At 47.1% G+C, this 144,179-nt stretch overlaps 3 protein-coding genes across 6 annotated transcripts in view; 1 reads left to right on the top strand and 2 right to left on the bottom strand.

The window, feature by feature from the left end:
• Positions 1–4,095, bottom strand: part of slc39a8 (solute carrier family 39 member 8) — a 95,946-nt gene extending 91,851 nt beyond the window's left edge. Inside the window, exon 1 of one of the 2 annotated variants that reach the window (XM_045723784.1) lies at positions 3,528–4,095. In XM_045723784.1, coding sequence (XP_045579740.1) covers positions 3,528–3,755 — 228 coding nt within the window. In that variant the 5' untranslated portion in view covers positions 3,756–4,095. The remainder of the gene's footprint in view (positions 1–3,527) is intronic. The other variant, XM_045723785.1, reaches the window with a different exon arrangement.
• A 28,155-nt stretch (positions 4,096–32,250) lies between these two features.
• LOC106611571 (RING finger protein 145) lies at positions 32,251–57,633 on the bottom strand. Of its 2 annotated transcripts, none has more exons than XM_045723782.1 (12): positions 57,435–57,633; positions 56,478–56,809; positions 54,738–54,846; positions 54,002–54,093; positions 53,142–53,383; positions 45,138–45,313; positions 41,136–41,276; positions 40,527–40,709; positions 37,274–37,421; positions 37,049–37,148; positions 35,704–35,960; positions 32,251–33,819 (listed from the first exon to the last, which is right to left on the bottom strand). In XM_045723782.1, exons 2-12 carry the CDS (start codon positions 56,644–56,646, stop codon positions 32,926–32,928), a joined length of 2,511 nt encoding a protein of 836 aa, XP_045579738.1. In that variant the 5' UTR covers positions 56,647–56,809; positions 57,435–57,633; the 3' UTR covers positions 32,251–32,925. The 2 variants fall into 2 exon arrangements, with proteins under 2 accessions (XP_045579738.1, XP_045579739.1); XM_045723783.1 differs by having other exon boundaries at positions 57,328–57,479.
• Positions 57,634–57,780: 147 nt separating this feature from the next.
• Positions 57,781–91,800, top strand: LOC106611569 (probable carboxypeptidase X1). 2 transcript variants are annotated; one of them, XM_045723780.1, is made up of 14 exons: positions 57,781–58,134; positions 62,789–63,277; positions 63,809–63,918; positions 64,092–64,231; positions 66,215–66,299; positions 67,594–67,747; positions 69,469–69,563; positions 69,835–69,958; positions 73,808–74,004; positions 76,432–76,611; positions 85,762–86,056; positions 86,157–86,296; positions 86,947–87,049; positions 89,927–91,800. In XM_045723780.1, the coding sequence occupies exons 1-14, from the start codon at positions 57,831–57,833 to the stop codon at positions 90,265–90,267; spliced, it is 2,757 nt and encodes a 918-aa protein (XP_045579736.1). In that variant the 5' UTR covers positions 57,781–57,830; the 3' UTR covers positions 90,268–91,800. The 2 variants fall into 2 exon arrangements, with proteins under 2 accessions (XP_045579736.1, XP_045579737.1); XM_045723781.1 differs by lacking the exon at positions 62,789–63,277 and having other exon boundaries at positions 57,784–58,134.
• Positions 91,801–144,179: the final 52,379 nt, after the last annotated feature.

Here is a 144,179-nt window from a genome sequence, read left to right as displayed (position 1 = left end):
AGCCAAGAAACTATCCTACACCATTCCCAGAACGTTGTGGGAAGGTTGTATACAAAACAACCATCGGACAACCCCACTCTGACCAAGCTCTAAGAAACATGTGGTTCTCAGAATGCATGCTTTAACATGCATCAGCATGCTATTGCAATCTGGTGCCCGACTGCACAGTCGATGACATGTACGCAACCATGGGTTGACGCATGCAACGTCCGAGCGGTAGAACGCAACCGATATCTGTGTTGCTGCTTCTTGCAACGTCATCTCGCTGAGTCTACCTTTAAATTAAAGTCCATCTCAATGTGACCTGCAGATTCAGAAGCTTGAAAACCCCATAAAATGTTCACCCAATATTTAGAGAGAAACTAACTAAACATAATTAATTATGGTTTTAATTTTATTTTTGTGACGTTCGTCATAATAATGATCGGACCAAGGCGCAGCGTGAGTAGCGTTCCACATAATTTATTACAAAGTGAAACTTTAGAAAAAATACAAAACAAATAAAGAATAAACGAACTGTGACTAACAATGCAACTACACATAAACAATATCCCATAACCCCTAAGTGAAAAACAAGCTACTTAAGTATGATCCCCAATTAGAGACAACGATTACCAGCTGCCTCTAATTGGGAATCATACAAAACACCAACATAGAAAATAAAACCTAGAACCCCACATAGAAATAAATAAACTAGGTCAACCCCCAGTCACGCCCTGACCAACTCTATCATAGAAAATAAGAGCTTTCTATGGTCAGGACGTGAGAGTACCCCCCCCCCCCACAAGGGTGCGGACTCTGGCCGCAAAACCTGCAACCAAAAGGGAGGGTTATGGGGGGGTGTCTATTGTCGGTGGTGACTCTGGTGCAGGACGAAGAACCCTCTCATCCTGTGAATGCGCACTGAAGACCTAGTGCATGGAGCCGGCACAGGTGGTGCCAAACTGGTGACACGCACTTCAGGGCGATTGCGGGGAGCAGGCACATGACACACTGGGCTGTGGAAGCGCACTGGAGACCTGGTGCGTAGAACCGGTGCAGGATATACTAGACCGTGAAGGCGCACTGGAGATCTGGAGCGTAGAGCTGGCACAACCCGTCCTGGCTGGATGCTCACTTTAGCCCGGCAAGTGTGGGGCGCTGGCACAGGACGAACTGAGCTGTGAAGGTGCACTGGCGACACAGTGCGTAGAGCTGGCGCAGGATATCCTGGACTGTGAAGGCACACTGGAGGCCTGATGCGTGAGGCCGATACAGGTAGAGCCGGACTGGTGACACGCACTTCAGGGGCGAGTGCGGGGAGCAGGCACTGGACGCACCGGACTGGGGACACGGACTTCAGGGAGAGTATGAGGAGGTGACACAGGACGTACTGGGCTGTGAAGGCGCACTGGAGACCTGGTGCGTATAGCCGGCCTCAATTGTACCGGAACTTTAACACACTTCTCAGAATGAGTACAGGAAGCTGACACAGGTGGCATTGGACGACTAACACGCTCCTCAGGGCGAATGCCGTGCATACTACGTCAAGCCAACAGCTCAGCTTCACTCTCCTCCAATTTATCCAACAATTCCTCGAAAGTCTCTAAATCTCCCCTCCGTTCACTCTCCTCCAATTTATCCAATAACTCCTCAACGGACTCTGACTCACCCCAATATTCCTCTTCGCTCTCTGACTCGCCCCTTGGCCTCGTCGACCAACCCATGTGCCCCCCCCCCCAAAAAAACATATTTTGAGGTTGCTTCTTGGACTTGTGTTGTGGCCGCGAACCCTGTCGTCGTCGCTGTACTTCCTTCACCGCTTGCGTCTCCCGCCATGGAAGGCGATCCTGTCCTGCCAGAATCTCTTCCCAAGTCCAGGACTCCTTCACCTGGTCACGCTGCTTGGTCCTGGTCGGATGGGATATTCTGTCACGTTCGTCATAATAATGATCGGACCAAAGCGCAGCGTGAGTAGCGTTCCACATAATTCATTACAAAGTGAAACTTTAGAAAAAATACAAAACAAATAAAGAATAAACGAACCGTGACTAACAATGCAACTACACATAAACAATATCCCATAACCCCCAAGTGAAAAACAAGCTACTTAAGTATAATCCCCAATTAGAGACAACTGTCTCTAATTGGGAATCATACAAAACACCAACATAGAAAATAAAACCTAGAACCCCACATAGAAATAAATCAACTAGATCAACCCCCAGTCACGCCCTGACCTACTCTATCATAGAAAATAAGAGCTTTCTATGGTCAGGACGTGACAATTTTAGAGTCAAAGATAGTCCCTGTATAGTTTATTTTTTCAAACGGGTTTGTTAATAATTTTATTTTAGTTGACTAAATTGTTTTTTTTATGATTCTTTTTTGTTTTAGTTTCAGTTTACTATAAAAACCTTGGTTTGAATAGACTAAAATGTTAGCTCCATCTTGGGTGCCCGGTGGATTAATTCCATCGACAGAGAATAGAGGATTATGGGTTTGAATCTCACTGATGCTGTGTCACAATAAAGAAATGTGTGTTTACATGATTAATGCCTAAGGAAATGAATTTCCAAGTGTCCTATCTGTTCTTGGAGATATATATAAAAAAATACCCAAAAGAAGCTAGCAGTGTTAATAAAAGTCTAATTGAAACAATCTGTGAAAGATAATTTCCGTTCTCATAATTTTAATTTTCCTCCCAGGAAAACTATCAAGGAACCAGAGTAAAACGTTCTCAGAACATCCCTGTAACTTACAAATAAATGTTTCCAGAAAAGGCAACATTCTTTTGCTTCCGTTCTCAGAACGTTGGGGGAAGAAATTCAGTTTTTACCGGTAAAGAAACGTATGGCTTCGTTCCCAGAACCAATGGGAAACCAAAATTGTACGTTCCAACAACTTCCAAGGAATCAAATGAGCTAGCTGGGTTACTATTGCATAATAAGAACTTACTAGCTCAATAGGCTTCCATAAAGATAAGACTGTTAATTGCATTACATTGTGCTGAATAAGTAATTACTGAACATTTTATTTTTCAACAGTGGTCATGAAATAATGTTTTTAAAAACGTATTTCCAGTTTTTTTTTCTTCTATTGATACCTTCTTGCATTTGCTTAAAAATCGACACGGATTAAAATGTAATATCTTTGAATGAGTTATCCACCTTGACATTTTTTTAAATGCAGGCTTTTATTTTCAAGGTTTCCTCATTACCATAGGATAGTGACGTCATCGTTAAGACTACTAGCTGAATAGTAGTGAATAAGTAAATCAATACAATATTCAGGAGGGAAAAAACACTGTTTTGGGAGGAAAGGTGTTAAACGGCAGGGTAGCCCAGTGGGTAGAGCGTTGGACTAGTAACTAGTAAGCGAAAGGTTCCAAGTTCAAATCCCCGAGTTGCCAAAGTACAAATTTGTTGTTCTGCCCCTGAATAAGGCAGTTAACCCAGTGTTCCTAGCTGACATTGTAAATAAGAGTTTGTTCTTAACTGACCTACCTATTTAAATAAAGTTTAAATAAAAAATATGGCTCACTGTACCTCAGAATTGACAAGTGGGTTTTCCTCATCCACAATAAAAGCTGGTCGTCCGGTTGATATTAGCAGCAGAAAGTGTTCAAGGTGTGCTGTTGAAATAGAGCCATTTTCACTGTAAAACCGCAATATGTCCTCAAGAAAGCCTTGTCCTTTCTTACTGTCCACTTGTACACAGTTCGATAATCTACTAAAAAGAAGCGCGCACGTCACTAAAGATGTGAAGTGATACATTGTATCTGAACCCGGAGTTGCGCTGGAAGAGGAAGTTTTGATGCGTTGCTTGCTCTAAAGAGAAAACCTGTAAATATTGCATGGAGTTTTCATTGAAATAAATATGCTACAATCTTACAGGGAAAAAAAACGGAAGGAAAGCTTTCACCGAGGCAAAAGTGTTTGTTCATCGATCCAAAGCTATTTCCTTAACTTTCCGTTACATGCCATTATAATAAGGACTGTAATGATAAAGACCGGTCCTGTTGAACATTCGACTCCGTTCGTTCTGGGATGTTCACTGAATGAATCCTAGTAGGGCTAATGTTATCAGTAGTTGCAGAGATTAGAAAGCGGTTCAAAGATCACCTCGGCATGAGCCGGGGAAGGCGAATATTGAGGTGACTGTTTCTACGACATTTAGTGGCACAGGGGGGGCTGTTTTTCAATGGGTTCTTTGTGACTTTCTCACTTGCCTGGCAACGTGTTCACTGAATTACCGTATTACAACATTAAAATGGCGGATTAAATGGGGATAAATTGAGAAAATTAGAAAAACGCACATGCAACAGGGAGTGTATAATTCCTAATAGTAAAATGGACTGTTGCTTCAATAACAGTGTGTTAACATGTGCAGCTTGTGGAGCAGGGACACTGAAGACCTTGTGAAATATAAAGGGTACTTCTTAGGTAATGTTTTCTTACTGCCTCCTTGTGGATAGTGGATATCACTTCACGGTCTTTATATTTAATCTAGGCTAAACCCAATGACACAGTAACGGTACGTAAAAGCCTAACCCAGAACATTGAATTTATATTCTAGTCTGAAATAGACTAATCTAATCTGAAATTGACTAATCAAGTCTGAAATGGACTAATCTAGTCTGAAATAGACTAATCTAATCTGAAATTGACTAATCAAGTCTGAAATAGACTAATCTAATCTGAAATAGACTAATCTAATCTGAAATAGACTAATCTAATCCGAAATTGACTAATCTAGTCTGAAATAGACTAATCTAATCTGAAATGGACTAATATAATCTAAAATGGGCTAATCTAATCTGAAACACAAATCTAAATGATAGGCCTTTAAAAATCTACATTTACTTTATTATTGCAAATTCCTTATTTACATTGAATCTCACACACAACATTGTCATTTACATTACATTTAAGTCATTTAGCAGACGCTCTTATCCAGAGCGACTTACAAATTGGTGCATTCACCTTATGATATCCAGTGGAACAACCACTTTACAATAGTGCATCTATTAGAAGGATTACTTTATCCTATCCCAGGTATTCCTTAAAGAGGTGGGGTTTCAGGTGTCTCCGGAAGGTGGTGATTGACTCCGCTGTCCTGGCATCGTGAGGGAGCTTGTTCCACCATTGGGGTGCCAGAGCAGCGAACAGTTTTGACTGGGCTGAGCGGGAACCGTGCTTCCTCAGAGGTAGGGGGGCCAGCAGGCCAGAGGTGGATGAACGCAGTGCCCTTGTTTGGGTGTAGGGCCTGATCAGAGCCTGAAGGTATGGAGGTGCCGTTCCCCTCACAGCTCCGTAGGCAAGCACCATGGTCTTGTAGCGGATGCGAGCTTCAACTGGAAGCCAGTGGAGAGAGCGGAGGAGCGGGGTGACGTGAGAGAACTTGGGAAGGTTGAACACCAGACGGGCTGTGGCGTTCTGGATGAGTTGTAGGGGTTTAATGGCACAGGCAGGGAGCCCAGCCAACAGCGAGTTGCAGTAATCCAGACGGGAGATGACAAGTGCCTGGATTAGGACCTGCGCCGCTTCCTGTGTGAGGCAGGGTCGTACTCTGCGAATGTTGTAGAGCATGAACCTACAGGATCGGGTCACCGCCTTGATGTTAGTGGAGAACGACAGGGTGTTGTCCAGGATCACGCCAAGGTTCTTAGCACTCTGGGAGGAGGACACAAGGGAGTTGTCAACCGTGATGGCGAGATCATGGAACGGGCAGTCCTTCCCCTTCTTTTCCTTGTCCATCCATATACCTGAGTAGGAGTGTTCAACTTCCAAGATAAATCATATCACAGTATTATTTTAGTTTAGGAATTTCTGGGTACTGTAGGGGATCAGTATACATCTCTCAAAGACGTGATAGAGAGGGTTTAGCTGTTGGGTATTGGTTATTGGGTAGGGGATCAGTAAGTATGTCTGAAATTGCACCCAATCCCTATATATTGCACAACTTTTGACCAGGGCCCATGGGGCTCTAACCAAGACCTGTGGGGCTCCAACCAAGACACATGGGGTTCCAACCAACCAAGACCCATGGGGCTGCAAACAACCAAGACCCGTGGGGCTCCAACCAAGACCCGTGGGGCTCCAACCAACTAAGATCCGTGGGGCTCCAACCACTAAGACCCGTGGGGCTCCAACCAAGACCCGTGGGGTTCCAACCAAGACCCGTGGGGTTCCAACCAACCAAGACCCGTGGGGCTCCAACCAACCAAGACCCGTGGGTCTCCAACCAACCAAGACCAACCAAGACCCATGGGGTTCCAGCCAACCAAGACCCGTGGGGCTCCAACCAAGACCCGTGGGTCTCCAACCAACCAAGACCCGTGGGTCTCCAACCCACCAAGACCCGTGGGTCTCCAACCCACCAAGACCCGTGGGGCTCCAACCCACCAAGACCAGTGGGGCTCCAACCAAGACCCGTGGGGCTCCAACCAACCAAGACCCGTGGGGCTCCAACCAAGACCAACCACGACCTGTGGGGCTCCAACCAAGTCTCTTGGGGCTCCAACCAAGACCCGTGGGGCTCCAACCAAGACCCGTGGGGCTCCAACCAAGACCCGTGGGGCTCCAACCAACCAAGACCCGTGGGGCTCCAACCAACCAAGACCCGTGGGGCTCCAACCAAGACCCGTGGGGCTCCAACCAAGACCCGTGGGGTTCCAACCAAGACCCGTGGGTCTCCAACCAACCAAGACCCGTGGGTCTCCAACCAACCAAGACCCGTGGGTCTCCAACCAACCAAGACCCGTGGGGCTCCAACCAAGACCCGTGGGGCTCCAACCAAGACCCGTGGGGTTCCAACCAAGACCCGTGGGGTTCCAACCAAGACCCGTGGAGTTCCAACCAACCAAGACCCGTGGGGTTCCAACCAACCAAGACCCGTGGGGTTCCAACCAACCAAGACCCGTGGGTCTCCAACCAAGACCCGTGGGTCTCCAACCAACCAAGACCCGTGGGTCTCCAACCAAGCAAGACCCGTGGGGCTCCAACCAACCAAGACCCGTGGGGCTCCAACCAACCAAGACCCGTGGGGCTCCAACCAACCAAGACCCGTGGGGCTCCAACCAACCAAGACCCGTGGGGCTCCAACCAAGACCAACCAAGACCCGTGGGGCTCTAACCAAGTCTCTTGGGGCTCCAACCAAGACCTGTGGGGCTCCAACCAAGTCCCGTGGGGCTCCAACCAAGACCCGTGGGGCTCCAACCAACCAAGACCCGTGGGGCTCCAACCAACCAAGACCCGTGGGGCTCCAACCAAGACCCATGGGGCTCCAACCAACCAAGACCCGTGGGTCTCCAACCAAGACCCGTGGGGCTCCAACCAAGACCTGTGGGTCTCCAAGCAAGACCCGTGGGGCTCCAACCAAGAGAAAACAAGACCCGTGGGGCTCTAACCAAGTCCCATGGGGCTCCAACCAAGACCCGTGGGGCTCCAACCAACCAAGACCCGTGGGGCTCCAACCAAACAAGACCCGTGGGGCTCCAACCAACCAAGACCCGTGGGGCTCCAACCAAGACCCGTGGGGCTCCAACCAAGACCCGTGGGGCTCCAACCAACCAAGACCCGTGGGGCTCCAACCAACCAAGACCCGCGGGGCTCCAACCAAGACCCGTGGGGTTCCAACCAAGACCCGTGGGGCTCCAACCAACCAAGACCCGTGGGGCTCCAACAAACCAAGACCCGTGGGTCTCCAACCAACCAAGACCAACCAAGACCCATGGGGCTCCAACCAAGACCCGTAGGGCTCCAACCAACCAAGACCCATGGGTCTCCAACCAAGACCCGTGGGGCTCCAACCAACCAAGACCCGTGGGGCTCCAACCAAGACGTGGTTAACAACCAAGACCCGTGGGTCTCCAACCAACCAAGACCCGTGGGTCTCCAACCAACCAAGACCCGTGGGGCTCCAACCAAAAGGGGGCCCAACCAACCAAGACCCGTGGGGCTCCAACCAACCAAGACCCGTGGGGCTCCAACCAACCAAGACCCGTGGGGCTCCAACCAACCAAGACCCGTGGGGCTCCAACCAACCAAGTCCCGTGGGTCTCTAACCAACCAAGACCCGTGGGGCTCCAACCAACCCAGACCCGTGGGGCTCCAACCAAGACCCGTGGGGTTCCAACCAAGACCCGTGGAGTTCCAACCAACCAAGACCCGTGGGGTTCCAAACAACCAAGACCCGTGGGGCTCCAACCAAGACCCGTGGGTCTCCAACCAACCAAGACCTGTGGGTCTCCAACCAACCAAGACCCGTGGGGCTCCAACCAACCAAGACCCGTGGGGCTCCAACCAACCAAGACCCGTGGGGCTCCAACCAACCAAGACCCGTGGGGCTCCAACCAAGACCCGTGGGGCTCTAACCAAGTCTCTTGGGGCTCCAACCAAGACCCGTGGGCTCCAACCAAGTCCCGTGGGGCTCCAACCAACCAAGACCCGTGGGGCTCCAACCAAGACCAATCAAGACCCGTGGGGCTCTAACCAAGTCTCTTGGGGCTCCAACCAAGACCCGTGGGGCTCCAACCAAGTCCCGTGGGGCTCCAACCAAGACCCGTGGGGCTCCAACCAAGACCCGTGGGGCTCCAACCAACCAAGACCCGTGGGGCTCCAACCAACCAAGACCCGTGGGGCTCCAACCCAAGACCCATGGGGCTCCAACCAACCAAGACCCGTGGGTCTCCAACCAAGACCCGTGGTGCTCCAACCAAGACCTGTGGGTCTCCAAGCAAGACCCGTGGGGCTCCAACCAAGAGCAACCAAGACCTGTGGGGCTCTAACCAAGTCCCATGGGGCTCCAACCAAGACCCGTGGGGCTCCAACCAACCAAGACCCATGGGGCTCCAACCAAACAAGACCCGTGGGGCTCCAACCAACCAAGACCCGCGGGGTTCCAACCAAGACCCGTGGGGCTCCAACCAACCAAGACCCGTGGGGCTCCAACAAACCAAGACCCGTGGGGCTCCAACAAACCAAGACCCGTGGGTCTCCAACCAACCAAGACCAACCAAGACCCATGGGGCTCCAACCAAGACCCGTAGGGCTCCAACCAACCAAGACCCATGGGTCTCCAACCAAGACCCGTGGGGCTCCAACCAACCAAGACCCGTGGGGCTCCAACCAAGACCCATGGGGCTCCAACCAACCAAGACCCGTGGGTCTCCAACCAACCAAGACCCGTGGGGCTCCAACCAACCAACCAAGACCCGTGGGGCTCCAACCAACCAAGACCCGTGGGTCTCCAACCAACCAAGACCCGTGGGGCTCCAACCAACCAAGTCCCGTGGGTCTCTAACCAACCAAGACCCGTGGGGCTCCAACCAAGACCCATGGGTCTCCAACCAACCAAGACCCGTGGGGCTCCAACCAACCAAGACCCGTGGGGCTCTAACCAACCAAGACCCGTGGGGCTCCAACCAAGACCCGTGGGGCTCCAACCAAGACCCGTGGGGCTCCAACCAACCAAGACCCGTGGGGCTCCAACCAAGACCCGTGGGGCTCCAACCAACCAAGACCCGTGGGTCTCCAACCAAGAGCAACCAAGACCCGTGGGGCTCCAACCAAGACCCGTGGGGCTCTAACCAAGTCCCGTGGGGCTCCAACCAAGTCCCGTGGGGTTCCAACCAAGAGCAACCAAGACCCGTGGGGCTCCAACCAAGACCCGTGGGGCTCTAACCAAGTCCCGTGGGGTTCCAACCAAGTCCCGTAGGGCTCTGGTCAAAAGCAGAACACTATACAGGGTATAGACCACAGGGCACAGAGAGGGTACAGACAGGGGCTAGCTGTTGGATAGGGTCTCTTAGAGTGTCAGTTTACATCTCTGACGGTAGTGATGATTAAGGCTTGGGCTAGGTTCTGGGTCCTAGTGAGACCCCAGGTATCAAAGGTCAGCGTTCTGTTCGGGGTGACCATGAGGAATACGCTGGTGCTGAATCGTCCTGTGTCGTCGCCCCACATCCAGCCACAGGAAAGCAGATACAACAGAGAAATGTGGAGGGTCACGTTGTATCCTCTCGTCTTGCTGCACCTTTGGCCTGAGAGGAGAGGACATTACGTCAGTCATATGCCCTGTCCAGAAACAACCCCTATATATTAATGACGACTGTTTTTTTTTCTTCCCCCACTCGAACAGTCAAATTGTTTGTAGTACGCTTTGTCTTATAGGGAAAAGTTGTTTTCGCAGAGCCCCGAGAATTGTCTCTGAACATTCTGTTTCAGTGAACGCTTTTCTCGCTGCATGTAGTGCTGAACGGTTCTGTATCCCGGGAGAACCATGTTGTGCTTGCGTATCCTTTTGTACCACTGTTCAAGGTCAATTATGTAGTCAGCCATTGCAATCGGAAATGTCTCTCATAACTCTGTCAAAGTTTGAATACGCCTCGTAAATACGGGTCTTTCTCCTCTTTAAGAAATACAATGTCCAGTGCTCTGATCCAGTGGCAAACCGTCATTCCACCTGTTTGGGCCTGTTTAACATGTTATTTTGGCATTAATACGTGTCACATATCAGTTTGAAAACAATGTAAAAAAATAAATAAATCATTGATTTAATGAAGTCGCATATAAACATGAGCTGTGTTGGAATACCCATACTCACTACATACTTAATGAGTATATACTACATACTATTAATTCATTTTAGTATACTGTAAACAAACGGTATCCTTTCAGTTGAGCATACTAGCGCCTCGCCTGTCTACTGGAAGTTGACGCTGTTGCTATGAAACCTCTTGCTAGCTTGTTAGCATAACAAATGACTAGCTAGATATTTTATGATTTCGGGTGTGTTCGTAAATTAAAATCTGGAGTGCCAGAGTGCCTTCAGAGTGTGCTCTTGGCGTTTGTAAATTCAGAGCCGTGTCAGATTGTCCGTTTGTAAATTCCGAGCGCACACTGCCAGGCAGTCACTGGATGCTCTGGCCTAGTAGTCGGGGTTGATCTGAGAGCTCTGACCTAACAACGGTAGTCAAGCACCCAAGCTAACTGGCTAACGTTGGCTAGCTTGCTAGCTACTTCCAGACACAACACCTCACTCTGACCGTTTCACTCGCCCTAGCAGTGCTGGTTAGGCAGTTTTCATGTTATCCAGAGCGTTGGTGACAGTAACTGTGCTGCTGGCAACAATTTAATGACGTTTTTTTTGCCATCGTTTTACTGACACCGGCCATATTCAACAGGTGTTGAGCGTTAGCAAATTCATCAGTTATTCTGCGCTCTGCTACACTCAGATGAGAGTGCTCTGAAATCAGAGTAGATAGCCAGAATTAACCATGTCCATTGAGAACATACAATGACTATACCACTTAGCTAAGAATTACATGAATAATCAAGTCAATAAACATTGGGTAGTTAGTTATATTAAAGTTAATATACTGCCTGATGTATTAGTAACCAGCTAGCGTTAGGTAACTAGCTAACATACCGGTACATACTGCTGTAATGCTATGCGGTTCGTAAGGACAGCGTAGCTAACAAATTGTCAGCCAACATAACGTGTAACGTAACTTATTTGAAAATTCATTACTTTATTACATTGCTCAACATTTTCTTAACATTTGTCACAAAAGCAATACATTTGTATCCGCTCTCGTCGGATTTCGGCTACACATTTTCCCACCGTTTTCTTCAAATCTGAAAACGTTGTGAAGCCACGCCCATTTTCTGAAGAATTGCATTATGGGCCCTAAAAGCACGGAAATAGTGTCCACTGCTTGTATACTTCGTATTTTTGCGACTTTAGTACAACTTCAGGGAACTTACGGCATACTAACTATATCCATACTATGACCCATAAGCATACTACATAGTCAATTTACATCACAAATAGTGCGGTTTGTATGAGTATTTGAACACAGTTATAGTCTCTTTTTTGCTTTCTTGAGTAAGGAAGCTCCAAAATGCAGGTGTTTCAGCCCAGCTCAGTGCTTTCTGTGTTGGTGGGGCATCTCCAAAATGCAGGTGTTTCAGCCTAGCTCAGTGCTTTCTGTGTTGGTGGGGCATCTCCAAAATGCAGGTGTTTCAGCCCAGCTCAGTGCTTTCTGTGTTGGTGGGGCATCTCCAAAATGCAGGTGTTTCAGCCCAGCTCAGTGCTTTCTGTGTTGGTGGGGCAGCCAGTGGAAAATACAGAGCAAAGTGGTTGGTAATGTCCTTTAGTTGCGCCGTGTTTTGGCTCAGTGTTCTGTCACTCATGGGGACACTCCATCACTGCAAAATCTACAGGGAGAGCTCGAAAATGAAGCCCCTTGGGAGCTGCCATAGTTACATTAAAAGTGCCCATCCAAGGAGGCTCAAGGTCATTGGCCACAGATAAAATGATGTCAAATCACATTATATCTACAGTAGCTTTGATTGGACTGATGTCCAATCATCATACTTTCAAAATCTTAGCTAGCAATCTAGCAGTCATCATCTGTTACGCACGCCTCTAGAAAGAGGGAACGCAACACCCTGCTACAACTCAACTCTCCTTGCTGTGAATAAGGTAGGGAAGTGTAGGTGTGAACAAGTATGACGAATAGGCAGAGAATACCGTTAACAGGGAATTTATTCCTTCACGTGGTAAGGTTTGGGAAAAAGGGGCTGGACGGAACCAAAGCAAAGAAAGTAAATATCAAAGCCCCCTCTCCTACCTTACCTGACTACCCACTACTTACCTATCTAGCACCACCTGGTGCACTAACCAAAATACAGGGGATGGTCCGCCCAGGTCTTTCCTAGTGTGCATAGACAGCAAACTACTACGGGTATATGTATGCCCGCGGGCCTCTTGCCTAAACACTCCCTAGGTGCCTTCCCCTTCCCCCCTGGGAACAAATGAAACAGAATTACACAAATGTAAGTCAATAACCAAAACACTGCATCCTATTGACACACACAACCAATCAGCTCCCTCAGCAACAACGGACACAGTACATACCAAAATTCTTGGAAACAACCAACATGCTATAACCCTCAGCCATTAGCCTTGTCTCTCAGCAATCATCTCTGTCTCCCCTCTCCCTGAGCAACAGCACACTGGCTTATATTGGGGTTGTTAATTGAGACAGCTGCGTCCTGACGAGGGGGCGGGGTCAGCTCTCCAATCAGCAATGGGGCCGACCAATCAGCTGCTTGGAGAACTTCAGGAAGCCATTACCTGAAACACACTAACAAATATACAAACTACAACACAGAAACTGGGGAACGTAACACGCCCACCACAAAAATGCAAACATACAGTTTGCAATAACAAAAATCAACGCTTCCCCAGTTACTAAACCCGTGATAGAGCGTCGGCAACCACATTTGCCGAGCCCTTCACATAGGCTATCTGTACATTATATCCTTGTACAATCAGAGCCCACCGCATAAGGCGGCGGTTCTGATTGTACATTTGCTTTAAGAACACCAAAGGATTATGGTCCGTGAAGACCATTACAGGCAAGGCACTGGAACCCACATATACCTCAAAGAACTGTAATGCTAGCAATAAAGCCAGCGTTTCCTGTTCAATTGTGGAGTACCTTGACTGACACGAGTTGAACTTACGGGAGAAGAAACTGGACGGGTCGATCCACTCCATCTTCATCTTCCTGCAAGAGAACCGCACCCACCCCCACTATACTAGCGTCTACCTCCAACTTAAAAGGTTTGTCAAAGTTGGGGCGGCAAGCACTGGGGCACTACAAAGTAGCGCTTTAGCGGACTCAAAAGCATAGTTACAGTCCTGGGACCACTTAAATGGTACCTTCGGACTAAGCAGAGATGAAAGGGGAGCTACTACCGTCGAGAAATTCTTACAGAAAGTACGATAGTAACCTACCATCCCCAGGAATCTGCGCAACTGGCGGCGAGTCGTGGGAGCAGTAAAAGCAACAATTGCTTCCACTTTGCCAGTTACTGGGCGCACTTGACCTCGTCCCACTTGTTTCCCTAAGTAAGTCACTGTAGCCTTCCCAAACTCACACTTGGCCAAATTGAGGGTTAAAGAAGCATTCGCCAACCGCTGAAACACACTTTTCAAGGTGGCGAAATGATCAGACCAAGTAGACGAATGTATTACCACATCGTCAAGATAAGCAGTACAATTTGGTACATCGGCAAAAACAATGTTAACTAACCGCTGAAAAGTAGCAGGTGCATTACACATTCCAAAGGGCATCACAGAATATTGTACGAAGTTATCTGGCGTAACGAAAGCCGAGATGTCAGAAGCTCGAGAGGTCAAAGGCACCTGCCAATAACCTTTTAGCAAATCTAATTTACTAACGTAAGCAGCAGAGCCAATTCTATCAATGCAGTCATCTAAGCGAGGTAGAGGAAAAGAATCAGTCTTTGTAACGGCATTTACTCGACGATAATCCGTACATAAGCGAGACGACCCGTCAGGCTTAGGAACAAGAATACACGGGGAACTCCAGGAGCTGTTACTGGGTTTTGCCATGTCATTCTGTAATAAATAAGCTACCTCACTTTTCATTACCTCCCTTTTCTTTGCATTAACCCGGTACGGATGCTGACTTATAGGAACAGCGTCCCCCACATCCACGTCATGTTCCAAGATGGACGTGCGACTTGGAACATCCTGAAACACAGTGAGAAAACTGTTTATCAATAAGATAAGATCCTTAGTTTGGTCTTTATCCAAATGTTCCATTTGAGATGGTAACTTTTTCAGCATCTCTGAATTACATAAGCGTTCACACTGCTGTAACGTATGGCGTAACTCCAACCCATCCTCCTTATCCTCCTCTAGATACCAGCCAGGCTTCAGCACCACCGCAGCCACACTGGAAACGGCGGGCTGGACAGGCTTTCTTGAGGAGCTGTTGGGAGAATCACGCATATAATATGCTTTCAGCATGTTAACATGACACATTCGGGAAGAACGCCTCCGATCTGGGGTCTTTATCACATAATTGGTGTCACTGAGTTTCTTTTCCACAAGATATGGTCCAGAAAAACGTGCTGACAGAGATGAGCCAGGGATTGGCAACAAAACTAAAACTTGATCACCTGGTGCAAAAGAACGGCCAACAGCCTTTTTGTCATAATGCAACTTCATGCGTTTTTGAGTAGAGGAGAGAGACTTTTGGGCTAATGCACCTGCAGCGTGCAGTCTCTCCCGCATCTTACTGACATAATCCAACACATTTTTAGGGGCGCTACTGGGTGTAGGAGATAAGATATGCTCCTTCAAAACCTTTAGCGGACCCCGTGGGGTGTGTCCAAACACAAGGTCAGCAGGGCTGAACCCTAAGGACTCTTGTATTGTTTCCCTAATAGCAAATAAGACAAAGGGCACCCCTCATCCCAATCAGTACTGGTATCCATGCAATACTTGCGTAGCATTGCCTTCAGCGTCTGATGCCAGCGTTCGAGAGCCCCTTGACTCTCTGGATGATACGGACTGGAGACCTGATGGGAAATACACAGCGTCTTTAACACACTAGAGAACAGCTTTGACATAAAGTTGGATCCCTGGTCAGTTTGGATTACTTTAGGGAGTCCAAACGTAGAGAAGAACTTCACTAATGCCTTCACCACAGTCTTAGCCGTTATTGTCCGTAGAGGAATAGCCTCTGGGTATCGAGTAGCACTGCACATTATTGTTAGTAAGAACTGGTTACCTGACCTGGTTTTCGGCAATGGACCTACACAATCAATTATCACTTTTTCAAACGGTTCCCCCACCACAGGAATCGGGCAGAGCGGCGCACGTGGAACTGTTTGATTCGCTTTCCCAGTGAGTTGACATACGTGGCATGTCTTACAGAATTGGACAACGTCAGACTTCAAACCTGGCCAAAAAAATGTCGAAGGACTCGGTTATAAGTCTTCGTGATCCCTAAGTGTCCGGACCACGCCTGGTCATGGGCGAGTGACAGCACCTGCTGTCGGAATGGTGTAGGAACAACCACTTGACACACTTCACTCCAGTCACTAACGGTGTCATGAGCTGCCCATTTACGCATCAAAACTCCTGCTTCCATAAAGTAGGCAGTCTCTTTAGTTTTAGCTTCCTCAATGGAAGTTACCGAAGCAAAACACTTGCGAAGACTGATGTCTCCCTTTTGACATTCAATCACCTTCTCGGGGGTGACAGTCAAAAGAATGTCATGTAATTGGGGCGCGATTTCACTTCCCCCGGGCTGTTTGTCAGAGGTGATCAGCTTCTTAGAGGTAGTACACAACCCATCCTCTTGATCAACTTCTTTAAACAAAACAGTTTTTGACAAATCTATCACGTCACCCATTTGTCTTGCCTGAGCACGAGTGACAGCACAAGCGGGGAACACATGGGGATAACTCTGTGCCAACTCATTGGAGAGAGAGTGGTCACTTTTATCCAACACTTCCAATATGGGTACTACCTTTCCTCCAGCAATATCGTTACCCATTATAAAGGTCACACCTTTTACTGGCAACTTAGGACGTACCCCTACTCTGAATATTCCACTGATTAACTCAGAGTGTACATTCACAAAGTGCAACGGCACTGGGACAAAACCCATTTCAATACCCTGAACTAACACACTGGAACCACAGTATGTATTGTCGGATAAGGGCAACACATCAACCAATATAAATGACTGCGCCGCCCCTGTATCTCTAAGGATTTTAACAGGACGCTGAGATGCTTCGTCATTCGCTATGGACACAAACCCCTCAAAAATGAACGGTTCGTAACTGCGGTCGGGTACTGAGACTTTCAAACTACATTTACTCTGAGGCACCTGTTTTGTTTCAGACCTCACAACAGTACGAATTAGCCCAACACCTGTTGGCGGCTTGGCACGAAAAGGCATCCCTTGTTTGCGTTTTAGTAGGAAGCAATCATTAATCACATGTCCCACTTTATGACAATAGAAACAGGGACGCTCATTTTTCTGGCGTGCTTGATATACTGTGGGCCGACTGGGACTAAAAGTAGGCAACTCAGTAGCTCTACTCTCAGTATGAGCCGAAAACACACTCTTGTGCGTCAACACAAACTCGTCTGCCAACACAGACGCTTCTGACAGGGAGGATACTTTCTGTTCATTTAGGTATACTACAATGCGTTCGGGTAAGCAATTTTTAAACTCTTCCAACAAAATTAACTCCCGGAGAGAGTTGAAATCAGTTACCTTACTAGCAGCATGCCATTTATCAAACAGATTTCCCTTGTCTCTAGCAAATTCCACATAAGTCTTACTAGGAGACTTTCTATGAGACCTAAATCTCTGTCGGTATGCCTCAGGCACAAGCTCATAAGCACGAAGAACGGTAGCTTTGACCACTTCATAGTTCAAACTATCTTCCAAAGGTAGCGCTGATAAAACCTCTTGGGCTTTTCCAGTTAATTTACACTGAAGTAATAAGCACCATACTTCTTCAGGCCATTTCAAGGCTACGGCTATACGTTCAAACACACAAAAATAGGAGTCAACCTCTGATTCTCTAAACAAAGGTACTAAGGCAATCTGCCTACTAATGTCAAACGTGTTGGAAACTCCAGCTGGTGAGGACGACTCACTAACAGGCACAGTAGGAACAAAGGCTAGCCTCGCTGTCTCTGCCTCCAATTCCATTTGGCGCATTTTGAAATCCATCTGCCGCTGTTCTCTTTCTTTTTCAGCCTCTATTTTACAGATTTCTAACTGCCGCTGTTCTCTTTCTTTTTCAGCCTCTATTTTACAGATTTCCAACTGCCGCTGTTCTCTTTCTTTTTCAGCCTCTATTTTACAGATTTCTAACTGGAGATTTTCTCGCCTAATTTGGGCTCTCTCTTCCGCTTCCAGTTGAAACTGTATAGAACGGACATCCCTTCTGGCATCACCAGTTGACAGTGGGGAGAGCGGATCAAAACGGGGCAATGTGGCTGGAGCTTTAGCCTCGCCTTCGGTCTCAGAAACCGACGGGCTTACAGGAGCAGCAACATCCCCTACAGGGGTAGTAGGTTCAGGCAGCGGTAACTCAAGCACCTCCTCTTCTAACAATACATTTAACACTAGTTTCTTAACCTCCGCCTTAACTAAATTGTGCGAAATAGACAATGAATAATGGTCAGCCAAGGTCATTAAATCACTTTTACGACACTTATTATACACCTCCCACGACGGGTTATCCAAAAAGGATTGTACATCAAAAGTAGCCATTGTAAACTACTACACCAAACACAAGAGCCAACAAATAGCTAATGCTATGACGCTCAACACTGAACTAACCACAAACTAAACTAGTCACCCTTTTCTCACAACCCACCATCACACCTCAATCACAAATCACAGAGAGCTCAGTGCAGCAGGGTTCAGTGGGTTTAATGGAATCCCGGATGAGCCCCCATTATGTTACGCACGCCTCTAGAAAGAGGGAACGCAACACCCTGCTACAACTCAACTCTCCTTGCTGTGAATAAGGTAGGGAAGTGTAGGTGTGAACAAGTATGACGAATAGGCAGAGAATACCGTTAACAGGGAATTTATTCCTTCACGTGGTAAGGTTTGGGAAAAAGGGGCTGGACGGAACCAAAGCAAAGAAAGTAAATATCAAAGCCCCCTCTCCTACCTTACCTGACTACCCACTACTTACCTATCTAGCACCACCTGGTGCACTAACCAAAATACAGGGGATGGTCCGCCCAGGTCTTTCCTAGTGTGCATAGACAGCAAACTACTACGGGTATATGTATGCCCGCGGGCCTCTTGCCTAAACACTCCCTAGGTGCCTTCCCCTTCCCCCTGGGAACAAATGAAACAGAATTACACAAATGTAAGTCAATAACCAAAACACTGCATCCTATTGACACACACAACCAATCAGCTCCCTCAGCAACAACGGACACAGTACATACCAAAATTCTTGGAAACAACCAACATGCTATAACCCTCAGCCATTAGCCTTGTCTCTCAGCAATCATCTCTGTCTCCCCTCTCCCTGAGCAACAGCACACTGGCTTATATTGGGGTTGTTAATTGAGACAGCTGCGTCCTGACGAGGGGGCGGGGTCAGCTCTCCAATCAGCAATGGGGCCGACCAATCAGCTGCTTGGAGAACTTCAGGAAGCCATTACCTGAAACACACTAACAAATATACAAACTACAACACAGAAACTGGGGAACGTAACATCATCGTGAATTAAGTCGACAATCTAGTGGCAAATCCTTTTCAATCCTTGTCAAATGAAGAGAAATAAAAAAGATAAATGACAGATAAAACATATCGGTGCTCTTCGGCCATTGGACATAAACATTACACAAGTTGGAAATGAGTGGTTTGGAAGGAATCAGTCTCTAACTTCAAGCATTGCAAAGCAATCACTAGCCTGCTATTCAGTGGAGTTGGTGTGTGGTCCCAAGTCTGAGGTTCCAAGTTTAAAAAGATAAACATTTAACATTGGCCATGCTTTCAATCCAGCATGACTTCTTCCGCACTCAAAACAACTGGAAAATCTCAGACTTCAGTGAATTCAAGACAACTGGGAACTCAGGGGAAAAAAACGAGATTTGACTGGGAAAATACGTTTTGAACGGTCATCCAACTCGGAATTGCAAGTCGGGAACTCTGGCCTCTTTCTAGATCTTTCTAGATCTCCGACCTGAAGATCACTGACGTCGTCATGATTCAACGTTGTTTTTTTTCTTCAGAATTTGATGACAAACATTTTCCCACCAAGGACCGCCGCGCCACCTTCCTAATTTAAGTGAGCACAGCACAACAATGTGAGTCCCAAAATGTTTTGTATTCTGCTGCATAAATGATGTAATATGCCAGAGAGATATGTATACTGTAGCTAAAGTAATACTAAGTGTATGTTGTGTAGTAAGCTGTTAGTAGCCCATGTGCCTCACCCTAATAATTGGGTCCCTTTCCCCCTCATAATAATCAGCCTACTGTTCTGACTTGCTGGTGCACATGTAGCCTATAGCCTGTATTAGAGAAACATAATAGATAAACCTTGGAATTAACCCAGATTAATAGATAAACCTTGATTTAACCCAGATTAATAGATAAACCTTGATTTAACCCAGATTAATAGATAAACCTTGATTTAACCCAGATTAATAGATACACCTTGGATTTAACCCAGATTAATAGATACACCTTGGATTTAACCCAGATTAATAGATAAACCTTGGATTTAACCCAGATTAATAGATAAACCTTGATTTAACCCAGATTAATAGATAAACCTTGGATTTAACCCAGATGAATAGATAAACCTTGGATTTAACCCAGATGAATAGATAAACTTTGGATTTAACCCAGATTAATAGATAAACCTTGGATTTAACCCAGATTAATAGATAAACCTTGGATTTAACCCAGATTAATAGATAAACCTTGGATTTAACCCAGTTTAAGAGTCAATCGATGTTGGTGCAACCCACCCTGTGTGTTTACAGGAAGTAGTAACAGCGTGACTTTAGATCATTAGAACACATTCACCAATATACACCTGAATGGATTTCTGTAAATATATAAACACCACGGGAGTCCTCTTACATTTGGGAACTTTACAGTCCTATTGAGCAAACAACCATGAAAAGGTAGGCTATATTTCCCCATATGCACATCAACAAGATCAACAACTAATGCTAGCCAAAGCTAGATGAGCTAAAATCTAACGAAGGAAACATTAAATAAACCTTCTTTAAACCTTTTCAGCTAGTTGGCCGTCATAATATCCCTGATAAAAGATGGGAAATAGTAAGTAGTCTGCTCGTCTTTGGGCAGCTTGCCTCCCAATACATTATTGTCCCGACCAGAGTATATGAACGCGGATGCCAGTTTTCCCAAAGGCTGAGTGTCTGCCTTCTCGTCAACTCCAGTAGCGCTCACTTCAGGAGCTCAGGGCATGCCAACTCTTTCATATATTCGTAGTACATTCGTAGTCAACTTGTGTGCTGCTATAGCCCCTTGCTTTAACTACTGTCATCTAGTATGCTAAATATTTTCATAAAATAAATAACACACACAGGTGGAAAATCAAGATGACTTACAAAGTTGAGGACGATCAAGACCAACAGAAGGAGTGTGGTGGCATAGTGCCCACATCTATATAATCATTGTGGTGTACTTATTACTATGTGCACATACTAACAGAAAGTAATTAGGTGGGTAGCTAGCTAAGCCTATCATTGTAGCTAAGTATTTATACATACAAAAAAAAAAAATATCATATCTTTGAAAAGTTTAGTTCATTTTCATTCTATTATCTATACCATAGAAGACCATCGTTGATTTTGGCCCAAAAAAAACGTATTACTTCTTTCAATGAGCTTTCTGTTTTGATGGGGCTATTTTACATTAAATTCTTTAGGTCTACCTACAGAACAAAGGAAATAAAAGAAACGACACATCCTGCTCAGCTTGGCAAGAGTGACCCTGTCACGTCCTGACCAGTAAAGGGGTTATTTGTTATTGTAGTTTGGTCAGGACGTGGCAGGGATGTGTTTGTTTTGTTATGTTCTGTTTTGACGAGGGGTGTTTGTTTAGAGTGTTTCGGGGTTTGTTGGGCTATGTTCTGTTTTGACGAGGGGTGTTTTTTTAGAGTGTTTCGGGGTTTGTTGGGCTATGTTCTATGTTAGTATATTTCTATGTTTATCTAGTATGTCTAGTTCTATGTTTAGTTAATGGGGTTGACCTTCAATTGGAAGCAGCTGCTCCTAGTTGCTTCTAATTGAAGGTCCTATTTAAAAGGGGTGTTTTTTCTATGGGATTCTGTGGGTAGTTGTTCCTTGTTTAGTGTTTGTGCACCTGACAGGACTGTTTCGTTTTGTTCTTTTTTTTTATACGCATTTATTTGTTTCTCCTTCTTCAAAATAAAAAGAAGATGAGTATACATATTCCCGCTGCGTTTTGGTCTGATCCTTACGACAACCGTAACAGAACTACCCACCAACAAAGGACCAAGCAGCGGGGTAAGGAGCACGATGAAGAAGGATGGACATGAGGATGAGCATATCCAGGGCTATGGAGGAGTTAAGGGAGCCTGAGAGGCAGCCCCCCAAAACAATTTTTGGGGGGCACACAGGTAGTTTGGCTAGGCCAGGGTTGAGCCCTAAGCCAACTCCCCATGCTTACCGGAGGCAGTGTGGTACTGGTCAGGCCCCGTGCTATGGGGTGATGCGCACGGCGTCGAGGCCGAGCATCCACAGGCCGGTGTGCTCGGTGCCAGCGTCCCGCATTTGCCGGGGGGAAGCGGGCACCCAGCCAGTACGGGTGGTGCCAGTCCTGTGCTCGAGACCGCCAGTGCGCCTCCACGGCCCAGTGTATCCTGTTCCCGCTTCCCGCACTAGCCCTGAGGTGCGTGTCTCCAGTCTGGCGCCTCCAAAGCCAGCACCACGCACCAGGCCTCCAGTGCGTCAGCCCAGTCTAGTACGTCCTGTTCCCGCAACTCGCACTAGCCTTGGGGTGCATGTCTCCAGTCTGGTACCTCCACTACCAGCCCCACGCACCAGGCTTCCAGTGCGTCAGCCCAGTCCAGCTTGTCCTGCTCCTGCTCCTCGCACTAGTCCTGTGGTGCGTGTCCCTAGTCTGGCGCTTCCTAAGCCAGCCCCACGCATCAGGCCTTCAGTGCGCAGTCCCCGTCTAGAGCTTCCGGCGACAGCGCCTCGTCCAGGGTGTCCGGCGACAGCGCCTCGTCCAGGGTGTCCGGCGACAGCGCCTCGTCCAGGGTGTCCGGCGACAGCGCCTCGTCCAGAGTGTCCGGCGACAGCGCCCCGTCCAGAGCTTCCGGTGACAGTTCCCCTTAGAGAGACGGCCCACAGTCCGGAACCGAGAGAGACGGCCCACAGTCCGGAGCCGAGAGAGACGGCCCACAGTCGGGAGCCGAGAGAAACGGCCCACAGTCCGGAGCCGAGAGAGACGGCCCACAGTCCGGAGCCGAGAGAGTCGCCCTCCGGTCCGGCGCAGGCAGAGTCGCCCTCCGGTCCGGCGCAGCCAGTCGCCCTCCGGTCCGGCGCAGCCAGAGTCGCCCTCAGGTCCGGCGCAGCCAGAGTCGCCCTCAGGTCCGGCGCAGCCAGAGTCGCCCTCAGGTCCGGCGCAGCCAGAGTCGCCCTCAGGTCCGGCGCAGCCAGAGTCGCCCTCAGGTCCGGCGCAGCCAGAGTCGCCCTCAGGTCCGGCGCAGCCAGAGTCGCCCTCAGGTCCGGGCGCAGCCAGAGTCGCCCTCAGGTCCGGCGCAGCCAGAGTCGCCCTCAGGTCCGGCGCAGCCAGAGTCGCCCTCAGGTCCGGCGCAGCCAGAGTCGGTCCGGGGCTCCCAGGGTTGCCCTCCAGTCTGAGGTCTCCAGGCTGGAGGGCGACTATTTGATCAGAAGACTGATCAATTAGTCTTCTGATTAATTAATTATTCTTTACCTCACGCCAGTCTCATTCCAAACGTCGTAAATTGTTGGCTATCTGCACGAACCCAGTCTTCACTATGAGTCATCCATGCATCAATTGTCTCAATCATTTATTTCCTAATTAACTAAATAATCACAGAAGTGCACAGACAAACAAAGTAGATATGCTTACAAGGAAATGATAGGGGGATGTTCCCTAGTGGGCTAAACCGGCATGGCGGCTTGTTAGACAAAAGGGAAGTGGCTGTATAATGAGAAAGGCGGGAATTACGCAAATGAATCACGACACACTTGATAATCATATTCATTGAAATGCTAATCCTTTGCACATGAACACTCACTCATTCGGGAACAATTGCAATCAATACATATATTTACGCTCAGTGTGTCGTCGTGATCTCTGTTGGGATCGTCCGTCTTTCTGTTGGAGAGTTTGTCCGCTCTCTCTCTCTCTTCCGTGGTTAGAATGGATAGTCCAGAAGTAACATTCAGCAATGTTGTTATAGAATAGATGTTGTCGGCCTTCGCATTCAATGGTATATAATTCCTAGCTGCAGACTAGTAATTAGTATCAAAGATTTGCTCTTATTCTGTCGGTATCGATAGTCTGAGTTTCCACAACCATTACAACCTTAGCTTATACTCAGGTTTATGGTCTCTCCTCAAACCTTAGCCCTCTCGTGGTAATCGAGGTATGCTTGGTCTGAAGGGAATTCCTCCCGGTGGGGTTTTTATTCGTAACCGTAGAAAGGGGCTGTCCCATGACGCCAGATCAATGTCTGTGCTCATGGGGCGGGCCAATGATTTAGTTAAAACTTTAAAGGGAATTGGAGTTTCCTTCATTAACCTGTTAGGGCTAGGGGGCAGTATTGACACGGCTGGATAAAAAACATACCCGATTTAATCTGGTTACCACTCCTACCCAGTAACTAGAATATGCATATACTTATTACATATGGATAGAAAACACCCTAAATTTTCTAAAACTGTTTGAATGGTGTCTGTGAGTATAACAGAACTCAAATGGCAGGTCAAAACCTGAGAGATTCCTTTACAGGAAGTGGCCTGTCTGACCATTTGTTGAACTTCTTTTCCATCTCTATCATTTACTAAGGATCTCTGCTCTAACGTGACACTTCCCACGTCGTCCATAGGCGCTCAGAGCCCGGGAAAAAACAGAATGTCGTCATTCCAGCCCCAGGCTGAAACACATTATCGCCTTTCTCAAGTGGCCGATCAAGGGACACGGGCTTATGCGCGTGACCCCGACCGTCCCCGCCTTTGGGATTTTTTCCTCTGTTTGCCGAAAAGGAGATTCCCTGTCGGAATATTATCGCTTTTCTACGAGAAAAGTGTCGTAAAAATTGATTTTAAACAGCGGTTGACATGCTTCGAAGTACGGTAATGGAATATTTAGAATTTTATTGTCACGAATTGCGCCATGCGCGTGACACTTCTTTACTATTTCGGATAGTGTCTGGAACGCACGAACAAAACGCCGCTATTCGGATATAACGATGGATTATTTTGGACCAAACCAACATTTGTTATTGAAATAGCAGTCCTGGGTGTGCATTCTGACGAAGACAACAAAAGGTAATCAAACTTTTATAATAGTAAATATGATTATGGTGAGTGCTAAACTTGCCGGGTGTCTAAATAGCGAGCCCGTGAAGCCTGGGCTATGTACTTAGAATATTGCAAAATGTGCTTTCACCAAAAAGCTATTTTAAAATCGGACATATCGAGTGCATAGAGGAGGTCTGTATCTATAATTCTTAAAATAATTGTTATGCTTTTTGTGAACGTTTATCGTGAGTAATTTAGTAAAATGTTAGCGAATTCCCCGGAAGTTTGCGGGGGTATGCTAGTTCTGAACGTCACATGCTAATGTAAAAAGCTGGTTTTTGATATAAATATGAACTTGATTGAACAAAACATGCATGTATTGTATAACATAATGTCCTAGGGTTGTCATCTGATGAAGATCATCAAAGGTGAGTGCTGCATTTAGCTGTCTTCTGGGTTTTGGTGACATTATATGCTGGCTTGAAAAATGGGTGTCTGATTATTTCTGGCTTGGTACTCTGCTGACATAATCTAATGTTTTGCTTTCGTTGTAAAGCCTTTTTGAAATCGGACAGTGTGGTTAGATTAACGAGAGTCTTGTCTTTAAATGGCTGTAAAATAGTCATATGTTTGAGAAATTGAAGTAATAGGATTTTTAACGTTTTGAAAATCGCGCCACTGGATTACACTGGCTGTTACGTAGGTGGGACGAATTCGTCCCGCCTAGCCTAGAGAGGTTAAACAGTTTAAAATCACATTACATAATTTCACAAATAGTTTCATCTTTACTCAATCATTTTATACAACAATTAGATGCAAGCCTCACAACTGAGACTCTTGTATAAACAGAGTTATGGTAATGTTCAGACGCGATCGTTAGGCAAGGGTAATTTCAGTGTAGGAAAGGATGAAACAGCGTCTGTGCCACCAGTAAGTACAGATAGTAACGTTAGTATAAACCCCCTCGCACGGTCCCCGCAGCCGGACAACTTTCTCATGGCTTCTGGAGGGAAACGCTGTAGGAATGCTCAACCGGTGTCGCTTATTCAGCCGACAGAAACTTTCAACCGGTTCTCCCCATTAAGCGAGTCGGAGTCGGAGGCCGAGACTTCTCTGGTCTCTAATCCTCCCGCTGTGGGGTCTGAGACGCCGACGGCTCCCACCATTAGCTCTGACAAATTGAAAACCCTAGTCATTGGCGACTCCATTACCCGCAGTATTAGACTTAAAACTAATCATCCAGCGATCATACACTGTTTACCAGGGGGCAGGGCTACCGACGTTAAGGCTAATCTAAAGACGGTGCTGGCTAAAGCTAAAACTGGCGAGTGTAGAGAGTATAGAGATATTGTTATCCACGTCGGCACCAACGATGTTAGGATGAAACAGTCAGAGGTCACCAAGCGCAACATAGCTTCAGCGTGTAAATCAGCTAGAAAGATGTGTCGGCATCGATTAATTGTCTCTGGCCCCCTCCCAGTTAGGGGGAGTGATGAGCTCTACAGCAGAGTCTCACAACTCAATCGCTGGTTGAAAACTGTTTTCTGCCCCTCCCAAAAGATAGAATTTGTAGATAATTGGCCCTCTTTCTGGGACTCACCCACAAACAGGACCAAGCCTGGCCTGTTGAGGAGTGACGGACTCCATCCTAGCTGGAGGGGTGCTCTCATCTTATCTACGAACATAGACAGGGCTCTAACTCCTCTAGCTCCACAATGAAATAGGGTGCAGGCCAGGCAGCAGGCTGTTAGCCAGCCTGCCAGCTTAGTGGAGTCTGCCACTAGCACAGTCAGTGTAGTCAGCTCAGCTTTCCCCATTGAGACCGTGTCTGTGCCTCGATCTAGGTTGGGCAAAATTAAAAATGGCGGTGTTCGCTTTAGCAATCTCACTAGTATAAAGACCTCCTCCATTCCTGCCATTATTGAAAGAGATTGTGATACCTCACATCTCAAAATTGGGTTACTTAATGTTAGATCCCTCACTTCCAAGGCAGTTATAGTCAATGAACTAATCACTGATAATAATCTTGATGTGATTGGCCTGACTGAAACATGGCTTAAGCCTGATGAATTTACTGTGTTAAATGAGGCCTCACCCCCTGGTTACATTAGTGACCATACCCCCCGTGCATCCGGCAAAGGCGGAGGTGTTGCTACCATTTACGATAGCAAATTTCAATTTACAAAAAAAAAAACAACAATGACGTTTTCGTCTTTTGAGCTTCTAGTCATGAAATCTATGCAGCCTACTCACTCACTTTTTATAGCTACTGTTTATAGGCCTCCTGGGCCATATGCAGTGTTCCTCACTGAGTTCCCTGAATTCCTATCGGATCTTGTAGTCATAGCAGATAATATTCTAATTTTTGGTGACTTTAACATTCACATGGAAAAGTCCACAGACCCACTCCAAAAGGCTTTCGGAGCCATCATCGACTCAGTGGGTTTTGTCCAACATGTCTCTGGACCTACTCACTGCCACAGTCATACACTGGACCTAGTTTTGTCCCATGGAATAAATGTTGTGGATCTAAATGTTTTTCCTCATAATCCTGGACTATCGGACCACCATTTTATTACGTTTGCAATTGCAACAAATAATCTGCTCAGACCCCAACCAAGGAGCATTAAAAGTCGTGCTATAAATTCTCAGACAACCCAAAGATTCCTTGATGCCCTTCCAGACTGCCTCTGCCTACCCAAGGACGTCAGAGGACAAAAATCAGTTAACCACCTAACCGAGGAACTCAATTTAACCTTGCGCAATACCCTAGATGCAGTTGCACCCCTAAAAACTAAAAACATCTGTCATAAGAAACTAGCTCCCTGGTATACAGAAAATACACGAGCTCTGAAGCAAGCTTCCAGAAAATTGGAACGGAAATGGCACCACACCAAACTGGAAGTCTTCCGACTAGCTTGGAAAGACAGTACCGTGCAGTATCGAAGAGCCCTTACTGCTGCTCGATCATCCTATTTTTCCAACTTAATTGAGGAAAACAAGAACAATCCGAAATTTCTTTTTGATACTGTCGCAAAGCTAACTAAAAAGCAGTCTTCGCAAATGGAGGATGGCTTTCACTTCAGCAGTAATAAATTTATGAACTTCTTTGAGGAAAAGATCATGATCATTAGAAAGCAAATTACAGACTCCTCTTTAAATCTGGGTATTCCTCCAAAGCTCCATTGTCCTGAGTCTGCACAACTCTGCCAGGACCTAGGATCAAGGGAGATACTAAAGTGTTTTAGTACTATATCCCTTGACGCAATGATGAAAATAATCATGGCCTCCAAACCCTCAAGCTGCATACTGGACCCTATTCCAACTAAACTACTGAAAGAGCTGCTTCCTGTGCTTGGCCCTCCTATGTTGAACATAATAAACGGCTCTCTATCCACCGGATGTGTACCAAGCTCACTAAAAGTGGCAGTAATAAAGCCTCTCTTGAAAAAGCCGAATCTTGATCCAGAAATTATAAAAAACTATCGGCCTATATCGAATCTTCCATTCCTCTCAAAAAAATTGAAAAAGCTGTTGCACAGCAACTCACTGCCTTCCTGAAGACAAACAATGTATACGAAACGCTTCAGTCTGGTTTTAGACCCCATCATAGCACTGAGACTGCACTTGTGAAGGTGGTAAATGACCTTTTAATGACGTCAGACCGAGGCTCTGCATCTGTCCTCGTGCTCCTAGATCTTAGTGCCGCTTTTGATACCATCGATCACCACATTCTTTTGGAGAGATTGGAAACCCAAATTGGTCTACATGGACAAGTTCTGGCCTGGTTTAGATCGTATCTGTCGGAAAGATATCAGTTTGTCTCTGTGAATGGTTTGTCCTCTGACAAATCAATTGTAAATTTCGGTGTTCCTCAAGGTTCCGTTTTAGGACCACTATTGTTTTCACTATATATTTTACCTCTTGGGGATGTCATTCGAAAACATAATGTTAAATTTCACTGCTATGCGGACGACACACAGCTGTACATTTCAATGAAACATGGTGAAGCCCCAAAATTGCCCTCGCTAGAAGCCTGTGTTTCAGACATAAAGAAGTGGATGGCTGCAAACTTTCTACTTTTAAACTCGGACAAAACAGAGATGCTTGTTCTAGGTCCCAAGAAACAAAGAGATCTTCTGTTGAATCTGACAATTAATCTGGATGGTTGTACAGTCGTCTCAAATAAAACTGTGAAGGACCTCAGGCGTTACTCTGGACCCTGATCTCTCGTTTGAAGAACATATCAAGACTGTTTCAAGGACAGCTTTTTTCCATCTACGTAACATTGCAAAAATCAGAAACTTTCTGTCCAAAAATGACGCAGAAAAATTAATCCATGCTTTTGTTACTTCTAGGCTGGACTACTGCAATGCTCTACTTTCCGGCTACCCGGATAAAGCACTAAATAAACTTCAGTTAGTGCTAAATACGGCTGCTAGAATCCTGACTAGAACCAAAAAATGTGATCATATTACTCCAGTGCTAGCCTCCCTACACTGGCTTCCTGTTAAGGCAAGGGCTGATTTCAAGGTTTTACTGCTAACCTACAAAGCATTACATGGGCTTGCTCCTACCTATCTTTCCGATTTGGTCCTGCCGTACATACCTACACGTACGCTACGGTCACAAGACGCAGGCCTCCTAATTGTCCCTAGAATTTCTAAGCAAACGGCTGGAGGTAGGGCTTTCTCCTATAGAGCTCCATTTTTATGGAATGGTCTGCCTACCAATGTGAGAGACGCAGACTCAGTCTCAACCTTTAAGTCTTTACTGAAGACTTATCTCTTCAGTAGGTCCTATGATTAAGTATAGTCTGGCCCAGGAGTGTGAAGGTGAACGGAAAGGCTGGAGCAACGAACCGCCCTTGCTGTCTCTGCCTTGCCGGTTCCCCTCTTTCCACTGGGATTCTCTGCCTCTAACCCTTTTACAGGGGCTGAGTCACTGGCTTACTGGTGTTCTTCCATGCCGTCCATGGGAGGGGTGCGTCACTTGAGTGGGTTGAGTCACTGACGTGGTCTTCCTGTCTGGGTTGGCGCCCCCCTTGGGTTGTGCCATGGCGGAGATCGTTGTGGGCTATACTCGGCCTTGTCTTAGGACGGTAAGTTGGTGGTTGGAGACATCCCTCTAGTGGTGTGGGGGCTGTGCTTTGGCAAAGTGGGTGGGGTTATATCCTGCCTGTTTGGCACTGTCCGGGGTATCATCGGATGGGGCCACAGTGTCTTCTGATCCCTCCTGTCTCAGCCTCCAGTATTTATGCTGCAGTAGTTTATGTGTCGGGGGGCTAGGGTCAGTCTGTTACATCTGGAGTATTTCTCTTGTCTTATCCGGTGTCATGTGTGAATTTAAATATGCTCTCTCTAATTCTCTCTTTCTCTCTTTCTGTCTTTCTCTCGGAGGACCTGAGCCCTAGGACCATGCCTCAGGACTACCTGGTATGATGACTCCTTGCTGTCCACAGTCCACCTGGCCGTGCTGCTGCTCCAGTTTCAACTGTTCTGCCTGCGGCTATGGAACCCTGACCTGTTCACCGGACGTGCTTGTTGCACCCTCGACAACTACTATGATTATTATTATTTGACCATGCTGGTCATTTATGAACATTTTAACATTTTAATATTTTGACCATGTTCTGTTATAATATCCACCCTGCACAGCCAGAAGAGGACTGGCCACCCCTCATAGCCTGGTTCCTCTCTAGGTTTCTTCCTAGGTTTTTGGCCTTTCTAGGGAGTTTTTCCTAGGGAGTTTTTCCTAGCCACCGTGCTTCTTTCACATGCTTTGCTTGCTGTTTGGGGTTTTAGGCTGGGTTTCTGTACAGCACTTTGAGAATATCAGCTGATGTACGAAGGGCTATATAAAAATAAATTTGATTTGATTTTGATTTAATGTGGCTGTATTGTCGCTCACGAGTTTCACAAAATTGTACAAAACAGACCAGTTCGTAGCTGGATTCTTCCCCGACCGTGTACACCTTCTCCAAAACATGGAAATTGTTCAGTTCTCAAGTTCTGTGATGTGGAAGAGGTTCCTTTGTTCTCCTGTGAACCTCACTCCCTCTCTACTCAGGCCATGAGGAGAGAACTCCTCTAGGAATTTATGACCTGCCTAACAGAGCCTGGGTGTAGGGGGAAGAGAGAGAGGTGGTGAGAGAGAGAGAGGGGGATGGTGCAGAGAGAGAGGGGGATGGTGCTCGCTGTACCCAAAGAGGGCCACGTCATGACAGGTGTTTAGCATCCCCAGTGGCATACTGTATCGAACAGCGGCGTCTGGTAAGACAAAGGGTAGCGGGCTATTTATATTTATTTGTAAACAACATTTATTTGTAAACAACAACCGGCATGGCGGCTTGTTATACAAAAGGGAAGTGGCTGTATACTGAGGTAGAGTATCTCATGATAAGCTGTTGACCACACTATCTACCTAGAGAGTTTTCATCTGTATTTTTTCATAGCTGTCTACATACCATCACAGACCGATGCTGGCATGTGCAACCAGAGGGGGAAAAAAACTCAAGACCACCTTTACTCCACACAGAGAGATGAATACAAAGCTCTCCCTCGCCCTCCAGCTGGCAAATCTGACCATAATTATATCCTCCTGATTCCTGCTTACAAGCAAAAACTAAAGCAGGAAGCACCAGTGACTCGCTCAATACGGAAGTGGTCAGATGAATCAGATGCTAAACTACAGGACTGTTTTGCTAGCATAGACTGGAACATGTTCCGGAATTCCTCCGATGGCATTGAGGAGTAAACCACATCAGTCACTGGCTTCATCAATAAGTGCATCGATGACGTCGTCCCCAAAGTGACTGTACGTACATACTAGGGATGCACCGAAATGCCATTTTTGTCCGATACCGATATCCAATATTTTCCTTGCCCAAAAAAAACGATACCCATATTTAACATTTTAGTTGCCTTTTAAGCATCCTAGTACAGTTAAATAATTAACACACACACATGAATGCAGCGGTCTAAGGCATTGCATCTCAGTGCAAGAGGCGTCACTTAAGTCCCTGGTTCGAATCCAGGCTGTGTCACATCCAGCCGTGATTGGGAGTCCCATAGGGCGGCGCACAATTGGCCCAGCGTCGTCCTGGTTTGGCCAGGGTAGGCCGTCATTGTAAATAAAAAATGTGTTATTAACTGACTTGCCTATTTAAATAAAGGTAACACACCACACCGACCAAAAAAGTTTTTTTTCCTCATAATGCATAATTTATATCCTGTTTTTAGAAGTTCATTGCCATGTTCATGATAAAATGTTTCTGCATGGCAATCATTTGAGTCACAGTTTTGGTAATTGATTAATAAAAATCACTGAGTGAGTGAGTGAGTGAGTGAGTGAATGAGTGAGAGTAATGACACCGTAAAATAAGTCATTTGGCTCAACCAGTGTTTTTAATGTTAAAAAAACAACATCATTTTGTATCAGAAATGCAGAGAAGCTCAGTCTACAAGAGAAACATTTCATATGGTTTTCATTTGTCTTACTGAAGTTGTTGTTGAAAGTCGTTCAAAATGAGGGATCGTCCAGTGAAGATTTATTATACTGTAATGGTTTTACTTCTTTGATGTTGAATACTTGAGACCATGAATATATTCATGTTTTTACTCTTCTTTGCTTGAAATAATAGTCTGAATATTTTTTTAGGAGGTAAATTTAACAGTCAAAATGTTCACAGTTTTTGGGCCACAAACCCTGAATATGCATAGGGTACATACAAAGTGTTTCAAAATTAATATTTTACCCTGTTTTATTTTTTTTTCACTTTTGAAAATCTTATTCATCATTGACCCATACAGTAAAATACAGTATACCACCCAGCCCTAATCTATAAATTGTGTATTTCATAGATTTAATTTCTTATCTTGGGTTTTTACATGTTTGCCCCTAAATCCAATCCAATACACACACCATCAATTAAATAACTAAATAAACACATGTATTGTCGGACTGCAAGCTGAAGGGTACGACATTAGTTTTCCAACGTTGTTTCACAGAAAGAAGGCATTGGGGGAGGGGGTTTTAGTGGACTTGTTGGGGCTTCCCTTCACCACTCCGCAAAGGTACTGTTGTGATGGAATCCCTCCTCCTCCGTTCTGCTATTAGTAGAACTACTACCTAGCCTAGATCTCTGTCGCCGGGTAGATTTAACATCCCAGGGCGTGTCCAGTTCTGATTGGCTTTCATCCTTCTGTGTATGTCCATCACCTAGAGTGTGTGACCGTGGTTGTCCCGTGTGTTCATAGTTCTGTTGACTGAGATCTCCTATCCTGTTTACACTTTTAGCCCTCGAGGTCTTTCTGGTTGTTTTCCCTGACATAGGTCCACATTGGTTTTCAACTACAAGGTTGTTCTCAGTCCTGCAGTTCTGTGTAGCCTCATTCACTCTAGTGAATACTCTGCCAATCTGCTCTTTGGGAGTAGATAGAACCAATAGTTCTTTGATCGTGCAGTCAACCTCTCCACCGTTGGACCTGTTGGTAGGATGAGTTCCATCCCAAGGCTTCCCTGGACTAGGACTACCCTCAGAAGAGCCTGGGCTGACAAAGCCTACAAAGTCCCCGGTGGAACTGAAGCGGTGACCCTGGACAGGTTTCCTACGTGGGCGTCCTGTTCTGTCCTTTCTATCTAAACCACTGGTTCCCTCTCCCAGGCTCTCTGTCCCCTCCTGCTGATCTGAGGAGCCTGGGGATGGTAGGTTAGCTGGTGGCTGGTGTGTGTCGTCCCTGCCTGGAGTCTGATCTCTGGAGCCTCTCCTCTCCTCTTCCCGGCCTGGCCCGGTCCCTGTAGAGGGCGTAGGAGCAGCCTGGAAGTCTTCTGGCGGAGTGGGGCGGATGGCCTGGTGACACATGGGGCAAGTCTCCTGGACGTAGAGCCACTTACGCAGGCAGTTTCCATGGAAGAAATGTCCGCAGTACGTCAGCACGGCTGAGCTCATTTCCTGCAGAGGAAGAGATGTGTTTATTACTCAAATGAACTAACAGGAACTAACCAAACTCAAAACCCTGTCCAAGCTCTCCCAGAAATATCTTTAACCAACTCCCTGAACCAGGGCTGGTCCTGGCTGTTCTGCTGCCCCAGATAAGACAACAACAAAAAAGACGTCAAAAATAAGAATTTTCCCCAGACGTTGAAGTTACGTTATTTTATGTTCTGAATGAAAGTTGAACAGACATATTTTCCGGACGTTGAAAATACGTGTTTTCCCCAGATGTTGAAATCAGGTTCATTTTTGGTTCTGAATGACAGTTGAAACAACGTAATTTATAGAAGTCTATGTTTGGGCCAAATTAAGGCTGGCCCCGCGCATACTGGGGTGTAGCCTTACCATGTCAGCCAGCAATGGAACTTTATGAATGCCCATCCATGTGGTAGGACCCATCCATGTGGTAGGGCCCATCCATGTGGTAGGCCCCATCCATGTGGTAGGCCCCATCCATGTGGTAGGCCCCATCCATGTGGTAGACCCCATCCATGTGGTAGACCCATCCATGTGGTAGGCCCCATCCATGTGGTAGGGCCCATCCATGTGGTAGGCCCCATCCATGTGGTAGGGCCCATCCATGTGGTAGGGCCCATCCATGTGGTAGGGCCCATCCATGTGGTAGGGCCCATCCATGTGGTAGGACCCATCCATGTGGTAGGGCCCATCCATGTGGTAGGGCCCATCCATGTGGTAGGACCCATCCATGTGGTAGGACCCATCATTTGTAAAACAGGCCGTTACATTGACTGTATTAGTCCCGTTTCCTGTGACTAATCAATTTGGAGATTTAAACTCTGAATATCAGCGACCTAACTTTAACAGGAGTTATCCTGAGCCTATTTGCAATAAGAATCAATGTGTTTACACAGCAGGAAATGCAGAAAATTCTTATTTTTCGCAATGATCAGCTTGTCAAACATGTAGGGATACAAACTTGAAACCACTGATTATGATAGTTTAGCCCACGGGATGAAATTCCTGGACAGCAGTTGTGAGTGGCCCGATTGTCCATTCCATATTGTCCATTGTACTTTGACCTTGTCCTGTTTTTAGGATTTATTGGGGATATTTTTTAGTTGAATAAGCACCATTTAGGTTAGGCTATTCGATGGGAGAAACCTGCACGATGTAAAAACTCTCCGTCTCATTACAGAAAATACCACCTACTGTTTCTCTATCTGCTACATGATTTATGTTCGATAATTTTATTTTTGACTGAAAGTTGGTGAAGCGCCACAGCGATGCCTCTCTCCAACAGCACCCTGGAGAGACACGTTGGGAATGGACAAGATAAATATTTTGCTCGAGCAGCACTGCTTATCATAGGGTGGCATCAGTGCTTACCTAAAAAGCCAATATTCCACGGCTTGAGAAAAAAATTGTCATTGTTTTTGATCAGAATTATGTGAGGTTTTATGTGTTGTTGGAGGAGGAGCGTGTTGGTCACTTTAATCTCAGAAAATACCACCTTCGTCAATCTAATGAGCGGACCTGCTTTAACGAAGAAAAAAGTAACAAGAAACTATTTGGTATAAACCTGACTTATAAATTCTCTTCTTTTTTTATGGGGAGAAATTATGCATGATTGATAACATTATTGAGTTGATGGTGAATCTATTGGGGTTATTACGGTAACCTAAACATATTCACAGAACAGGTTAAAACTATTGACCAGTATAGACACCATCCCTTGACCCTGGCTGACCTGGAAGCAGATGGCCATGACCAAACATGCATAGAGATGTTTTAAATAGAACCCTATTACATTTTTAGTGCACTATTTTTGACCCAGAATAGAGTTGACATGTAGGATACATCATACAGTGTTTTATGACTGACCTGGAAGCAGATGGCACAAACGTCGTTGTGTTGCTGCAGCTGATTGGCCGTGGCCCGGGGGAGGGAGTTGATCTTCTTGGCTGCTTCCTGTCTAAGCAGGAAGCTCCTCCAGCCGGTCTGAGCTCTGAGCCACACATTGAAGTAGCAGTGTATGATGATAACTGAGGCTCCCATCCAGCTCCACTCCCCAAACAGAGATTCCCAGGTCCCGTAGGCCACCACGCAGAGGGCCACAACGAACTCCAGCACACGGCTGACTGGGGTTCACATTTACATTTTAGTCATTTAGCAGACTCTCTTACCCAGAGGGCCACAACGAACTCCAGCACGCGGCTGACTGGGATTCACATTTACATTTTAGTCATTTAGCAGACTCTCTTACCCAGAGGGCCACAACGAACTCCAGCACACGGCCGACTGGGGTTCACATTTACATTTTAGTCATTTAGCAGACTCTCTTACCCAGAGGGCCACAACGAACTCCAGCACACGGCCGACTGGGGTTCACATTTACATTTTAGTCATTTAGCAGACTCTCTTACCCAGAGGGCCTTCATCTTAACATACTGTAGCTAGGTACCAACAACCACATCTCAGTCATAGTAAGACAAACTTTCCTCAATAAAGCAGCTATTAGCAAAGTCAGAGCTAGTATAACAAAGACAAGTGTTAGGACAGGAGTCTACTGGACAGGCGGGTACAGGACAGGTAGGTACAGGACAGGTACTACAGGACAGGTAACTACAGGACAGGTGGGTACAGGACAGGTGACTACAGGACAGGTGGTACAGGACAGGTGACTACAGGACAGGTGTACAGGACAGGTAGGTACAGGACAGGTATGTACAGGACAGGTCTGTACAGGACAGGTATGTACAGGACTGGATACTACAGGACAGGTAAATACAGGACAGGTGGGTACAGGACAGGTGGGTACAGGACAGGTGACTACAGGACAGGTGACTACAGGACAGGTGACTACAGGACAGGTGACTACAGGACAGGTGGGTACAGGACAGGTGGGTACAGGACAGGTGCGACAGGACAGGTGCCTACAGGACAGGTGCCTACAGGACAGGTGGGTACAGGACAGGCGGGTACAGGACAGGCGGGTACAGGACAGGTGGGTACAGGACAGGTAAATACAGGACAGGTGAGTATAGGACAGGTGAGTACAGGACAGGTGGGTACAGGACAGGTGGATACAGGACAGGTACTACATGGCAGGTGGGTATAGGACAGGTGACTACAGGACAGGTGAGTATAGGACAGGGGGGTACAGGACAGGTAAGTACAGGACAGGTACTACAGGACAGGTAGGTACATGACAGGTATATTGTGTTACCTGCATTGACCCAATAGATGATCTCATCCAGGCTGTCTATAGGGTCACTACAGAACAGCTCAACCATGAAGAGGAAGTAGATCAGCATGGTACCTGTCACCTAGGAGACCAGACAACGACAACAAAAGTCTAGCATTCATTTCTAGACTGTGAAAAACGTGGTTTACTTCAGAGAAACAGAGCCTACTAAGAGATAACTCCTACATTTATGTGACTGAGTCTTACCTGCAGAGAGGTGAGCATGCAGCTGGAGACCAGGATGAGGAGCCAGAAGTCCATGTGGAAGAACTGGGAGATTTTATATGCCATGTATCCTGGGAACACCAGCAGGACAAGACACATACTGAGACCTCGGAAGTGTTTCCATAGACTCCTAGAGAGAGAGAGAGAGAGAGAGAGAGAGGTAGAGAGAGGCAGAGAGAGAGAGAGAGAGAGGTAGAGAGAGAGAGAGAGAGGTAAAGAGAGAGAGGTAAAGAGAGAGAGAGGTAGAGAGAGAGGTAAAGAGAGAGAGTGAGAAAGAGCCAGCGAGAGAAAGAGAGAGAGCGGCAGCGAGAGAAAGAGAGAGAGCGGCAGCGAGAGAAAGAGAGAGAGAGGCCGCGAGAGAAAGAGAGAGAGAGGCAGCGAGAGAAAGAGGCAGCGAGAGAAAGAGAGAGAGCGGCAGCGAGAGAAAGAGAGAGAGCGGCAGCGAGAGAAAGAGAGAGAGCGGCAGCAAGAGAAAGAGAGAGAGCGGCAGCGAGAGAAAGAGAGAGCGGCAGCGAGAGAAAGAGAGAGGCAGCGAGAGAAAGAGAGAGGCAGCGAGAGAGAGAGAGGCAGCGAGAGAAAGAGAGAGAGGCAGCGAGAGAAAGAGAGGCAGAGAGAGGCAGCGAGAGAAAGGGAGAGAGAGAGGCAGCGAGAGAAAGGGAGAGGGAGAGGCAGCGAGAGAAAGAGAGAGAGAGGCAGCGAGAGAAAGAGAGATAGAGACAGCGAGAGAAAGGGAGAGAGAGAGGCAGCGAGAGAAAGGGAGAGAGAGAGGCAGCGAGAGAAAGGGAGAGAGAGAGGCAGCGAGAGAAAGAGAAAGAGAGGCAGCGAGAGAAAGAGAAAGAGAGGCAGCGAGAGAAAGAGAAAGAGAGGCAGCGAAGGAGAGAAAGAGAGAGAGAGTGAGAGTTCACCACCATAGACTCCTATAGGCACAGAGAGAGAGCGAGGAAGAACATCACTGGCCTATTACCATAACTACAAGGACAGCAACCCTGAGTTAGTATAGCATGGCACTTGCAGGGTTGTGGGTTCGATTCCCACGGGGGACCAGTACGAAAAAGTACGATGTATCACTCACTACTGCTAAATGACTAAAATGTGTGGATATTGACAGATGTCACTGTTGACAGACAGGAGTCTAGATCCACTGCCGTAGGGTCACAGGAAACGGTATAAATCTGAAACTTCCATTGAACCTGTTGGCTGTGACTAGTTGTTAGCAAAAAAATCGAATCAAACTTTATTAGTCACATGCGTCGAATACAACAAGTGTAGACCTTACTGTGAAATGATTACTTACAAGCCCTTAACCAACAGTGCAGTTCAAGAAAGAGTTAAGAAAATATTTACCAAAAAAACTAAAGTCAAAAATTATAAAAAGTAACAATAAAATAACAATAATGAGGCTATATACAGGGGGTAGGGAGTCAATGTGGAGGCTATATACAGGGGGGTACCGGTACAGAGTCAATGTGGAGGCTATATACAGGGGGTACCGGTACAGAGTCAATGTGGAGGCTATATACAGGGGGTAGGGAGTCAATGTGGAGGCTATATACAGGGGGTAGGGAGTCAGTGTGGAGGCTATATACAGGGGGTAGGGAGTCAGTGTGGAGGCTATATACAGGGGGTACCGGTACAGAGTCAATGTGGAGGTTATATACAGGGGGTACCGGTACAGAGTCAATGTGGAGGTTATATACAGGGGGTACCGGTACAGAGTCAATGTGGAGGGTACAGTTTAGTCGAGGTAATTTGTACATGTACGTAGGGGTGAAGTGACCATGTAAATTGTCCGGTGGCCATTTGATTAAGTGTTCAGCAGTCTTACGGCTTGGGGGGTAGAATCTGTGTACAACGATACATACAATTTTGCAATTACAACGGTTTTGTTCCAGAACATGTGTGAATGTACCTGTTTCTAGACTCCCCCAGGGCCAGGATGATGGGGTTAGACTGTACCTGTTTCTAGACTCCCCCAGGGCCAGGATGATGGGGTTAGACTGTACCTGTTTCTAGACGCCCCCAGGGCCAGGATGATGGGGTTAGACTGTACCTGTTTCTAGACGCCCCCAGGGCCAGGATGATGGGGTTAGACTGTACCTGTTTCTAGACTCCCCCCAGGGCCAGGATGATGGGGTTAGACTGTACCTGTTTCTAGACTCCCCCCAGGGCCAGGATGATGGGGTTAGACTGTACCTGTTTCTAGACTCCCCCCAGGGCCAGGATGATGGGGTTAGACTATACCTGTTTCTAGACGCCCCCAGGGCCAGGATGATGGGGTTAGACTGTACCTGTTTCTAGACGCCCCCAGGGCCAGGATGATGGGGTTAGACTGTACCTGTTTCTAGACTCCCCCCAGGGTCAGGATGATGGGGTTAGACTGTACCTGTTTCTAGACGCCCCCAGGGCCAGGATGACGGGGTTAGACTGTACCTGTTTCTAGATGCCCCCAGGGCCAGGATGATGGGGTTAGACTGTACCTGTTTCTAGACTCCCCCCAGGGTCAGGATGATGGGGTTAGACTGTACCTGTTTCTAGACGCCCCCAGGGCCAGGATGACGGGGTTAGACTGTACCTGTTTCTAGATGCCCCCAGGGCCAGGATGATGGGGTTAGACTTTACCTGTTTCTAGACTCCCCCAGGGCCAGGATGATGGGGTTAGACTGTACCTGTTTCTAGACTCCCCCCAGTGCCAGGATGATGGGGTTAGACTGTACCTGTTTCTAGACGCCCCCCAGGGCCAGGATGATGGGGTTAGACTGTACCTGTTTCTAGACTCCCCCAGGGCCAGGATGATGGGGTTAGACTGTACCCGTTTCTAGACTCCCCCAGGGCCAGGATGATGGGGTTAGACTGTACCCGTTTCTAGACTCCCCCAGGGCCAGGATGATGGGGTTAGACTGTACCTGTTTCTAGACTCCCCCAGGGCCAGGATGATGGGGTTAGACTGTACCTGTTTCTAGACGCCCCCAGGGCCAGGATGATGGGGTTAGACTGTACCTGTTTCTAGATGCCCCCAGGGCCAGGATGATGGGGTTAGACTGTACCTGTTTCTAGACTCCCCCCAGGGCCAGGATGATGGGGTTAGACTGTACCTGTTTCTAGACTCCCCCCAGGGCCAGGATGATGGGGTTAGACTGTACCTGTTTCTAGACTCCCCCCAGGGTCAGGATGATGGGGTTAGACTGTACCTGTTTCTAGACGCCCCCAGGGCCAGGATGACGGGGTTAGACTGTACCTGTTTCTAGACGCCCCCAGGGCCAGGATGATGGGGTCTGTGATCTCTATCATGGACTGCAGAGTGGAGGTGACGACGATGAATAGGATGATACTGAGGAGGAAGGTGCGTTGCAGAGCCTGCATGTCTAAAAGACCCGTCTGAAGAGCCAGCAGCAGCAACGTTACACCCTCAGTCACACCTCTGGTGGGGGCAAGCGCACACACACACACACACACACACACACACACACACACACACACACACACACACACACACACACACACACACACACACACACACACACACACACACACACACACACACACACACACACACACACACACACACACAATAATACTTGTAATGATGCTCCTGAGAGAAATTCAACCACATAATGAAACAGAGTAAAGAAGTATTGTTGATTCTATATTCACTCTATACCAAATGGCACCCTATTCTCTATATAGTGCACTGCAAAAGAGAATAGGGCCCTGGTCAACAGTAGTGCACTATTTAGGGAATCGGGCCCTGGTCAACAGTAGTGTACTATATAGGAAATAGGGTACCATTTGGGATGCAGTCCCAGACACCTGCCTTGTGTAACCCAACCCCCAGCTCCCAACCCACCTGTGCATGACGTTGTCATTCTGTACTGCAGTGTAGCCCCCCAGGTAGAACTTGGTGAGGTTGAGAAGCCCCAGGCCCAGGTAAGACACCACAGACGTTAGGCCCAGCAGGGAGTAGGGCGTGACACAGCACTCAGAGACACTGAGGAGAGGAGAGGAGAGGAGAGGAGAGGAGAGGACAAGACAGACAGACAGACAGACAGACAGACAGACAGACAGACAGACAGACAGACAGACAGACAGACAGACAGACAGACATGTGATCATATTTTGATCTTCTGTGCCTTCAGAAAGTATTCACACCCCTTTTACACATTTGGTTGTGTTACATAGTGGGATTAAAATGGATTCAATACATAGTGGTATTAAAATGGATTCAATACATAGTGGGATTAAAATGGATTCAATACATAGTGGGATTAAAATAGATTCAATACATAGTGGTATTAAAATGGATTCAATACATAGTGGGATTAAAATGGATTCAATACATAGTGGGATTAAAATGGATCTCATTGTCATTTCGTGTCAACAATCTACACAAAATACTCTGTAATGTCAACGTGGAAGAAAAATTCAAAACTCTTTCTGGGTAAATCTCTAAGAGCTTTGCACACCTGGATTGTACAATATTTGCACATGATTCATTTTACAATCCTTTAAACTCTGTCAAGTTGGTTGTTGATCATTGCTAGACAGCCATTTCCAAGCCGATTTAAACATGCAATATTTAACTTTTTCTGGGCGACCCGACCAAATGCACATAGAAATGTGAGTTATAGATCTGTCATTCTCATTGAAAGCGAGTCTAAGAAGCGATAGATCTGTTCTGTGTGTTATAGATCAGTCTTTATCATTGAAAGCCAGTCTAAGAAGCGGTGTAGATCTGTTCTGTGTGTTATAGATCTGTCATTCTCATTGAAAGCCAGTCTAAGAAGCGGTAGATCTGTTCTATGTACGTTATTTCTATGCTTCCCGATCTTAAATTTAGTTTTCATGTCTTTTACTTTTGGTTTTGTACACCAGCTTCAAACAGCTGAAAACTAAATATTTTTTTGGGTTAAGTAAAATATATTTCACAGCGGTTTAGATGGTACAATGATTTTCTACAACATATTAGCTTTTTTTGTCACAAACTGAAATTAGGACGAACTATATTGGAGCAATATATAACTATATTGGAACTATATTGCATCTCTACGTCAAAACTGTAACTCGGCTACTCAGGAACATTCAATGTCGTCTTGGTAACCAACTCCAGTGTAGATCTGGCCTTGTGTTTTAGGTTATTGTCCTGCTGAAAGGTGAATTTCATCTCCCAATGTCTGGTGGAAAGCAGACTGAACCAGATTTTCCTCTAGTATGTTTATGTTTATCCTTAAACTCCCTAGTCAACAAACATTAATGACATCACACTTGCTCAGACCCACATGTTCCCACAATATCAACACCTAATGTTGTTTCTAATAACTTGTAAGACTCTGCCCCATATCACTTCAGATTGTGTTACGTTGTTTCTGTCTGTAGCCAGTTTTTTTTCAATAATAAATCTGTTATGTTAATGTTTGTTGAAATGTATGCATGTAAATGTTACATTGTCTATTGTTTTTGTCTATGTATGTTTGTGTTTATTGTAAAAAAAAAAAAAAGAGTGAAATAAAATATTATAAGCAAAAAAAACTCCCTTGTCCTTGCCGATGACAAGCATACCCATAACATGATACAGCCACCACCATGCTTGAAAATATGAAGAGTGGTGCTCAGTGATGTGTTGGATTTGTCCCAAACATACAGTACACGCTTTGTTTTTTTAAATCAAAATGCATTTTTTTTGGTCAAAAATGCCTTCTGGAACATTTGAACTTTCATGTGCCTTAATAACAAACTTGTATGCTATCTGTAAATAGGAATACAATTTTTAAATTACGAGCCTAGTTGGTTTAACCACAGAAAAAGGCAGGAACCTTCCCACTAGCCATGATTGGCTGAGATAATGGGTGGGCTGGCATTGCCGAGAGATGAGTTCAGATTGGACTGCCATGTAGCACGCTTCTGTCTTTCTAACGCGGCTTTTTTAAATAAAAATGTCACATAGTACAACTGCAAAAGTGTTGCTCTCCACTTTCTGGAAGACCGAGTTTTGAAATCAGCAGAATTAGAGTATGATAGCTAAGGAGATGGAGAAAATTCTGCCGTTTGATTGTCGAAAAGTCGAAAAGAGAACACACAGAAAGTTGTTTTCATTTCAAGTTAAAGCGTACTGTTAGCTCGCTAGCTAACGTTACCTGTATGATCTGTGTAGTAATATTATTTGTATATCTCAGAGCCTAGCTAGCTAACATTGAACCTGATTGGTTTGCTACCTACAGATTCATGCAGGGTAGTAACGTTATGAGTTGGGATTTTGGTTCATTGTTTAGCTAGCCAGCTAGCTACATGTCTAAACAAAAGACTCCACTATGCAAGTAACCATTTCAATAGAATGTTCATGATGTCACTACGACAACTGTCGATTGACGTAGCTGGTAAATTTGCTCTGGCTTTTTACTCCGATTTCAGAGGACTCTCGTCTGAGTGTGCCACAGCGCAGAACAACTGACACATTTTTTTTGAACGCTGAACACCCGTTGAATACGGCCGGTGTGGGTCAACGTTGGCAAAAACAAAACTGTAATTCAATTGTTGCCAGCAGCACAGTTACAGTCACCAACGCTCTGGATAACATAAAAACAGCCTAACCAGCTCTGCTAGGGCGAGTATAATGGTCAGAGTGAGCTGTTCTCTCATTTGTGTCTGGAAGTACATAGCTAGCAAGCTAGCCAACGTTAGCTTGGGTGCTTGACTACCGTTGTTAGGTCAGAACTCTCGGATCAACCCCTACTACTAGGCCAGAGCATCCAGTGACTGCCTGGCAGTGTGCGCTCTGAACGCTCCGAGAGCGAAATGCTCCGAATTTACAAACGGACAATCTGACAACGTTCTGAATTTATGAACGCCCAGAGCGCACTCTGGCACTCCAGATTGAATTTACGAACACACCCGTAGAATAAACCAGCCTTTAGTCTTGGTTGTTTAGTACATGGCATCCGATGTGAATCATTAAAGAGATGGGTGTTGCTAAAGCTTAAGAGGGTGTGAATGATGCTGAATGGGTGTAGACAAAGAAGAGCTCTCCTGTAGGTGTACCAAAACATTCAAGGGCCATTTTCTGAAAAGTGAGTTTACAAGTGCATCAACTTTCAAAGCAGAATTACTTTCCCATTTTTCCTCAACTGTAGTGTCTGATATAGCATTTTCTAGCTCCGAGTCTCTACTTTTATCCAATGGAAGAAACACAATATAAAATGTTGCTACATAAGAATGAATCGTGCCGGTCAGTCACATTTTTACTCCTGAACTTATTTAGGCTTGCCATAACAAAGGGGTTGAATACTTATTCACTCAAAGACATTTCAACTTTTCATTTTTCATAAAATTTGTATACATTTCTAAAAACATAATTCCATTTTGACATTCTGGGGTATTGTGTGTAGACCAGTGACAAAACATCTCAATTTAATACATTTTAAATTCTGGGTGTAACACAACAAAAATGTAGAAAAAAGTTAAGGGGTATGAATACTTTCTGAAGGCAATGTAGATACACATATTGGTATCATGGATCTACAGGAGACTCAATACACATTTCTACCCAGAATATGAGTGGTTGAGTTAGTGTACCAGAGAATTACATGTATCTCTAATGACTGTCCCAGTCAGGGGAAGTCTACAGAGACCATGGTGGTGGATGAGGAAACACAGCAGCCTTAGGTTTTAGGTCTAGCGTCATAAATGTATCAAGGGTTGCAGCTTTCCCAAAATTTCCAGTTGGAGGATTCCTTGAATTTTCTGCTTATTGCCTTCTGATTCTAGGAATCTTCCAACCAGGATTTCTGGAAAACCTGTGAATGTTGGGAAAGTTAGCTGAATTATGTAACCTTACATGTATCTCTATGGAGTGTACCTTGTAAGGAGGAAGAACAGCACCCCCTCATGGCTGCCTGTTGTATTGTTGGTCACAGAGTAAGAGCACAGCTGGACCACAAACAGCACAGACCAGAACACACTGAACAGCACTGGCACTGCAAACTGATTCCAAAGGGAGATAGTCACCGCCAGGAGTCTATACAGCTCTATCACCTGAGAGAGAGACATGGAGACAGAGAGAGAGAGACAGAGAGAAAGAGAGATAAAGAGAGGGAGACAGAGAGAGACAGAGAGAGAGACAAAGAGAGAGAGAGACAGAGAGAGAGAGAGAAAGAGAGAGAAACATAGAGAGACATAGAGAGAGAGACAGAGAGAGAGATAAAGAGAGGGATAAAGAGAGAGAGATATAGAGATAAAGAGAGGGATAAAGAGAGAGAGATACAGAAAGAGACAGAGAGACAGAGACAGAGAGAGAGAGAGAGAGAGAGAGAGAGAGAGAGAGAGAGAGGGAGAGAGAGAGAAAGAGAGGGATCAAATACAAATCGTAAAATCAACTATTAAGGACGACCAGAACCCACTGGATTCTCCAATTACATTGGATGAACTAAATGAGAAAAAACCAACCCTCCAACCCAAAAAGGCCTGTGGTGTTGATGGTAAACAAAATTAAATGATAAAATATACCGACCTTAAATTCCAATTGGCTATACTTAAACTCTTTAACATCATCCTCAGCTGGCATCTTCCCCAATATTTGGAACCAAGGACTGATCACCCCAATCCACAAAAATGGAGACAAATTTGACCCCAATAACTACCGGGGGATCTGCGTCAACAGCAACCTTGGAAAATCCTCTGCATTATCATTAACAGCAGACTCATACATTCCTCAGTGAAAACAATATACCGTAAATTCCGGACTATAAGCCGCAACTTTTTTCCCAGGCTTTGAACCTCGCGGCTTAAACAATGACGCGGCTAATATATGGATTTTTCCCGCTTTCAAATTTTTTTTTCTCCAAAAACCACATTCTGTGACGTGCTCAGTTTTTTGGCGGCATGAAGCTTTCATTAGACCAATGAAATTTCCGAACGGGTTAAGGTCAAACAACTTTTTTGTTTACTGTTTAGATTAAATCGAGCGCTCTCAAACTTCCCATCATTCTGATTACGGTAGTCATTTTGTCACACTCATCATGGCAAAGACATGGAGAAATGCATATGATGCAGCTTTCAAGTTGAAGGCGATTGATCTGGCTGTTGGAAAAGGAAATAGAGCTGCTGCACGGGAGCTTGGTCTTAATGAGTGAATGATAAAACGTTGGAAACAGCAGCGTGAGGAATTGACTCAGTGCAAAAAGACAACTAAAGCTAACTGCTAATTTTGTATTTTTTGTTACAAGCCGTGTTTCGTTAAAGCCTATTTATTTTTGTTACAAGCCGTGTTTCGTTAAAGCCCATTTATTTTTGTTACAAGCCGTGTTTCGTTAAAGCCTGAGTAAAGTTCATTTGTTTCAATGTACCGGTAGGCACCTGCGGCTTATAGACATGTGAGGCTTATTTATGTTCAAAATAATACTTTTTTTTTTAATTCAGTGGATGTGGCTTATATTCAGTTGCGCTTAATAGTCTGGAAATTACGGTACTGAGCAAATGTCAAATAGGCTTTTTACCAAATTACCGTACGACAGACCACGTATTCACCCTGCACACCCTAATTGACAAACAAACAAACCAAAACAAAGGCGAAGTCTTCTCATGCTTTGTTGATTTCCAAAAAGCTTTTGACTGAATTTGTCATGAGGATTTGCTATACAAATTGATGGAAAGTGGTGTTGGGGGGGAAAAACATACAATATTATAAAATCCATGTACACAAACAACAAGTGTGCGGTTAAAATTGGCAAAAAACACACACATTTCTTTCCACAGGGCCAGGGAATGAGACAGGGATGCAGCTTAAGCCCCCCCCCCCCTCTTCAACATACAGTACCAGTCAAAAGTGAGACTATTATTTGTATTTCAACAGGACAATGACCCAACACACCTCCAGGCTGTGTAAGGGCTATTTCACCAAGAAAGAAAGTGATGGAGTGCTGCATCAGATGCCCTGGCGTCCACAACCCACCCGACCTCAACCCACCCGACCTTTGCCTTAACTCAGCTCACTGGTCACGATTACAACACCCACCCGTAGCACGTGCTCCAGCAGGTATATCTCACTGGTCATCCCCAAAGACAACACCTCCTTTGGCCGCCTTTCCTTCCAGTTCTCTGCTGCCAATGACTGGAACAAATTGCAAAAATCACTGAAGCTGGAGACTTATATTTCCCTCACTAACTTTAAACATCAGTTATCTGAGCAGCTAACCGATCGCTGCAGCTGTACATAGTCCATCTGTAAATAGCCCACACAATCTACCTACCTCATCCCCATATTGTTTTTATGTATTTTGCTGCTCTTTTGCACACCAGTATCACTACTTACACACCATCATCTGCTCATCTATCACTCCAGTGTTAATTTGCTAAATTGTAATTACTTTGCTACTATGGCCTATTTATTGCCTTACCTCCTCACGCCATTTGCACACACTGTATATAGACTTTCTTTTTTTCTATTGTGTTATTTGTACGATATTTGTACGCTTGTTTACTCCATGTGTAACACTGTGTTGTTGTTTGTGTCGCACTGCTTTGCTTTATCCTGGCCAGGTGCAGTTGTAAATGAGAACTTGTTCTCAACTAGCCTACCTGGTTAAATAAAGGTGAAATGAAAATAAAATTGAGATGGTTTGGGATGAGTTGGCCCGCAGAGTGAAGGAAAAGCAGCCAACAAGTGCTCAGCATATGTGGGAACTCTTTCAAGACTGTTGGAAAAGCATTCCAGGTGAAGCTGGTTGAGAGAATGCCAAGTGTGAGCAAAGCTGTCATCAAGGCAAAGGGTGGCTACTTTGAAGAAACACTTTTTTTGGTTCAATCACCACCTTCCGGAGACACCTGAAACCCCACCTCTTTAAGGAATACCTAGGATAGGATAAAGTAATCCTTCTAACCCCCCCCCCCCTTAAAAGATTTAGATGCACTATTGTAAAGTGGTTGTTCCACTGGATATCATAAGGTGAATGCACCAATTTGTAAGTCGCTCTGGATAAGAGCGTCTGCTAAATGACTTAAATGTAATGTAAATGTAAATGTTCCTACATGATTCCATATGTGTTATTTCATAGTTTTGATGTCTTCACTATTACTCTACAATGTAGAGTAATAGTGAAGAAGGCCTATAGGTTCACCTCTATAGGTGAACCACTGAAGGCCAATAGGTTCACCACTGAAGGCCTATAGGTTCACCACTGAAGGCCTATAGGTTCACCACTGAAGGCCTATAGGTTCACCACTGAAGGCCTATAGGTTCACCACTGAAGGTCTATAGGTTCACCACTGGAGGTCCATAGGTTCACCACTGGAGGTCTATAGGTTCACCACTGAAGGTCTATAGGTTCACCACTGAAGGTCTATAGGTTCACCACTGAAGGCCTATAGGTTCACCACTGAAGGCCTATAGGTTCACCACTGAAGGCCTATAGGTTCACCACTGAAGGTCTATAGGTTCACCACTGAAGGCCTATTGGTTCACCACTGAAGGTCTATAGGTTTACCACTGAAGGCCTATTGGTTCACCACTGAAGGTCTATAGGTTCACACACTGGAGGTCTATAGGTTCACACACTGGAGGTCTATAGGTTCACCACTGAAGGTCTATAGGTTCACACACTGAAGGTCTATAGGGTCACACACTGAAGGTCTATAGGTTCACCACTGAAGGTCTATAGGTTCACCACTGAAGGCCTATAGGTTCACTGACACAAGACCGAGTAGAGATGTATCGGACACACGATATTGAGGTCTCGTACCACAACACTGAAGACAAAGAAATAATGAATGCTGATGACTTAGTGATCTTGTCACCAACAGAACAGGGGCTACAACAAAGCCTGTCCTAACTAGAACAGTATTGTAAGGACTGGGCACTATCCATTAATATGATGAGAAAACTAAGTGATGATCTTTCAGAAACAGTCCAGATCTCAGGAAAGTAGATACTATACCATTTTACCCTCGGAGGAACAACCCTGGAACAACCCTGGAAGAAACAACCCTGGAAGGAACAACCCTGGAAGAAACAACCCTGGAAGAAACAACCCTGGAAGAAACAACCCTGGAAGAAACAACCCTGAAACACACTACTAACATTACCAGTCAGACTAGAAACAACCCTGGTTTTGTTATATACAGTTGAAGTCTGAAGTTTACATACATTTAGGTTGGAGTCATTAAAACTAATTTTTCAACCACTCCACAAATTTCTTGTTAACAAACTATAGTTTTTGGAAAGTCGGTTAGGACATCTACTTTGTGCATGACACAAGTCATTTTTCCAACAATTGTTTACAGACAGATTATTTCACTTATAATTCACTGTATCACAATTCCAGTGGGTCAGAAGTTTACATACACTAAGTTGACTGTGCCTTTAAACAGCTTGGAAAATTCCAGAAAATTATGTCATGGCTTTAGAAGCTTCTGATAGGCTAATTAACATAATTTGAGTCAATTGGGGGTGTACCTGTGGATGTATTTCAAGGCCTACCTTCAAACTCAGTGTCTCTTTGCTTGACATCATGGGAAAATTGAAAGAAATCAGCCAAGACCTCAGAAAAAAAATTGTAGACCTCCACAAGTCTGGTTCGTACTTGGGAGCAATTTCCAAACGCCTGAAGGTACCACGTTCATCTGTACAAACAATAGTACGCAAGTATAAACATCATGGGACCACGCAACTCTCATACTGCTCAGGAAGGAGACGCGTTCTGTCTCCTAGAGATGAACGTACTTTGGTGCGAAAAGTGCAAATCAATCCCAGAACAACAGCAAAGGACTTTGTGAAGATGCTGTAGGAAACAGGTACAAAAGTATCTATATCCACAGTAAAACGAGTCCTATATCGATATAACCTGAAAGGCCGCTCAACAAGGAAGAAGCCACTGCTCCAAAACCGGCATAAAAAAAGCCAGACTACGGTTTGCAACTGCACATGGGGACAAAGATCGTACTTTTTGGAGAAATGTCTTCTGGTCTGATGAAAAAAAATAGAATTGTAAACTTCCGACTTCAACTGTATATATACTTTTTTGTACTATATGTTTGTTGCTCAAACAGTTTTCATTTATGTAATACTTCACATACAGTTCATTTGGAAAGTATTCAGACCCCTTGACTTTTTCCACATTTTGTTACGTTACAGATTTATTCTAAAACGGATTAAATTAAAATAAATTCTCATCAATCTACACACAATACCCCATAATGACAAAAAAATAAATGTTTTGCAAATGTATTAATAATTTAAAAAAACTGAAATATCACATCTTTATAAGTATTCAGACCCTTTACTCAGTACTTTTTTTTAAGCACCTTTGGCAGTGATTACAGCCTCCGGTCTTCTTGGGTATGACGCTACAAGCTTGGCACACCTGTATTTGGGGAGTCTCTCCCATTCCTCTCTGCAGATTGTCTCAAGCTCTGTCAGGTTGGATTGGGAGCGTTGCTGCACTGCTGTTTTCAGGTCTCTCCAAAGATGTTGTGGTGGCTAATTTCTGTATTACCAAATGAGGAGAGTTACAAACTTCACACACCAGTCAGAGTTATACTTAAACTACATCTTTAACAATAAGAGCTTTGCATTAGCACTTGACTTTCAACGATTCGCCATTTCTAATGACCCTTTGAGTGTTGAACACAATTGCTACTGAGATCTTTTATAGCAAAGATCCACCCCCCCTTTGACATGACAAACCACAGATATTTAGGAACTGTTCACAAAGAAAGACTGTTTACTTTAGAGAGGAGTATCTACAGCCAGATAGCATTCGCTATAAATTATCATTCAGTTTGGTCCCTAAAACGAGGTTTCTAATCTCGTTCCTCGTACTTCATAGTACAAAAACACCAACTCATCCAATGGCATAACTCAATTGTCAACTCTAGATACTCCCATATCAAGTAAACCCCCTCCTGACTCCACTCCTGGACAAGCTCACTGAGGGGAGTGACTTGCGCACAGACATTGTGGAGACAAGTAATTGGTTCCTCATTAATCACGCCATCCCTTCACATGGTTTAGAATAGGTAAAGACACATTCACATATGAAGACAATGTTCCATTCTGTCCTCTTCCCTTTCTGATATTCCGCATAGCACCAGGGATATGTGAAAGACAAGCCTGACCTCTCCCCTCTCTGGGCCCCAAGTGACTGAGCCCCAGCTGAGGGAAGAAGTGCAACTGCCAACACCAGAGTCCAAAGGGATACATTCTAATAACAAGTATATCACATAAGCATATTATGCAGATAAGACATGTTAATTATCTATGTTACCCAACTAATTCTGATTCATCCGCCACAATGTTCGATCGGGTTCAAGTCTGGCTGGGCCACTCAAGGACATTCAGAGACTTGTCCCGAACCCACTCCTGCGTTGTCTTGGCTGTGTGCTTAGGGTTGTTGTCCTGTTGGAAGGTGAACCTTCGCCCCAGTCTGAGGTCCTGAGCGCTCTGGAGCAAGTTTTCATCAAGGATCTCTCTGTACTTTGCTCCGTTCATCTTTCCCAGGATACTGACTAGTCTCCCAGTCCCTGCCGCTGAAAAACATCCCCACAGCATGATGCTGCCACCACCATGCTTCACCGTAGTGATGGTGTCAGGTTTCCTCCAGACGCGACACTTGGCATTCAGGCCAGATAGTTCAATCTTGGTTTCCTCAGACCAGAGAATCTTGTTTCTCATGGTCTGAGAGTCTTTAGGTGCCTTTTGGCAAACTCCATGCGGGCTGTCATGTGCCTTTTACTGAGGAGTGGCTTCCGTCTGGCCACTCTACCATAAAGGCCTGATTGGTGGAGTGCTGCAGAGATGGTTGTCCTTCTGGAAGGTTCTCCCATCTCTACAGAGGAACTCTGGAGCTCTGTCAGAGTGACCATCGGGTTCTTGGTCACCTCCCTCACCATGGCCCTTCTCTCCCGATTGCTTAGTTTGCACTGTCAACTGTGGGACCTTCTATAGACAGGTGTGTGCCTTTCCAAATCATGTCCAATCAATTGAATTTACCACAGGTGGACTTCAATCAAGTTGTAGAAACATCTCAAGGATGATCAATAGAAACAGGATGCACCTGAGCTCAATTTCAAGGCTCATATCAAAGGGTCTGAATACTTATGTAAATAAGGTATTGGTTTTTAATTTTTAATACATTTGCTAAAATTTCTAAAAACCTGTTTTCGCTTTGTCATTATGGGGTATTATGTGTAGATTGCTGAGGATTTTTTTTATTTCTTTTAATCCATTTTAGAATAAGGTTGTAACATAACAAAATGTGTAAAAAGTCAAGGGGTATGAATACTTTGTGAAGGCACTGTACATTGAGAGAGAGAGAGAGAGAGAGAGAGAGAGAGAGAGAGAGAGAGAGAGAGAGAGAGAGAGAGAGAGAGAGAGAGAGAGAGAGGAGACAGAGAGAGAGAGAGAGAAACAGATAGGTAGAGAGAGAAACAGAGAGAGAGAGCGAGAGGAATAACGCGAGTGGGTTAGTAAGAGAGAGAGAAACAGAAGGAGAGGATATCACTGTGGTGAATGGGTTACAGAGAAACAGATAGGTAGAGAGAGAAACAGATAGGTAGAGAGAGAAACAGATAGGTAGAGAGAGAAACAGATAGGTAGAGAGAGAAACAAATAGGTAGAGAGAGAGAAACAAATAGGTAGAGAGAGAGAAACAAATAGGTAGAGAGAGAGAAACAGATAGGTAGAGAGAGAGAAACAGATAGGTAGAGAGAGAGAAACAGATAGGTAGAGAGAGAGAAACAGATAGGTAGAGAGAGAGAAACAGATAGGTAGAGAGAGAGAAACAGATAGGTAGAGAGAGAAACAGATAGGTAGAGAGAGAGAAACAGAAGGAGAGGATCTCACTGTGGTGAATGGGTTACAGTACGGTACCTCCAGTTGAAGCAGCTCAGAGTAGGCTGCCCTGGCCAGCCGGTACGGCACGAACAGATTGGACAGGAGGAACATGGCCACACCTATTCCAGTCAGGACCGTGGAGAAGGAGTTGACCAAAAGCAGGGTGTCGTGGGGCATGGCACAGAGACGGGCCAATAGGGGCAGAAGGTGGGCAGAGAACAGCCACACCTTCCTGGTCTTCATGAGGAAGGCACACAACGTACTCAATATGACCTGACCTACACACAGAGGGGCACATAAACACAAACCAACGAGGGAGAGAGCGAGAGAGAGAGAGAGAGAGAGAGAGAGAGAGAGAGAGATACAGAGACGGAGAGAGAGACAGAGAGAGACAGAGAGAGAGAGACAGAGAGAGAGACAGAGAGAGAGACAGAGAGAGAGAGAGACAGAGAGATACAGAGAGATACAGAGACACAGAAACAGATTTAAAAAATGGCTATATTATGGTTTGTACAGTGAGTTAGCCAGTCATAACTATTGGAAAACAAAGGGATATAGTGCAAGTGTGTGTGTCTTACTAGTCAGGGAAGAGACAAAGAGGTTGAAGGCCTGAGAGTCAGTGTGTCTTACTAGTCAGGGAAGAGACAAAGTGGTTGAAGGCCTGAGAGTCAGTGTGTCTTACTAGTCAGGGAAGAGACAAAGAGGTTGAAGGCCTGAGAGTCAGTGTGTGTCTTACTAGTCAGGGAAGAGACAAAGAGGTTGAAGGCCTGAGAGTCAGTGTGTCTTACTAGTCAGGGAAGAGACAAAGTGGTTGAAGGCCTGAGAGTCAGTGTGTGTCTTACTAGTCAGGGAAGAGACAAAGCGGTTGAAGGCCTGAGAGTCAGTGTGTGACTTACTAGTCAGGGAAGAGACAAAGCGGTTGAAGGCCTGAGAGTCGAGGTACAGGGCTCCATCATACCCATACTGCACCTCTCCATGGACATAGTCCCTGTGGAAAACACATCAACGATCACTCACCATGTCAACAACAGCAAGGGGAAAACATCTTTCATATCTGGTTTTATAAAGATGGACAACGAGGAAAAAGACGTACGGACTGTCATAGAAGATGTCACACTCCGTATAGCTATAGAAAATCTATTTGCATTCTGGGAAGTGTAGTTGTTCTCATAAGATTGACCCAAGACGTACAGACTGTCATAGAAGATGTCACACTCCGTACAGCTATAGAAAATCTATTTGCATTCTGGGAAGTGTAGTTATTCTCATAAGATTGACCCAAGACGTACAGACTGTCATAGAAGATGTCACACTCCGTATAGCTATAGAAAATCTATTTGCATTCTGGGAAGTGTAGTTGTTCTCATAAGATTGACCCAAGACGTACAGACTGTCATAGAAGTTGTCACACTCCGTACAGCTATAGAAAATCTATTTGCATTGTGGCGTGTCTGGGAAGAACTGTGAAATTATAACAGGAGTGTTAGCTGTTAGTCCTCAGTAAACGTCAGCCATTTTGAGGTTTTGTGATTAACTAGTCTCTCCTAATAACAGCCTTAGCTGATTTTATTCTGTGTTGCTGAAATCTATCTTCATGGTTTTATGGCAATGTCTGAAAGTGTAGACACTCACTTGGAGATGTGGTGTCCAACGTAAAAGAGCAGAGTGGTGAGGATGTGGAGGTAGAGCTTGATGATGTGTCTCAATGGTAAAACCAACACCACCGCGTTGATCACATGACCTGGAGGAGGACAGAGACAACAGCACTGATAGTGGTATTCACACACACACACACACACACACACACACACACACACACACACACACACACACACACACACACACACCCCCATACACAACACACACACACACCCATACACACACACACACACCCATACACACACACACACACACCCATACACAACACACACAACACACACACACACCCACCCATACACACAACACACCCATACACAACACACATGCACACCCACCCATACACACCCACCCATCCATACACACACACACCCACCCATACACACCCACCCATCCATACACACACACACACCCATACACCCACCCATCCATACACACACACACCCATACACACCCATCCATACACACACACACACACCCATACACAACACACACACACATACACACACAACACACACACACACCCATACACAACACACACACACACCCATACACAACACACACACCCATACACAACACACACACACGCACACACCCACCCATACACGCACACACACACACCCATACACAACACACATGCACACCCACCAATACACACCCACCCATACACACCCACCCACCCATCCATACACACACACACACACACCCATACACACACACACCCATACACAACACACACGCACACCCATACACAACACACCCACCCATACACACACACGCACACCCACCCACCCATACACACACCCATACACACACCCATACACACACAGGTGGGTATAATTTGTGGAACGTTCCAAAAACGTTGTAAAATACAAGGTTGCCAACAAGCAACGCATACAAAGTAGCATGATCAATTCACCTAGCTAACTAGCTGCCGAATAGGCATCAACTCACCACGTAGCTTATTCTTAATGTTTGTCCACAGGCTACCAGACTGAGAAGACATTTTTCGGGAATAAACGTTGATGAGTGAAAAACTTAATGAAATGGCCCACTCTCGACCCAGTATTTTATTCTGCCGGCTATACAACTTTTCCACAGGGTCTTCAACTGCGTTGTTTGTTGGCTACCTTGCTATTTACAAAGTTTTTGGAACAGATTCCTGTTGGAACATTCCAACAACAACAAAACATGTGCAACGTTGCAAAACGTTTTGCCACATTTGGCTTGCAACGCCAGGATAGAGGGTTGGATTCCCGAGACCACGCATACGTAAAATGGATGCACACATGACTAAGTTGCTTTGGATAAAAGAGTCTGCTAAATGGCATATATTACTACCAACAGAAAATGTTTCTCAACAAAACTAGAGTTTCCATTGGGCAAATTCAGGTATGTCCCTCCCTGTTTTGTTCCACTTGGTTCTGTTTAGTTGCTAGTGAATACAGCCCTGGTATCCTCTACAGTGAAATGGTGTGTTTCAGGAAAGATAACACAAATGGTTAAAGTCACGTTGGAGAAATCTGTGATGATATGGTAATGGTTCTGTCTCAAATGGCACCCTATTTCCTATATAGTGCATTACTGTTGACCAGGGCCCTATTCCCTATATAGTACACTACTGTTGACCAGGGCCCTATTCCCTATATAGTGCACTACTTCTGAACAGAGCCCTAGGGTGCTATTTGGGACATAGATGACATGTTTGAATGTTACCTAGGTAATACAGGTTCCAGATAATATATTTGTATTTGAAGAGCATGTCTTCGTTCTTCGCCCTGAGGTGCTCTGTGAAGCTATCAATGTCACATTTATAGAGCAAGTCCAGTACCAGGATGCATGGCACCCTCAGAACAATGTTGGCAACGTCTTCCAAACGAGGCATCTTGAGATAAATTAGTCCCCTTTTGGCGTGGTAGAAAAATGTTGGTGAGCAGAATGCTTTTGTCACATGGTTAGATCCATGGATGCTCTCCTAGATGAGTAGGAAGAGAGGCAGGTAGATGTCTGTCCATCTGACTGGTCCCTCTTAATGATCGGTTATTCACCTGCCACACACACACACACACACACACACACACACACACACACACACACACACAATACCATTGACATTTACTGACATGATCAACACCAAAGTTGACAACAACAAAATAAAACTATCAATCTGTCTACCAATGACCGCCGTCCTACTGGTGAAATATATTAGTTGGCTTTTTAAAGGCGACGGTCTTGTTTTCTGCCACAAGTATCCACATTACATAATGGGACTATTGACATTGAGGGTGTACAACCCGAAGTGACCCTTGATAAGTTAACTGCATTTACGTTATACGTTCCTTAGTATGCCAAGGTTGTCAGCCAACTACATCTCAACTGTTTGGGGTCTATTTATGTTGGAGGACAACAGCTAAACCACAGCATTTTAAATTGTAGCTAGCTAGAACCAGATGTTATTAGAACATGCTAAGACGCTAGCATTCTTAGCTAGCGACATTTGATTCTGATATCACGATTCTGTCATAGTGGCAACATTTCAACAACAAACCAAAAACAATTGGTGTACCGGTTGTAGAAACCACGAACGATATCCAAACGAAACGCATAAGATATCGTAAATGAAGCTAATAATATCCTTCTGGCAGTATGTTGTAAATGAAAATGGACAGTTACCTAGCTAGAGTTGTTATGGTTTTCTAAACCGTCGCTTGCGTTGCCATTTCCGGATAATACGTCATTTCGCCGACGATGCAGTAGTTTGCAGCAATGAGATTTTTTAAAAACATTTTTACTAAATTAGATGTCTCACTTTTAACATTAAAAGTCAATCATTGAAGTAAAGCTATAATCAAATAAGACAACCTCCGAAATCGGAATAAAATATAAATAAAATAATGCAACAATGCTCTATTTCTCGCGTGTGCGCTCTTTTTTTTTTTACTTGACATATACAGTACTTTAGGTTTTACGGTAATACGCGCAGTTTATTGATATATTACGGTTTTATAAATACTGGGCGCTTGTGGGTTTAGGTGGACAGCTCTATGTTTTCAAGCACAGAAAGAGAGAATGGCCAAGATATTGTGCGTTTTGTCTGCAATAGTTTTTGTCGTGAAAACTGACGATGTCAGCGAATTTAATGCAACTATCACAGCCGTGAACATTACATTGAACTCTACTGTTAACAGAACGATAGCTTTTAAGACGCCTGTGTTCTCATTATTCTCCACCACCACCACCACCAAAGCCAATAAAACAGTTTTGGGAAAGAAAAATATGCGAAAGAGAAATGTAGATGTAAAGCGCATCGATCAAGACGAGGATGGAAAACATGAAACCAAGAATGGCACAGCAGATGTAAAGAAAGAAACGGGTAAATGTATTACCTAGTCCTTTGCGCATCGATTTATTCAGACATTTACATACGTCAGCATTTAATTATATGCCATGGAGGGATTTTCTCAACTTTTGTTGTGCATGGATAGATGTTCTCTACTTTAATAATGGTTTATTTAGTTCATACGTTTTTTTGTGTGTGTTTCACTGTTGCATGGTTGGCTGTTAGCAGTCTGTAGCAGAAGGTTTTCAGCAGGATGACTGTCTCAGTAATTGGTTCTGTATGTGCAGGAGTAACCTAGTAGCCTGTAATTAATGCATTTAATAAAGGGGCAGACAAGGCTACATCAGCAGTCATGTAACAGTCGGTCGAATACTGTCATTCTGCCAGATACAGTCACTACTTCCTTTCCTTCTGTTTTATATATATATATATATATATATATATATATATATATATATATATATATATAAGAATATATATATATTACACATTCTTGTTCTTGATATAAACTTTGAAGAAAAGAAAGACTTGCGAGTATCACTTAGGTTTATTAAGCTGTTATTGATGGATGAATTTCCTTATAACGTAATAATAATTAATTTGATATAATTATAATACTTGTATAATATAAGATATTTAAAGTAACTGCCCAGTGTTTACAGATTTCTATGAAATAGGACCTATAAAAAAATATTTAATATATTTAATTAAGTTTGTTAAAAATGTGGTTTTCTGTGTTTGAATGGTGTGGGCGGAAACCAGTCATTAAAAATAATAATGTTTATAGACCCCTGATTGTCCAGCTCATCCTCCTCCAGACTGCTAATTGGTCAGTTTATCCTCCAGAGGACTATTTCCATATGAGGAAATAGCAAGCATTTTTGAAATGTCTGTTTGAGGTGGGGTTTTTGAAGTGTTATTTTTTTTTCTCTCTCCAATTTATGCTTTGGCCACAAATACGATTAAGGACGAGTCAACAACATTATTTGGATATGAGTTAACAGATTATGAACTTTTAAATGTAATATTTTCACAGTGCAGTTACTTTAATAATGTAATAAGGGTATAATATAATTACAATAAAAGTATAATAATCGCTTGAATACGGCCCCTCCTCCTTACAGGCTGACCACACCGCTCGCGTCGCGTGCCGAGTGTTGCAAAATAAATTTAGAAATCCATGTTATTCAATTATTGCACCCACTCTGCTCCTGCGAGTCAACGAGCATCTGCGTTGCCAAGGGCTAAAATAGAAGTCCTTTCAATTTCTGATGCAGATCGCGCTGCAAGTCCTGCCTCTCCCATCTTCTCATTGGTTTATAAAAGTGGGTACCCATGTGCCATCTCCTCATTAAAATGTGGAACTCTACTCACGCTGCGCCTTGGTCCAATTATTTATACGACGGTCATGACAGGGACGACATCCTCGATGCACTTATTGATGAAGCCAGTGACTGATGTGGTGTACTCCTCAATGCCATCGGAAGAATCCCGGAATATATTCCAGTCTGTGATAGCAACAAAGTCCTGTAGTTAAGCATCTGCTTCTTTTGACCACTGTTTTATAGACCGAGTCACTGGTACTTCCTGCTTTGATTTTTTCTTGTAAGCAGGAATCAGGAGGATAGAATTATGGTCAGATTTGCCAAATGGAGGGCGAGGGAGAGCTTTGTACATGTCTCTGTGTGTGGAGTAAAGGTGGTCTTGAGTTTTTTTCCCTCTGGTTGCATATTTAACATGCTGATAGAAATTTGGTAAAACTGATTGAAGTTTCCCTGCATTAAAGTCCCCGGCCACTAGGAGCGCTGCCTCTGATTGAGCATTTTCCTGTTTGCTTACGGCGGAATACAGCTCATTCAATGCTGTCTTGGTGCCAGCTTCTGATTGTGGTGGTATGTAGACAGCTACGAAAAATACACATGAAAACTCTGTAGGTAGATAGTGTGGTCTACAGCTTTTCATGAGATACTCTACCTCAGGTGAGCAAAACCTCGAGACTTCCTTAGATTTCGTGCACCAGCTGTTGTTTACAAATATACATTGTCCGCCCCCCCTTGTCTTACCAGATGCCGCTGTTCTATCTTGCTGATACAGCGTATAACCAGCAAGCTGTATGTTGATAATGTCGTCATTCAGCCACGACACTGTGAAGTATAAGATATTGCAGTTTTGAATGTCCTGTTGGTAGTTGAATCTTCCATGTAGGTCATCAATTTTATTTTCCAATGATTTTATGTTAGCTAGTAGAACGGAAGGAAGTGGGGGGTTTATTCGATCACCTACGAATTCTTCGAAGTCAGCCCTACCCTCGTCCTCTTTTTCTCCGTCTTCTCTTCACGCAAATGACCGGGTATTTGGGCCCGTTCCCGGGAAAGCAGTAAGACCTTCACGTCGATCTCGTCAGACTCATTAAAGAAAGAAAAAATAGCTTGTGCCAGTTCGTGGTGAGTAATCGCTGTTCTGTCCAGAAGTTATTTTCGGGTCATAAGAGATGGTAGTAGCAACATTATGTACAAAATAAGGAAAGAAACTAGTTACAAACAACAACAACAAAACGAAGAACATCTTCTCCGGCGCCGTGACACACACTACGTCTCAGTCGACTCCCTCCTGCGTCACAAATGGCACCCTGATTCCCTTTATAGTGCACATCTTTCCTATAGGCTCTGGTCAAAAGTAGTGCACTATATACCTCCTGGGCTCTGGTCAAAAGTAGTGCACTATATAGGGAATAGGGTGCCATTTGAGATGCACACCCTGACTAACCGTGTCTGAGTCTCATATTACATCCCAGCTCTGCCCTGACTCTAACCCTGTCTAACTGAGTCTCATATTACATCCCAGCTCTGCCCTGACTCTAACCCTGTCTAACTGAGTCTCATATTACATCCCAGCTCTGCCCTGACTATAACCCTGTCTAACTGAGTCTCATATTACATCCCAGCTCTGCCCTGACTATAACCCTGTCTATCTGAGTCTCATATTACATCCCAGCTCTGCCCTGACTATAACCCTGTCTAACTGAGTCTCATATTACATCCCAGCTCTGCCCTGACTATAACCCTGTCTAACTGAGTCTCATATTACATCTCAGCTCTGCCCTGACTATAACCCTGTCTAACTGAGTCTCATATTACATCCCAGCTCTGCCCTGACTATAACCCCGTCTAACCGAGTCTCATATTACATCCCAGCTCTGCCCTGACTATAACCCTGTCTAACCGAGTCTCATATTACATCCCAGCTCTGCCCTGACTATAACCCCGTCTAACCGAGTCTCATATTACATCCCAGCTCTGCCCTGACTATAACCCCGTCTAACCGAGTCTCATATTACATCCCAGCTCTGCCCTGACTATAACCCTGTCTAACTGAGTCTCATATTACATCCCAGCTCTGCCCTGACTATAACCCTGTCTAACTGAGTCTCATATTACATCCCAGCTCTGCCCTGACTATAACCCTGTCTAACTGAGTCTCATATTACATCCCAGCTCTGCCCTGACTAACCCTGTCTGAGTCTCATATTACATCCCAGCTCTGCCCTGACTATAACCCTGTCTGAGTCTCATATTACATCCCAGCTCTGCCCTGACTATAACCCTGTCTGAGTCTCATATTACATCCCAGCTCTGTCCTGACTATAACCCTGTCTAACTGAGTCTCATATTATATCCCAGCTCTGCCCTGACTATAACCCTGTCTAACTGAGTCTCATATTACATCCCAGCTCTGCCCTGACTATAACCCTGTCTAACTGAGTCTCATATTACATCCCAGCTCTGCCCTGACTATAACCCTGTCTAACTGAGTCTCATATTACATCCCAGCTCTGCCCTGACTATAACCCTGTCTAACTGAGTCTCATATTACATCCCAGCTCTGCCCTGACTATAACCCTGTCTAACTGAGTCTCATATTACATCCCAGCTCTGCCCTGAATAACCCTGTCTAACTGAGTGTCATATTACATCCCAGCTCTGCCCTGACTATAACCCTGTCTAGCTGAGTCTCATATTACATCCCAGCTCTGCCCTGACTATAACCCTGTCTAACTGAGTCTCATATTACATCCCAGCTCTGCCCTGACTATAACCCTGCCTAACTGAGTCTCATATTACATCCCAGCTCTGCCCTGACTATAACCCCGTCTAACTGAGTCTCATATTACATCCCAGCTCTGACCTGACTATAACCCCGTCTAACTGAGTCTCATATTACGTAACAGCTCTGCATGCTGCTCTGTCCCTTCCTAGTTCACTGATTTCCAGCCCAATGCTCTGCACTCCCACTACACTGACTCCCCCGTACGAGGAGTGGGGTGTGTGTGAGGGAGGTTCCCCTCAACTTCCAGGGAACTTTTGTCACACACACACACACACACACACACACACACACACACACACACACACACACACACACACACACACACACACACACACACACACACACACACACACACACACACACACACACACACACACACTACAAGGGGAAGGGGGCTGTGAGTTCCTCTACACTTCCAGAGAACTGACTAAGGAGAATTAGACATAGTTCAGATCCTGAGGGGAACATAAGGAACTCATGCACTCAACTTCTGCAACTTCACATTTCTACATTATCTCTGACAGCCAGGGGTTTGTCTCTCAAAACATACATGGCTTTCTCTCCTGCTACCATTGAACAGAACTGCCTTATCCCGAACCCTGCAGACACACCGAGGCACAGACACGCCGAGGCACAGGCACGCCGAGGCACAGGCACACCGAGGCACAGACACGCCGAGGCACAGACACGCCGAGGCACAGACACACCGAGGCACAGGCACGCCGAGGCACAGATAGACCGAGGCACAGACACGCCGAGGCACAGGCACGCCGAGGCACAGGCACGCCGAGGCACAGGTACGCCGAGGCACAGACACGCCGAGGCACAGGCACCCCGAGGCACAGGCACGCCGAGGCACAGGCACGCCTAGGCACAGACACCCCGAGGCACAGGCACCCCGAGGCACAGGCACGCCGAGGCACAGGCACGCCGAGGCACAGGCACGCCGAGGCACAGGCACGCCGAGGCACAGGCACGCCGAGGCACAGACACGCCGAGGCACACCGACACGCCGAGGCACAGACATCCTGCTTTGAGATAGTGGGTGCATTCCAGATATCCTGTGCAGGTCTGTGCAGGTAATAGGATTGTTTGTGGTTCCTGAGATGTTAAACACTTCTCCAGTTAAGATCTGATCATCTGCATGGGTCAGTGTAGTCTGTGTGTCTGGAACACAGCCCTGATCTAGCCTGGTCCCAGATCTGGTCGTGCTATCATTTCAACTCCATGTTATGCATGGAGCCTAGTGGTTAGAGTGTAGACGCGGAAGGTAGTCTAGTGGTTAGAGTGGGGCGGCAGGTAGTCTAGTGGTTAGAGTGTAGGGGCGGCAGGTAACCTAGCGGTTAGAGGGGGGAGGCAGGTAGCCTAGTGGTTAGAGCGTTGGACCAGTAACCGAAAGGTTGCTAGATCAAATCCCCGAGCTGACAAGGTAAAAATCCGTCGTTCTGCCCCTGAACAAGGCAGTTAACCCTAGGCCGTCATTGTAAATAAGTATTTGTTCTTAACTGACTTACCTAGTTAAATAAAATAAACATGCCATACATGACAAGGCGTGGCATGATAGCTATCCCTGATCCACCATGTGTTGTAACCTCTCCAGACTGTCCCCCTCTGGGTCTGAAGTCACTGAGGGTTGATGACAGCCAGTTCCAGGCTTCATCCTACCTGCGGATGGGACTTGGCCCTCACAGGGCAAGACTCAATATACAGGTGGGTCTATAGTCTAGATATGAAAATACTATAGCCACCAAGTACTTGTTTTTATGCCCCCTGTGATCTGCTTCCTAAATACAATGAGAACTTTACCGGTCATTTTATTGCAGAATGCTTCCTGAATAACTCCTTGAGCTATTTTGTGTGTGTGTGTGTCCGTGTGAGTCCAGTCAGGTATCGAGGACGGAGACATGTATGATGGCGCGTGGTGTGCTAAGTATGAGGACCAGTACCAGTGGCTGCAGGTGGATGCTCTGCGCCCCACGCTGTTCACAGGAGTCATCCTGCAGGGACGTAACTCCATCTGGAGGTAGGTCAGACAGGCCGGGTGCTGGGAGGGGGACCAGGAGTAGAAGGGGTTCTGGCAGGGGGACCAGGAGAAGAAGGGGTGCTGGCAGGGGGACCAGGAGAAGAAGGGGTTCTGGCAAGGGGACCAGGAGAAGAACGGGTGCTGGCAGGGGGACCAGGAGAAGAAGGGGTGCTGGCAGGGGGACCAGGGGAAGAAGTGGTGCTGGCAGGGGGACCAGGAGAAGAAGGGGGCATAGCCTACACATAGAAACACATAGTCGTGACTGGGATCTCTGAATTTAGAGACAACCTAGTTAAAAAGGTCCGAATATTTATTAGGGTTGGGCGGTATCCAGAGATATACTGTATATACAGTTTTTTTTTACAGTATTGAAAATCATACTGTGAGTATGTCTAAATACTCCACTATACAGTATATACGGTATGTCTTAATACCCCACTGCTGTATATACGGTATTTATGTATTTTCCCCCATATTCTATTTTATCTAGATTCATAATAATTAAAGTCTATTAAGTTGTTTATTGACAATGTGTAAACATTAATAAAACATCAACAGAGCCTTTACTATACATTTACTATACATTTACTATATGTTTACTATATGTTTACTTTAAATTTACTATCCATTTACTATATGTTCACTATACATTTACTATACGTTTACTACACATTTACTATACCTTTACTAAATGTTTACTATACGTTTACTACACATTTACTATACATTTACTATACCTTTACTATATGTTTACTATACATTTACTATACATTTACTGTACATTTACTATAGGTTTACTATACGTTCACTATACATTTACTATACATTTAATATACATTTACTCTATGTTTACTATACTTTTACTATGTGTTTACTATACATTTACTTTACATTTACTATACGTTTACTATGCGTTTACTATACATTTACTCTATGTTTACTGTATGTTTACTATACATTTACTATATGTTTACTATACATTTACTTTATGTTTACTATAAGTTTACTATAGTTTACTATACATTTACTTTACATTTACTGTATGTTTACTATATGTTTACTATACATTTACTTTATGTTTACTATATGTTTACTATACATTTACTATATGTTTACTATACATTTACTTTATGTTTACTATACATTTACTATACATTTACTATACGTTTACTTTAAATTTACTATACATTTACTATATGTTTACTTTACATTTACTATACATTTACATTACATTTACTATATGTTTACTATAGATTTACTATATGTTTACTATACCTTTACTATATGTTTACTATACATTTACTATACCTTTACTATATGTTTACTAAACATTTACTATATGTTTACTAAACATTTACTATATGTTTACTATACATTTACTATATGTTTACTATACGTTCACTATACATTTACTATACATTTACTATACATTTACTCTGTTTACTATACTTTTACTATGTGTTTACTATACATTTACTATACGTTTACTATATGTTTACTATACATTTACTATACATTTACTATACGTTTACTATACATTTAATATAAGTTTACTATAAGTTTACTATACATTTACTTTACATTTACTGTACGTTTACTATACGTTTACTGTACATTTACTTTATGTTTACTATACGTTTACTATAGTTTACCATACATTTACTATATGTTTACTATACATTTACTATATGTTTACTATACATTTACTTTATGTTTACTATACATTTACTTTATGTTTACTATACATTTACTATATGTTTACTATACATTTACTTTGTTTACTATACATTTACTATACATTTACTTTACATTTACTATACCTTTACTATAGTTTACTATACGTTTACTATAGTTTACTATACGTTTACTATACATTTACTATATGTTTCCTATACGTTTTACTATACGTTTACTTTACATATATTACATAGTAATAAGATTTTACAAAGCATTAATGTGTAATCCTTGTTAATGTCTTTGCAGCTGGGACTGGGTTGAAACCTACAAAGTGCAGCTGAGTAACGACTCGGAGACCTGGAAGACCTGCATGAACGGAACAGAGGAGGCGGTGAGCCATATCTGCAGGGTTGTTAAAGATACTGTAGAGTCAAAGGAAGCTGCTTAGTTAGCACGTTTTGAGGAATATAAAATGTGTTCACTTTCCAAAAGGGATTTTTTTGTTTGTTACGTAGGTAAAAGAGGAGGCGGTGATGAATGGAATGGCATGGATTCTAGCACGGCGTTTTGGCGTAGATCAGGGGAATTCAAATCCAAGCCTAGAGGGCCAGAATACCACTGGTTGTCTCTCTGTTCACCCTCATGGTGTCCCCAGGACTAAATCAGTCCCTGATTAAAGGGGAAGAATGAAAATCAGCCATGGAACTGGCTTAGAGGTCCGCACTTGATTTGGCGTAGATAAATCAGCATGTGGTCCAGAAGCCCATTCGAAGTCAATCCATTTGACGAACAGGGAGCCACAGGCTTGCCAGGGTTGTGGATTCGATTCCCACGGGGGGCCAGTACGAAAAAGAAAAAACAATGTATGAAATGTATGCATTCACTACTGTAAGTCGCTCTGAATAAGAGCGTCTGCTAAATGACTAAAAATGTTAAAAAAAATAACAGGAGTTCATTGACTATTGAAGGGTAGACTGGTCGGATATAGATTTTTTTTTTAAATGCCAAAGCACTCATATGCGTTTATTTATTGGCATCTCCATGTTAAAACAAGGAAAACAAGTTCAAAGGTGAAACGTGTGTTGTTTCTGTAGATTAAAGGTGAAACGTATGTTGTTTCTGTAGATTAAAGGTGAAACGTATGTTGTTTCTGTAGATTAAAGGTGAAACATATGTTGTTTCTGTAGATTAAAGGTGAAACGTGTGTTCTGTTCTGTAGATTAAAGGTGAAACGTGTGTTGTTTCTGTAGATTAAAGGTGAAACGTGTGTTCTGTTCTGTAGATTAAAGGTGAAACGTGTGTTGTTTCTGTAGATTAAAGGTGAAACGTGTTGTTTCTGTAGATTAAAGGTGAAACGTATGTTGTTTCTGTAGATTAAAGGTGAAACGTGTGTTGTTTCTGTAGATTAAAGGTGAAACATATGTTGTTTCTGTAGATTAAAGGTGAAACGTGTGTTCTGTTCTGTAGATTAAAGGTGAAACGTGTGTTGTTTCTGTAGATTAAAGGTGAAACGTGTGTTCTGTTCTGTAGATTAAAGGTGAAACGTGTGTTGTTTCTGTAGATTAAAGGTGAAACGTGTTGTTTCTGTAGATTAAAGGTGAAACGTGTGTTCTGTTCTGTAGATTAAAGGTGAAACGTGTGTTGTTTCTGTAGATTAAAGGTGAAACGTATGTTCTGTTCTGTAGGTGTTTGTTGGGTCCCGGAATGAACCTGAGACACCCTATCTGGCCCTCTTCCCTCAACCCGCGGTGGCTCGTTGGATCCGCATCAACCCCCAGACTTGGTACTGGAATGGGACAATCTGTCTCAGAGCGGAGGTACTGGGATGCCCCCTCCCAGGTGTGTTGTAAATGAAACTATTTATCTGGCACGCTGGTGCATGCAGAGACATGTATTTAGTTCGGCTTTGACTTTAGTGTCACGTAAATGCGTCACAATTCAGAAACCTCAATGTCCTGACACTGTGAATATATGGCTGTGGGAGCCTGTATACGTTCTATGCAGTAATGCTAGAGCAATGACACTACACTTTGCAGACATGTACACTACAAAAGCAGGATCGATGATTTAGCCAGCTAACTTTTTCTGGTTAATAAGAAAGATGAACGTAGATCTGTGTTTTTAGGCCATGCTCATTGTGTTCTAACCATGCTCATTGTGTTCTAACCATGCTCATTGTGTTTTTAGACCATGCTCATTGTGTTCTAACCATGCTCATTGTGTTCTAACCATGCTCATTGTGTTCTAACCATGTTCATTGTGTTCTAACCATGCTCATTGTGTTTTAACCATGCTCATTGTGTGTTTAGGCCATGCTCATTGTGTTGTAACCATGCTCATTGTGTTCTAACCATGCTCATTGTGTTCTAACCATGCTCATTGTGTTTTAACCATGCTCATTGTGTTCTAACCATGCGCATTGTGTTCTAACCATGCTCATTGTGTTCTAACCATCCTCATTGTGTTCTAACCATGTTCATTGTGTTCGAACCATGTTCATTGTGTTTTTAGACCATGGCCATTGTGTTCTAACCATGCTCATTGTGTTCTAACCATGCTCATTGTGTTCTAACCATGTTCATTGTGTTCTAACCATGTTCATTGTGTTTTTAGACCATGCCCATTGTGTTCTAACCATGCTCATTGTGTTCTAACCATGCTCATTGTGTTCTAACCATGCTGATTGTGTTCTAACCATGCTCATTGTGTTCTAACCATGCTCATTGTGTTCTAATCCATGCTCATTGTGTTTTTAGACCATGCTCATTGTGTTCTAACCATGCTCATTGTGTTCTAACCATGCTCATTGTGTTCTAACCATGTTCATTGTGTTCTAACCATGCCCATTGTGTTCTAACCATGCCCATTGTGTTCTAACCATGCTCATTGTGTTCTAACCATGCTCAATGTGTTCTAACCATGCTCATTGTGTTCTAACCATGCTCATTGTGTTCTAACCATGCCATTGTGTTCTAACCATGCTCATTGTGTTTTTAGGCAATGCCCATTTCAAGATTTTCTTTCAAAAAAATATAAAGTTATTTCAGAATATTTAGGTAAGCTAGCTGGCTAACTCATCAAACCTGCTTTGTAGTATAGCCATCCAGATAGTGCATTCTGGCAGGCTTATCCCCTGGTAGGCTTATCCTCTGGTAGGCTTATCCCCTGGTAGGCTTATCCCCTGGTAGGCTTTTCCCCTGGTAGGCTTATCCCCTGGCAGGCTTATCCCCTGGTAGGCTTACCCCTGGCAGGCTTATCCCCTGGTAGGCTTATCCCCTGATAGAACAATTACTGTCATGGTATCAACAGCCTATTTAAACCAGTGTGTTGTCTATATAACTCTACAAATTGGGCTTGTAAAGTAGCATGTTACAGGGTTGGGGTCAATTCCATTTAAATTCCAGTCACTTCAGGAAGTAAAACATTGAAAATAATTGAAATTGGAAGTTGTAATTTCAATGTGCATCCTGAATTGACTGGTACCCTACACCTGGCATGTTATCTTGACCCTGGTCAAGGACACACACACAGAGAGATCTTATTAACCTTCATTCGCTTAGATCCGGACAATGTATGGCAACACCTCTCTGAAAAACTGTCTGGCTCTAAAGATAACCTGGATTTCAGACACCACAACTACAAGGAGATGAGGAAGGTGAGATCACACACACACACACACACACACACACACACACACACACACACACACACACACACACACACACACACACACACACACCGCTGTCCTACCTGTAACTGTCCTCTGTACGTGTAAGTGCTTATCCAATATCTATTTAAAAAAAAGTTATTTAGTGCTTGTCCAATATCTCTTTATTTAAAAAACACTTATTTTGTGCTTACAAACGTATAATTTTACGATCCAGTAAGGTCCCACCACTGATGTGTGTCTGTCGTCTTCTCTGCAGCTGATGAAGGCTGTGAATGAAGATTGCCCTCGTATCACTCGTATCTACACCATTGGAAAGAGCTACACCGGACTGAAGCTGTACGCCATGGAGATCTCTGATAACCCTGGAAAACATGAACTAGGTCAGAAAGAGCTGTGTCCTCAATGGCACCCTTTTCCCTATGTAGTGCACTACTTTTTGACCAGGGCCCATAGGGACCACACTGGGACTAAACAGCTCTGGGAACAGGGCTTCATGAACAGCTCTGGAAACAGGGCTTCATGAACAGCTCTGGGAACAGGGTTTCATGAACAGCTCTGAGAACAGGGATTCATGAACAGCTCTGGGAACAGGGCTTCATGAACAGCTCTGGGAACAGGGCTTCATGAACAGCTCTGGGAACAGGGCTTCATGAACAGCTCTGGGAACAGGGCTTCATGAACAGCTCTGGGAACAGGGCTTCATGAACAGATCTGGGTACAGGGCTTCATAAACAGTTCTGGGAACAGGGGTTTCATAAACAGTTCTGGGAACAGGGGTTTCATAAACAGCTCTGGGAACAGGGCTTCATGAACAGCTCTGGGAACAGGGCTTCATGAACAGCTCTGGGAACAGGGCTTCATGAACAGCTCTGAGAACAGGGCTTCATGAACAGCTCTGAGAACAGGGCTTCATGAACAGCTCTGGGAACAGGGTTTCATGAACAGCTCTGGGAACAGGGCTTCATGAACAGCTCTGGGAACAGGGTTTCATGAACAGCTCTGGGAACAGGGTTTCACAAACAGCTCTGGGAACAGGGCTTCACAAACAGCTCTGGGAACAGGGTTTCATAAACAGCTCTGGGAACAGGGTTTCATGAACAGCTCTGAGAACAGGGCTTCATGAACAGTTCTGGGAACAGGGCTTCATGAACAGTTCTGAGAACAGGGCTTAATGAACAGCTCTGGGAACAGGGTTTCATGAACAGCTCTGAGAACAGGGCTTCATGAACAGCTCTGGGAACAGGGCTTCATAAACAGCTCTGGGAACAGGGTTTCATAAACAGCTCTGAGAACAGGGCTTCATGAACAGCTCTGGGAACAGGGCTTCATGAACAGCTCTGGGAACAGGGCTTCATGAACAGCTCTGGGAACAGGGCTTCATGAACAGCTCTAGGAACAGGGCTTCATAAACAGCTCTGAGAACAGGGCTTCATAAACAGCTCTGGGAACAGGGCTTCATGAACAGCTCTGGGTACAGGGCTTCATGAACAGCTCTGAGAACAGGGCTTCACGAACAGCTCTGGGAACAGGGCTTCATGAACAGCTCTGGGAACAGGGCTTCATGAACAGGGCTTCATAAAGGGTAGAAGTCAAACCCTCTGTGTGTGTGTGTGTGTGTCTGTGTGTCTGGCATGCCTGACAAAGCTGTTTATCCCCAGACAGTCTGCCAAGTATTTCTACAGGGTTCTGTGAGATATTGGGGCTGTTTTCAGAGAGAAAACACACACACACACACACACACACACACACACACACACACACACACACACTGCTGTTTTCAGAGAGAAGAGGCCTCTCTTATATCAACAAAAGGATAATGATTTCAAGTGAAGACCAAGCAACACAAGACAGGATTCCTCAGTCACCATCGTTTGTATCGGTAGAAATGTGCCTCCCTAGTGAGATCTAGTTTTATTCACAGTCTCTTTTTACTTCTGCAAAAATATACAAGTGGAAAAACTACTTTTTTTTTAGCTATTCTTAAAAGACGAGTTTTATATAAACAGATTGTTTTTAAAAAAGGGAAAAGCTGCTCTCTCTAGTAGCTCCGATGCTTTCGTTTATTCACCAACGTTACAGCAAGCTGTCTTCATCAGGGTTTCGTGTCAACAGATTGGGAAATATCTACACTCTTAGATTAAAAAAAAGGGTTCTAAGTAGAAGCATACAGGGTTCTTCAGTTTGTCCCCATAGGGGATCCCTTTATGGTTCTGGGTAGAACCCTCTTCCTAGAACCCTCTATAAATGGTTCTACCAAGAACCATTGTATCATCTAAAGGTTGGGTTCCACCAGCCTTGTTAGCCTTTAAAATTGTAATTCTTTATTTAAAAGAAAGAGAAAAAAAATGCAATAAAAAGTTTATTTAGATTCAGAAGAGTTCTATGTAGAACCTTGCCTTTCCTAAGAATCATCAAAGAACCATTTCTTCCAACAAAATAAAAAAAAACAATTCTTACAATATAAAAGGTTCTAGGTGGAACCCGTTACGCTACAAAGAAACCTCATCTTCCAGAAAGGGTTCTTCCAATGAAAATAGTTAATCGGTAGAACCCTATCCATCTGCAAATAACTATTTTTGGAAGAGCTGATATTGGTTTTTGTCGGTTTGGGTTTCAACATTTACATTTTAGTCATTTAGAAGACACTCTTATCCAGAGCGACTTACAGTAGTGAATACATACATTTCATTTTATGCATTTTTTTTCTTTTTTTATGTACTGGTCCCCCGTGGGAATCGAACCCAAAAACCCTGGCGTTGCAAACACCATGCTCTACCAACTGAGCCACAGGGAAGACAGGTCATTTGATTCTCTACACTGGAGCCTGTTGTTTTGAATCACAGAAGAGAAGAGAAGAGATCCTCTCATGTGTTTTTCATTAGAATCAGGAAGGACAGAAAATGACAGGGAGCTTAACAATAAGTACTTTATGATAGAAGGTAGAATACTGTTGTTGTTTTTTTTACGAGAGCTATAAGGAGTGTTGATCTAGGATCAAGTCCCATCCTGTCAATGTAATATTAAACATTGTTCTAATAGGCTGAACTGATCCTTAAATGACCTTCTACGCCGAGACACTTGATACATACAGCACCCTTTGATTTAGTTTCTTTAGGACTCTCTTCTCCCATCTGTACAGGATGTGTGTTGTTCGGCCACAGGGATCCATTTGTACACTTTGGCAGCCATCGCTGTAGCAGACTGATCACTAAAAACACACAGTGATTTCGGAACGTTTGAAAAGGTCCCCAGAACGTCAATATATGCCTTATTTTTATTTTATATATATTTTTTAAACGATTAAAACTATTTCCCAGCGCTGGGTGCCAAGTCGTGATGCTCGCAGATGGAGTGCGCTGCTCAGACCACCGCGCTGCCCGCAGTTCACAGAATACTTCATGGTAAAAGCGTGTCATTTTTAATTATTTTTGGTTTTAAGCCTACGCTAAACTATAGCTCTAATCTTAATCACTCAGAATTAATACCGAAACTTAACCCTTTGAGTTGTTTCTGTTTTAACCGTGTCACCATGGAGAATTGACCCTGTAACCAAGCAGAATTAACCCTGTAACCAAGCAGAATTAACCCTGTAACCAAGCAGAATTAACCCTGTCACCATGGAGAATCAACCCTGTAACCATGGAGAATCAACCCTGTAACCATGTAGAATTAACCCTGTAACCAAGCAGAATTAACCCTGTAACCATGCAGAATTAACCCTGTAACCATGCAGAATTAACCCTGTAACCATGCAGAATTAACCCTGTAACCAAGCAGAATTAACCCTGTAACCATGCAGAATTAACCCTGTAACCATGCAGAATTAACCCTGTAACCAAGCAGAATTAACCCTGTCACCATGGAGAATTAACCCTGTAACCATGGAGAATTAACCCTGTAACCATGGAGAATTAACCCTGTAACCATGTAGAATTAACCCTGTAACCAAGCAGAATTAATGCGCCAAAAATAGACATTCATTCATAATGCGTGGAATTTCGAAGGTTAAACTATGAGATCTTGTTGAGCTGTAGTCACTGTACTGCACATCACTGCCCAACACAATAATCAAAGCTTGGAAGCTTTATCAAGTAGAAAGAATGTATTGCTGATGTTCACGTCCTGACAACAAAACCCTGCCTGGAGCTGAAGACCAATTTCCGTTGTTCACTGTAACGTGGACAATAAAGTTGTATCGCATTGTAGAAACATCCCCTGTTCCCCTGCAGGTGAGCCAGAATTCCGCTATGTGGCAGGTATGCATGGCAACGAGGTGGTTGGCAGAGAGCTGGTGCTGAACCTCATGCAGTACATCTGTCGGGAGTTTAGACGAGGCAACCCACGCATCGTCCGTCTGGTGACCAGCACACGTATCCACCTACTGCCGTCTATGAACCCTGATGGATATGAAACAGCCTTTGAAAGGGTAGGAGGAGGGTTGGAGCAGGGGATAAGAGATGTATTGACTGATTGGTTGATTGAATTATTGACTGGCTAATTGACTGGCTGACTGTATGGTAATGGGAGATAACTAAAAACTGCATTTCCTAACTAGTTGAAATCTGCCTCGAAGGACCATGGAAAGAGCACCACCTTGTGGTCAGAGAACTAGAGAGGGGACTCAGAACCCTCCTCGTGACGACTTCATATTAGAACTCTAGAGAGAGGACTCAGAACCCTCCTCGTGATGACTTCATATTAGAACTCTAGAGAGAGGACTCAGAACCCTCCTCGTGATGACTTCATATTAGAACTCTAGAGAGAGAGGACTCAGAGCCCTCCTCGTGATGACTTCATGTTAGAACTCTAGAGAGAGCGGACTCAGAACCCTCCTCGGGACGACTTCATATTAGAACTCTAGAGAGAGGACTCAGAACCCTCCTCATGATGACTTCATATTAGAACTCTAGAGAGAGGACTCAGAACCCTCCTCGTGATGACTTCATATTAGAACTCTAGAGAAAGGACTCAGAACCCTCCTCGTGATGACTTCATATTAGAACTCTAGAGAGAGGACTCAGAACCCTCCTCGTGATGACTTCATATTAGAACTTTAGAGAAAGGACTCAGAACCCTCCTCGTGACGACTTCATATTAGAACTTTAGAGAGAGGACTCAGAACCCTCCTCGTGACGACTTCATATTAGAACTCTAGAGAGAGGACTCAGAACCCTCCTCGTGACGACTTCATATTAGAACTCTAGAGAGAGGACTCAGAACCCTCCTCGTGACGACTTCATGTTAGAACTCTAAAGAGAGGACTCAGAACCCTCCTCGTGATGACTTCATATTAGAACTCTAGAGAGAGAGAGGACTCAGAACCCTCCTCATGATGACTTCATGTTAGAACTCTAGAGAGAGAGGACTCAGAACCCTCCTCGTGATGACTTCATGTTAGAACTCTAGAGAGAGAGAGAGGACTCAGAACCCTCCTCATGATGACTTCATGTTAGAACTCTAGAGAGAGAGGACTCAGAACCTTCCTCATGATGACTTCATATTAGAACTCTAGAGAGAGGACTCAGAACCCTCCTCATGATGACTTCATATTATAACTCTAGAGAGAGAGGACTCAGAACCCTCCTTGTGACGACTTCATGTTAGAACTCTAGAGAGAGGACTCAGAACCCTCCTCGTGATGACTTCATATTAGAACTCTAGAGAGAGGACTCAGAACCCTCCTCGTGATGACTTCATACTAGAACTCTAGAGAGAGAGGACTCAGAACCCTCCTCGTGATGACTTCATATTAGAACTCTAGAGAGAGGACTCAGAACCCTCCTCGTGATGACTTCATATTAGAACTCTAGAGAGAGGACTCAGAACCCTCCTCGTGATGACTTCATACTAGAACTCTAGAGAGAGAGGACTCAGAACCCTCCTCGTGATGACTTCATATTAGAACTCTAGAGAGAGGACTCAGAACCCTCCTCGTGATGACTTCATATTAGAACTCTAGAGAGAGGACTCAGAACCCTCCTCGTGATGACTTCATACTAGAACTCTAGAGAGAGAGGACTCAGAACCCTCCTCGTGTTGACTTCATACTAGAACTCTAGAGAGAGAGGACTCAGAACCCTCCTCGAGATGACTTCATATTAGAACTCTAGAGAGAGGACTCAGAACCCTCCTCGTGACGACTTCATATTAGAACTCTAGAGAGATAGGACTCAGAACCCTCCTCGTGATGACTTCATGTTAGAACTCTAGAGAGAGAGGGCTCAGAACCCTCCTCGTGACGACTTCATATTAGAACTCTAGAGAGAGGACTCAGAACCCTCCTCATGATGACTTCATATTAGAACTCTAGAGAGATAGGACTCAGAACCCTCCTCGTGATGACTTCATATTAGAACTCTAGAGAGAGGACTCAGAACCCTCCTCGTGACGACTTCATGTTAGAACTCTAGAGAGAGAGGGCTCAGAACCCTCCTCATGATGACTTCATATTAGAACTCTAGAGAGAGGACTCAGAACCCTCCTCGTGATGACTTCATATTAGAACTCTAGAGAGAGAGGACTCAGAACCCTCCTCGTGACGACTTCATATTAGAACTCTAGAGAGAGAGGACTCAGAACCCTCCTCGTGATGACTTCATATTAGAACTCTAGAGAGAGGACTCAGAACCCCCCTCGTGATGACTTCATATTAGAACTCTAGAGAGAGGACTCAGAACCCTCCTCGTGATGACTTCATATTAGAACTCTAGAGAGAGGACTCAGAACCCTCCTCGTGATGACTTCATGTTAGAAGAAGGAAGGGATATAGGACATATTGATTGATCGATGGACTGACTGATCGATTGTGTGATATTGAAAATAGCTTAAAACTGCATCTCAACTTCTCTCCAAGGGGTCAGAGCTGGCAGGTTGGGCTCTGGGGCGCTACAGCTACGAGTGGGTCGATATGAACCACAACTTCCCCGACCTAAACAATATCATGTGGGACGCCAAGGAGAATGACACCGAGACGGTTAAAACAGCCAACCACTACATCCCCATACCAGAGTACTACACTAAAGAGGATGCCTTCGTAAGTACTGTACACTACACATCAACTACACCACAGAGTATGACTCAACAATGTGTTTTCAGTTTTATTTTTCCTGGTTTGTACATTTGTTTTGTTTTTCACTCTCAAAATCCCAATTGTTCATAGAGAAACAATGAAATTGGACGTGCTGAGTCAATGATTAAATCACACCTGAAAGGGGAAAAAAATAGTTCTGGAAGAAAAATGTGTAATTCCCCTCTTAAGGATATTGTGTTTGTGATAAGAACACACCTCCTTCACACCTTCATTAATACAGTGTATCTGTAGACACACCTCCATTAATACAGTGTATCTGTAGACACGCCTCCATTAATACAGTGTATCTGTAGACACGCCTCCATTAATACAGTGTATCTGTAGACACGCCTCCATTAATACAGTGTATCTGTAGACACGCCTCCATTAATACAGTGTATCTGTAGACACGCCTCCATTAATACAGTGTATCTGTAGACACGCCTCCATTAATACAGTGTATCTGTAGACACGCCTCCATTAATACAGTGTATCTGTAGACACGCCTCCATTAATACAGTGTATCTGTAGACACGCCTCCATTAATACAGTGTATCTGTAGACACGCCTCCATTAATACAGTGCATCTATAGACACACCTCCTCCACACCTTCATTAACACAGTGTATCTGTAGACACACCTCCTCCACACCTTCATTAATACAGTGTATCTGTAGACACGCCTCCATTAATACAGTGTATCTGTAGACACGCCTCCATTAATACAGTGTATCTGTAGACACGCCTCCATTAATACAGTGTATCTGTAGACACACCTCCATTAATACAGTGTATCTGTAGACACGCCTCCATTAATACAGTGTATCTGTAGACACGCCTCCATTAATACAGTGTATCTGTAGACACGCCTCCATTAATACAGTGTATCTGTAGACACGCCTCCATTAATACAGTGTATCTGTAGACACACCTCCTCCACACCTCCATTAATACAGTGTATCTGTAGACACCACTCCACCACGCCTCCATTAATACAGTGTATCTGTAGACACGCCTCCATTAATACAGTGTATCTGTAGACAAGCCTCCATTAATACAGTGTATCTGTAGACACACCTCCTCCACACCTTCATTAATACAGTGTATCTGTAGACACGCCTCCATTAATACAGTGTATCTGTAGACACGCCTCCATTAATACAGTGTATCTGTAGACACGCCTCCATTAATACAGTGTATCTGTAGACACGCCTCCATTAATACAGTGTATCTGTAGACATGCCTCCATTAATACAGTGTATCTGTAGACACACCTCCACCACACCTCCATTAATACAGTGTATCTGTAGACACACCTCCATTAATACAGTGTGTCTGTAGACACGCCCCCATTAATATACTGTATCTGTAGACACACCACCACACCTCCATTAATATAGTGTATCTGTAGACACACCTCCATTAATACAGTGTATCTGTAGACACACCTCCACACCTCCATTAATACTGTGTATATGTAGACACACCCCCATTAATACAGTGTATCTGTAGACACACCTCCACCACACCTCCATTAATACAGTGTATCTGTAGACACACCTCCACCACACCTCCATTAATACAGTGTATCTGTAGACACACCTCCACCACACCTCCATTAATACAATGTATCTGTAGACACACCTCCACCACACCTCCATTAATACAGTGTATCTGTAGACACACCGCCATTAATACAGTGTATCTGTAGACACACCTCCACCACACCTCCATTAATACAGTGTATCTGTAGACACACCTCCACCACACCTCCATTAATACAGTGTATCTGTAGACACACCTCCACCACACCTCCATTAATACAGTGTATCTGTAGACACACCGCCATTAATACAGTGTATCTGTAGACACGCCTCCATTAATACAGTGTATCTGTAGACACACCTCCATTAATACAGTGTATCTGTAGACACACCTCCATTAACACAGTGTATCTGTAGACACACCTCCATTAACACAGTGTATCTGTAGACACACCTCCTCCACACCTCCATTAATACAGTGTAACTGTAGACACCACTCCACCACGCCTCCATTAATACAGTGTATCTGTAGACACGCCTCCATTAATACAGTGTATCTGTAGACATGCCTCCATTAATACAGTGTATCTGTAGACACACCTCCTCCACACCTTCATTAATACAGTGTATCTGTAGACACGCCTCCATTAATACAGTGTATCTGTAGACACACCTCCATTAATACAGTGTGTCTGTAGACACGCCCCCATTAATATACTGTATCTGTAGACACACCACCACACCTCCATTAATATAGTGTATCTGTAGACACACCTCCATTAATACAGTGTATCTGTAGAGACACCTCCACACCTCCATTAATACAGTGTATATGTAGACACACCCCCATTAATACAGTGTATCTGTAGACACACCTCCACCACACCTCCATTAATACAGTGTATCTGTAGACACACCTCCACCACACCTCCATTAATACAGTGTATCTGTAGACACACCTCCACCACACCTCCATTAATACAATGTATCTGTAGACACACCTCCACCACACCTCCATTAATGCAGTGTATCTGTAGACACACCGCCGTTAATACAGTGTATCTGTAGACACGCCTCCATTAATACAGTGTATCTGTAGACACACCTCCATTAATACAGTGTATCTGTAGACACACCTCCATTAATACAGTGTATCTGTAGACACACCTCCATTAACACAGTGTATCTGTAGACACACCTCCACACCTCCATTAATACAGTGTATATGTAGACACACCCCCATTAATACAGTGTATCTGTAGACACACCTCCACCACACCTCCATTAATACAGTGTATCTGTAGACACACCTCCACCACACCTCCATTAATACAGTGTATCTGTAGACACACCTCCACCACACCTCCATTAATACAATGTATCTGTAGACACACCTCCACCACACCTCCATTAATACAGTGTATCTGTAGACACACCGCCATTAATACAGTGTATCTGTAGACACGCCTCCATTAATACAGTGTATCTGTAGACACACCTCCATTATTACAGTGTATCTGTAGACACACCTCCATTAACACAGTGTATCTGTAGACACACCTCCTCCACACCTCCATTAATACAGTGTAACTGTAGACACCACTCCACCACGCCTCCATTGATACAGTGTATCTGTAGACACGCCTCCATTAATACAGTGTATCTGTAGACACACCTCCATTAATACAGTGTATCTGTAGACACACCTCCATTAATACAATGTATCTGTAGACACACCTCCACCACACCTCCATTAATACAGTGTATCTGTAGACACACCGCCATTAATACAGTGTATCTGTAGACACGCCTCCATTAATACAGTGTATCTGTAGACACACCTCCATTAATACAGTGTATCTGTAGACACACCTCCATTAACACAGTGTATCTGTAGACACACCTCCTCCACACCTCCATTAATACAGTGTAACTGTAGACACCACTCCACCACGCCTCCATTGATACAGTGTATCTGTAGACACGCCTCCATTAATACAGTGTATCTGTAGACATGCCTCCATTAATACAGTGTATCTGTAGACACACCTCCTCCACACCTTCATTAATACAGTGTATCTGTAGACACACCTCCACCACACCTCCATTAATACAGTGTATCTGTAGACACACCTCCACCACACCTCCATTAATACAATGTATCTGTAGACACACCTCCACCACACCTCCATTAATACAGTGTATCTGTAGACACACCGCCGTTAATACAGTGTATCTGTAGACACGCCTCCATTAATACAGTGTATCTGTAGACACACCTCCATTAATACAGTGTATCTGTAGACACACCTCCATTAATACAGTGTATCTGTAGACACACCTCCATTAACACAGTGTATCTGTAGACACACCTCCACACCTCCATTAATACAGTGTATATGTAGACACACCCCCATTAATACAGTGTATCTGTAGACACACCTCCACCACACCTCCATTAATACAGTGTATCTGTAGACACACCTCCACCACACCTCCATTAATACAGTGTATCTGTAGACACACCTCCACCACACCTCCATTAATACAATGTATCTGTAGACACACCTCCACCACACCTCCATTAATACAGTGTATCTGTAGACACACCGCCATTAATACAGTGTATCTGTAGACACGCCTCCATTAATACAGTGTATCTGTAGACACACCTCCATTATTACAGTGTATCTGTAGACACACCTCCATTAACACAGTGTATCTGTAGACACACCTCCTCCACACCTCCATTAATACAGTGTAACTGTAGACACCACTCCACCACGCCTCCATTGATACAGTGTATCTGTAGACACGCCTCCATTAATACAGTGTATCTGTAGACACACCTCCATTAATACAGTGTATCTGTAGACACACCTCCATTAATACAATGTATCTGTAGACACACCTCCACACCTCCATTAATACAGTGTATCTGTAGACACACCACCATTAATACAGTGTATCTGTAGACACGCCTCCATTAATACAGTGTATCTGTAGACACACCTCCATTAATACAGTGTATCTGTAGACACACCTCCATTAACACAGTGTATCTGTAGACACACCTCCTCCACACCTCCATTAATACAGTGTAACTGTAGACACCACTCCACCACGCCTCCATTGATACAGTGTATCTGTAGACACGCCTCCATTAATACAGTGTATCTGTAGACATGCCTCCATTAATACAGTGTATCTGTAGACACACCTCCTCCACACCTTCATTAATACAGTGTATCTGTAGACACGCCTCCATTAATACAGTGTATCTGTAGACACACCTCCATTAATACAGTGTATCTGTAGACACGCCCCCATTAATATACTGTATCTGTAGACACACCACCACACCTCCATTAATATAGTGTATCTGTAGACACACCTCCATTAATACAGTGTATCTGTAGACACACCTCCACACCTCCATTAATACAGTGTATATGTAGACACACCTCCACCACACCTCCATTAATACAGTGTATCTGTAGACACACCTCCACCACACCTCCATTAATACAATGTATCTGTAGACACACCTCCACCACACCTCCATTAATACAGTGTATCTGTAGACACACCGCCATTAATACAGTGTATCTGTAGACACGCCTCCATTAATACAGTGTATCTGTAGACACACCTCCATTAATACAGTGTATCTGTAGACACACCTCCATTAACACAGTGTATCTGTAGACACACCTCCTCCACACCTCCATTAATACAGTGTAACTGTAGACACCACTCCACCACGCCTCCATTAATACAGTGTATCTGTAGACACGCCTCCATTAATACAGTGTATCTGTAGACATGCCTCCATTAATACAGTGTATCTGTAGACACACCTCCTCCACACCTTCATTAATACAGTGTATCTGTAGACACGCCTCCATTAATACAGTGTATCTGTAGACACACCTCCATTAATACAGTGTGTCTGTAGACACGCCCCCATTAATATACTGTATCTGTAGACACACCACCACACCTCCATTAATATAGTGTATCTGTAGACACACCTCCATTAATACAGTGTATCTGTAGACACACCTCCACACCTCCATTAATACAGTGTATATGTAGACACACCCCCATTAATACAGTGTATCTGTAGACACACCTCCACCACACCTCCATTAATACAGTGTATCTGTAGACACACCTCCACCACACCTCCATTAATACAGTGTATCTGTAGACACATCTCCACCACACCTCCATTAATACAATGTATCTGTAGACACACCTCCACCACACCTCCATTAATACAGTGTATCTGTAGACACACCGCCGTTAATACAGTGTATCTGTAGACACGCCTCCATTAATACAGTGTATCTGTAGACACGCCTCCATTAATACAGTGTATCTGTAGACACACCTCCATTAATACAGTGTATCTGTAGACACACCTCCATTAACACAGTGTATCTGTAGACACACCTCCTCCACACCTCCATTAATACAGTGTATCTGTAGACACGCCTCCATTAATACAGTGTACCTGTAGACACGCCTCCATTAATACAGTGTACCTGCAGACACGCCTCCATTAATACAGTGTATCTGTAGACACGCCTCCATTAATACAGTGTATCTGTAGACACACCTCCATTAATACAGTGTGTCTGTAGACACGCCCCCATTAATATACTGTATCTGTAGACACACCACCACACCTCCATTAATATAGTGTATCTGTAGACACACCTCCATTAATACAGTGTATCTGTAGACACACCTCCACACCTCCATTAATACAGTGTATATGTAGACACACCCCCATTAATACAGTGTATCTGTAGACACACCTCCACCACACCTCCATTAATACAGTGTATCTGTAGACACACCTCCACCACACCTCCATTAATACAGTGTATCTGTAGACACATCTCCACCACACCTCCATTAATACAATGTATCTGTAGACACACCTCCACCACACCTCCATTAATACAGTGTATCTGTAGACACACCGCCGTTAATACAGTGTATCTGTAGACACGCCTCCATTAATACAGTGTATCTGTAGACACGCCTCCATTAATACAGTGTATCTGTAGACACACCTCCATTAACACAGTGTATCTGTAGACACACCTCCATTAACACAGTGTATCTGTAGACACACCTCCTCCACACCTCCATTAATACAGTGTATCTGTAGACACGCCTCCATTAATACAGTGTACCTGTAGACACGCCTCCATTAATACAGTGTACCTGCAGACACGCCTCCATTAATACAGTGTATCTGTAGACACGCCTCCATTAATACAGTGTATCTGTAGACACGCCTCCATTAATACAGTGTATCTGTAGACACACCTCCACCACACCTCCATTAATACAGTGTATCTGTAGACACACCTTTTGATCTCCACCCCAAACAAATAGCAGGTGAATAGCAGCTGTTTACCAGGTGTATAACAGGTGGACAACAGGTGAACAACAGGTGAACAACAGGTGAACAACAGGTGAATACCAGGGTGTATAACAGGTGGACAACAGGTGAATACCAGGTGTATAACAGGTGAACACCAGGTGTATAACAGGTGAATACCAGGTGTATAACAGGTGAATACCAGGTGTATAACAGGTGAATACCAGGTGTATAACAGGTGAATACCAGGTGAATACCAGGTGAATAGCAGATGTATAACAGGTGAATACCAGGTGTATAACAGGTGAATACCAGGTGTATAACAGGTGAATACCAGGTGTATAACAGTTCAAAACCAGGTGTTTAACAAGTGTATAACAGGTGAATACCAGCTGTATACCAGGTGAGCAACAGGTGAACAACAGGTGAATAGCAGGTGAATAACAGGTGAATACCAGGTGTATAACAGGTGAATACCAGGCGTATAACAGGTGAATACCAGGTGTATAACAGGTCAATACCAGGTGTTTAACAAGTGTATAACAGGTGAATACCAGCTGTATACCAGGTGAGCAACAGGTGAACAACAGGTGAACAACAGGTGAATACCAGGTGTATAACAGGTGAATAGCAGGTGAATAGCAGGTGTATACCAGGTGAATAACAGGTGAATACCTAGTGGGCTGTGGGCCTCCGTCTCTCTACAGCCTAGTGGGCCTCCGTCTCTCTACAGCCTAGTGGGCCTCCGTCTCTCTACAGCCTAGTGGGCTGCGGGCCTCCGTCTCTCTACAGCCTAGTGGGCTGCGGGCCTCCGTCTCTCTACAGCCTAGTGGGCTGCGGGCCTCCGTCTCTCTACAGCCTAGTGGGCTGCGGGCCTCCGTCTCTCTACAGCCTGGTGGGCTGCGGGCCTCCGTCTCTCTACAGCCTCTCTACAGCCTGGTGGGCTGCGGGCCTCCGTCTCTCTACAGCCTGGTGGGCTGCGGGCCTCCGTCTCTCTACAGCCTGGTGGGCTGCGGGCCTCCGTCTCTCTACAGCCTGGTGGGCTGCGGGCCTCCGTCTCTCTACAGCCTGGTGGGCTGCGGGCCTCCGTCTCTCTACAGCCTGGTGGGCTGCGGGCCTCCGTCTCTCTACAGCCTGGTGGGCTGCGGGCCTCCGTCTCTCTACAGCCTGGTGGGCTGCGGGCCTCCGTCTCTCTACAGCCTGGTGGGCTGCGGGCCTCCGTCTCTCTACAGCCTAGTGGGCTGCGGGCCTCCGTCTCTCTACAGCCTAGTGGGCTGTGGGCCTCCGTCTCTCTACAGCCTAGTGGGCCTCCGTCTCTCTACAGCCTAGTGGGCCTCCGTCTCTCTACAGCCTAGTGGGCTGCGGGCCTCTGTAGTACACAACGTAGGTAATAGTTGTGCCATTTGAGACAACCTGATAGAGCTGAGGAAATTGACTCAACAACAGTGGTTTAACTGAGACTGTTCCTTCTGTTATGCCATTGTCGGTTCATATGTAATACTGTCGGGGCGGCAGGGTAGCCTAGCGATTAGAGCGTTGTGTCACTAACCGAAAGGTTGCTAGATCGAATCCCTGAGTTGACAAGGTAAAAATCTGTCGTTCTTTCCCTGAACAAGGCAGTTAACACACTGTTCCTAGGATGTCATTGTAAATAAGAATTTGTTCTTGACTGACTTGCCTAGTTAAATAAAGGTTTATATATATATATAAATGTATATAAAATATGTTATTAAACAATAATGTAGGTGTTGTAGATGTTCGAGGTGATGAGGTTTGATAATGCTAGGAGATTTTTAGTATCAGGAAATACAATTTAAAAAACTAGTTAGATCGTAAAAAGAAAATGCTTCTTCTGTCCCAGGTGACTCCAGAGACACCTGTTAGTGACATGTTCTTCTGTCCCAGGTGACCCCAGAGACACCTGTTAGTGACATGTTCTTCTGTCCCAGGTGACCCCAGAGGCACCTGTTAGTGACATGTTCTTCTGTCCCAGGTGACCCCAGAGACACCTGTTAGTGACATGTTCTTCTGTCCCAGGTGACCCCAGAGGCACCTGTTAGTGACATGTTCTTCTGTCCCAGGTGACCCCAGAGACACCTGTTAATGACATGTTCTTCTGTCCCAGGTGACCCCAGAGACACGTGTTTGTAACATGTTCTTCTGTCCCAGGTGACCCCAGAGACACGTGCGGTCATCAGCTGGATGCAGGACATCCCCTTCGTCCTGAGTGCCAACCTCCACGGGGGAGAACTGGTGGTTACCTACCCCTTCGACTGCACCCGGGACTGGGCCCCTCAGGAAAACACCCCTACAGCTGACGATAGTTTCTTCCGCTGGCTGGCCATGGTCTACGCCTCCACCAATCTGGTCATGGCCAACCCTGATAGGAGGATCTGCCACTCTGAAGACTTCCAACAGCACAACAACATCATTAACGGAGGAGCCTGGCACACCGTCCCTGGGAGTCAGTATTTCTCCTATATATATATATATATTAGAATCAGGCCCTTATCAAAGACTATTTGTTTTTCCATGTGTTTTATTACCATATTTCTGTCCCTCAGGTATGAATGACTTCAGCTACATGCACACTAACTGCTTCGAGGTGACGGTGGAGCTGTCGTGCGATAAGTTTCCTCACGCCAGCGAGCTTCCTACAGAGTGGGAGAACAACAAGGAGTCTCTGCTGGTCTACATGGAGCAGGTCTACTGTTCTTGTCATGGATTATTTACCAAAGTTATACTGTATTAGAGTTATTCAAACTAATGAAAATGGCCCCAATTGGAAAGACTTCACTTGTAGAATACTGTCCTACTGCATATCTCAGCTCTCTCTTACCAGCTCTCCAATTTGTAGACATTTCCCTGATTATCTCTGTTTCTGATGTTCCCTGATTATCTCTGTTTCTGATGTTCCCTGATTATCTCTGTTTCTGATGTCCCCTGATCATCTCTGTTTCTGATGTCCCCTGATCATCTCTGTTTCTGATGTCCCCTGATCATCTCTGTTTCTGATGTCCCCTGATCATCTCTGTTTCTGATGTCCCCTGATCATCTCTGTTTCTGATGTTCCCTGATCATCTCTGTTTCTGATGTCCCCTGATTATCTCTGTTTCTGATGTCCCCTGATCATCTCTGTTTCTGATGTTCCCTGATTATCTCTGTTTCTGATGTCCCCTGATCATCTCTGTTTCTGATGTTCCCTGATCATCTCTGTTTCTGATGTTCCCTGATCATCTACTGTTTCTGATGTTCCCTGATCATCTACTGTTTCTGATGTTCCCTGATTATCTACTGTTTCTTATATTTCCCTGATCATCTCTGTTTCTGATGTTCTGTCCTTCCCTCTACCAGGTTCACAGAGGCATCAAGGGAGTGGTGAGAGACAAGATGACAAAGAAAGGCATTGCAGACGCCATTGTGAAAGTGGAAGACCTGGACCATGACATACGATCAGGTAGACACAGGATTCTACAATGATTTACATGATGCACTACACTACATAGAAAAAGAAAAGAAATCAGCAATTTTTTCAGTTTACCTCGCACTGCTTGTATGTCAAATTCCTACCAGTGACAATTTCTAACTGCTTGTAGTAGCAGACACAATTCTCCATGCTAGGGATTTACGGTGTTACCGGTGTAGCACACAACGGGGCGCTAGAAAACGCAAGAAAAATCCCATTTGGCCTCTATTACCAGAATGCTAACAAAATTTGCACAATCTATAGCGAAATCTCAGACGCTGTTAGCTAAATGCTAACAAGCGAAAACGAACATAAACAAATTGCAAAGACAAGCAAATCCTGCTCATAAAGTTATACAAGCATAGTTAGTAGCTACCGAATGTCATTTTTGGTGAGTGTGGACATTTACAAGGGAAAGTAAATGAGAGAAATTGTGCAAATTAAGAAAGTTGTGATGCTTTTCTGATGGAAGAGCAGCATGTGTACACGGAGCAGAGGGGAAAAGAACGGAGGAGAAAAAAAACGCTAACAGGAAGCACAAGGAAAAAATGACAACTGTACAGAACTCATCCAGAGCTCTCTGACGACTGGCAGAAAGCCATTATAAGATATCTGATAACTTCATGTAAAATAATTAGACTGGCTCAACAGTTCTGGGGAACTACGGTAAACTTCATGTTAAATAATGTGTCTGGCTCAACTGTTCTGGGGAACTACGGTAAACTTCATGTTAAATAATGTGTCTGGCTCAACTGTTCTGGGGAACTACGGTAAACTTCATGTTAAATAATGTGTCTGGCTCAACTGTTCTGGGGAACTACGGTAAACTTCATGTTAAATAATTAGACTGGCTCAACTGTTCTGGGGAACTATGGTAAACTTCATGTTAAATAATGAGTCTGGCTCAACTGTTCTGGAGAACTACGGTAAACTTCATGTTAAATAATTAGACTGGCTCAACTGTTCTGGGGAACTACGGTAAACATATTGCAGAAGTTGACTGCAGGTACTTAAAAAGTAGCTACAAATATTCAAAAATGTATTGGAAAAATATCAAAGAAATAGTTGACAGTATTGAAAAACCATCCTGTGGCCTTTTCCAAATCAAATGAAATCAAATTTTATTTGTCACATGTGCCGAATACAACAGTGAAATGCTTACTTACAAGCCCTTATTAATTAACCAACAATGCAATTTTAAGAAAAAAATAAGTGTTAAGAAAGTATTTACTAAATAAACTAAATGTTAAGGGCTTGTAAGTAAGCGTTTCACTGTAAGGTCTACACTTGGTGAATTTGTACGTACAGTCACTGTAGAGATGACATCCTCGATGCACTTATTGATGAAGCCAGTGACTGATGTGGTGTACTCCTCGATGCTATCGGAGGAATCCCGGAACATATTCCAGTCTGTGCAGCAAAACAGTCCTGTAGCTTAGCATCTGTGTCATCTGACCACTTCCGTATTGAGCGAGTCATTGGTACTTCCTGCTTTAGTTTTTGCTTGTAAGCAGGAATCATGAGGATAGAATTATGGTCAGATTTGCCAAATGGAGGGTGAGGGAGAGCTTTGTATGCATCTCTGTGTGTGGAGTAAAGGTGGTCTAGAGTTTTTTTTCTTCCTTTGGTTGCACATGTGACATGCTGGTAGAAATGAGGTAAAAAGGGATTTAAGTTTCCCTGCATTAAAGTCCCCGGCCACTAGGAGCGCCACCTCTGGATGAGCATTTTCTTGTTTGCCTATGGCCGTATACAGCTCATTGTGTGTGGTCTTAGTACCAGCATCAGTTTATGATGGGAAATAGACGGCTACGAATAATATAGATGAGAACTCTCTTGGTGAATAATGTGGTCTACAGCTTATCATGAGATACTCTACCTCAGGTGAGGAAAACCTTGACACTTCAATAATATTAGATTTCGTGCACCAGCTGTTATTGACAAATAGACACAGACCTCCACCCCTTGTCTTACCGGAGGCAGCTGTTCTATCTTGACGATGGAACTAAAACCCAGCCAGCTGTACGTTATCCACGTCGTCGTTCAGCCACGACTCGAACTCGACTGGAACATAAGATATTACAGTTTTTAATATCCCGTTGGTAGGATAGTCTTGATCGGCGCTCATCCATGTTGTTATCCAATGATTGCACGTTGGCTAATAGGACTAATGGTAGAGGAGGGTTATCCACTCGCCGTCGGATTCTTACAAGGCACCCCGACCTACAACCCCTATATATCCGTCTCTTCTTCATGCGAATGAAGAAGAGATGGGCCTTGTCTGGTGTCTGAAGTAAATCCTTTGCGTCCGACTCGTAAAAGAAAAAAATCTTCTTCCAGTACGAGGTGATTAATCGCTGTCCTGATATCCAAAAGCTCTTTTCGGGTCATAAGAGACTGTGACAGAAACATTATGTACAAAATAAGTCACAAACAATGCGAAAAAAAACCCACACGCGATAACACAATTAGTTAGGAGCCCGTAAAACGGCAGCCATCATCTCCAGAGCCGTTATTACATCAAATACCCCGGTATAAGGTGTATATACACGATATACCACCCAAACCCAATCCGTGCTCTCTCTTGTAACTTCATTTAATTTTTCACCTGGCTTCCATTTATTTTATTCTACTCCCAAGATGCAACAGTATCTTTAAAACTGACACTCTACTGTCTTTGTTACACCATTACATTACATCTCTTCAGTTTCAAGCTTGCATCATTTATTGTATTCTACTGTAAACATTAGTGTCTTTGTCATTGCATCAAACTAGGTCCCATTCCCTTAATTGTAGTATTATTGATAAAATACTTTTCTGATTTTTTTTTAATGAATGATCATGAGACTCTCCTGTGTATCTCCTTAGCGGCTGATGGAGACTACTGGCGTCTGTTGAACCCCGGGGAATACAAAGTGACGGTGTGGGCGGAGGGATACTTTCCCTCCATGAGGCGGTGCAGCGTCGGGACCGAAGCGCGACCCACCATCTGTGACTTCATCTTGATCAAGACGCCACGACAGAGGATGAACGAGATCCTAGCTAAAGGGGGGAGGTTACCCCAGGATCTGCAACTGAAGCTGAGAGCAATGAGGCTCCGGAAACTAAGAGTCTCCACCAAGGCCATCAACCAGCGGAGGGAACGCAGCCGAAAGGCCAGGGGAACACGGTCCGCTAGAGCACCACGCCCTCTCACACCCCTGGCCTGAGAGACAGGGGACAGACTGCGCCTCTAATGACACCCTATTCCCCAACATGGCTCTGGTTAAAAGAAAGTGCACTATAAAGGGAATAGGGTGCCATTTGGGACTCGACTTGAGGCTTTGAAACGACCGGGGTGTTTGAGATGTACTATATTGTAGTCGGCGACTACAGACAGACTGAAATACAAATGTCAATGAGAAGTAATTTTTTTTTAGGAAGGTGATTTGTAAATCCGACTGCAATGTAGTCGATTTGAAACAAGACACAGAGGCTTCAACGCAAGTCTGTATTCCCAGTGAATGTTGTAATTATCAGATTTGAATAGCAGAGAAGTAGAGGGAGATTTAATGTGCTCTAACTAGCTTGTTGGGACAGTGGTCAAACATGTCAGTTGTTTGTAGTTAAAAGGTGGAGAGATAGTGTAGTTGATACAGCCGTATCTTTACATTAGTAGGAATATTTCATACCTTCTAACTAGTTGTTTAGTTTGTTGGGAAAGTGGTCAACAGTAGCTAGGTTTCCATCCAATTGGCGACAGATTTTCATGCAAATATTTTTTTTTAAATATGCATAAAGAAAATCTGCATATTTTCCCACTAGGGGTGTTTCCACCAAACTGTATTTGTTGCGGATAAATCATCAGTCCGTGATGACGTAGTGCGCACAAATTGTAAAGTTTTCATGTTACCGATTTAAAAATCAAAAGTTCAAATGTTTTTTCCCATCGCATTTTTCAACTAGATCGATAGTTTTGTCACAAAAAAATAAACTGTTGCGTTGAATAGAAAATGTGTCCCTTTTTTTGGTCTTGGCACAACGTGCTCTCTAGCCAACAGCTCGCAGATACAGTGCGGCTAGTCTAGTCTACCTGATCAGATTATTACGGATCAGAGCGAAGATATTTTTAGTTGTCGACTCGGCAGTCAAGCATTGATCTTCATGTCACTAGAATAAGACCCTGGATATGTATTGTAAAAGGAGCGTCCAGCTCACAGTGCACTTTCACCACCCTGTGAAGTTCATCGTAACTTATTTCATCTGTAGCCTAATAAACTAAATGGTTTCCCCCGAGTCGTAGTGAGAGGACCACACGACAATATCATCTCGTGACTCCCAAGTTGACTTTGATACAGTTTGATAGCTATTAATATCAATATTTGGCGCATAAAGCCGTTTCCAACACCATTTCTCACATAATTTAATTTTCCCCCCGACACAAAAAAAAATTGTTGAACGAAACAAATTATCTGTCGACATTTATAAAATTGTACTGTTTCCATCACAGTTTTCATTAAGACGCAAGACGGCACAAATAGATTTGGGACCAATATTCAGTTCAGTTTATCGTTGCCACTGTTGCACGGGCTTTTAGTACAGCTGTTGTTACAGTAACTATCAAGAATATAGAAGAGACCTTTTAATGATGACGAGGGGAGGCCATGACAGTATCAGCTGGCCTGATACGGTTTAGTTTTATAACGTTGTATATCTGTGTGTGTTTTTCACTATTTCATTAAAGGACAATTTGTGTAGAAAGAGTTGGGTCAAGTATGTACTTGTTCAGAACCCACGAGACCTGTGATGAAAACATTTGTCGTTTCCTCTTTTTGCTGCGTAGGTCCTGCTGTCAGTCTGAGGTTAGGTTAGTATATTTGTACACACACACACACACACACACACACACACACACACACACACACACACACACACACACACACACACACACACACACACACACACACGTGAAAGACAAACATAGAGGATTAAAAAAAAACAAGGTAAAAAGGAGGGCAGGTGGACTCTGAACTCCAGAGAAGAACATTGTGTACAAAACAGATTGTTCAATTCATGTCAAGCTCCTGATACCCCTGAAGGACAAGGTATCATTCCCCTTCTGATACCCCTGAAGGAGAAGGTATCATTCCCCTTCTGATACCCCTGAAGGAGAAGGTATCATTCCCCTTCTGATACCCCTGAAGGAGAAGGTATCATTCCCCTTCTGATACCCCTGAAGGACAAGGTATCATTCCCCTTCTGATACCCCTGAAGGACAAGGTATCATTCCCCTTCTGATACCCCTGAAGGACAAGGTATCATTCCCCTTCTGATACCCCTGAAGGAGAAGGTATCATTCCCCTAACTAATATGATCGTGTGGAGTGAATGTGATTGAACTCAAATGCTGATATAGTGGGACATTTGATTTAAAATACATTAGCAGAAGAATCAAAACTGAAAGAGATTTGTATTCCAGCACCACCTAGAGACACCCTCTAGGTATTACATCCTGTACCAGCACCACCTAGACACCCTCTGGGTATTACATCCTGTATCAGCACCACCTAGAGACACCCTCTTGGTATTACATCCTGTACCAGCACCACCTAGAGAAAGCCTCTGGGTATTACATCCTGTACCAGCACCACCTAGAGACACCTTCTGGGTATTACATCCTGTACCAGTACCACCTAGACACCCTCTGGGTATTACATCCTGTACCAGCACCAACTAGAGACACCCTCTGAGTATTACATGCTGTACCAGCACCACCTAGACACCCTTTGGGTATTACATCCTGTACCAGCACCACCTAGAGACACCCTCTGGGTATTACATCCTGTACCAGCACCACCTAGAGACACCCTCTGGGTATTACATCCTGTACCAGCACCACCTAGAGACACCCTCTGGGTATTACATCTTGTACCAGCACCACTTAGACATCCACTGGGTATTACATCCTGTACCAGCACCACTTAGACACCCTCTGGGTATTACATCCTGTACCAGCACCACCTAGAGACACCCTCTGGGTATTACATCCTGTACCAGCACCACCTAGACACCCTCTGGGTATTACATCCTGTACCAGCACCACCTAGAGACCCTCTGGGTATTACATCCTGTACCAGCACCACCTAGACACCCTCTGGGTATTACATCCTGTACCAGCACCACCTAGAGACACCCTCTGGGTATTACATCCTGTACCAGCACCACCTGAGACATCCTCTGGGTATTACATCCTGTACCAGCACCACCTAGACATCCTCTGGGTATTACATCCTGTACCAGCACCACCTAGAGACACCCTCTGGGTATTACATCCTGTACCAGCACCACCTCGAGACACCCTCTGGGTATTACATCCTGTACCAGCACCACCTAGACACCCTCTGGGTATTACATCCTGTACCAGCACCACCTAGAGACATCCTCTGGGTATTACATCCTGTACCAGCACCACCTAGAGACACCCTCTGGGTATTACATCCTGTACCAGCACCACCTAGAGACACCCTCTGGGTATTACATCCTGTACCAGCACCACCTAGAGACACCCTCTGGGTATTACATCCTGTACCAGCACCACCTAGAGACACCCTCTGGGTATTACATCCTGTACCAGCACCACCTAGAGACACCCTCTGGGTATTACATCCTGTACCAGCACCACCTAGAGAACCCTCTGGGTATTACATCCTGTACCAGCACCACCTAGAGACCCTCTGGGTATTACATCCTGTACCAGCACCACCTAGAGACACCCTCTGGGTATTACATCCTGTACCAGCACCACCTAGAGACACCCTCTGGGTATTACATCCTGTACCAGCACCACCTAGACACCCTCTGGGTATTACATCCTGTACCAGCACCACCTAGAGACACCCTCTGGGTATTACATCCTGTACCAGCACCACCTAGAGACACCCTCTGGGTATTACATCCTGTACCAGCACCACCTAGAGACACCCTCTGGGTATTACATCCTGTACCAGCACCACCTAAGACACCCTCTGGGTATTACATCCTGTACCAGCACCACCTAGAGACACCCTCTGGGTATTACATCCTGTACCAGCACCACCTAGAGACACCCTCTGGGTATAACATCCTGTACCAGCACCACCTAGAGACACCCTCTGGGTATTACATCCTGTACCAGCACCACCTAGAGACACCCTCTGGGTATTACATCCTGTACCAGCACCACCTAGAGACACCCTCTGGGTATTACATCCTGTACCAGCACCACCTAGAGACACCCTCTGGGTATTACATCCTGTACCAGCACCACCTAGAGACACCCTCTGGGTATTACATCCTGTACCAGCACCACCTAGACACCCTCTGGGTATTACATCCTGTACCAGCACCACCTAGAGACACCCTCTGGGTATTACATCCTGTACCAGCACCACCTAGAGACACCCTCTGGGTATTACATCCTGTACCAGCACCACCTAGACACCCTCTGGGTATTACATCCTGTACCAGCACCACCTAAGACACCCTCTGGGTATTACATCCTGTACCAGCACCACCTAGAGACACCCTCTGGGTATTACATCCTGTACCAGCACCACCTAGAGACACCCTCTGGGTATTACATCCTGTACCAGCACCACCTAGAGACACCCTCTGGGTATTACATCCTGTACCAGCACCACCTAGAGACACCCTCTGGGTATTACATCCTGTACCAGCACCACCTAGAGACACCCTCTGGGTATTACATCCTGTACCAGCACCACCTAGAGACACCCTCTGGGTATTACATCCTGTACCAGCACCACCTAGAGACACCCTCTGGGTATTACATCCTGTACCAGCACCACCTAGAGACACCCTCTGGGTATTACATCCTGTACCAGCACCACCTAGAGACACCCTCTGGGTATTACATCCTGTACCAGCACCACCTAGACACCCTCTGGGTATTACATCCTGTACCAGCACCACCTAGAGACACCCTCTGGGTATTACATCCTGTACCAGCACCACCTAGAGACACCCTCTGGGTATTACATCCTGTACCAGCACCACCTAGAGACACCCTCTGGGTATTACATCCTGTACCAGCACCACCTAGAGACACCCTCTGGGTATTACATCCTGTACCAGCACCACCTAGAGACACCCTCTGGGTATTACATCCTGTACCAGCACCACCTAGAGACACCCTCTGGGTATTACATCCTGTACCAGCACCACCTAGAGACACCCTCTGGGTATTACATCCTGTACCAGCACCACCTAGAGACACCCTCTGGGTATTACATCCTGTACCAGCACCACCTAGACACCCTCTGGGTATTACATCCTGTACCAGCACCACCTAGAGACACCCTCTGGGTATTACATCCTGTACCAGCACCACCTAGAGACACCCTCTGGGTATTACATCCTGTACCAGCACCACCTAGAGACACCCTCTGGGTATTACATCCTGTACCAGCACCACCTAGAGACACCCTCTGGGTATTACATCCTGTACCAGCACCACCTAGAGACACCCTCTGGGTATTACATCCTGTACCAGCACCACCTAGACACCCTCTGGGTATTACATCCTGTACCAGCACCACCTAGACACCCTCTGGGTATTACATCCTGTACCAGCACCACCTAGAGACACCCTCTGGGTATTACATCCTGTACCAGCACCACCTAGAGACACCCTCTGGGTATTACATCCTGTACCAGCACCACCTAGAGACACCCTCTGGGTATTACATCCTGTACCAGCACCACCTAGAGACACCCTCTGGGTATTACATCCTGTACCAGCACCACCTAGACACCCTCTGGGTATTACATCCTGTACCAGCACCACCTAGAGACACCCTCTGGGTATTACATCCTGTACCAGCACCACCTAGAGACACCCTCTGGGTATTACATCCTGTACCAGCACCACCTAGAGACACCCTCTGGGTATTACATCCTGTACCAGCACCACCTAGAGACACCCTCTGGGTATTACATCCTGTACCAGCACCACCTTAGACACCCTCTGGGTATTACATCCTGTACCAGCACCACCTAGAGACACCCTCTGGGTATTACATCCTGTACCAGCACCACCTAGAGACACCCTCTGGGTATTACATCCTGTACCAGCACCACCTAGACACCCTCTGGGTATTACATCCTGTACCAGCACCACCTAGAGACACCCTCTGGGTATTACATCCTGTACCAGCACCACCTAGAGACACCCTCTGGGTATTACATCCTGTACCAGCACCACCTAGAGAAACCCTCTGGGTATTACATCCTGTACCAGCACCACCTAGAGACACCCTCTGGGTATTACATCCTGTACCAGCACCACCTAGAGACACCCTCTGGGTATTACATCCTGTACCAGCACCACCTAGAGACACCCTCTGGGTATTACATCCTGTACCAGCACCACCTAGACACCCTCTGGGTATTACATCCTGTACCAGCACCACCTAGAGACACCCTCTGGGTATTACATCCTGTACCAGCACCACCTAGAGACACCCTCTGGGTATTACATCCTGTACCAGCACCACCTAGAGACACCCTCTGGGTATTACATCCTGTACCAGCACCACCTAGAGACACCCTCTGGGTATTACATCCTGTACCAGCACCACCTAGAGACACCCTCTGGGTATTACATCCTGTACCAGCACCACCTAGAGACACCCTCTGGGTATTACATCCTGTACCAGCACCACCTAGACACCCTCTGGGTATTACATCCTGTACCAGCACCACCTAGAGACACCCTCTGGGTATTACATCCTGTACCAGCACCACCTAGACACCCTCTGGGTATTACATCCTGTACCAGCACCACCTAGAGACACCCTCTGGGTATTACATCCTGTACCAGCACCACCTAGAGACACCCTCTGGGTATTACATCCTGTACCAGCACCACCTAGAGACACCCTCTGGGTATTACATCCTGTACCAGCACCACCTAGAGACACCCTCTGGGTATTACATCCTGTACCAGCACCACCTAGACACCCTCTGGGTATTACATCCTGTACCAGCACCACCTAGAGACACCCTCTGGGTATTACATCCTGTACCAGCACCACCTAGAGACACCCTCTGGGTATTACATCCTGTACCAGCACCACCTAGACACCCTCTGGGTATTACATCCTGTACCAGCACCAACTAGAGACATACTCTGGGTATTACATCCTGTACCAGCACCACCTAGACACCCTCTGGGTATTACATCCTGTACCAGCACCACCTAGACATCCTCTGGGTATTATATCCTGTACCAGTACCACCTAGAGATACCCTCTGACTATTACATCCTGTACCAGCACCACCTAGAGACACCCTCTGGGTATTACATCCTGTACCAGCACCACCTAGAGACACCCTCTGGGTATTACATCCTGTACCAGCACCACCTAGAGACACCCTCTGGGTATTACATCCTGTACCAGCACCACCTAGACACCCTCTGGGTATTACATCCTGTACCAGCACCACCTAGAGACACCCTCTGGGTATTACATCCTGTACCAGCACCACCTAGACACCCTCTGGGTATTACATCCTGTACCAGCACCACCTAGAGACACCCTCTGGGTATTACATCCTGTACCAGCACCACCTAGAGACACCCTCTGGGTATTACATCCTGTACCAGCACCACCTAGAGACACCCTCTGGGTATTACATCCTGTACCAGCACCACCTAGAGACACCCTCTGGGTATTACATCCTGTACCAGCACCACCTAGACACCCTCTGGGTATTACATCCTGTACCAGCACCACCTAGAGACACCCTCTGGGTATTACATCCTGTACCAGCACCACCTAGAGACACCCTCTGGGTATTACATCCTGTACCAGCACCACCTAGAGACACCCTCTGGGTATTACATCCTGTACCAGCACCACCTAGAGACACCCTCTGGGTATTACATCCTGTACCAGCACCACCTGAGACACCCTCTGGGTATTACATCCTGTACCAGCACCACCTAGAGACACCCTCTGGGTATTACATCCTGTACCAGCACCACCTAGAGACACCCTCTGGGTATTACATCCTGTACCAGCACCACCTAGAGACACCCTCTGGGTATTACATCCTGTACCAGCACCACCTAGAGACACCCTCTGGGTATTACATCCTGTACCAGCACCACCTGAGACACCCTCTGGGTATTACATCCTGTACCAGCACCACCTAGAGACACCCTCTGGGTATTACATCCTGTACCAGCACCACCTAGAGACACCCTCTGGGTATTACATCCTGTACCAGCACCACCTAAGACACCCTCTGGGTATTACATCCTGTACCAGCACCACCTAGAGACACCCTCTGGGTATTACATCCTGTACCAGCACCACCTAGAGACACCCTCTGGGTATTACATCCAGTACCAGCACCACCTAGAGACACCCTCTGGGTATTACATCCTGTACCAGCACCACCTGAGACACCCTCTGGGTATTACATCCTGTACCAGCACCACCTAGAGACACCCTCTGGGCTATTACATCCTGTACCAGCACCACCTAGACATCCCTCTGGGTATTACATCCTGTACCAGCACCACCTAAGACACCCTCTGGGTATTACATCCTTTACCAGCACCACCTAGAGACACCCTCTGGGTACAACATCCAGTACCAGCACCACCTAGACACCCTCTGGGTATTACATCCTGTACCAGCACCACCTAGAGACACCCTCTGGGTATTACATCCTGTACCAGCACCACCTAGAGACACCCTCTGGGTATTACATCCTGTACCAGCACCACCTAGAGACCCTCTGGGTATTACATCCTGTACCAGCACCACCTAGAGACACCCTCTGGGTATTACATCCTGTACCAGCACCACCTAGAGACACCCTCTGGGTATTACATCCTGTACCAGCACCACCTAGAGACACCCTCTGGGTATTACATCCTGTACCAGCACCACCTAGACACCCTCTGGGTATTACATCCTGTACCAGCACCACCTAGAGACACCCTCTGGGTATTACATCCTGTACCAGCACCACCTAGACACCCTCTGGGTATTACATCCTGTACCAGCACCACCTAGAGACACCCTCTGGGTATTACATCCTGTACCAGCACCACCTAGACACCCTCTGGGTATTACATCCTGTACCAGCACCACCTAGAGACACCCTCTGGGTATTACATCCTGTACCAGCACCACCTAGAGACACCCTCTGGGTATTACATCCTGTACCAGCACCACCTAGAGACACCCTCTGGGTATTACATCCTGTACCAGCACCACCTAGAGACACCCTCTGGGTATTACATCCTGTACCAGCACCACCTAGACACCCTCTGGGTATTACATCCTGTACCAGCACCACCTAGAGACACCCTCTGGGTATTACATCCTGTACCAGCACCACCTAGACACCCTCTGGGTATTACATCCTGTACCAGCACCACCTAGAGACACCCTCTGGGTATTACATCCTGTACCAGCACCACCTAGAGACACCCTCTGGGTATTACATCCTGTACCAGCACCACCTAGAGACACCCTCTGGGTATTACATCCTGTACCAGCACCACCTAGACACCCTCTGGGTATTACATCCTGTACCAGCACCACCTAGAGACACCCTCTGGGTATTACATCCTGTACCAGCACCACCTAGACACCCTCTGGGTATTACATCCTGTACCAGCACCACCTAGACACCCTCTGGGTATTACATCCTGTACCAGCACCACCTAAGACACCCTCTGGGTATTACATCCTGTACCAGCACCACCTAGACACCCTCTGGGTATTACATCCTGTACCAGCACCACCTAGAGACACCCTCTGGGTATTACATCCTGTACCAGCACCACCTAGAGACATCCCTCTGGGTATTACATCCTGTACCAGCACCACCTAGAGACACCCTCTGGGTATTACATCCTGTACCAGCACCACCTAGAGACACCCTCTGGGTATTACATCCTGTACCAGCACCACCTAGACACCCTCTGGGTATTACATCCTGTACCAGCACCACCTAGAGACACCCTCTGGGTATTACATCCTGTACCAGCACCACCTAGAGACACCCTCTGGGTATTACATCCTGTACCAGCACCACCTAGAGACACCCTCTGGGTATTACATCCTGTACCAGCACCACCTAGAGACACCCTCTGGGTATTACATCCTGTACCAGCACCACCTAGAGACACCCTCTGGGTATTACATCCTGTACCAGCACCACCTAGACACCCTCTGGGTATTACATCCTGTACCAGCACCAACTAGAGACACCCTCTGGGTATTACATCCTGTACCAGCACCACCTAGAGACACCCTCTGGGTATTACATCCTGTACCAGCACCACCTAGAGACACCCTCTGGGTATTACATCCTGTACCAGCACCACCTAGAGACACCCTCTGGGTATTACATCCTGTACCAGCACCACCTAGACACCCTCTGGGTATTACATCCTGTACCAGCACCACCTAGAGACACCCTCTGGGTATTACATCCTGTACCAGCACCACCTAGAGACCCTCTGGGTATTACATCCTGTACCAGCACCACCTAGAGACACCCTCTGGGTATTACATCCTGTACCAGCACCACCTAGACACCCTCTGGGTATTACATCCTGTACCAGCACCACCTAGACACCCTCTGGGTATTACATCCTGTACCAGCACCACCTAGACACCCTCTGGGTATTACATCCTGTACCAGCACCACCTAGAGACACCCTCTGGGTATTACATCCTGTACCAGCACCACCTGAGACACCCTCTGGGTATTACATCCTGTACCAGCACCACCTAGAGACACCCTCTGGGTATTACATCCTGTACCAGCACCACCTAGAGACACCCTCTGGGTATTACATCCTGTACCAGCACCACCTAGACACCCTCTGGGTATTACATCCTGTACCAGCACCACCTAGACACCCTCTGGGTATTACATCCTGTACCAGCACCACCTAGAGACACCCTCTGGGTATAACATCCTGTACCAGCACCACCTAGAGACACCCTCTGGGTATTACATCCTGTACCAGCACCACCTAGAGACACCCTCTGGGTATTACATCCTGTACCAGCACCACCTAGACACACTCTGGGTATTACATCCAGTACCAGCACCACCTAGAGACACCTTCTGGGTATTACATCCTGTACCAGCACCACCTAGACACCCTCTGGGTATTACATCCTGTACCAGCACCACCTAGAGACACCCTCTGGGTATTACATCCTGTACCCGCACCACTTAGACATCGTCTGGGTATTACATCCTGTACCACCACCACCTAGACACCCTCTGGGTATTACATCCTGTACCAGCACCACCTAGAGACACCCTCTGGGTACAACATCCAGTACCAGCACCACCTAGACACCCTCTGGGTATTACATCCTGTACCAGCACCAACTAGAGACACCCTCTGGGTATTACATACTGTACCAGCACCACCTAGACACCCTCTGGGTATTACATCCTGTACCAGCACCACCTAGAGACCCTCTGGGTATTACATCCTGTACCAGCACCACCTAGAGACACCCTCTGGGTATTACATCCTGTACCAGCACCACCTAGACACCCTCTGGGTATTACATCCTGTACCAGCACCACCTAGACACCCTCTGGGTATTACATCCTGTACCAGCACCACCTAGAGACACCCTCTGGGTATTACATCCTGTACCAGCACCACCTAGACACCCTCTGGGTATTACATCCTGTACCAGCACCCCCTAGACACCCTCTGGGTATTACATCCTGTACCAGCACCACCTAGAGACACCCTCTGGGTATTACATCCTGTACCAGCACCACCTAGAGACACCCTCTGGGTATTACATCCTGTACCAGCACCACCTAGAGACACCCTCTGGGTATTACATCCTGTACCAGCACCACCTAGACACCCTCTGGGTATTACATCCTGTACCAGCACCACCTAGACACCCTCTGGGTATTACATCCTGTACCAGCACCACCTAGAGACACCCTCTGGGTATTACATCCTGTACCAGCACCACCTAGAGACACCCTCTGGGTATTACATCCTGTACCAGCACCACCTAGAGACACCCTCTGGGTATTACATCCTGTACCAGCACCACCTAGACATCCTCTGGGTATTATATCCTGTACCAGTACCACCTAGAGATACCCTCTGGCTATTACATCCTGTACCAGCACCACCTGAGACACCCTCTGGGTATTACATCCTGTACCAGCACCACCTGAGACACCCTCTGGGTATTACATCCTGTACCAGCACCACCTAGAGACACCCTCTGGGTATTACATCCTGTACCAGCACCACCTAGAGACACCCTCTGGGTATTACATCCTGTACCAGCACCACTTGAGACATCCCTCTGGGTATTACATCCTGTACCAGCACCACCTAGACACCCTCTGGGTATTACATCCTGTACCAGCACCACCTAGAGACACCCTCTGGGTATTACATCCTGTACCAGCACCACCTAGACACCCTCTGGGTATTACATCCTGTACCAGCACCACCTAGAGACACCCTCTGGGTATTACATCCTGTACCAGCACCACCTAGAGACACACTCTGGGTATTACATCCAGTACCAGCACCACCTAGAGACACCTTCTTTGTATTACATCCTGTACCAGCACCACCTAGACACCCTCTGGGTATTACATCCTGTACCAGCACCACCTAGAGACACCCTCTGGGTATTACATCCTGTACCAGCACCACCTAGAGACACCCTCTGGGTATTACATCCTGTACCAGCACCACCTAGAGACACCCTCTGGGTATTACATCCTGTACCAGCACCACCTGAGACACCCTCTGGGTATTACATCCTGTACCAGCACCACCTAGAGACCCTCTGGGTATTACATCCTGTACCAGCACCACCTAGAGACCCTCTGGGTATTACATCCTGTACCAGCACCAACTAGAGACACCCTCTGGGTATTACATACTGTACCAGCACCACCTAGAGACACCCTCTGGGTATTACATCCTGTACCAGCACCACCTAGACATCCTCTGGGTATTACATCCTGTACCAGCACCACCTAGAGACACCCTCTGGGTATTACATCCTGTACCAGCACCACCTAGAGAAACCCTCTGGGTATTACATCCTGTACCAGCACCACCTAGAGACACCTTCTGGGTATTACATCTTGTAACAGCACCACCTAGACACCCTCTGGGTATTACATCCTGTACCAGCACCACCTAGACACCCTCTGGGTATTACATCCTGTACCAGCACTACCTACAGACACCCTCTGGGTATAACATCCTGTACCAGCACCACCTAGAGACCCTCTGGGTATTACATCCTGTATCAGCACCACCTAGACACTCTCTGGGTATTACATCCTGTACCAGCACCACCTAGAGACACCCTCTGGGTATTACATCCTGTACCAGCACCACCTAGAGACCCTCTGGGTATTACATCCTGTACCAGCACCACCTAGAGACACCCTCTGGGTATTACATCCTGTACCAGCACCACCTGAGACACCCTCTGGGTATTACATCCTGTACCAGCACCACCTAGACACCCTCTGGGTATTACATCCTGTACCAGCACCACCTAGAGACACCCTCTGGGTATTACATCCTGTACCAGCACCACCTAGAGACACCCTCTGGGTATTACATCCTGTACCAGCACCACCTAGAGACACCCTCTGGGTATTACATCCTGTACCAGCACCACCTGAGACATCCTCTGGGTATTACATCCTGTACCAGCACCACCTAGACACCCTCTGGGTATTACATCCTGTACCAGCACCACCTAGAGACACCCTCTGGGTATAACATCCTGTACCAGCACCACCTAGACACCCTCTGGGTATTACATCCTGTACCAGCACCACCTAGAGACACCCTCTGGGTATTACATCCTGTACCAGCACCACCTAGAGACACACTCTGGGTATTACATCCAGTACCAGCACCACCTAGAGACACCTTCTGGGTATTACATCCTGTACCAGCACCACCTAGACACCCTCTGGGTATTACATCCTGTACCAGCACCACCTAGAGACACCCTCTGGGTATTACATCCTGTACCAGCACCACTTAGACATCGTCTGGGTATTACATCCTGTACCAGCACCACCTAGACACCCTCTGGGTATTACATCCTGTACCAGCACCACCTAGAGACACCCTCTGGGTACAACATCCAGTACCAGCACCACCTAGACACCCTCTGGGTATTACATCCTGTACCAGCACCACCTAGAGACACCCTCTGGGTATTACATCCTGTACCAGCACCACCTAGACACCCTCTGGGTATTACATCCTGTACCAGCACCACCTAGACACCCTCTGGGTATTACATCCTGTACCAGCACCACCTAGAGACACCCTCTGGGTATTACATCCTGTACCAGCACCACCTAGACACCCTCTGGGTATTACATCCTGTACCAGCACCACCTAGAGACACCCTCTGGGTATTACATCCTGTACCAGCACCACCTAGACATCCTCTGGGTATTATATCCTGTACCAGTACCACCTAGAGATACCCTCTGACTATTACATCCTGTACCAGCACCACCTAGAGACACCCTCTGGGTATTACATCCTGTACCAGCACCACCTAGAGACACCCTCTGGGTATTACATCCTGTACCAGCACCACCTAGAGACACCCTCTGGGTATTACATCCTGTACCAGCACCACCTAGAGACACCCTCTGGGTATTACATCCTGTACCAGCACCACCTGAGACACCCTCTGGGTATTACATCCTGTACCAGCACCACCTAGACACCCTCTGGGTATTACATCCTGTACCAGCACCACCTAGAGACACCCTCTGGGTATAACATCCTGTACCAGCACCACCTAGACACCCTCTGGGTATTACATCCTGTACCAGCACCACCTAGAGACACCCTCTGGGTATTACATCCTGTACCAGCACCACCTAGAGACACCCTCTGGGTATTACATCCTGTACCAGCACCACCTAGAGACACCCTCTGGGTATTACATCCTGTACCAGCACCACCTAGACACCCTCTGGGTATTACATCCTGTACCAGCACCACCTAGAGACACCCTCTGGGTATTACATCCTGTACCAGCACCACCTAGAGACACCCTCTGGGTATTACATCCTGTACCAGCACCACCTAGAGACACCCTCTGGGTATTACATCCTGTACCAGCACCACCTAGACACCCTCTGGGTATTACATCCTGTACCAGCACCACCTAGAGACCCTCTGGGTATTACATCCTGTACCAGCACCACCTAGAGACCCTCTGGGTATTACATCCTGTACCAGCACCAACTAGAGACACCCTCTGGGTATTACATCCTGTACCAGCACCACCTAGAGACCCTCTGGGTATTACATCCTGTACCAGCACCACCTAGACATTCTCTGGGTATTACATCCTGTACCAGCACCACCTAGAGACACCCTCTGGGTATTACATCCTGTACCAGCACCACCTAGAGACACCCTCTGGGTATTACATCCTGTACCAGCACCACCTAGAGACACCCTCTGGGTATTACATCCTGTACCAGCACCACCTAGACACCCTCTGGGTATTACATCCTGTACCAGCACCACCTGAGACACCCTCTGGGTATTACATCCTGTACCAGCACCACCTAGAGACACCCTCTGGGTATTACATCCTGTACCAGCACCACCTAGAGACCCTCTGGGTATTACATCCTGTACCAGCACCACCTGAGACACCCTCTGGGTATTACATCCTGTACCAGCACCACCTAGAGACACCCTCTGGGTATTACATCCTGTACCAGCACCACCTAGACACCCTCTGGGTATTACATCCTGTACCAGCACCACCTAGAGACACCCTCTGGGTATTACATCCTGTACCAGCACCACCTAGACACCCTCTGGGTATTACATCCTGTACCAGCACCACCTAGACACCCTCTGGGTATTACATCCTGTACCAGCACCACCTAGACACCCTCTGGGTATTACATCCTGTACCAGCACCACCTAGAGACACCCTCTGGGTATTACATCCTGTACCAGCACCACCTAGAGACACCCTCTGGGTATTACATCCTGTACCAGCACCACCTGAGACACCCTCTGGGTATTACATCCTGTACCAGCACCACCTAGACACCCTCTGGGTATTACATCCTGTACCAGCACCACCTAGAGACACCCTCTGGGTATTACATCCTGTACCAGCACCACCTGAGACACCCTCTGGGTATTACATCCTGTACCAGCACCACCTAGAGACACCCTCTGGGTATTACATCCTGTACCAGCACCACCTAGAGACACCCTCTGGGTATTACATCCTGTACCAGCACCACCTAGAGACACCCTCTGGGTATTACATCCTGTACCAGCACCACCTGAGACACCCTCTGGGTATTACATCCTGTACCAGCACCACCTAGAGACACCCTCTGGGTATTACATCCTGTACCAGCACCACCTAGAGACACCCTCTGGGTATTACATCCTGTACCAGCACCACCTAGACACCCTCTGGGTATTACATCCTGTACCAGCACCACCTAGACACCCTCTGGGTATTACATCCTGTACCAGCACCACCTAGAGACACCCTCTGGGTATTACATCCTGTACCAGCACCCCTAAGACACCCTTTCGGTATTACATCCTGTACCAGCACCACCTAGAGACACCCTCTGGGTATTACATCCTGTACCAGCACCACCTAGACATTCTCTGGGTATTACATCCTGTACCAGCACCACCTAGAGACACCCTCTGGGTATTACATCCTGTACCAGCACCACCTAGAGACACCCTCTGGGTATTACATCCTGTACCAGCACCACCTAGACACCCTCTGGGTATTACATCCTGTACCAGCACCACCTAGAGACACCCTCTGGGTATTACATCCTGTACCAGCACCACCTAGAGACACCCTCTGGGTATTACATCCTGTACCAGCACCACCTAGAGACACCCTCTGGGTATTACATCCTGTACCAGCACCACCTGGACACCCTCTGGGTATTACATCCTGTACCAGCACCACCTAGACACCCTCTGGGTATTACATCCTGTACCAGCACCACCTGAGACACCCTCTGGGTATTACATCCTGTACCAGCACCACCTAGACACCCTCTGGGTATTACATCCTGTACCAGCACCACCTAGAGACACCCTCTGGGTATTACATCCTGTACCAGCACCACCTAGACATCCTCTGGGTATTATATCCTGTACCAGCACCACCTAGAGATACCCTCTGACTATTACATCCTGTACCAGCACCACCTAGAGACACCCTCTGGGTATTACATCCTGTACCAGCACCACCTAGAGACACCCTCTGGGTATTACATCCTGTACCAGCACCACCTAGAGACACCCTCTGGGTATTACATCCTGTACCAGCACCACCTAGAGACACCCTCTGGGTATTACATCCTGTACCAGCACCACCTGAGACACCCTCTGGGTATTACATCCTGTACCAGCACCACCTAGAGACACCCTCTGGGTATTACATCCTGTACCAGCACCACCTAGACACCCTCTGGGTATTACATCCTGTACCAGCACCACCTAGAGACACCCTCTGGGTATTACATCCTGTACCAGCACCACCTAGAGACACCCTCTGGGTATTACATCCTGTACCAGCACCACCTAGAGACCCTCTGGGTATTACATCCTGTACCAGCACCACCTAGAGACATCCTCTGGGTATTACATCCTGTACCAGCACCACCTAGACACCCTCTGGGTATTACATCCTGTACCAGCACCACCTAGAGACCCTCTGGGTATTACATCCTGTACCAGCACCACCTAGAGACACCCTCTGGGTATTACATCCTGTACCAGCACCACCTAGACACCCTCTGGGTATTACATCCTGTACCAGCACCACCTAGACACCCTCTGGGTATTACATCCTGTACCAGCACCACCTAGAGACACCCTCTGGGTATTACATCCTGTACCAGCACCACCTAGAGACACCCTCTGGGTATTACATCCTGTACCAGCACCACCTAGACATCCCTCTGGGTATTACATCCTGTACCAGCACCCCCTAGACACCCTCTGGGTATTACATCCTGTACCAGCACCACCTAGAGACACCCTCTGGGTATCACATCCTGTACCAGCACCACCTAGAGACACCCTCTGGGTATTACATCCTGTACCAGCACCACCTAGAGACACCCTCTGGGTATTACATCCTGTACCAGCACCACCTAGACACACTCTGGGTATTACATCCAGTACCAGCACCACCTAGAGACACCCTCTGGGTATTACATCCTGTACCAGCACCACCTAGACACCCTCTGGGTATTACATCCTGTACCAGCACCACCTAGAGACCCTCTGGGTATTACATCCTGTACCCGCACCACTTAGACATCGTCTGGGTATTACATCCTGTACCAGCACCACCTAGACACCCTCTGGGTATTACATCCTGTACCAGCACCAGCTAGAGACACCCTCTGGGTACAACATCCAGTACCAGCACCACCTAGACACCCTCTGGGTATTACATCCTGTACCAGCACCAACTAGAGACACCCTCTGGGTATTACATACTGTACCAGCACCACCTAGACACCCTCAGGGTATTACATCCTGTACCAGCACCACCTAGAGACCCTCTGGGTATTACATCCTGTACCAGCACCACCTAGAGACACCCTCTGGGTATTACATCCTGTACCAGCACCACCTAGACACCCTCTGGGTATTACATCCTGTACCAGCACCACCTAGACACCCTCTGGGTATTACATCCTGTACCAGCACCACCTAGAGACACCCTCTGGGTATTACATCCTGTACCAGCACCCCCTAGACACCCTCTGGGTATTACATCCTGTACCAGCACCACCTAGACACCCTCTGGGTATTACATCCTGTACCAGCACCACCTAGAGACACCCTCTGAGTATTACATCCTGTACCAGCACCCCCTAGACACCCTCTGGGTATTACATCCTGTACCAGCACCACCTAGAGACACCCTCTGGGTATTACATCCTGTACCAGCACCACCTAGAGACACCCTCTGGGTATTACATCCTGTACCAGCACCACCTAGAGACACCCTCTGGGTATTACATCCTGTACCAGCACCACCTAGACACCCTCTGGGTATTACATCCTGTACCAGCACCACCTAGACACCCTCTGGGTATTACATCCTGTACCAGCACCACCTAGAGACACCCTCTGGGTATTACATCCTGTACCAGCACCACCTAGAGACACCCTCTGGGTATTACATCCTGTACCAGCACCACCTAGAGATACCCTCTGGCTATTACATCCTGTACCAGCACCACCTAGACACCCTCTGGGTATTACATCCTGTACCAGCACCACCTGAGACACCCTCTGGGTATTACATCCTGTACCAGCACCACCTGAGACACCCTCTGGGTATTACATCCTGTACCAGCACCACCTAGAGACACCCTCTGGGTATTACATCCTGTACCAGCACCACCTAGAGACACCCTCTGGGTATTACATCCTGTACCAGCACCACCTAGACACCCTCTGGGTATTACATCCTGTACCAGCACCACCTGAGACACCCTCTGGGTATTACATCCTGTACCATCACCACCTAGAGACACCCTCTGGGTATTACATCCTGTACCAGCACCACCTAGACACCCTCTGGGTATTACATCCTGTACCAGCACCACCTAGAGACACCCTCTGGGTATTACATCCTGTACCAGCACCACCTAGAGACACCCTCTGGGTATTACATCCTGTACCAGCACCACCTAGAGACCCTCTGGGTATTACATCCTGTACCAGCACCACCTAGACACCCTCTGGGTATTACATCCTGTACCAGCACCACCTAGAGACACCCTCTGGGTATTACATCCTGTACCAGCACCACCTAGAGACACCCTCTGGGTATTACATCCTGTACCAGCACCACCTAGAGACACCCTCTGGGTATTACATCCTGTACCAGCACCACCTAGACACCCTCTGGGTATTACATCCTGTACCAGCACCACCTAGACACCCTCTGGGTATTACATCCTGTACCAGCACCACCTAGAGACACCCTCTGGGTATTACATCCTGTACCAGCACCACCTAGACACCCTCTCGGTATTACATCCTGTACCAGCAACACCTAGAGACACCCTCTGGGTATTACATCCTGTACCAGCACCACCTAGAGACACCCTCTGGGTATTACATCCTGTACCAGCACCACCTAGAGAAACCCTCTGGGTATTACATCCTGTACCAGCACCACCTAGACACCCTCTGGGTATTACATCCTGTACCAGCACCACCTAGAGACACCCTCTGGGTATTACATCCTGTACCAGCACCACCTAGAGACCCTCTGGGTATTACATCCTGTACCAGCACCACCTAGAGACACCCTCTGGGTATTACATCCTGTACCAGCACCACCTAGACACCCTCTGGGTATTACATCCTGTACCAGCACCACCTAGACACCCTCTGGGTATTACATCCTGTACCAGCACCACCTGAGACACCCTCTGGGTATTACATCCTGTACCAGCACCACCTAGAGACACCCTCTGGGTATTACATCCTGTACCAGCACCACCTAGAGACACCCTCTGGGTATTACATCCTGTACCAGCACCACCTAGACACCCTCTGGGTATTACATCCTGTACCAGCACCACCTAGACACCCTCTGGGTATTACATCCTGTACCAGCACCACCTGAGACACCCTCTGGGTATTACATCCTGTACCAGCACCACCTAGAGACACCCTCTGGGTATTACATCCTGTACCAGCACCACCTAGAGACACCCTCTGGGTATTACATCCTGTACCAGCACCACCTAGACATCCTCTGGGTATTACATCCTGTACCAGCACCACCTAGAGACACCCTCTGGGTATTACATCCTGTACCAGCACCACCTAGAGACACCCTCTGGGTATTACATCCTGTACCAGCACCACCTAGACACCCTCTGGGTATTACATCCTGTACCAGCACCACCTAGAGACACCCTCTGGGTATTACATCCTGTACCAGCACCACCTAGAGACACCCTCTGGGTATTACATCCTGTACCAGCACCACCTGAGACACCCTCTGGGTATTACATCCTGTACCAGCACCACCTAGACACCCTCTGGGTATTACATCCTGTACCAGCACCACCTAGAGACACCCTCTGGGTATTACATCCTGTACCAGCACCACCTAGAGACACCCTCTGGGTATTACATCCTGTACCAGCACCACCTAGAGACACCCTCTGGGTATTACATCCTGTACCAGCACCACCTAAGACACCCTCTGGGTATTACATCCTGTACCAGCACCACCTAGACACCCTCTGGGTATTACATCCTGTACCAGCACCACCTAGAGACACCCTCTGGGTATTACATCCTGTACCAGCACCACCTAGAGACACCCTCTGGGTATTACATCCTGTACCAGCACCACCTAGACACCCTCTGGGTATTACATCCTGTACCAGCACCACCTAGAGACACCCTCTGGGTATTACATCCTGTACCAGCACCACCTAGAGACACCCTCTGGGTATTACATCCTGTACCAGCACCACCTGAGACACCCTCTGGGTATTACATCCTGTACCAGCACCACCTAGACACCCTCTGGGTATTACATCCTGTACCAGCACCACCTAGAGAAACCCTCTGGGTATTACATCCTGTACCAGCACCACCTAGAGACACCCTCTGGGTATTACATCCTGTACCAGCACCACCTAGACACCCTCTGGGTATTACATCCTGTACCAGCACCACCTAGACACCCTCTGGGTATTACATCCTGTACCAGCACCACCTAGACACCCTCTGGGTATTACATCCTGTACCAGCACCACCTAGAGACACCCTCTGGGTATTACATCCTGTACCAGCACCACCTAGAGACACCCTCTGGGTATTACATCCTGTACCAGCACCACCTAGACATCCTCTGGGTATTATATCCTGTACCAGTACCACCTAGAGATACCCTCTGGGTATTACATCCTGTACCAGCACCACCTAGACACCCTCTGGGTATTACATCCTGTACCAGCACCACCTAGAGACACCCTCTGGGTATTACATCCTGTACCAGCACCACCTAGAGACACCCTCTGGGTATTACATCCTGTACCAGCACCACCTAGAGACACCCTCTGGGTATTACATCCTGTACCAGCACCACCTAGACACCCTCTGGGTATTACATCCTGTACCAGCACCACCTAGAGACACCCTCTGGGTACAACATCCAGTACCAGCACCACCTAGACACCCTCTGGGTATTACATCCTGTACCAGCACCAACTAGAGACACCCTCTGGGTATTACATCCTGTACCAGCACCACCTAGAGACACCCTCTGGGTATTACATCCTGTACCAGCACCACCTAGAGACACCCTCTGGGTATTACATCCTGTACCAGCACCACCTAGAGACACCCTCTGGGTATTACATCCTGTACCAGCACCACCTAAACACCCTCTGGGTATTACATCCTGTACCAGCACCACCTAGAGACCCTCTGGGTATTACATCCTGTACCAGCACCACCTAGAGACACCCTCTGGGTATTACATCCTGTACCAGCACCACCTAGACACCCTCTGGGTATTACATCCTGTACCAGCACCACCTAGACACCCTCTGGGTATTACATCCTGTACCAGCACCACCTAGAGACACCCTCTGGGTATTACATCCTGTACCAGCACCACCTAGAGACACCCTCTGGGTATTACATCCTGTACCAGCACCACCTAGACATCCTCTGGGTATTACATCCTGTACCAGCACCACCTAGACACCCTCTGGGTATTACATCCTGTACCAGCACCACCTAGAGACACCCTCTGGGTATAACATCCTGTACCAGCACCACCTAGACACCCTCTGGGTATTACATCCTGTACCAGCACCACCTAGAGACACCCTCTGGGTATTACATCCTGTACCAGCACCACCTAGACACACTCTGGGTATTACATCCAGTACCAGCACCACCTAGAGACACCTTCTGGGTATTACATCCTGTACCAGCACCACCTAGACACCCTCTGGGTATTACATCCTGTACCAGCACCACCTAGAGACACCCTCTGGCTATTACATCCTGTACCAGCACCACTTAGACATCGTCTGGGTATTACATCCTGTACCACCACCACCTAGACACCCTCTGGGTATTACATCCTGTACCAGCAACAGCTAGAGACACCCTCTGGGTACAACATCCAGTACCAGCACCACCTAGACACCCTCTGGGTATTACATCCTGTACCAGCACCAACTAGAGACACCCTCTGGGTATTACATACTGTACCAGCACCACCTAGACACCCTCAGGGTATTATATCCTGTACCAGCACCACCTAGAGACCCTCTGGGTATTACATCCTGTACCAGCACCACCTAGAGACACCCTCTGGGTATTACATCCTGTACCAGCACCACCTAGACACCCTCTGGGTATTACATCCTGTACCAGCACCACCTAGACACCCTCTGGGTATTACATCCTGTACCAGCACCACCTAGAGATACCCTCTGACTATTACATCCTGTACCAGCACCACCTAGACACCCTCTGGGTATTACATCCTGTACCAGCACCACCTAGACACCCTCTGGGTATTACATCCTGTACCAGCACCACCTAGAGACACCCTCTGGGTATTACATCCTGTACCAGCACCACCTGAGACACCCTCTGGGTATTACATCCAGTACCAGCACCACCTAGAGACACCCTCTGGGTATTACATCCTGTACCAGCACCACCTAGACACCCTCTGGGTATTACATCCTGTACCAGCACCACCTAGACACCCTCTGGGTATTACATCCTGTACCAGCACCACACCTAGACACCCTCTGGGTATTACATCCTGTACCAGCACCACCTAGACACCCTCTGGGTATTACATCCTGTACCAGCACCACCTAGAGACACCCTCTGGGTATTACATCCTGTACCAGCACCACCTAGACATCCTCTGGGTATTATATCCTGTACCAGTACCACCTAGAGATACCCTCTGACTATTACATCCTGTACCAGCACCACCTAGAGACACCCTCTGGGTATTACATCCTGTACCAGCACCACCTAGACACCCTCTGGGTATTACATCCTGTACCAGCACCACCTAGAGACACCCTCTGGGTATTACATCCTGTACCAGCACCACCTAGAGACACCCTCTGGGTATTACATCCTGTACCAGCACCACCTAGAGACACCCTCTGGGTATTACATCCTGTACCAGCACCACTTAGACATCCTCTGGTTATTACATCCTGTATCAGCACCACCTAGACACCCTCTGGGTATTACATCCTGTACCAGCACCACCTAGAGACACCCTCTGGGTATAACATCCTGTACCAGCACCACCTAGAGACCCTCTGGGTATTACATCCTGTACCAGCACCACCTAGAGACCCTCTGGGTATTACATCCTGTACCAGCACCAACTAGAGACACCCTCTGGGTATTACATACTGTACCAGCACCACCTAGAGCCCTCTGGGTATTACATCCTGTACCAGCACCACCTAGACATTCTCTGGGTATTACATCCTGTACCAGCACCACCTAGAGACACCCTCTGGGTATTACATCCTGTACCAGCACCACCTAGAGAAACCCTCTGGGTATTACATCCTGTACCAGCACCACCTAGAGACACCTTCTGGGTATTACATCTTGTAACAGCACCACCTGAGACACCCTCTGGGTATTACATCCTGTACCAGCACCACCTAGACACCCTCTGGGTATTACATCCTGTACCAGCACTACCTAGAGACACCCTCTGGGTATAACATCCTGTACCAGCACCACCTAGAGACCCTCTGGGTATTACATCCTGTATCAGCACCACCTAGACACTCTCTGGGTATTACATCCTGTACCAGCACCACCTAGACACCCTCTGGGTATTACATCCTGTACCAGCACCACCTAGAGACCCTCTGGGTATTACATCCTGTACCAGCACCACCTAGAGACACCCTCTGGGTATTACATCCTGTACCAGCACCACCTAGACACCCTCTGGGTATTACATCCTGTACCAGCACCACCTAGACACCCTCTGGGTATTACATCCTGTACCAGCACCACCTAGACACCCTCTGGGTATTACATCCTGTACCAGCACCACCTAGAGACACCCTCTGGGTATTACATCCTGTACCAGCACCACCTAGAGACACCCTCTGGGTATTACATCCTGTACCAGCACCACCTAGAGACACCCTCTGGGTATTACATCCTGTACCAGCACCACCTGAGACACCCTCTGGGTATTACATCCTGTACCAGCACCACCTAGAGACACCCTCTGGGTATAACATCCTGTACCAGCACCACCTAGACACCCTCTGGGTATTACATCCTGTACCAGCACCACCTACAGACACCCTCTGGGTATAACATCCTGTACCAGCACCACCTAGAGACCCTCTGGGTATTACATCCTGTATCAGCACCACCTAGACACTCTCTGGGTATTACATCCTGTACCAGCACCACCTAGACACCCTCTGGGTATTACATCCTGTACCAGCACCACCTAGAGACCCTCTGGGTATTACATCCTGTACCAGCACCACCTAGAGACACCCTCTGGGTATTACATCCTGTACCAGCACCACCTAGACACCCTCTGGGTATTACATCCTGTACCAGCACCACCTAGACACCCTCTGGGTATTACATCCTGTACCAGCACCACCTGAGACACCCTCTGGGTATTACATCCTGTACCAGCACCACCTAGAGACACCCTCTGGGTATTACATCCTGTACCAGCACCACCTAGAGACACCCTCTGGGTATTACATCCTGTACCAGCACCACCTAGACATCCTCTGGGTATTACATCCTGTACCAGCACCACCTAGACACCCTCTGGGTATTACATCCTGTACCAGCACCACCTAGAGACACCCTCTGGGTATTACATCCTGTACCAGCACCACCTAGACACCCTCTGGGTATTACATCCTGTACCAGCACCACCTAGACAGCCTCTGGGTATTACATCCTGTACCAGCACCACCTAGACACCCTCTGGGTATTACATCCTGTACCAGCACCACCTAGAGACACCCTCTGGGTATTACATCCTGTACCAGCACCACCTAGAGACACCCTCTGGGTATTACATCCTGTACCAGCACCACCTAGACATCGTCTGGGTATTACATCCTGTACCACCACCACCTAGACACCCTCTGGGTATTACATCCTTTACCAGCACCACACCTAGACACCCTCTGGGTATTACATCCTGTACCAGCACCACCTAGAGACACCCTCTGGGTATTACATCCTGTACCAGCACCACCTAGACATCCTCTGGGTATTATATCCTGTACCAGTACCACCTAGAGATACCTTCTGACTATTACATCCTGTACCAGCACCACCTAGACACCCTCTGGGTATTACATCCTGTACCAGCACCACCTAGAGACACCCTCTGGGTATTACATCCTGTACCAGCACCACCTAGAGACACCCTCTGGGTATTACATCCTGTACCAGCACCACCTAGACATCCTCTGGGTATTACATCCTGTACCAGCACCACCTAGACACCCTCTGGGTATTACATCCTGTACCAGCACCACCTAGAGACACCCTCTGGGTATAACATCCAGTACCAGCACCACCTAGACACCCTCTGGGTATTACATCCTGTACCAGCACCAACTAGAAACACCCTCTGGGTATTACATCCTGTACCAGCACTACCTACAGACACCCTCTGGGTATAACATCCTGTACCAGCACCACCTAGAGACCCTCTGGGTATTACATCCTGTATCAGCACCACCTAGACACTCTCTGGGTATTACATCCTGTACCAGCACCACCTAGACACCCTCAGGGTATTACATCCTGTACCAGCACCACCTAGAGACCCTCTGGGTATTACATCCTGTACCAGCACCACCTAGAGACACCCTCTGGGTATTACATCCTGTACCAGCACCAACTAGACACCCTCTGGGTATTACATCCTGTACCAGCACCACCTAGACACCCTCTGGGTATTACATCCTGTACCAGCACCACCTAGAGACACCCTCTGGGTATTACATCCTGTACCAGCACCACCTAGAGACACCCTCTGGGTATTACATCCTGTACCAGCACCACTTAGACATCCTCTGGTTATTACATCCTGTACCAGCACCACCTAGACACCCTCTGGGTATTACATCCTGTACCAGCACCACCTAGAGACACCCTCTGGGTATAACATCCTGTACCAGCACCACCTAGACACCCTCTGGGTATTACATCCTGTACCAGCACCACCTAGAGACACCCTCTGGGTATTACATCCTGTACCAGCACCACCTAGACACACTCTGGGTATTACATCCAGTACCAGCACCACCTAGAGACACCTTCTGGGTATTACATCCTGTACCAGCACCACCTAGACACCCTCTGGGTATTACATCCTGTACCAGCACCACCTAGAGACACCCTCTGGCTATTACATCCTGTACCCGCACCACTTAGACATCGTCTGGGTATTACATCCTGTACCACCACCACCTAGACACCCTGTGGGTATTACATCCTTTACCAGCAACAGCTAGAGACACCCTCTGGGTACAACATCCAGTACCAGCACCACCTAGACACCCTCTGGGTATTACATCCTGTACCAGCACCAACTAGAAACACCCTCTGGGTATTACATACTGTACCAGCACCACCTAGACACCCTCAGGGTATTATATCCTGTACCAGCACCACCTAGAGACCCTCTGGGTATTACATCCTGTACCAGCACCACCTAGAGACACCCTCTGGGTATTACATCCTGTACCAGCACCACCTAGACACCCTCTGGGTATTACATCCTGTACCAGCACCACCTAGACACCCTCTGGGTATTACATCCTGTACCAGCACCACCTAGAGATACCCTCTGACTATTACATCCTGTACCAGCACCACCTAGACACCCTCTGGGTATTACATCCTGTACCAGCACCACCTAGACACCCTCTGGGTATTACATCCTGTACCAGCACCACCTAGAGACACCCTCTGGGTATTACATCCTGTACCAGCACCACCTAGACACACTCTGGGTATTACATCCAGTACCAGCACCACCTAGAGACACCTTCTGGGTATTACATCCTGTACCAGCACCACCTAGACACCCTCTGGGTATTACATCCTGTACCAGCACCACCTAGAGACACCCTCTGGGTATTACATCCTGTACCAGCACCACACTAGACACCCTCTGGGTATTACATCCTGTACCAGCACCACCTAGAGACACCCTCTGGGTATTACATCCTGTACCAGCACCACCTAGAGACACCCTCTGGGTATTACATCCTGTACCAGCACCACTGAGACATCCTCTGGGTATTACATCCTGTACCAGCACCACCTAGACACCCTCTGGGTATTACATCCTGTACCAGCACCACCTAGACACCCTCTGGGTATTACATCCTGTACCAGCACCACCTAGAGACACCCTCTGGGTATTACATCCTGTACCAGCACCACCTAGAGACACCCTCTGGGTATTACATCCTGTACCAGCACCACTTAGACATCCTCTGGTTATTACATCCTGTATCAGCACCACCTAGACACCCTCTGGGTATTACATCCTGTACCAGCACCACCTAGAGACACCCTCTGGGTATAACATCCTGTACCAGCACCACCTAGACACCCTCTGGGTATTACATCCTGTACCAGCACCACCTAGAGACACCCTCTGGGTATTACATCCTGTACCAGCACCACCTAGAGACACACTCTGGGTATTACATCCAGTACCAGCACCACCTAGAGACACCTTCTTTGTATTACATCCTGTACCAGCACCACCTAGACACCCTCTGGGTATTACATCCTGTACCAGCACCACCTAGAGACACCCTCTGGGTATTACATCCTGTACCAGCACCACCTAGAGACACCCTCTGGGTATTACATCCTGTACCAGCACCACCTAGAGACACCCTCTGGGTATTACATCCTGTACCAGCACCACCTAGACACCCTCTGGGTATTACATCCTGTACCAGCACCACCTAGAGACCCTCTGGGTATTACATCCTGTACCAGCACCACCTAGAGACCCTCTGGGTATTACATCCTGTACCAGCACCAACTAGAGACACCCTCTGGGTATTACATACTGTACCAGCACCACCTAGAGCCCTCTGGGTATTACATCCTGTACCAGCACCACCTAGACATTCTCTGGGTATTACATCCTGTACCAGCACCACCTAGAGACACCCTCTGGGTATTACATCCTGTACCAGCACCACCTAGAGAAACCCTCTGGGTATTACATCCTGTACCAGCACCACCTAGAGACACCTTCTGGGTATTACATCTTGTAACAGCACCACCTAGACACCCTCTGGGTATTACATCCTGTACCAGCACCACCTAGACACCCTCTGGGTATTACATCCTGTACCAGCACTACCTAGAGACACCCTCTGGGTATAACATCCTGTACCAGCACCACTTAGACATCCTCTGGTTATTACATCCTGTATCAGCACCACCTAGACACCCTGTGGGTATTACATCCTTTACCAGCAACAGCTAGAGACACCCTCTGGGTACAACATCCAGTACCAGCACCACCTAGACACCCTCTGGGTATTACATCCTGTACCAGCTCCAACTAGAAACACCCTCTGGGTATTACATCCTGTACCAGCACTACCTACAGACACCCTCTGGGTATAACATCCTGTACCAGCACCACCTAGAGACCCTCTGGGTATTACATCCTGTACCAGCACCACCTAGAGACACCCTCTGGGTATTACATCCTGTACCAGCACCACCTAGACACCCTCTGGGTATTACATCCTGTACCAGCACCACCTAGACACCCTCTGGGTATTACATCCTGTACCAGCACCACCTAAGACACCCTCTGGGTATTACATCCTGTACCAGCACCACCTGAGACACCCTCTGGGTATTACATCCTGTACCAGCACCACCTAGACACCCTCTGGGTATTACATCCTGTACCAGCACCACCTAGAGACACCCTCTGGGTATTACATCCTGTACCAGCACCACCTAGAGACACCCTCTGGGTATTACATCCTGTACCAGCACCACCTAGACATCCTCTGGGTATTACATCCTGTACCAGCACCACCTAGACACCCTCTGGGTATTACATCCTGTACCAGCACCACCTAGAGACACCCTCTGGGTATAACATCCTGTACCAGCACCACCTAGACACCCTCTGGGTATTACATCCTGTACCAGCACCACCTAGAGACACCCTCTGGGTATTACATCCTGTACCAGCACCACCTAGACACACTCTGGGTATTACATCCAGTACCAGCACCACCTAGAGACACCTTCTGGGTATTACATCCTGTACCAGCACCACCTAGACACCCTCTGGGTATTACATCCTGTACCAGCACCACCTAGAGACACCCTCTGGGTATTACATCCTGTACCAGCACCACTTAGACATCGTCTGGGTATTACATCCTGTACCAGCACCACCTAGACACCCTCTGGGTATTACATCCTTTACCAGCAACAGCTAGAGACACCCTCTGGGTACAACATCCAGTACCAGCACCACCTAGACACCCTCTGGGTATTACATCCTGTACCAGCACCAACTAGAGACACCCTCTGGGTATTACATACTGTACCAGCACCACCTAGACACCCTCTGGGTATTATATCCTGTACCAGCACCACCTAGAGACCCTCTGGGTATTACATCCTGTACCAGCACCACCTAGAGACACCCTCTGGGTATTACATCCTGTACCAGCACCACCTAGACACCCTCTGGGTATTACATCCTGTACCAGCACCACCTAGACACCCTCTGGGTATTACATCCTGTACCAGCACCACCTAGAGACACCCTCTGGGTATTACATCCTGTACCAGCACCACCTGAGACACCCTCTGGGTATTACATCCTGTACCAGCACCACCTAGACACCCTCTGGGTATTACATCCTGTACCAGCACCACCTAGAGACACCCTCTGGGTATTACATCCTGTACCAGCACCACCTAGAGACACCCTCTGGGTATTACATCCTGTACCAGCACCACCTAGAGACACCCTCTGGGTATTACATCCTGTACCAGCACCACCTAGACACCCTCTGGGTATTACATCCTGTACCAGCACCACCTAGACACCCTCTGGGTATTACATCCTGTACCAGCACCACCTAGACACCCTCTGGGTATTACATCCTGTACCAGCACCACCTGAGACACCCTCTGGGTATTACATCCTGTACCAGCACCACCTGAGACACCCTCTGGGTATTACATCCTGTACCAGCACCACCTAGAGACACCCTCTGGGTATTACATCCTGTACCAGCACCACCTAGACATCCTCTGGGTATTATATCCTGTACCAGTACCACCTAGAGATACCCTCTGACTATTACATCCTGTACCAGCACCACCTAGACACCCTCTGGGTATTACATCCTGTACCAGCACCACCTAGACACCCTCTGGGTATTACATCCTGTACCAGCACCACCTAGAGACACCCTCTGGGTATTACATCCTGTACCAGCACCACCTAGAGACACCCTCTGGGTATTACATCCTGTACCAGCACCACCTGAGACATCCTCTGGGTATTACATCCTGTACCAGCACCACCTAGACACCCTCTGGGTATTACATCCTGTACCAGCACCACCTAGAGACACCCTCTGGGTATTACATCCTGTACCAGCACCACCTAGACACCCTCTGGGTATTACATCCTGTACCAGCACCACCTAGAGACACCCTCTGGGTATTACATCCTGTACCAGCACCACCTAGAGACACCCTCTGGGTATTACATCCTGTACCAGCACCACCTAGAGACACCCTCTGGGTATTACATCCTGTACCAGCACCACCTAGACACCCTCTGGGTATTACATCCTGTACCAGCACCACCTAGAGACACCCTCTGGGTATTACATCCTGTACCAGCACCACCTAGAGACACCCTCTGGGTATTACATCCTGTACCAGCACCACCTAGAGACACCCTCTGGGTATTACATCCTGTACCAGCACCACCTAGAGACACCCTCTGGGTATTACATCCTGTACCAGCACCACCTAAGACACCCTCTGGGTATTACATCCTGTACCAGCACCACCTAGAGACACCCTCTGGGTATTACATCCTGTACCAGCACCACCTAGAGACACCCTCTGGGTATTACATCCTGTACCAGCACCACCTAGAGACCCTCTGGGTATTACATCCTGTACCAGCACCACCTAGACACCCTCTGGGTATTACATCCTGTACCAGCACCACCTAGAGACACCCTCTGGGTATTACATCCTGTACCAGCACCACCTAGAGACACCCTCTGGGTATTACATCCTGTACCAGCACCACCTAGAGACACCCTCTGGGTATTACATCCTGTACCAGCACCACCTGAGACACCCTCTGGGTATTACATCCTGTACCAGCACCACCTAGACACCCTCTGGGTATTACATCCTGTACCAGCACCACCTAGAGACACCCTCTGGGTATAACATCCTGTACCAGCACCACCTGAGACACCCTCTGGGTATTACATCCTGTATCAGCACCACCTAGACACTCTCTGGGTATTACATCCTGTACCAGCACCACCTAGACACCCTCTGGGTATTACATCCTGTACCAGCACCACCTAGAGACCCTCTGGGTATTACATCCTGTACCAGCACCACCTAGAGACACCCTCTGGGTATTACATCCTGTACCAGCACCACCTAGACACCCTCTGGGTATTACATCCTGTACCAGCACCACCTAGACACCCTCTGGGTATTACATCCTGTACCAGCACCACCTAGACACCCTCTGGGTATTACATCCTGTACCAGCACCACCTAGAGACACCCTCTGGGTATTACATCCTGTACCAGCACCACCTGAGACATCCTCTGGGTATTACATCCTGTACCAGCACCACCTGAGACACCCTCTGGGTATTACATCCTGTACCAGCACCACCTAGAGACACCCTCTGGGTATTACATCCTGTACCAGCACCACCTAGACACCCTCTGGGTATTACATCCTGTACCAGCACCACCTAGAGACACCCTCTGGGTATTACATCCTGTACCAGCACCACCTAGAGACACCCTCTGGGTATTACATCCTGTACCAGCACCACCTAGACACCCTCTGGGTATTACATCCTGTACCAGCACCACCTAGAGACACCCTCTGGGTATTACATCCTGTACCAGCACCACCTAGAGACACCCTCTGGGTATTACATCCTGTACCAGCACCACCTAGAGACACCCTCTGGGTATTACATCCTGTACCAGCACCACCTGAGACACCCTCTGGGTATTACATCCTGTACCAGCACCACCTAGAGACACCCTCTGGGTATTACATCCTGTACCAGCACCACCTAGAGACACCCTCTGGGTATTACATCCTGTACCAGCACCACCTAGACACCCTCTGGGTATTACATCCTGTACCAGCACCACCTAGACACCCTCTGGGTATTACATCCTGTACCAGCACCACCTAGAGACACCCTCTGGGTATAACATCCTGTACCAGCACCACCTAGACACCCTCTGGGTATTACATCCTGTACCAGCACCACCTAGAGACACCCTCTGGGTATTACATCCTGTACCAGCACCACCTAGAGACACCCTCTGGGTATTACATCCTGTACCAGCACCACCTAGAGACCCTCTGGGTATTACATCCTGTACCAGCACCACCTAGAGACACCCTCTGGGTATTACATCCTGTACCAGCACCACCTAGACACCCTCTGGGTATTACATCCTGTACCAGCACCACCTAGAGACCCTCTGGGTATTACATCCTGTACCAGCACCACCTAGAGACACCCTCTGGGTATTACATCCTGTACCAGCACCACCTAGACACCCTCTGGGTATTACATCCTGTACCAGCACCACCTGAGACACCCTCTGGGTATTACATCCTGTACCAGCACCACCTAGACACCCTCTGGGTATTACATCCTGTACCAGCACCACCTAGAGACACCCTCTGGGTATTACATCCTGTACCAGCACCACCTAGACACCCTCTGGGTATTACATCCTGTACCAGCACCACCTAGACACCCTCTGGGTATTACATCCTGTACCAGCACCACCTAGAGACACCCTCTGGGTATTACATCCTGTACCAGCACCACCTAGAGACACCCTCTGGGTATTACATCCTGTACCAGCACCACCTAGAGACACCCTCTGGGTATTACATCCTGTACCAGCACCACCTGAGACACCCTCTGGGTATTACATCCTGTACCAGCACCACCTAGACACCCTCTGGGTATTACATCCTGTACCAGCACCACCTAGAGACACCCTCTGGGTATTACATCCTGTACCAGCACCACCTAGACACCCTCTGGGTATTACATCCTGTACCAGCACCACCTAGAGACACCCTCTGGGTATTACATCCTGTACCAGCACCACCTAGACACCCTCTGGGTATTACATCCTGTACCAGTACCACCTAGAGATACCCTCTGACTATTACATCCTGTACCAGCACCACCTAGAGACACCCTCTGGGTATTACATCCTGTACCAGCACCACCTAGAGACACCCTCTGGGTATTACATCCTGTACCAGCACCACCTAGAGACACCCTCTGGGTATTACATCCTGTACCAGCACCACCTAGAGACACCCTCTGGGTATTACATCCTGTACCAGCACCACCTAGAGACACCCTCTGGGTATTACATCCTGTACCAGCACCACCTAGACACCCTCTGGGTATTACATCCTGTACCAGCACCACCTAGAGACACCCTCTGGGTATTACATCCTGTACCAGCACCACCTAGACACCCTCTGGGTATTACATCCTGTACCAGCACCACCTAGAGACACCCTCTGGGTATTACATCCTGTACCAGCACCACCTAGAGACACCCTCTGGGTATTACATCCTGTACCAGCACCACCTAGAGACACCCTCTGGGTATTACATCCTGTACCAGCACCACCTAGAGACACCCTCTGGGTATTACATCCTGTACCAGCACCACCTAGAGACACCCTCTGGGTATTACATCCTGTACCAGCACCACCTAGAGACACCCTCTGGGTATTACATCCTGTACCAGCACCACCTAGAGACACCCTCTGGGTATTACATCCTGTACCAGCACCACCTAGAGACACCCTCTGGGTATTACATCCTGTACCAGCACCACCTAGAGACACCCTCTGGGTATTACATCCTGTACCAGCACCACCTAGACACCCTCTGGGTATTACATCCTGTACCAGCACCACCTGAGACACCCTCTGGGTATTACATCCTGTACCAGCACCACCTAGACACCCTCTGGGTATTACATCCTGTACCAGCACCACCTAGAGACACCCTCTGGGTATTACATCCTGTACCAGCACCACCTGAGACACCCTCTGGGTATTACATCCTGTACCAGCACCACCTAGACACCCTCTGGGTATTACATCCTGTACCAGCACCACCTAGAGACACCCTCTGGGTATTACATCCTGTACCAGCACCACCTAGACACCCTCTGGGTATTACATCCTGTACCAGCACCACCTAGACACCCTCTGGGTATTACATCCTGTACCAGCACCACCTAGAGACACCCTCTGGGTATTACATCCTGTACCAGCACCACCTAGAGACACCCTCTGGGTATTACATCCTGTACCAGCACCACCTAGAGACACCCTCTGGGTATTACATCCTGTACCAGCACCACCTAGAGACACCCTCTGGGTATTACATCCTGTACCAGCACCACCTAGACACCCTCTGGGTATTACATCCTGTACCAGCACCACCTAGACACCCTCTGGGTATTACATCCTGTACCAGCACCACCTAGAGACACCCTCTGGGTATTACATCCTGTACCAGCACCACCTAGAGACACCCTCTGGGTATTACATCCTGTACCAGCACCAACTAGAGACACCCTCTGGGTATTACATCCTGTACCAGCACCACCTAGACACCCTCTGGGTATTACATCCTGTACCAGCACCACCTAGAGACACCCTCTGGGTATTACATCCTGTACCAGCACCACCTAGACACCCTCTGGGTATTACATCCTGTACCAGCACCACCTAGAGACACCCTCTGGGTATTACATCCTGTACCAGCACCACCTAGACACCCTCTGGGTATTACATCCTGTACCAGCACCACCTAGAGACACCCTCTGGGTATTACATCCTGTACCAGCACCACCTAGAGACACCCTCTGGGTATTACATCCTGTACCAGCACCACCTAGAGACACCCTCTGGGTATTACATCCTGTACCCGCACCAATTAGACATCGTCTGGGTATTACATCCTGTACCACCACCACCTAGACACCCTCTGGGTATTACATCCTGTACCAGCACCAACTAGAGACACCCTCTGGGTATTACATACTGTACCAGCACCACCTAGACACCCTCTGGGTATTACATCCTGTACCAGCACCACCTAGAGACACCCTCTGGGTATTACATCCTGTACCAGCACCACCTAGACACCCTCTGGGTATTACATCCTGTACCAGCACCACCTAGAGACCCTCTGGGTATTACATCCTGTACCAGCACCACCTAGAGACACCCTCTGGGTATTACATCCTGTACCAGCACCACCTAGACACCCTCTGGGTATTACATCCTGTACCAGCACCACCTAGACACCCTCTGGGTATTACATCCTGTACCAGCACCACCTAGAGACACCCTCTGGGTATTACATCCTGTACCAGCACCACCTGAGACATCCTCTGGGTATTACATCCTGTACCAGCACCACCTAGAGACACCCTCTGGGTATTACATCCTGTACCAGCACCACCTAGAGACACCCTCTGGGTATTACATCCTGTACCAGCACCACCTAGACACCCTCTGGGTATTACATCCTGTACCAGCACCACCTAGAGACACCCTCTGGGTATTACATCCTGTACCAGCACCACCTAGACACCCTCTGGGTATTACATCCTGTACCAGCACCACCTAGAGACACCCTCTGGGTATTACATCCTGTACCAGCACCACCTAGACATCCTCTGGGTATTACATCCTGTACCAGCACCACCTAGAGACACCCTCTGGGCTATTACATCCTGTACCAGCACCACCTAGAGACACCCTCTGGGTATTACATCCTGTACCAGCACCACCTAGAGACACCCTCTGGGTATTACATCCTGTACCAGCACCACCTAGAGACACCCTCTGGGTATTACATCCTGTACCAGCACCACCTGAGACACCCTCTGGGTATTACATCCTGTACCAGCACCACCTAGAGACACCCTCTGGGTATTACATCCTGTACCAGCACCACCTAGAGACCCTCTGGGTATTACATCCTGTACCAGCACCACCTAGAGACACCCTCTGGGTATTACATCCTGTACCAGCACCACCTGAGACACCCTCTGGGTATTACATCCTGTACCAGCACCACCTAGACACCCTCTGGGTATTACATCCTGTACCAGCACCACCTAGAGACACCCTCTGGGTATTACATCCTGTACCAGCACCACCTAGACACCCTCTGGGTATTACATCCTGTACCAGCACCACCTAGACACCCTCTGGGTATTACATCCTGTACCAGCACCACCTAGAGACACCCTCTGGGTATTACATCCTGTACCAGCACCACCTAGAGACACCCTCTGGGTATTACATCCTGTACCAGCACCACCTAGAGACACCCTCTGGGTATTACATCCTGTACCAGCACCACCTAGACACCCTCTGGGTATTACATCCTGTACCAGCACCACCTAGACACCCTCTGGGTATTACATCCTGTACCAGCACCACCTAGACACCCTCTGGGTATTACATCCTGTACCAGCACCACCTAGACACCCTCTGGGTATTACATCCTGTACCAGCACCACCTAGAGACACCCTCTGGGTATTACATCCTGTACCAGCACCACCTAGACATCCTCTGGGTATTATATCCTGTACCAGTACCACCTAGAGATACCCTCTGACTATTACATCCTGTACCAGCACCACCTAGAGACACCCTCTGGGTATTACATCCTGTACCAGCACCACCTAGACACCCTCTGGGTATTACATCCTGTACCAGCACCACCTAGAGACACCCTCTGGGTATTACATCCTGTACCAGCACCACCTAGAGACACCCTCTGGGTATTACATCCTGTACCAGCACCACCTGAGACATCCTCTGGGTATTACATCCTGTACCAGCACCACCTAGACACCCTCTGGGTATTACATCCTGTACCAGCACCACCTAGAGACACCCTCTGGGTATTACATCCTGTACCAGCACCCCTTAGACACCCTCTGGGTATTACATCCTGTACCAGCACCACCTAGAGACACCCTCTGGGTATTACATCCTGTACCAGCACCACCTAGAGACACCCTCTGGGTATTACATCCTGTACCAGCACCACCTAGAGACACCCTCTGGGTATTACATCCTGTACCAGCACCACCTAGAGACACCCTCTGGGTATTACATCCTGTACCAGCACCACCTAGAGACACCCTCTGGGTATTACATCCTGTACCAGCACCACTTAGACACCCTCTGGGTATTACATCCTGTACCAGCACCACCTAGAGACACCCTCTGGGTATTACATCCTGTACCAGCACCACCTAGAGACACCCTCTGGGTATTACATCCTGTACCAGCACCACCTAGAGACACCCTCTGGGTATTACATCCTGTACCAGCACCACCTAGAGACACCCTCTGGGTATTACATCCTGTACCAGCACCACCTAGACATCCTCTGGGTATTACATCCTGTACCAGCACCACCTAGAGACACCCTCTGGGTATTACATCCTGTACCAGCACCACCTAGAGAAACCCTCTGGGTATTACATCCTGTACCAGCACCACCTAGAGACACCCTCTGGGTATTACATCCTGTACCAGCACCACCTAGACACCCTCTGGGTATTACATCCTGTACCAGCACCACCTAGACACCCTCTGGGTATTACATCCTGTACCAGCACCACCTAGAGACACCCTCTGGGTATAACATCCTGTACCAGCACCACCTAGACACCCTCTGGGTATTACATCCTGTACCAGCACCACCTTAGACACCCTCTGGGTATTACATCCTGTACCAGCACCACCTAGACACCCTCTGGGTATTACATCCTGTACCAGCACCACCTAGAGACCCTCTGGGTATTACATCCTGTACCAGCACCACCTAGAGACACCCTCTGGGTATTACATCCTGTACCAGCACCACCTAGACACCCTCTGGGTATTACATCCTGTACCAGCACCACCTAGAGACACCCTCTGGGTATTACATCCTGTACCAGCACCACCTAGAGACACCCTCTGGGTATTACATCCTGTACCAGCACCACCTAGACACCCTCTGGGTATTACATCCTGTACCAGCACCACCTAGACACCCTCTGGGTATTACATCCTGTACCAGCACCACCTAGAGACACCCTCTGGGTATTACATCCTGTACCAGCACCACCTAGAGACACCCTCTGGGTATTACATCCTGTACCAGCACCACCTGAGACATCCCTCTGGGTATTACATCCTGTACCAGCACCACCTAGACACCCTCTGGGTATTACATCCTGTACCAGCACCACCTAGAGACACCCTCTGGGTATAACATCCTGTACCAGCACCACCTAGACACCCTCTGGGTATTACATCCTGTACCAGCACCACCTAGAGACACCCTCTGGGTATTACATCCTGTACCAGCACCACCTAGACACCCTCTGGGTATTACATCCTGTACCAGCACCACCTAGAGACACCCTCTGGGTATTACATCCTGTACCAGCACCACCTAGACACCCTCTGGGTATTACATCCTGTACCAGCACCACCTAGAGACACCCTCTGGGTATTACATCCTGTACCAGCACCACCTGAGACACCCTCTGGGTATTACATCCTGTACCAGCACCACCTAGAGACACCCTCTGGGTATTACATCCTGTACCAGCACCACCTGAGACACCCTCTGGGTATTACATCCTGTACCAGCACCACCTAGACACCCTCTGGGTATTACATCCTGTACCAGCACCACCTAGAGACACCCTCTGGGTATTACATCCTGTACCAGCACCACCTAGACACCCTCTGGGTATTACATCCTGTACCAGCACCACCTAGAGACACCCTCTGGGTATTACATCCTGTACCAGCACCACCTAGAGACACCCTCTGGGTATTACATCCTGTACCAGCACCACCTAGACACCCTCTGGGTATTACATCCTGTACCAGCACCACCTAGAGACACCCTCTGGGTATTACATCCTGTACCAGCACCACCTAGAGACACCCTCTGGGTATTACATCCTGTACCAGCACCACCTAGAGACACCCTCTGGGTATTACATCCTGTACCAGCACCACCTAGACACCCTCTGGGTATTACATCCTGTACCAGCACCACCTAGAGACACCCTCTGGGTATTACATCCTGTACCAGCACCACCTAGACACCCTCTGGGTATTACATCCTGTACCAGCACCACCTGAGACACCCTCTGGGTATTACATCCTGTACCAGCACCACCTAGAGACACCCTCTGGGTATTACATCCTGTACCAGCACCACCTAGAGACACCCTCTGGGTATTACATCCTGTACCAGCACCACCTAGACACCCTCTGGGTATTACATCCTGTACCAGCACCACCTAGACACCCTCTGGGTATTACATCCTGTACCAGCACCACCTAGACACCCTCTGGGTATTACATCCTGTACCAGCACCACCTAGAGACACCCTCTGGGTATTACATCCTGTACCAGCACCACCTAGACATCCTCTGGGTATTACATCCTGTACCAGCACCACCTAGAGACACCCTCTGGGTATTACATCCTGTACCAGCACCACCTAGAGACACCCTCTGGGTATTACATCCTGTACCAGCACCACCTAGAGACATCCTCTGGGTATTACATCCTGTACCAGCACCACCTAGAGACACCCTCTGGGTATTACATCCTGTACCAGCACCACCTAGAGACACCCTCTGGGTATTACATCCTGTACCAGCACCACCTAGAGACACCCTCTGGGTATTACATCCTGTACCCGCACCACTTAGACATCGTCTGGGTATTACATCCTGTACCAGCACCACCTAGACACCCTCTGGGTATTACATCCTGTACCAGCACCACCTAGACACCCTCTGGGTATTACATCCTTTACCAGCACCACCTAGACACCCTCTGGGTATTACATCCTGTACCAGCACCACCTAGAGACACCCTCTGGGTATTACATCCTGTACCAGCACCACCTCGAGACACCCTCTGGGTATTACATCCTGTACCCGCACCACTTAGACATCGTCTGGGTATTACATCCTGTACCCGCACCACTTAGACATCGTCTGGGTATTACATCCTGTACCAGCACCACCTAGACACCCTCTGGGTATTACATCCTGTACCAGCACCAACTAGAGACACACTCTGGGTATTACATCCTGTACCAGCACCACCTAGACACCCTCTGGGTATTACATCCTGTACCAGCACCACCTATACATCCTCTGGGTATTATATCCTGTACCAGTACCACCTAGAGATACCCTCTGACTATTACATCCTGTACCAGCACCACCTAGAGACACCCTCTGGGTATTACATCCTGTACCAGCACCACCTAGAGACACCCTCTGGGTATTACATCCTGTACCAGCACCACCTAGAGACACCCTCTGGGTATTACATCCTGTACCAGCACCACCTAGAGACACCCTCTGGGTATTACATCCTGTACCAGCACCACCTAGACACCCTCTGGGTATTACATCCTGTACCAGCACCACCTAGAGACCCTCTGGGTATTACATCCTGTACCAGCACCACCTAGAGACACCCTCTGGGTATTACATCCTGTACCAGCACCACCTAGAGACACCCTCTGGGTATTACATCCTGTACCAGCACCACCTAGAGACACCCTCTGGGTATTACATCCTGTACCAGCACCACCTAGACACCCTCTGGGTATTACATCCTGTACCAGCACCACCTAGAGACACCCTCTGGGTATTACATCCTGTACCAGCACCACCTAGACACCCTCTGGGTATTACATCCTGTACCAGCACCACCTAGACACCCTCTGGGTATTACATCCTGTACCAGCACCACCTAGAGACACCCTCTGGGTATTACATCCTGTACCAGCACCACCTAGAGACACCCTCTGGGTATTACATCCTGTACCAGCACCACCTAGAGACACCCTCTGGGTATTACATCCTGTACCAGCACCACCTAGAGACACCCTCTGGGTATTACATCCTGTACCAGCACCACCTAGAGACACCCTCTGGGTATTACATCCTGTACCAGCACCACCTAGACACCCTCTGGGTATTACATCCTGTACCAGCACCACCTGGACACCCTCTGGGTATTACATCCTGTACCAGCACCACCTAGACACCCTCTGGGTATTACATCCTGTACCAGCACCACCTAGACACCCTCTGGGTATTACATCCTGTACCAGCACCACCTAGAGACACCCTCTGGGTATTACATCCTGTACCAGCACCACCTAGACACCCTCTGGGTATTACATCCTGTACCAGCACCACCTAGACACCCTCTGGGTATTACATCCTGTACCAGCACCACCTAGAGACACCCTCTGGGTATTACATCCTGTACCAGCACCACCTAGACACCCTCTGGGTATTACATCCTGTACCAGCACCACCTAGAGACACCCTCTGGGTATTACATCCTGTACCAGCACCACCTAGAGACACCCTCTGGGTATTACATCCTGTACCAGCACCACCTAGAGACACCCTCTGGGTATTACATCCTGTACCAGCACCACCTAGACACCCTCTGGGTATTACATCCTGTACCAGCACCACCTAGACACCCTCTGGGTATTACATCCTGTACCAGCACCACCTAGACACCCTCTGGGTATTACATCCTGTACCAGCACCACCTAGAGACACCCTCTGGGTATTACATCCTGTACCAGCACCACCTAGACATCCTCTGGGTATTATATCCTGTACCAGTACCACCTAGAGATACCCTCTGACTATTACATCCTGTACCAGCACCACCTAGAGACACCCTCTGGGTATTACATCCTGTACCAGCACCACCTAGACACCCTCTGGGTATTACATCCTGTACCAGCACCACCTAGAGACACCCTCTGGGTATTACATCCTGTACCAGCACCACCTAGAGACACCCTCTGGGTATTACATCCTGTACCAGCACCACCTCGAGACACCCTCTGGGTATTACATCCTGTACCCGCACCACTTAGACATCGTCTGGGTATTACATCCTGTACCCGCACCACTTAGACATCGTCTGGGTATTACATCCTGTACCACCACCACCTAGACACCCTCTGGGTATTACATCCTGTACCAGCACCAACTAGAGACACCCTCTGGGTATTACATCCTGTACCAGCACCACCTAGACACCCTCTGGGTATTACATCCTGTACCAGCACCACCTAGACATCCTCTGGGTATTATATCCTGTACCAGTACCACCTAGAGATACCCTCTGAGTATTACATCCTGTACCAGCACCACCTAGAGACACCCTCTGGGTATTACATCCTGTACCAGCACCACCTAGAGACACCCTCTGGGTATTACATCCTGTACCAGCACCACCTAGAGACACCCTCTGGGTATTACATCCTGTACCAGCACCACCTAGAGACACCCTCTGGGTATTACATCCTGTACCAGCACCACCTAGACACCCTCTGGGTATTACATCCTGTACCAGCACCACCTAGAGACCCTCTGGGTATTACATCCTGTACCAGCACCACCTAGACACCCTCTGGGTATTACATCCTGTACCAGCACCAACTAGAGACACCCTCTGGGTATTACATACTGTACCAGCACCACCTAGAGACACCCTCTGGGTATTACATCCTGTACCAGCACCACCTAGACAGCCCTCTGGGTATTACATCCTGTACCAGCACCACCTAGAGACACCCTCTGGGTATTACATCCTGTACCAGCACCACCTAGAGACACCCTCTGGGTATTACATCCTGTACCAGCACCACCTAGAGACACCTTCTGGGTATTACATCTTGTACCAGCACCACCTAGACACCCTCTGGGTATTACATCCTGTACCAGCACCACCTAGACACCCTCTGGGTATTACATCCTGTACCAGCACCACCTAGAGACACCCTCTGGGTATAACATCCTGTACCAGCACCACCTAAGACACCCTCTGGGTATTACATCCTGTACCAGCACCACCTAGACACCCTCTGGGTATTACATCCTGTACCAGCACCACCTGAGACACCCTCTGGGTATTACATCCTGTACCAGCACCACCTAGACACCCTCTGGGTATTACATCCTGTACCAGCACCACCTAGAGACACCCTCTGGGTATTACATCCTGTACCAGCACCACCTAGACACCCTCTGGGTATTACATCCTGTACCAGCACCACCTAGACACCCTCTGGGTATTACATCCTGTACCAGCACCACCTAGACACCCTCTGGGTATTACATCCTGTACCAGCACCACCTAGAGACACCCTCTGGGTATTACATCCTGTACCAGCACCACCTAGAGACACCCTCTGGGTATTACATCCTGTACCAGCACCACCTAGACACCCTCTGGGTATTACATCCTGTACCAGCACCACCTAGAGACACCCTCTGGGTATTACATCCTGTACCAGCACCACCTAGACACCCTCTGGGTATTACATCCTGTACCAGCACCACCTAGACATCCCTCTGGGTATTACATCCTGTACCAGCACCACCTAGAGACACCCTCTGGGTATTACATCCTGTACCAGCACCACCTAGAGACACCCTCTGGGTATTACATCCTGTACCAGCACCACCTAGAGACACCCTCTGGGTATTACATCCTGTACCAGCACCACCTAGACATCGTCTGGGTATTACATCCTGTACCAGCACCACCTAGACACCCTCTGGGTATTACATCCTGTACCAGCACCACCTAGACACCCTCTGGGTATTACATCCTGTACCAGCACCACCTAGACACCCTCTGGGTATTACATCCTGTACCAGCACCACCTAGAGACACCCTCTGGGTATTACATCCTGTACCAGCACCACCTGAGACATCCTCTGGGTATTACATCCTGTACCAGCACCACCTAGAGACACCCTCTGGGTATTACATCCTGTACCAGCACCACCTAGACACCCTCTGGGTATTACATCCTGTACCAGCACCACCTAGACACCCTCTGGGTATTACATCCTGTACCAGCACCACCTAGAGACACCCTCTGGGTATTACATCCTGTACCAGCACCACCTAGAGACACCCTCTGGGTATTACATCCTGTACCAGCACCACCTAGACATCCTCTGGGTATTACATCCTGTACCAGCACCACCTAGACACCCTCTGGGTATTACATCCTGTACCAGCACCACCTAGAGACACCCTCTGGGTATTACATCCTGTACCAGCACCACCTAGAGACACCCTCTGGGTATTACATCCTGTACCAGCACCACCTAGACACCCTCTGGGTATTACATCCTGTACCAGCACCACCTAGACACCCTCTGGGTATTACATCCTGTACCAGCACCACCTAGACACCCTCTGGGTATTACATCCTGTACCAGCACCACCTAGACACCCTCTGGGTATTACATCCTGTACCAGCACCACCTAGAGACACCCTCTGGGTATTACATCCTGTACCAGCACCACCTAGAGACACCCTCTGGGTATTACATCCTGTACCAGCACCACCTAGAGACACCCTCTGGGTATTACATCCTGTACCAGCACCACCTAGACATCCTCTGGGTATTACATCCTGTACCAGCACCACCTAGACACCCTCTGGGTATTACATCCTGTACCAGCACCACCTAGAGACACCCTCTGGGTATAACATCCTGTACCAGCACCACCTAGACACCCTCTGGGTATTACATCCTGTACCAGCACCACCTAGAGACACCCTCTGGGTATTACATCCTGTACCAGCACCACCTAGACACCCTCTGGGTATTACATCCTGTACCAGCACCACCTAGAGACACCCTCTGGGTATTACATCCTGTACCAGCACCACCTAGAGACACCCTCTGGGTATTACATCCTGTACCAGCACCACCTAGAGACACCCTCTGGGTATTACATCCTGTACCAGCACCACCTAGACACCCTCTGGGTATTACATCCTGTACCAGCACCACCTAGACACCCTCTGGGTATTACATCCTGTACCAGCACCACCTGAGACACCCTCTGGGTATTACATCCTGTACCAGCACCACCTAGACACCCTCTGGGTATTACATCCTGTACCAGCACCACCTAGAGACACCCTCTGGGTATTACATCCTGTACCAGCACCACCTAGAGACACCCTCTGGGTATTACATCCTGTACCAGCACCACCTAGAGACACCCTCTGGGTATTACATCCTGTACCAGCACCACCTAGACACCCTCTGGGTATTACATCCTGTACCAGCACCACCTAGAGACACCCTCTGGGTATAACATCCTGTACCAGCACCACCTAGACACCCTCTGGGTATTACATCCTGTACCAGCACCACCTAGAGACACCCTCTGGGTATTACATCCTGTACCAGCACCACCTAGAGACACCCTCTGGGTATTACATCCTGTACCAGCACCACCTGAGACACCCTCTGGGTATTACATCCTGTACCAGCACCACCTAGACACCCTCTGGGTATTACATCCTGTACCAGCACCACCTGAGACACCCTCTGGGTATTACATCCTGTACCAGCACCACCTAGAGACACCCTCTGGGTATTACATCCTGTACCAGCACCACCTAGAGACACCCTCTGGGTATTACATCCTGTACCAGCACCACCTAGAGACACCCTCTGGGTATTACATCCTGTACCAGCACCACCTAGACACCCTCTGGGTATTACATCCTGTACCAGCACCAACTAGAGACACCCTCTGGGTATTACATCCTGTACCAGCACCACCTAGACACCCTCTGGGTATTACATCCTGTACCAGCACCACCTAGACACCCTCTGGGTATTACATCCTGTACCAGCACCACCTAGAGACACCCTCTGGGTATTACATCCTGTACCAGCACCACCTAGAGACACCCTCTGGGTATTACATCCTGTACCAGCACCACCTAGAGACACCCTCTGGGTATTACATCCTGTACCAGCACCACCTAGAGACACCCTCTGGGTATTACATCCTGTACCAGCACCACCTAGAGACACCCTCTGGGTATTACATCCTGTACCAGCACCACCTAGAGACACCCTCTGGGTATTACATCCTGTACCAGCACCACCTAGACACCCTCTGGGTATTACATCCTGTACCAGCACCAACTAGAGACACCCTCTGGGTATTACATACTGTACCAGCACCACCTAGAGACCCTCTGGGTATTACATCCTGTACCAGCACCACCTAGACATCCTCTGGGTATTACATCCTGTACCAGCACCACCTAGAGACACCCTCTGGGTATTACATCCTGTACCAGCACCACCTAGAGACACCCTCTGGGTATTACATCCTGTACCAGCACCACCTAGAGACACCCTCTGGGTATTACATCCTGTACCAGCACCACCTAGACACCCTCTGGGTATTACATCCTGTACCAGCACCACCTAGACACCCTCTGGGTATTACATCCTGTACCAGCACCACCTAGAGACACCCTCTGGGTATAACATCCTGTACCAGCACCACCTAGACACCCTCTGGGTATTACATCCTGTACCAGCACCACCTAGACACCCTCTGGGTATTACATCCTGTACCAGCACCACCTAGAGACACCCTCTGGGTATTACATCCTGTACCAGCACCACCTAGAGACCCTCTGGGTATTACATCCTGTACCAGCACCACCTAGAGACACCCTCTGGGTATTACATCCTGTACCAGCACCACCTAGAGACACCCTCTGGGTATTACATCCTGTACCAGCACCACCTAGACACCCTCTGGGTATTACATCCTGTACCAGCACCACCTAGACACCCTCTGGGTATTACATCCTGTACCAGCACCACCTAGACACCCTCTGGGTATTACATCCTGTACCAGCACCACCTAGAGACACCCTCTGGGTATTACATCCTGTACCAGCACCACCTAGACACCCTCTGGGTATTACATCCTGTACCAGCACCACCTAGAGATACCCTCTGACTATTACATCCTGTACCAGCACCACCTAAGACACCCTCTGGGTATTACATCCTGTACCAGCACCACCTAGACATTCTCTGGGTATTACATCCTGTACCAGCACCACCTAGAGACACCCTCTGGGTATTACATCCTGTACCAGCACCACCTAGAGACACCCTCTGGGTATTACATCCTGTACCAGCACCACCTCGAGACACCCTCTGGGTATTACATCCTGTACCCGCACCACTTAGACATCGTCTGGGTATTACATCCTGTACCAGCACCACCTAGACACCCTCTGGGTATTACATCCTGTACCAGCACCACCTAGACACCCTCTGGGTATTACATCCTGTACCAGCACCACCTAGAGACATCCTCTGGGTATTACATCCTGTACCAGCACCACCTAGACACCCTCTGGGTATTACATCCTGTACCAGCACCACCTAGAGACACCCTCTGGGTATTACATCCTGTACCAGCACCACCTAGACACCCTCTGGGTATTACATCCTGTACCAGCACCACCTAGACACCCTCTGGGTATTACATCCTGTACCAGCACCACCTAGACACCCTCTGGGTATTACATCCTGTACCAGCACCACCTAGAGACACCCTCTGGGTATTACATCCTGTACCAGCACCACCTAGAGACACCCTCTGGGTATTACATCCTGTACCAGCACCACCTAAGACATCCTCTGGGTATTACATCCTGTACCAGCACCACCTAGACACCCTCTGGGTATTACATCCTGTACCAGCACCACCTAGAGACACCCTCTGGGTATAACATCCTGTACCAGCACCACCTAGACACCCTCTGGGTATTACATCCTGTACCAGCACCACCTAGAGACACCCTCTGGGTATTACATCCTGTACCAGCACCACCTAGACACACTCTGGGTATTACATCCTGTACCAGCACCACCTAGAGACACCCTCTGGGTATTACATCCTGTACCAGCACCACCTAGAGACACCCTCTGGGTATTACATCCTGTACCCGCACCACTTAGACATCGTCTGGGTATTACATCCTGTACCAGCACCACCTAGACACCCTCTGGGTATTACATCCTTTACCAGCACCACCTAGAGACACCCTCTGGGTACAACATCCAGTACCAGCACCACCTAGACACCCTCTGGGTATTACATCCTGTACCAGCACCAACTAGAGACACCCTCTGGGTATTACATACTGTACCAGCACCACCTAGACACCCTCTGGGTATTACATCCTGTACCAGCACCACCTAGAGACACCCTCTGGGTATTACATCCTGTACCAGCACCACCTAGAGACACCCTCTGGGTATTACATCCTGTACCAGCACCACCTAGACACCCTCTGGGTATTACATCCTGTACCAGCACCACCTAGACACCCTCTGGGTATTACATCCTGTACCAGCACCACCTAGAGATACCCTCTGACTATTACATCCTGTACCAGCACCACCTAGACACCCTCTGGGTATTACATCCTGTACCAGCACCACCTAGACACCCTCTGGGTATTACATCCTGTACCAGCACCACCTAGAGACACCCTCTGGGTATTACATCCTGTACCAGCACCACCTAGAGACATTCTCTGGGTATTACATCATGTACCAGCACCACCTCGAGACACCCTCTGGGTATTACATCCTGTACCCGCACCACTTAGACATCGTCTGGGTATTACATCCTGTACCAGCACCACCTAGAGACACCCTCTGGGTATTACATCCTGTACCAGCACCACTTAGACATCCTCTGGTTATTACATCCTGTACCAGCACCACCTAGACACCCTCTGGGTATTACATCCTGTACCAGCACCACCTAGAGACACCCTCTGGGTATTACATCCTGTACCAGCACCACCTAGACATTCTCTGGGTATTACATCCTGTACCAGCACCACCTAGACACCCTCTGGGTATTACATCCTGTACCAGCACCACCTAGACACCCTCTGGGTATTACATCCTGTACCAGCACCACCTAGACACCCTCTGGGTATTACATCCTGTACCAGCACCACCTAGACACCCTCTGGGTATTACATCCTGTACCAGCACCACCTAGACACCCTCTGGGTATTACATCCTGTACCAGCACCACCTAGAGACACCCTCTGGGTATTACATCCTGTACCAGCACCACCTAGAGACACCCTCTGGGTATTACATCCTGTACCAGCACCACTTAGACATCCTCTGGTTATTACATCCTGTACCAGCACCACCTAGACACCCTCTGGGTATTACATCCTGTACCAGCACCACCTAGAGACACCCTCTGGGTATAACATCCTGTACCAGCACCACCTAGACACCCTCTGGGTATTACATCCTGTACCAGCACCACCTAGAGACACCCTCTGGGTATTACATCCTGTACCAGCACCACCTAGACACACTCTGGGTATTACATCCAGTACCAGCACCACCTAGAGACACCCTCTGGGTATTACATCCTGTACCAGCACCACCTAGACACCCTCTGGGTATTACATCCTGTACCAGCACCACCTAGAGACACCCTCTGGCTATTACATCCTGTACCAGCACCACTTAGACATCGTCTGGGTATTACATCCTGTACCACCACCACCTAGACACCCTCTGGGTATTACATCCTTTACCAGCACCAGCTAGAGACACCCTCTGGGTACAACATCCAGTACCAGCACCACCTAGACACCCTCTGGGTATTACATCCTGTACCAGCACCAACTAGAGACACCCTCTGGGTATTACATACTGTACCAGCACCACCTAGACACCCTCTGGGTATTATATCCTGTACCAGCACCACCTAGAGACCCTCTGGGTATTACATCCAGTACCAGCACCACCTAGAGACACCCTCTGGGTATTACATCCTGTACCAGCACCACCTAGACACCCTCTGGGTATTACATCCTGTACCAGCACCACCTAGACACCCTCTGGGTATTACATCCTGTACCAGCACCACCTAGAGATACCCTCTGACTATTACATCCTGTACCAGCACCACCTAGACACCCTCTGGGTATTACATCCTGTACCAGCACCACCTAGACACCCTCTGGGTATTACATCCTGTACCAGCACCACCTAGAGACACCCTCTGGGTATTACATCCTGTACCAGCACCACCTAGACATTCTCTGGGTATTACATCATGTACCAGCACCACCTCGAGACACCCTCTGGGTATTACATCCTGTACCCGCACCACTTAGACATCGTCTGGGTATTACATCCTGTACCCGCACCACTTAGACATCGTCTGGGTATTACATCCTGTACCACCACCACCTAGACACCCTCTGGGTATTACATCCTTTACCAGCACCACTACCTAGACACCCTCTGGGTATTACATCCTTTACCAGCACCACCTAGAGACACCCTCTGGGTACAACATCCATTACCAGCACCACCTAGACACCCTCTGGGTATTACATCCTGTACCAGCACCAACTAGAGACATACTCTGGGTATTACATCCTGTACCAGCACCACCTAGACACACTCTGGGTATTACATCCTGTACCAGCACCACCTAGACACCCTCTGGGTATTACATCCTGTACCAGCACCACCTAGAGACACCCTCTGGGTACAACATCCAGTACCAGCACCACCTAGACACCCTCTGGGTATTACATCCTGTACCAGCACCAACTAGAGACATACTCTGGGTATTACATCCTGTACCAGCACCACCTAGACACCCTCTGGGTATTACATCCTGTACCAGCACCACCTAGACACCCTCTGGGTATTACATCCTGTACCAACACCACCTAGACACCCTCTGAGTATTATATCCTGTACCAGCACCACCTAGACACCCTCTGGGTATTACATCCTGTACCAGCACCACCTAGTCATCCTCTGGGTATTACATCCTGTAAAAGCACCACCTAGACACCCTCTGGGTATTATATCCTGTACCAGCACCACCTAGACACCCTCTGGGTATTACATCGTGTACCAGCACCATCTAGACACACTCTGGGTATTACATCCTGTACCAGCACCACCTAGACATCCTCTGGGTATTATATCCTGTACCAGTACCACCTAGAGATACCCTCTGACTATTACATCCTGTACCAGCACCACCTAGACACCCTCTGGGTATTACATCCTGTACCAGCACCACCTAGACACCCTCAGGGTATTACATCCTGTACCAGCACCACCTAGACACCCTCTGGGTATTACATCCTGTACCCGCACCACTTAGACATCGTCTGGGTATTACATCCTGTACCAGCACCACCTAGACACCCTCTGGGTATTACATCCTGTACCAGCACCACCTAGAGACACCCTCTGGGTATTACATCCTGTACCAGCACCACCTCGAGACACCCTCTGGGTATTACATCCTGTACCCGCACCACTTAGACATCGTCTGGGTATTACATCCTGTACCAGCACCACTTAGACATCGTCTGGGTATTACATCCTGTACCACCACCACCTAGACACCCTCTGGGTATTACATCCTGTACCAGCACCAACTAGAGACATACTCTGGGTATTACATCCTGTACCAGCACCACCTAGACACCCTCTGGCTATTACATCCTGTACCAGCACCACCTATACATCCTCTGGGTATTATATCCTGTACCAGTACCACCTAGAGATACCCTCTGACTATTACATCCTGTACCAGCACCACCTAGAGACACCCTCTGGGTATTACATCCTGTACCAGCACCACCTAGACACCCTCTGGGTATTACATCCTGTACCAGCACCACCTAGACACCCTCTGGCTATTACATCCTGTACCCGCACCACTTAGACATCGTCTGGGTATTACATCCTGTACCACCACCACCTAGACACCCTCTGGGTATTACATCCTTTACCACCACTACCTAGACACCCTCTGGGTATTACATCCTGTACCAGCACCACCTCGAGACACCCTCTGGGTATTACATCCTGTACCCGCACCACTTAGACATCGTCTGGGTATTACATCCTGTACCAGCACCACTTAGACATCGTCTGGGTATTACATCCTGTACCACCACCACCTAGACACCCTCTGGGTATTACATCCTGTACCAGCACCAACTAGAGACATACTCTGGGTATTACATCCTGTACCAGCACCACCTAGACACCCTCTGGGTATTATATCCTGTACCAGTACCACCTAGAGATACCCTCTGACTATTACATCCTGTACCAGCACCACCTAGAGACACCCTCTGGGTATTACATCCTGTACCAGCACCACCTAGAGACACCCTCTGGGTATTACATCCTGTACCAGCACCACCTAGAGACACCCTCTGGGTATTACATCCTGTACCAGCACCACCTAGAGACACCCTCTGGGTATTACATCCTGTACCAGCACCACCTAGACACCCTCTGGGTATTACATCCTGTACCAGCACCACCTAGAGACCCTCTGGGTATTACATCCTGTACCAGCACCACCTAGAGACCCTCTGGGTATTACATCCTGTACCAGCACCAACTAGAGACACCCTCTGGGTATTACATACTGTACCAGCTCCACCTAGAGCCCTCTGGGTATTACATCCTGTACCAGCACCACCTAGACATTCTCTGGGTATTACATCCTGTACCAGCACCACCTAGAGACACCCTCTGGGTATTACATCATGTACCAGCAACCCCTAGAGAAACCCTCTGGGTATTACATC

This window comes from Salmo salar, chromosome ssa09 (assembly GCF_905237065.1).
Source record: "Salmo salar chromosome ssa09, Ssal_v3.1, whole genome shotgun sequence".
Taxonomy (NCBI): Eukaryota; Metazoa; Chordata; class Actinopteri; order Salmoniformes; family Salmonidae; genus Salmo; species Salmo salar.
Note: the sequence above shows the minus strand (reverse complement) of the source record. Positions and strands in the feature narration are given on the sequence as shown.

Bases quoted from the DNA above. Each gene is read 5' to 3' on its own strand.
- LOC106611571 (XM_045723782.1), bottom strand. From the start codon at position 56,646: ATGCCTCGTTTGGAAGACGTTGCCAACATTGTTCTGAGGGTGCCATGC. The intron at 54,847-56,477 runs GTAACATTCAAA...GTCCTCCTCCAG, and splicing joins CTGGAACCTGTATTACCTAG to GTCATGTGATCAACGCGGTG. The intron at 35,961-37,048 runs GTAACACAATAT...TGTGAACCCCAG, and splicing joins CATCTATTGGGTCAATGCAG to TCAGCCGTGTGCTGGAGTTC.
- LOC106611569 (XM_045723780.1), top strand. From the start codon at position 57,831: ATGGCCAAGATATTGTGCGTTTTGTCTGCAATAGTTTTTGTCGTGAAA. The intron at 63,278-63,808 runs GTCTGTGCAGGT...TAACCTCTCCAG, and splicing joins ATTCCAGATATCCTGTGCAG to ACTGTCCCCCTCTGGGTCTG. The intron at 63,919-64,091 runs GTGGGTCTATAG...GTGTGAGTCCAG, and splicing joins GGGCAAGACTCAATATACAG to TCAGGTATCGAGGACGGAGA.